This window comes from Xyrauchen texanus, chromosome 4 (assembly GCF_025860055.1).
Source record: "Xyrauchen texanus isolate HMW12.3.18 chromosome 4, RBS_HiC_50CHRs, whole genome shotgun sequence".
In the NCBI taxonomy this organism is placed as follows: Eukaryota; Metazoa; Chordata; class Actinopteri; order Cypriniformes; family Catostomidae; genus Xyrauchen; species Xyrauchen texanus.
The window spans coordinates 3,502,968-3,647,146 of NC_068279.1; the positions used below are offsets into that span (position 1 = coordinate 3,502,968).

General features: G+C 39.5%; 3 protein-coding genes across 5 annotated transcripts; 1 reads left to right on the top strand and 2 right to left on the bottom strand.

The window, feature by feature from the left end:
- Positions 1 to 13,276: 13,276 nt before the first annotated feature.
- LOC127642933 (rab-like protein 6) lies at positions 13,277 to 52,297 on the bottom strand. Of its 2 annotated transcripts, XM_052125386.1 has the most exons (17): positions 52,179 to 52,297; positions 49,414 to 49,494; positions 49,093 to 49,332; positions 45,480 to 45,614; positions 43,716 to 43,763; positions 40,003 to 40,055; positions 38,263 to 38,354; positions 36,554 to 36,694; positions 36,199 to 36,304; positions 31,196 to 31,299; positions 27,859 to 28,238; positions 25,593 to 25,761; positions 23,978 to 24,181; positions 23,367 to 23,604; positions 22,245 to 22,416; positions 20,640 to 20,698; positions 13,277 to 17,411 (listed from the first exon to the last, which is right to left on the bottom strand). In XM_052125386.1, exons 3-17 carry the CDS (start codon positions 49,220 to 49,222, stop codon positions 17,211 to 17,213), a joined length of 2,232 nt encoding a protein of 743 aa, XP_051981346.1. In that variant the 5' UTR covers positions 49,223 to 49,332; positions 49,414 to 49,494; positions 52,179 to 52,297; the 3' UTR covers positions 13,277 to 17,210. The 2 variants fall into 2 exon arrangements, with proteins under 2 accessions (XP_051981346.1, XP_051981345.1); XM_052125385.1 differs by having other exon boundaries at positions 49,093 to 49,494.
- Positions 52,298 to 53,597: 1,300 nt separating this feature from the next.
- On the top strand, positions 53,598 to 76,995 carry LOC127642934 (TNF receptor-associated factor 2-like). Its single transcript, XM_052125387.1, has 11 exons — positions 53,598 to 53,709; positions 56,346 to 56,556; positions 56,677 to 56,755; positions 56,881 to 56,979; positions 59,381 to 59,542; positions 59,634 to 59,708; positions 59,856 to 59,930; positions 65,361 to 65,912; positions 66,746 to 66,923; positions 68,567 to 68,715; positions 69,162 to 76,995. Exons 2-11 carry the CDS (start codon positions 56,369 to 56,371, stop codon positions 69,378 to 69,380), a joined length of 1,776 nt encoding a protein of 591 aa, XP_051981347.1. The 5' UTR covers positions 53,598 to 53,709; positions 56,346 to 56,368; the 3' UTR covers positions 69,381 to 76,995.
- Positions 76,996 to 78,046: 1,051 nt separating this feature from the next.
- On the bottom strand, positions 78,047 to 136,770 carry LOC127642931 (tenascin-like). Of its 2 annotated transcripts, XM_052125380.1 has the most exons (21): positions 136,490 to 136,770; positions 119,482 to 120,048; positions 116,858 to 118,171; positions 114,663 to 114,926; positions 112,631 to 112,746; positions 109,203 to 109,356; positions 107,046 to 107,315; positions 104,754 to 104,939; positions 104,113 to 104,202; positions 102,924 to 103,187; positions 94,473 to 94,766; positions 87,590 to 87,862; positions 86,305 to 86,427; positions 85,574 to 85,717; positions 85,244 to 85,374; positions 84,196 to 84,328; positions 83,542 to 83,693; positions 81,000 to 81,096; positions 80,701 to 80,862; positions 80,292 to 80,455; positions 78,047 to 80,193 (listed from the first exon to the last, which is right to left on the bottom strand). In XM_052125380.1, the coding sequence occupies exons 2-21, from the start codon at positions 119,954 to 119,956 to the stop codon at positions 80,083 to 80,085; spliced, it is 4,917 nt and encodes a 1,638-aa protein (XP_051981340.1). In that variant the 5' UTR covers positions 119,957 to 120,048; positions 136,490 to 136,770; the 3' UTR covers positions 78,047 to 80,082. The 2 variants fall into 2 exon arrangements, with proteins under 2 accessions (XP_051981340.1, XP_051981341.1); XM_052125381.1 differs by lacking the exons at positions 87,590 to 87,862; positions 94,473 to 94,766 and having other exon boundaries at positions 136,490 to 136,769.
- Between the last annotated feature and the right edge of the window lie 7,409 nt (positions 136,771 to 144,179).

Consider the following 144,179-nt stretch of genomic DNA (forward strand, 5'->3'; position numbering starts at 1 on the left):
AAGAAAGCAGTTAATGCACAAAACAAGCTAATTTTAAAAAATTCCTTGCACACTTTACACTACCAACTTCTTTGTTTATATCACTGGTGCTTGGGGGAATGGACTATATAATAGGACGCAAATGGTGCAATAACTGGAGAAAAACCTCAGAATTAAATTGCACTTGACCCAGCCCATTTGCGTGTTGTGCGTGTGATTTCGCCAAACCCACTTGCACCTAGACTTAGCGCATGCTTGCACGAAAACACCCATGCCCACTGACTTTGCACTTATGACATATGGCAGAGTGCTCTGCTCGGTGCTAGCGCTCTTAAAATAGGGCCAGAGGTTGAGGTAATGCTCTTTCGAGATTTAAATGAACAAAACCGACATCCCTACCTTAAATCTTAAACCTAAACCTAACCGATAGTGTCATAAAAGCAAATGTGAGATGAAAAACGTAATCACTGAAGCAACCACATCATTTTACGGTACTTCTATGACACTATCGCTATCGGCTCACATGTTGACTCGTGTGATCTTCAGGACTCATACCCCGGTCCTTTGCATTGTAAGTGCAATGGTCTATCAGTTGAGATTGTCATGTTCACTGTTGTCTTTTGTTTTGTGCTTTTATGTTGAAATTTAGTTTAGTTCCTGTTTGGTTTTTGTAGTCCTTTTGTAGTTTCATTTTATGATTGGTGTTCCCCTGATTAGTTCTCATTCCCTGATTGTTACCCCAGGTGTTCCTTATTCCCTTGTTTGTTCCTTTTTGTATATAAGCCCTTTCAGTTTCCTTGTTAGTTCTTGCATGTTTTGGATGCTCTGTGCCAGGTCTCCATTGTTTTGCTTTCTTCTGAGTTTTTCTTTGTTTTTTTTTAATAAACTACAAAAGGACTACAAAAACCAAACAGGAACTAAACTAAATTTCAACATAAAAGCACAAAACAAAAGACAACAGTGAACATGACAGAGATAACGGCAATTTGAATAAAATTCACCAGGAAACTGTCACAATATGTGCAAGCCACGTAAAAGTTATTTTGCAAAAATGTAGGTATAATAATGTGTTTCTATGAGACCAGGTAGCAAAATATATAGATAGATATTTTGACATTTTAATGAAAAGGCAAATACTGCTCAGGTCAAATTGAGTAACCCTAAGAAAACATTCAAAAAATCAGTTTTGTTATAAAAAAAAAAATCATAAAAAAATTTACTTAAAAAAATAAAAATTATTTAAAATTTGTATTAAAAATATCTCAACAATAAACGTTTTAAATATAATATTATTCATGGTTACACCACTTGACATTTTTTAAATATTAAATCAATTTCTTTGAAGAAAATGCTATAAATGTTTTCAAAAATGTATGAAACCAACATGGACACACAGATAAAATTTATACGAACTTGGCACATGCTTTAAAGGTACAGGTTACCCAAAAATGAAAATTCTCTCATCATTTACTCACCCTCATGTCATCCCAGATGTATGACTTTCTTTCTTCAGCAGAACACAAATGAAGATTTTTAGAAGAATATTTCAGCTCTGTTGGTCCATACAAATGTTTCATTTTGTGACCGTACAGCGCAACTCCTTGGACAATGTAGCTCATTAATGGATAGCTATATTCTCCTAAACACTGGTGGCATCCCCAAAAATAATCACCTACAGCACCTTTTAACAAAGTGCCCGCTCGCAGATTTTCATCTTGAAATGATTATAAAGCATTTGCACCTTCTCATATCCCCGTCAATCGATGGGTAAGATCAGTAATGTCTCATACTGATCACATTAGCGTGTTGCCTCGGAGTCCCTTGAGTTTGCATATTGAAGAAATAGATTTGTGGTTCACACCATCTGCACAGCAGCTCATAAACACCTGGACAAGTGTGACACATCCAGTACACAAATCTATAGACTGATGTCACAGAATATCTCATGCCATACCACAACAAACGGCAAACACGGCAGTTTCAGCCCATCTTGGGTTTGTAGGGCACCTTGCAACATCAAAACATGAACAAGCATCACCATTATTATTACTCATATAGGCATTTGAACAAAGAGTGCCAGAGCAGTAACTGTTATAAGCATATACAGTACTTTGTGACCTATTCAATGAGTGTATGCAAATCTGAACAGAGACCAATTGTCTGTTTCCGAAAGTAAAAATCCCATAAATGTTTTCCACAGGAGAATTGAACAATAAACCTTTAAAGACAGACATGCAGTGAGCTCCGAGGTTGTTAATCAATGGTATATGCTGTGTCTGTGTAATTTCAACCACATAACATTTAAAAAAAAATAGCATTTAATAGCTGAATTTAAGGTGAATAACTACACTACCCATAATCCTCCATAATTTTTTTTAGTGGAAAAATCCACCAATCAGAAAATTGCTGCGAGCAAAGTGCACCAAATGAGCCCAGCAGCACTAAAACTACTTGTATATATGTGTACATATCTGAATATTTAACAAGAAACTTAAAACATATCGTTTTTTATTCTTAAAATGAACAACTTTAAATCAAATACGCCATGAAGGACTGAAATCCTGCAGCGCCCGCAAGGTCCCCCTGCTCAAGGAAGCACATGTACAGGCCCGTCTGAAGTTTGCCAATGAACATCTGAATGATTCAGAGGAGAACTGAGTGAAAGTGTCGTGGTCAGATGAGGCCAAAATGGAGGTCTTTGGCATCAACTCAACTCGCCGTGTTTGGAGGAGGAGGAATGCTGCCTATGACCCCAAGATGACACCATCCCGCCGTCAAACATGGAGGTGGAAACATTATGCTTTGGGGGGAGGGGGTTTCTGCTAAGGGGACAGGACAACTTCACCACATCAATGGGACGATGGACGGGGCCATGTACCGTCAAATCTTGGGTAAGAACCTCCTTCCCTCAGCCAGGGCATTGAAAATGGGTCGTGGATGGGTATTCCAGCATGACAATGACCCAAAACACAAGGCCAAGGCAACAAAGGAGTGGCTCAAGAAGAAGCACACTAAGGTCCTGGAGTGGCCTAGCCAGTCTCCAGACCTTAATCCCATAGAAAATCTGTGGAGGGAGCTGAAGGTTCGAGTTGCTAAACGTCAGCCTCGAAAGCTTAATGACTTGGAGAAGATCTGCAAAGAGGAGTGGGACAAAATCCCTCCTGAGATGTGTGCAAACCTGGTGGCCAACTACGAGAAACGTCTGACCGCTGTGATTGCCAACAAGGGTTTTGCCACAAGTACTGAGTCATGTTTTGCAGAGGGGTCGAATACTTATTTCCCTCACTGTATATACACTCACCTAAAGGATTATTAGGAACACCTGTTCAATTTCTCATTAATGCAATTTACTAATCAACCAATCACATGGCAGTTGCTTCAATGCATTTAGGGGTGTGGTCCTGGTCAAGACAATCTCCTGAACTCCAAACTGAATGTCAGAATGGGAAAGAAAGGTGATTTAAGCAATTTTGAGCGTGGCATGGTTGTTGGTGCCAGGCGGGCGGTCTGAGTATTTCACAATCTGCTCAGTTACTGGGATTTTCACGCACAACCATTTCTAGGGTTTACAAAGAATGGTGTGAAAAGGGAAAACATCCAGTATCGCGGCAGTCCTGTGGGCGAAAATGCCTTGTTGATGCTAGAGGTCAGAGGAGAATGGGCCGACTGATTCAAGCTGATAGAAGAGCAACTTTGCCTGAAATAACCACTCGTTACAACCGAGGTATGCAGCAAAGCATTTGTGAAGCCACAACACGCACAACCTTGAGGCGGATGGGCTACAACAGCAGAAGACCCCACCGGGTACCACTCATCTCCACTACAAATAGGAAAAAGAGGCTACTATTTGCAAGAGCTCACCAAAATTGGACAGTTGAAGACGAAAAATGTTGCCTGGTCTGATGAGTCTCGATTTCTGTTGAGACATTCAGATGGTAGAGTCAGAATTTGGCGTAAACAGAATGAGAACATGGATCCATCATGCCTTGTTACCACTGTGCAGGCTGGTGGTGGTGGTGGTGTAATGGTGTGGGGGATGTTTTCTTGGCACACTTTAGGCCCCTTAGTGCCAATTGGGCATCGTTTAAATGCCACGGCCTCCCTGAGCATTGTTTCTGATCATGTCCATCCCTTTATGGCCACCATGTACCCATCCTCTGATGACTACTTCCAGCAGGATAATGCACCATGTCACAAAGCTCGAATCATTTCAAATTGGTTTCTTGAACATGACAATGAATTCACTGTACTAAAATGGCCCCCACAGTCACCAGATCTCAACCCAATAGAGCATCTTTGGGATGTGGTGGAACGGGAGCTTCGTGCCCTGGATGAGCATCCCACAAATCTCCATCAACTGCAAGATGCTATCCTATCAATATGGGCCAACATTTCTAAAGAATGCTTTCAGCACCTTGTTGAATCAATGCCACGTAGAATTAAGGCAGTTCTGAAGGCGAAAGGGGGTCAAACACAGTATTAGTATGGTGTTCCTAATAATCCTTTAGGTGAGTGTATACACATATAGATATATATACACACACAGAGACATACATAACACACACTTCTGGCCTATTATTTGCAACTTTTAAAAAAGCTTATGGTTAGGCTACTTAACTACATTACTTGGAGGGAATTATCGATTGTGATTATTATTATTAATAATACATGTAATTATTTATTAAGCAAACCAAATTGCTGTTGCTGCCAACTGATAAAACCTCCACATCATGTCTAAAAACACCCCTTAACCATGGTAAAATCAATGTAAATCAAGGCCTCTCATGGCTCGTCATTAAAATTTTAAGGCATTTGAGAGTTTGTGTTCTGTAAAATGTTTCTACATTATGCTTCTGTTGCCTGCAGATGCAATGCGACGCATCATTAATTTTGGAGTACACACGAGGCATGCTGTTCAACAGTTATATAATCAGCAGCACCCGAGAGACTGCTATCTATGGCCTGAGAAAATTCAAGAATGGTTGCACAGCAAACAAACTCACAGCTACAACAGAGACTGACAGATAAACAGAAGCATTACAAGACTTTATATGACTTTCGCACATTCTCGGTTCTCTCACATTGCTAACGGTCCATTAAGATGCATTAATAAGCCTCTGTTTCAACACCTAGTGACCTGCCTTTTTTACAGACTGCCTATTTATTGCAGGCAGCTACCAATAGCCCAATTTGATTTTAAGCAGGATTGGGGAGTGACTTTAAAATGTTTAGTAGTGTGACAGTAGTTCAGATATTTTCAAAGTAGTGCAGCTTTTCCAGCAACAAGTCTCTATTTCCAACAATTACTGAAGCGCAACCACATTTTGTCAAATCAGTAAAAGGCACAAAACAATTCAAGGTCAATTGAAATGGTCGTTTTAGGTAAATAAAATTGTAAAAAAAAATATTTACAATTCACTTATAAAAACCATTGGGAAGTCCAATCCATGTCAGTGAATCAGTTATTTTTGACAGCTCATGTAAATTACACTGCCGTCAAAAAGTTAGGAACAGATGTACAGATTTTGCTCTTATGGAAAGAAATTGGTACTTTTATTCACCAAAGTGACATTCAACAGATCACATTGGATAGTCAGAACATTAATAACGTGAAAAATTACTATTATAATTTGAAAATAATTTTACTACTTCAAAGAGTTCTCATAAAAAATCCTCCATGTGCAGCGATGACAGCTTTGCAGATCCTTGTTATTCTAGCGGTCAGTTTGTCCAGATACTCAGGTGACCTTTCACCCCTCACTTCCTGTAGCACTTGCTATAGATGTGTCTGTCTTGTCGGGCACTTCTCACACATCTTACAGTCTAGCTGATCCCACAAAAGCTCAATGGGGTTCAGATCCGTAACACTCTTTTCCAATTATCTGTTGTCCGATGTCTGTGTTTCTTTGCCCACTCGAACCATTTCTTTTTGTTTTCCATTTCAAAAGTGTCTTTTTCTTTGCAATTCTTCCCATAAGTCCTCCTGAGTCTTCTCTTTACTGTTGTACATGAAACTGGTGTTTGGCGGGTAGAATTCAATGAAGCCGTCAGCGGAGGACATGTGAGGCGTCTATTTCTCAAACTAGAGACTCTGATGTACTTATCCTCTTGTTTAGTTGCACATCTGGTCTTCCACATCTCTTTCTGTCCTTGTTAGAGACAGTTGTGCTTTATCTTTGAAGATTGTAGTTACACCTTTGTATGAAATCTTCAGTTTTTTGGCAATTTCAAGCATTGTATCACCTTGATTCCTCAAAACAATGATTGACTGATGAGTTTCTTTTGTGCCATTTCTGACCTAATATTGACCTTAAGACATGCAAGTCTATTGCATACAGTGGCAACTCCAAAACAAACACAAAGACAATGTTAAGCTTCATTTAATGAACCAAATAGCTTTCAAATGTGTTTGAAATAATGGCAAGTGATTTTCTAGTACTAAATGAGCAATTTAGCATGATTACTCAAAGATTTGATCAAAAATTACTTTTTTCAAATAGTGATGGTGCTGTTTTTTACATCAGTAATGTCCTGACTATACTTGTGATCAGTTGAATGCCACATTTGGTGAATTAAAGTACCAATTTCCTTCTGAAGCAGCGAAATCTGCACATTATTCCAAACCTTTAGTGTATATAGTTACAATAAGCAATTTGCCAATTCACTTGAAACCCTAATCAGAAGTCAATGCACCTTTTTTTAAGCAAAATATAATTATGCAATAATTGATATATTTATGTTCAATTTAGTACACGTTGTATTCAGTACTAATTTGCTGTAATTTAACATTGCTATCAAAACATCATTCTTTGTTTTGTGCCAGATAAATACTGTATCTTAATATTACTTATAATACAATACATATATAACAATAAGTCAAGCTTAAATATAGTGTGCTACTTTTTACACTCAAAAAAGATTTGTAGCCTATTTTTAAGATTTACGCATTTATATTTCATATCAAATTTCCATTAAATTAAAGTGTAATTTTTAACTAAATTAAACTTTATAAAAAAAGATGACTCAATTCAGTTTGATGTAAAGTTATGAAATTAAAATGTGTAAATCTAAATATCTTTCGAGTCCAAGTACTTTTTAAAACAATAGCTTGGCTGTTGTTTAGCTATGAGTTAAATGTTACAAACACAACAGGATATAGAAGCATAAAGTGGCCCATTAAATGGCATGACATCATTATGTTACAGGTAAAATAGCCCCTCCATTTAAATTAATTATGGTGAAATGCATTGCATAGCTGTTATATTACAATCCTTCAGTACATGTTGATCCCAAGAGAGCAACGTTTAAGTGTTTGAAAACTTCCCCCGCTGGATCACAGACAATTACATGCATTAAGCGATGACTGCATATCTCTGCTGTCAGTCAAGTTTCAATGGGTCGCCCAGGCAACAAGCACATACTGTGCAATTAAACCACCACATTAGAAAAGCCATAGCTACTGGAGTGCAAATAACTAGATTAACTAAGGTGTTTTTCATTATTACGGACTCTATCTCAGTCCAACAAGTTTACATTAGTATAATTACAATGGACGTCTATGAGGCTCTACGACATTCCAGAGGCTCCTATTTTGTTGAAGCGCTTGCATGAATTCTTCAGTAATTACCGATGTAATTCCTGTGGATGGAGTTTGCACAAATCAGCTCCAACATGCTTTATGGATAGTTGCGTCATGTCTCTTTCAGTCAGATGAGGAGGAAAAGTAACCGTGTATTTTTTAAGTAGTCAAGGGTCGCTCGGCGAGTATTGACGCTGACTATCACCCCTGGAGTCACGAGTTCGAATCCAGGGTGTGCTGAGTGACTCCAGCCAGGTCTCCTAAGCAACCAAATTGTTCCGGTTGCTAGAGAGGGTAGAGTCACATGGGGTAACCTCCTCGTGGTCACGATTAGTGGTTCTCGCTCTCAATGGGGCGTGTGGCGAGTTGTGCGTGGATCGCGGAGAGTAGCATGAGTCTCCACATGCTGTGGGTCTCCGCGGTGTCATGCACAACGAGCCATGTGATAAGATGCGCGGATTGACGGTCTCAAAAGCGGAGGCAACTGAGACATGTCCTCCGAAAGTAATTTACTGTAGGCAATCACTCATGTTTCTGAGTTGCAGTCAAATATAATTATTGTTTATGGATGAAGACAGTAACAAAATAATGACATTTTCATAAATGAATGCAATTGGTTTTCTAAGCTTATCTAAACACAGGGTTTTCATGGATACTTAAGCTCTTTGCCTTGCTGTACAGCCGTGGCCATAAAGTATTGGCAGTGACATACATTTTGTGTTTCACTAATTTTTCCGCCTCAATTGTTGTGGTGTTGATTCACATTGTTTCTAGATTATTGTGCAGAGTGATCAGATGCATTTTAAATAATTGCAAAAAGCTTCATTGGCCAAAAATATTTACTGTATCACAAAAACCCAAATTTCACAGTTGTTTTGCCCTGACACAAAATGACCAGCTAACATAATGTCACTAATCATATCAGCAGCACCTGGGAAAGTGTGAACGAACACTAGTCAGGTGAAATCACTCGATCATTCTGATTGGATTATAAGAGCAGACTGATTGCTATAAAAGGAGGGAAGTAGTGGTTCCAATCATTGTGTTCTTGTAGCAATGGTTACATCTAAAGAAATACGAGCAGCCATCATTGCTTTGCATCAAAATGGCCTCACATGCAAGGAAATTGCTGCAAAGAATATTGAACCTGAAAGAACCATTTACAGGATCATCAAGAACTTCAAGAGAGAGGTTCAACTGCAGTGAAGAAGACTTCAGGACGTCCCAGAGCGTCCAGCAAGCACCAGGACCGTCACCTCCTGAGGAGTCAGCTACAGAATCGTGTCACCACCAGTGCAGAGCTCAATATTGGCAGCAGGTTGGTGTGAGTGCATCTGCACGCACAGTGAGGCGAAGACTTTTGGACAATGGCCTGGTGTCAAGAAGGGCAGCAAAGAAGACACTTTTCTCCAAGAAAACATCAAGAACAGACTGAAATTCTGCAGGAAGTACAAGGATTGGACAGCAGAAGACTGGTGCAAAGATATTTTTTCTGATGAAGCCCCCTTCCGACCGTTTGGGACATCTGGAAAATCAGAAGTCCGGAGAAGAAAAGGTGAACGCTACCATGAGTCATGTGTCGTGCCAACAGTGAAGCATCCTGAGACCATCCATGTGTGAGAGTGCTTTTCATCCAAGGGAATGGGCTCTCTCACAATCCTGCACAAAAACACTGCCATGAATAAAGAATGGTATCAAAACGTCCTGCAAGAGCAACTTCTCCCAACGATCCAGGAGCAATTTGCTGATGATCCGTGCATTTTCCAGCATGATGGAACACCATGTCACAAGGCAAGAGTGATAATAAAGTGGCTCGGAGATCATTACATTGAAATTTGGCCAGGCAACTCCCCGGATCTTAATCCCATAGAGAACCTGTGGTCAATCCTCAAAAGGCGAGTGGACAAACAGAAGCCCACAAATTGTGATCAACTCCGAGCATTAATAAGGCAAGAATGGATCGCCATCAGTCAGGATTTGGCCCAGAAGCTGATATCCAGCATGCCAGAGTGAATTAGAGGTTATGAAGAACAAGGGTCAACACTGTAAATATTGACTCTTTGCATATATTGAATGTTTTTGCCAATAAAAGCCTTTAAAACGTATGAAATGCATACTTTGCAAAACACAAAATGTATGTCACTACCAATACTTTTGGCAGTGACACGGCTTGTTTGTGCTACAGACCCTAATGTTGAGTCACTAAAATTGCTCCCTCCAGTGGTGATGACAGGACACAACCATAAACACATAGGCCATTTCTGAAGGAAATACCAGTGATTGGCAAGGCAGTGAAGGAATAGTGCGTTACAGTTCTTGAGAAACTGATCCAGATAAGAAGAATCAAGCCAGAGGAATGAGATAGAAAAGAAAGAAAGAATAAGAGACCCGCCTGACATCAGCAGCTGAAGCGAGCAGCTCATTATGACATCATAAATGTTTAAATCAAACTTTAATGTTAGTTTCTTTAAAAGTACATAACTGTCTGTCATATTTCACACCGAAATCAAAAGGAACAATAGGAAATAATATTTAGCATAAAAATGCCATCATAATTTGGATTTTCATTGTTTTGTGCCAGATAAATACTGTTCTGATTGCAGAATTAAACTGAATCTTATTATTATAAAATATATAATAAGCACAGCTTAAAAATGGTTTGCTACTTTTTGTTAGTAGTTTGTATCTACACTCCAAAAATGTTAAGCCTATTTTTAAAATGTACACATTTAAATCTCACAACAAATGTACATGAATTAAATTGTGTAATCTTTAATGAAATTAAGTTAATACAACTATACTGTAAAGATACACTGTATATAGTTAACGGGAGACCTGGAGAGGCCATCAAGCCAGTGTCTCGCACCCATTGTGATATTTGGTGGAGGGTCGGTGATGATCTGGGGGTGCTTCAGCGACGTTTGTGAAGGACGCATGAATCAAGTCGCATACAAGTTTATCCTGGAAGAAAACTTGCTTCCTTCTGTGCTTTGACAATGTGCCCCAACTCTGAGGAGCAAAAAGTAATAGCATTTGGTACTATGTATGCAATTGTGTCCTTTTATTTATCAAAGTGTCCAAAAACCTTTCCAAACAAGATTCCAGGTTTTATTGAACATTAAACCAGAATAAATAAAAACTATGAATGCAAAAATCTGGAAAAAAAATAACAACATCAATTTATATCAACTATGTGCCAAATAATAAAAAATTATCACATTGGCTTCATAGTCCATCACTCCAAAAATGTGCACTTAGTGCCCTCTTGTGCGCAGTCTATGCATGTACGCTCTAGTTCTGCTGACCCACGTGGGGATCTGCCTGTTTCCAAATACTGAATATAACTCTCTAGAGATCCAATGAGAAAGATGATGTAAAGGATCATGTTTCAGTGAAATTATCCCTTCAGAGAAATGGTCGCTAAAGAGACGACATTAGCGATATCCACCATAGCTGTCATGACACTCTTTATCTTTATATTTCAGGATCTACACATCTTATTACTTTGAGTTTGGGCTTGTTTGATTTAGAAGCGTCTGTTGCAAGTTGTGATATGCCATTTCCTATATCATGTTTATTTTTCATGAAGTAACAAACCGAAATATTACAATAATTCTGTTTATCTGTTTATTATACATGTGGATTAAGCACACTAGTACTCACTATAGTTTGGTCTGGGAGTGAAAGCCATTTCTTAATTATATTCTACAGATCAAGACCTTTCCAAAGATATCTAACACATGGCTGTGTGCTCTTTCTGATGGTTCTAAATATGATCGTTGTGATCGCAAATACTGTAGGTGAATTCTAAAAAGGAACCGTTCAAATTTAAAAGCAGTGATTTAGAATTTGTCACATCAGCTTTATTAATTTTAAATATAAGAGTCTAAGCTTTAAATAACACCTATTGTGTGTAGATCAAGCAAATGGTTGTTGAATAACACCATACAAAATTATTGATGTAAACGATTGATTTTGGGGTGAAATATGACCTGGACAATACTTGACCCATAAGGTTTACAAAAGCCAAAAAAATTATTAACAAAACATTTGAATAGAGTCTGTATGTTTAGTGGTACAGAAGATATTAAACTTCAGAAAATTGTTTACCAAATTGAGGACAATTAAAAACAACAAAAAAGAAATACAGCCGTGGCCAAAATTATTGGCAGTGACATACATTTTGTGTTTCGCTAATTTGTCCACTTCAGTTGTTGTGGTGTTGATTCACATTGTTTCTAGATTATTGTGCAGAGTGATCAGATGCATTGGCCCAAAAAAAATTCACTTTATCACAAAAAAACTGTTTTTTTGGCCTTGGCACAAAATGACCAGCCAACATAATTCCACTAATCATATCAGCAGCACCTGGGAAAGTGTGAACGAACACTAGTCAGGTGAAATCACTCGATCATTCTGATTGGATTATAAGTGCAGACTGATTGCTATAAAAGGAGGGAAGTAGTGCTTCCAATCATTGTGTTCTTGTTAGCAATGGTTACCTCTAAAGAAAGACGTGCAGCCATCATCGCTTTGCATCAAAATGGCCTCACATGCAAGGAAATTGCTGCAAAGAATATTGAACCTGAAAGAACCATTTACCAGATCATCAAGAACTTCAATAGAGAGGTTCAACTGCAGTGAAGAAGGCTTCAGGACGTCCCAGAGTGTCCAGCAAGCGCCAGGACCGTCTCCTCCTGAGGAGTCAGCTACGGAATTGTGTCACCAAGAAGAGAAGAAAAGGTGAACGCTACCTTGAGTCATGTGTCGTGCCAAAAGTGAAGCATACTGAGACCATCCATGTGTGGGGTTGCTTTTCATCACAGGGAGTGGGCTCTCTCACAATTCTGCCCAAAAACACTGCCATGAATAAAGAATGGTATCAAAACGTCCTGCAAGAGCAACTTCTGCCAACGATCCAGGAGCAATTTGCTGATGATCCGTGCATTTTCCAGCATGATGGAGCACCATGTCACAAGGCAAGATTGATAATGAAGTGGCTCGGAGATCATTGCATTGAAATGTTGGATCCATGGCCAGGCAACTCTCCGGATTTTAATCCTATTGAGAACCTGTGGTCAATCCTCAAAGGCGAGTGGACAAACAGAAGCCCACAAATTGTGATCAACTCCGAGCACTAATAAGGCAAGAATGGATCGCCATCAGTCAAGATTTGGCCCAGAAGCTGATATCCAGCATGCCAGAGTGAATTAGAGGTTATGAAGAACAAGGGTCAACACTGTAAATATTGACTCTTTGCATATATTGAATGTTTTTGCCAATAAAAGCCTTTAAAACTTATGAAATGCATACTTTGCCAAAAGTATTGGTAGTGACATACATTTTGTGTTTTGCTTGTTTGTGCTACAGACCCTAATGTTGAGTCACTAAAATTGCTCCCTCCAGTGGTGATGACAGGACACAACCATAAACACATAGGCCATTTCTGAAGGAAATACCAGTGATTGGCAAGGCAGTGAAGGAATAGTGTGTTACAGTTAAATTATCTACAAATACCGAAGCAGCAAACTTTGTATGTCACTGCCAATACTTTTGGCCATGGCTGTACACAAAATACAACATTGCTGCCTTGTAAGCACTCAAACTTAAATCACACCAAAACTTTCAATATATATTTGCACGAACACAAAACATCATTACAAGAAACAAACAAATAATCAAAAGCAGTCAGACACTTCAAATCTTGATAAATGTCTTTTGCATTTATTACACAACTGAAACACACAAATCAAATACAAACACTGAGGGTAGTGAAATGGGGTAACACAAATAAATAAGCACTCTGTATACAACCATTAATGGCCAAATAAACACAAAGGCTTTGGAAAGTATATGAAGCTGGATGAATAAAACCAATATAACTAGCATTTCCACATATTCAAAACACATTTCCAGGAAATCCAATGAGGTCTGAAATGCAGAGAAGGAAGTATGTTGCATGCAGAGTCCAACAACCAGCCAGAACTAATTCCTCATCAATGCATTCATTTCTTGTAACCTTTTCTTGTACAGCGAAAAAATGCCTGCCAAACCGCAAAAATCAATAAATCAAGGGTCTTTAGGAGGCAATCGTACTTGAGACAGAGTACAAAAGGAGGTGCACACTTGTGCCCTTTTTGCTGGTTTGGGGTGAGAGTAGTCAACAGTGTAGTCCTAAATCCAGGAAAGCGGGACTATTGATCACAGTGAGAGTGTACGTAGAGTCCATTCTCCCACACGTGTGGTTCCATGGTGACAGCGTGATGCATCCCATGAGCTGAGTGGCGTGTGTGTAGACGACAGCATGCTCGATTTGCAACAACCTAAGACACAGATGATGGTCGGAAAAGACAGGAATTTGTAGCAATCTGTCTTTAAAGGTACTGGTAGTTAGTTAATGCAGTTCAAGTTGGGCTGAATGATCTTTGTTCCTTAGTAGTCCAACATATTCATGTTTAAGTTCCATCTTTGAAACCACAAATTCTCAATGTTCTGGGATAACCGATAGAAACGTTCCGTTGTCGACACTGCAGTTGCCTCTTTGGGTCAAACCCACAAGAGTTCAAATGGAGTGGTGGTGGCGTAGTGGGCTAAAGCACATAACTAGTAATCAGAAGGTTGCTGGTTCGATCCCCAGAGCCACCACCATTGTGTCCTTGAGCAAGGCATTTAACTCCAGGTTGCTACGGGGGGATTGTCCACTGTAAGTTGCTTTGGATAAAAGCGTCTTCTAAATGCATAAATGTAAATGCTGTCCATGACGCAAAGGTGAATGGATCACCTTATAGTCAGAGACAGATTATGACTTGCAAATGCCCCAGGCCCAATTATCTCCAAGGGGCCCCTTCCAAAAGTTTTTGACCGGGGGGTGTTTCGTTTTCATGCCCATAAAAGTTTGTGAGTGGGTTTTTGAGGGGGAGGGTTGGGAATCGCCAAACTGGATCGCGCAACATTGATGTGCCCCATTGTCCCAGTCGGTAATCCATCCCTTCTTATAGTAACATCAAAAAGGAGTCTTTCACTTGTGAGGTGGAACGTTTATGTAATTTTATCCCAAAGATATGTTCTGTGTTATCGAGAAAACATTTGAAAAAAAAACATTTAACATGTTGTCAAAACAATTTCAGACAACTCACTCAGTTGGACGACAAGGAGTTGCACAGTACCAGAAGGGATGACGTCATTCAATTCTGTTCGTTCCCTTTTAACTTTGGAGCCAATCAGAATCCTACGGAGCCCCTTTGAGGACATAGAGGGAATTGACTTCCTGAAATAGTTCTGCGTTCCCTTTGCAATAGCTAGAACCATGGATTCTATGGAGCGAATTGTGTACATCGTAACCACTCTTATATAAACGGTTTATGAAACACAAACAGAACAAATTTAGGTGTAAATCATCTGTTAAAAAACATGTATTGGGGAATTCAATTGAATGGAACAAATTTACGCAAGATTACTTTCTCGAATGAAACATACGCTGCATGAATAACATTTACTTAAACTGTTGAATGATTTTATGAATAATTAATCAAACAGAAAACATTTTGAATAACCGTCTGTTTAAAGCATAAAAACACTCTTAAGTAAATTGTTGGACTGAACTGAAAGTGACATTTTACATAAGAAGGATTTTTCAAATGATTAATGAAACATGAGCAAAACAAATTTCTGTGCAAGTAAAAAAACAAAACATTTGTGTGTAAATTGTTGCATTGACTGTGAGAATATTTTCTCAAAAATTGTCTGTAAAAAAACAACAACAACCTTCTTACATAAATTGTTGTACTTTAGTTTACACTTTTAAACTTAGTTGTGTTCCTGCTACTTAACCTGTTGATATGCACCCCTTTTTGAGCACAAACCATGAAAATGACATTCCTGAACTTACATGGCTGTATTTACGGGACCCTTTGCAGTATGGACACAGTTGTAGTATCTATTGAAAGAAGACACTTTGGGCTTTAATTCACAAGTTTCAGAATCAATATATGTTGTTATTTTTTAAAGTTAGAGAAGCTGAAGTTGAAATATTTTGTGCTGAACATGTTTTGACGGTGCTGCTCAGCTATAATGAATAAAACTACGCCGCATTTTTAAAAATAGACTTTGGAGACGGGCTGGTTTTGATTATGAGACTCTAATATATATGATCATATACAGTTTTACAACATGAATGCTGCTCAGATTGCAGTTTGTTGAAGAACGATGACGAAGGGTAATTCTTTCAGGAGAGATCTCATGTAAACAATGGAGAATATATCAATATTTCTCAGATTTATAACTTTTATGGACAAAAAGTGCTATTGGATGTTTTTAATGATCGCTTGTCATGGACGATTGACCCAAGTGTGTTGAACTGGATTCATCTGGCGATCGTGTTTTCATAATAAATGTATAAAGTCCCGTTCTGATATTGCACGTTTTCATTTGTACTCCTGCACAAATAACTCAATCACTGTTTCTGGAGGATTGCTATCGTGAAACAGAGATCGGATATCAATGTTGAACTCTTAGACCTTTGAAAAGATGTAGAATTTGTTATACATATTACATTTATAGATGGTAAATGATCTATTAAATGGAAGCAGAGTGACATCACCACCACACGCGGCGATTGCGTATCAACAGGTTAACCAGGAGCCAATCTAATTCATAGCGATCAAAATTACTTGGCTATCACTAATCAATATAGGATGAAAACAGAAAGAGTTGTGGGAATTACAAGTAAAACATGGTCTCTTTCATAAAACATAAGCAGAACGAATTTTTGTAAATCGTTCATAAATTAATTATTTACTAAACTGTTGCCAATCATTAAAGGCAATAATTTATGAAGGAAAAGTTAAACTTATTTTTACGATTGTTATGTTCATATCTTTACATGTGTGAGTAAACTATCATTTGTCTATATCATTTTAATCAATACAGTAGTGGATAATTTGATGCAAAAGCATTTCCAAATTTGCGATGCTAATAAATATTAAATGGGACAATTTAAGCAACAATGATTTTTAAAATGTTCTGTTTGCAGCATCAAAACCCATTTTACTTTAAATGCATTGAATTAAATTGGACAGTCGGAGTAAGAATGATTTTAAAAATGATGTATTCATTCTAGAACGTATTTGACACATTTCTGTGTAAATTATTTGTAAAACCACTCAATGTGACAATTTATGCAAGAAACATTTTATGAGCGATTTGCACACAAATTCATCCCATGCTTCATGTTCAGTATGACGCCCAATATGTGGAATAATGGTGTGCAGAGTTGCATGAAACGTTTTGCTTATTTTTCCCATCTGAACTGTGTTATATGAAAATGTACCATTATCTGTGTGTTCTAGCATGTGCCAAAAGCTTTCAATAACATGTATGTACATACATTGACATACACACACACACAAAACCAATAGACCTAAAATCATAGAGCTAAAATGTGTCAAACTTCAAGTCTTTATGGAACTTTTTAGTTTATCTGGAACAAGTTTGTATCAGTTAATAATGGAATAAACTCAGGACCACTTGAAGCAACACTGTTGGAAATGAAAAGGTTAGGCACTGCAAAACCGTGGTGGAATGGATTGGACAATGACCTGGCGATGCCACACAGTTGGTGTTGATATCAAACCCTGATTGGTCGGATGGCGTTTTACAGTTCTTCGTAGTCTCCGCCCTCACTGTTTCCTGGTCCCTCTCCGCCCGCCAGGAAAGCCTCCAGATCGTCCAAAGTTCCAGTTTTCTTGGTCCTTGATGATTTCTTCTTTTTCTTTTCTTTCTCGTCCCCTGTGCCACACTCATCTTTTTCCTTTTTCTTATGTTTGTGTCGTTTTTTGCTGCTTTTGTCATCCTCCTAGACACAAAAAGATGGTTCACTTCTGATCATTTCACTATACAGACAAAGACGGTATCTATATACGCACAAAATCTAGCATCTTGGGAAAAAAAATGTATGGGCTAGTGGTCGACAGATACGGGCTTCTTAATGTCCAACGGCGATACGATATCTACAGTTGAAGACAAAATTATTAGCCCCCCTATGAAATTTATATTCTTTTTCAAATATTTCCCAAATGATGTTTAACAGAGCAAGGGGATTTTAACACAGCCTTATTTATTTCAATTTGCCTGGAATAAAATAACAGAAAAAAAAACTGCTAAGGTCAATATTATTAGCCCCCTTAAGACATTATCTGTTTGATTAGCTACGGAGCCAACCACTGTTATGCCTAATTAACCTAACTCGCCTAATTCACCTAATTAATCTCCCAAGCCTTTAAGTTGCACTTCAAACTAAGGATTAGTATCTTGCAAAACAACTGGTGAATGGTAATATAAAACTTTTATCATGGCAAAGACAAAATACATTTGTTTAGACTTGAGAAAAATAATTGTTAATGCTCACAAAGCAGGAGAAGGATATACACGTTTATCAAAGCGTTTTCAGGTGTCAAGAACTGCCGTGAGAAGTATTATCAAGAAGTTTGAAGAGACCCACCCAGTGGAGAACAAGACTGGCAGAGGCAGGAAGCGAAAGATTTCAAAAACCTTGGAAAGAAAACTGGTGAGAGAGGTTTCTAAAGACCCACTGCCAAGACAGTAGTGAATGATTTAGCCAAGTCTGGGATTGATGTCTCAATGAAGACAATCACTAGAGCCCTGCACAGGAATGGACTGCGAAGTTACAGACCAAGAAAAACTCCACTTCTGAAGAAGAGACACCTCCAAGCTAGACTGAAGCCAAGGACAACCTAGAGAAAAATGATGCATACTGGAAACATGTTCTTTGGTCAGATGAGACAAAACTAGGCCATAGAGATGTTGCCTATGTTTGGAGAAAGAGGGGAGAGGTGCTCAACCCAAAGAACACCGTACCCACAGTGAAACATGGTGCTGGGAGTATAATACTGTAGTGATGATTTAGTTCGTCTGGAACTGGGAATCTCATCAGGGTCGAAGGAATCGTGAAAAAGGAAGACTACGAGAAGATTTTGAAAGACAACCTCAGGCAATCTGCAACAAAGCTTGGTTTGGGTCGACATTTCGTCTTCCAGCATGATAACGACCCAAAGTATACCTCACTTCTGGTGAAGAACTACCTCCAAACGAGCAAAGTGAACATCCTTGACTGGCCTACACAAAGCCCAGACTTGAATCCCATAGAAAATCTGTGGGCCACACTGAAGACTGGAGTCCATGCCAGGAGACCAACAAATCTGGAGGAGCTTGAGAGATTTGCTGAGGAGGAATGGGCTGCGACTCCTCAGGAGAAATGTCTAAAACTTGTTGAGAACTACAACAAACGACTAAAGGCTGTTATCTAGCATAAGAGATACACTATTGACTATTAACATCAGAGGGCTAATAATTTTGACCTGTAGATTTGTTTTATTCTTGGTTGTAATTTTGTTTCTATTTCTGTTATAAACACTCTAAGTTGCCTAAATAAACTATTATGTTTAGAAATGCTACAGTGAAAAACATGTTTGCTCCATTAAACAGCACTTGGGAATTATTTGAAAAATAACTAAATATTTCAAAGGGGGCTAATAATTTTGTCTTCAACTGTACAGAGCAGTGTGGCCAATATCCGAAGTAATGTTGATTAGGGGTGTAAAAATGCAAAGAAATTTTGATGCATCGATTACCGAAATGAAGAATTGGTGATCAATAAAACCCAATGTGATACAGATGCCGTCTTAGATTACACGATGCTCAGGGGGTCTTGGTAGCTGAGAGAGTTAAGATGCTGACTACCATACCTGGAGTCGCAAGCTCAAATTAGGGCCTGCTGAGTGCCTCGTCAGGCTTCCTATGTAACCAATTGGCACAGTTGCTAGGGTTGGTAGAGTCACGTTGGGTTAACCTCCTTGTGGTCACTATAATGTGGTTCTCGCTCTCGGTGGGTTGTGTGTGGATGCTGTTAATTGTAATTAATTGTTGCTGCTTTCTTCCCTGGTTACGGTATTATATTGCTTTTATATCTCTATAAAACAGTTTAACCACAAATTGAACTCAGCTTATGTTGATTACAGTCACCTGTGATTGGTCAATGACACACAGCAGATGCAAAAAGTTATAACATCTTGTGCGGGGACTCGTGAACGAAGCTGCTGTCTCATTACTCTCCCTATCCCAAAATTAATAAGGAACTTGTGGTTACCAAATCCCATGTAAAACCACCTATATCTATGACCTTGCACGATTTAAGCATGAATCTTACTCGCCCGCACACGATGCATTTCATTCATCAAGTCATTTTGCATCAAGTCATTATGGTATATGGTCTGCACTTATATAGCACTTTTTTTAACCTTAGAGTTAAACCAATTGGCCATTCACACTCATACATGCAAGGCACTAGCCTGCCAATGGGAGCAACTTGGGGTTCCGTTTCTTGCCCAAGGACACTTCGGCATGTGGAGTCGTGTGGGCCGGGTATCGAACCACCAATCCTGCAATTGGCAGCCAACCCGCTCTACCACCTGAGCCACAGCCGCCATTATGCTGCATCAGACATTATGTTGTCCTTTATTCATATAGGTCATCTATAATGGATGTAACATATCTATATATACACACCATATCATGTCTATATGTAACATATCATTCATAGCTATAATGTATGTAACATAATTTTTCTGTTTATTTATGCAGCCACACATATAAGCCAAACCATCGGTGACTCTAGTGCTCCAGTCTGGTGCATGTCTGCGCTGTCTAGTAAAAAGTTTAATATGTTTTCGGCATATTGTGTTTTAATAATTATGAATCGTAATTGAACTGAAGTCAGAGCAAATATCCCCCCCCCCAATATTGATTTAAAACAAATGATTGATATTGCAACTTTCCATTGACAAGGTTATAGATTCTGTCAATATTCCAATTGGGTACAATTATTGTCCAGTGTCGATAATTTCAAAATGGCCAAATATCGGCTGATTATTTCACCCAAATGATATATCAGCCTAGCGTTCAGCCTGAGGTAGCTGTGATAGGCTACAGCACCCCTGCGACATTTACATTTATTCTTTTTGCAGACGCTTTTTTCCAAAGCTACAGTCATAAACTACAATCTTACCTCTTTGCTTTTCTTTTTCTTCTTTTTCTTGTCCTTTGTGGAGTGTCTGCTTTCATTATCTGCAAAATAAAGCAGACTCTGAAATGTGCACGTGTCATGAAGTATTAATTCGGTTTAAACTGTTTAAGGGTACTGATACACTTGTAGCTCCAACCTGTTGTGGATTCGTTTTGATTTGAAATCTATTGGGAATACAGTGAATTGGATTTCCCAAGCACAACTGGCCCCATCTCTCTAAAAATCTCACTGGTCAAGGAATGCCTCTGTAAAGGGGCTTTTCCACTGCACGGTACAACTCGACTCTGCTCGCTTTTTTGGGGTTTTCCACTGTGGATAGTACCTGGTACCTGATACTTTTTTTTAGTACCACCTCGGTCGAGGTTCCAAGCGAGCTGAGCCGATACTAAATGTGACGTCAAAATCATGCATATCACTGATTGGTCAGGGAGAATCGTCACTACCAGCGTCACTGGATTTCCAACACACGACATCAACCCGCTAGTTTTAAAGTCAGCATCAGCGATAGCAGTATCATTTGTTCACGCGACTTTCGAATTGTGAAAAAAGAAATGGCTGTGCGCAAAACCACGCCATGGTCAATAAACGAGGTGCAGACGGTCCACTCGTTAGCGATGAGCGAAACAAAAATGACTTTCAGGAAGTGTCTCAGCTGTTGGGCGCACACCGCTACCACCGCACATACCAACAGTGTAGGGAAAAGTTAAAAGAAACTTAAAAGTGACTACAGAACCATCAAGGAAAAGTGGAAGTGGTTCGACCAAATGGACGCTATATATAAACCGGTGAGAAATGGGAGGGAGAGTGCCCTGGACTGCCGTTGATACACGATGGAGGATGGTATGTTTTGTTACGTTAACTCTAAACTCTGCTTGAAAGCTTCACTTTATTTAGTTGACCAGCTACTGGAAGCTTCTAAAACAACCAGGACAATTTAACTGTTACACTTGTGTAAAATCACCATGCAACAACTGCTTTATGCAGCACAATGAGCTAGTAGCTAACAGCTAGCGGTCGTGTTATTGTTTGGTCATTTTGTGTCGTGTTTAAGATGATGTCACGGCAGTAGAGGCGGCGCAACTATGACGATCAGCCTATAATCCCACTTGAGGTGGCACTAAACTGCAGTGGAAACGCAAGCTCAGAAAAGTAGAGTTGAGGTGGGTCGAACCGTAACGTGCAGTGGAAAAGTGCCATAAGAGTGCTTTGCAGCAGACGTTCCAAATTCCCAACTTTTGGTCACATGACGGAGTGTTTTTTTCTCTTTCCTCTTTTGCTTGCAACACACCATGCCTCAGATTCACAAGCTTCTCTGACACAAACTCTAGCATTTTGAGTATGTAGAAAAAATTGGAAAGTTTGGAATCTGTCAGTTTTTTTTGTTGTTGTTTTTTTACACTTAAATTAACAATTAAAAAGAACAACATATTTCAGTTACTGTTTAATTTGGTTACCCCTGTCAAACCTGGTATATTAAACTGAGTATTTTGTTTTTAAATGATGAAGAATGATAAACATAATTAGCAAGGAGAGATCCTAAATTTCCTTTATCTGCGACCAGTATAAGTATGAGTTGCTAAATGTTACCTTCCTGGTCTTCACTGCTGTCTTTGTTCTTAGGTGTAGTCTCTTCAAACCCCAGGCCGAACAGGTCAATGTCACTGTTAAATGAGGGGGCAACAGGTCTGGGGGGCTCTGGGAGTCCAGCTAACATAAAACCAGACCTGTCAGATACGTTGCCTCTTGCTGGAAAAGCGTCCTATGAACAGACAAATAAAGTGCGAAGAAAAACATGAGAACTGGTGTATTATTTGGCAGCAAAACTACATTTCAGTTGCCTCCGCGTCTGAGACCGTCAATCCGTGCAACTTATCACGTGGCTTGTTGAGCACGTTACCGCGGAGACCTAGCACGAGTGGAGGCTTCACGCTATTCACCGCAGCATCCATGAACAACTCACCATGCGCCCCACAGACAGCAAGAACCACATTATAGCGACCACGAGGAGGTGTATAGCGACCATGTGACTCTACCCTCCCTAGCAACCAGCCAATTGGTTGCTTAGGAGACCTGGCTGGAGTCACACAGCACGTTTCCTATAATGAAAAGAACTTGGATTTCTGTAACAAGGTCGCCTTGCATACTAATAAAGAACATGCATTTTGAGTCATGTTGGAGTACATTTAAAAGTTGAAAAAAATCTAATCGTGAACCGTCCATAAGTTTGATCGAAAACGAGATCAAATATTTTTGCCATATCGCCCAGCATTATTTCAACCACAGATGTCGCTAGAGAGCACAAAGTTCCGAATGAAACAACATTCGCAATGCATTTCACTTCCATAACATTACATTTCTGAGTGGAAGAGAATTAACAGTGGGAAATAATACAGGGTGAAATGTTAGGCTGTGATTTTCTTGATTTATCAGATTTTTCCCCACCCATACAGCCTTGGAACATCAGCAGAAAAGTAGTTTCTAAGGCAGAGAAAGTTACAATTACAACGGCATTACAATGCCATTTTTTCTTTCTTTAGAATAACGTGCACTGAAGAATCGCGCACAATAGGACTGGGGCATTTACGAAGGGAATGTTCGGTGTTAAAAAATACGTGCTTACAGGAATCCACTTATAATGGAAGTCTATGGGGGTTGTTTGTTTTTCGTTTGTTCAATGTTAAACAAAGACAACTAGAAACAGTTCACTACCTTCTTGACCTGGGGTACGTCAAGCTCTTCGATGTCGAAGTCAGGGTCGTCCATAACAAATGAAAGCAACTGCTGAGCGACTGGAACTTCATGGTCTGAATCTGAGTGTGCCTCAATAGCGCCTCCTGTCTTTTGACCTTGTCGCTGCACTGCAGGACCTGCTGTAGTTTTTAGGCTTTGTGGTCTCTCGGCAGGTTTTAACTTGGTTTGCTGCTGTTTGAGTGAGTTCACAGATGATCTGAGACAGTGAAAAAAGAGGGGCATTCAATTTCCATCCATCCATCCATCATCTGTATATCTCTGTCTGTCTGTCTATAATATCAGGCTGATGGAACATTAATGTGTGAAATTGGAAAACAATATAATTAAGTAATGAAAATTGGTTTTGCCTTCTTCAAGAAATGATTGTGGTAATTAATTAGAGAAATTAAAGAAGCCTCTCTGCTGATGAACAATTTCCATTTTTGAAATGTATTAACAGTGAGGCAAATTAATCAAAACCTTATTACACATAATGGAAATTCTTTTCAGGTTTCAACGTGTTTGCATTTTATTAAAGCCTTTCTATTAAAAGTGTGATGCATTTAATTCATTAGCGTCTGTTTTTTTACCCCTTTGTGTTAAGCCCAGAATTGATGGTCCTGTTCTGTGCAGCTGAGGGTACAGGTGAATCTTCCTTCTCTTCATCACTCGTGAGGGTGATGTCCTTGCTTGGGACCACCGCTTTAACGGCAGGCTGACAAGGCACTCTGTCATCTGGATCCAAATCGTCCTGGAAACCGGAGACCAGAGGATTTCCCCACCCCTCGCCATCACTATGAGACACACAAGAAAACTTCATTAATTTTAATATGAACATATTTATCTAAATACATGTCATGTCTCGTATTGTGCACAATTCATCGGCCCTTTTTGTTTTCATAAATGTTTGCTTTCATTTCAATGCCTGATTTTTATCATCTGTTCATTTTCTACTGATGCAACCAAGGCCATGTGGGCAGGGAAAACTAATATTAACCTATAATATTACAGTCCAATTATCACGATCTACTCAAATCCCTAAATTATTTCCCAATTAAGACCCAGCTGCCCCCCTCACTAGACCAACTGCAGTTTGCGTATCGTCCCAACCGTTCAACAGATGATGCCATCGCCACCACCCTCCATCTGGCCCTCACCCACCTAGATAAAAAGACTCATACGTTCGAATGCTGTTCATAGACTTCAGCTCAGCATTCAACACAATCATTCCTCAGCACCTGATTGGAAAGCTGAACCTGCTGGGCCTGGACACCTCCCTCTGGACTTCCTAACTGGAAGACCTCAGTTAGTCTGGATCGGGGACTGCATCTCCACCACACTGGGGCCCCCCAGGGCTGTGTGCTCAGTCCACTGCTGTTCACTCTGCTGACTCACGACTGTGCAGCAATGCACAGCTCGAACCACAACATCAAGTTTGTTCATGACACGACAGTGGTGGGTCTCATCAGCTAGAATGATGAGTCAGCATACAAGGAGGAGGTGCAGCAGCTAACGGACTGGTGTAGAGCCAACAACCTGTCCCTGAATGTGGTCAAAAAAAAGAGATGGTTGTTGACTTCAGGAGAGCACAGAGTGACCGCTCTCTGCTGAACATCGACTGCTCCTCTGTGGAGATCGTCAAGAGCACCAAAATCCTTGGTGTTCACCTGGCGGAGAACCTCACCTGGTCCCTCAACACCAGCTCTATTACCAAGAAAGCCCAGCAGCGTCTCTACTTTCTTTGAAGGCTGAGGAAAGCACATCTCCCACCCCCCATCCTCACTACATTCTATAGAGGGACTACTGAGAGCATCATGAGCAGCTGCATCACTGCCTGGTTTTGGACTTGCACCGTTTCGGACCACAAAGCCCTGCAGAGGACAGTGAGGAAAGCGGAGAAGATCATCGGGGTCTCTTTGCCATGTAAACCAAATGCTGCAGCCGCAAAGCAACCAGCATTGTGAATGACCCCACACACCCCTTACACAAACTCTTCACCCTCCTGCCCTCTGGCAAGTGGTACCAAAGCATGTAATTCAGCAGATGTCATTTTAAAACAGAGAAATGACATTGATCTACACAAATTAAAAACGTATAAACTTGACAATGTCCAGCATGTTTATGACCTGCTGAAATCAAACCATTAATGATCAAATCGCTGATATGCTCGTTTGTTTTAAGAAACAAGATGTCATCATAGCTCACCTGTCACTGTCTAGAGCTGAAGCTGGAAGTTTGCTCTTTGATTTAACAGCAGATGCAGCTCCTTTTCCACCATCTTCCAGAAAGTTCCGGTCCAAGCCCACCTCCGGCACAAAGTCATCCACACTTTGCACATTTCCAGTTGGCTTCGGAGCTTCAGAACTCATAGCTTCTGATAAGAGACCAAAATACAGTTTAAAATAAAGCGTAAATTAATACATGAATACACAGAACAGCCATATAAATTATATATGTATACGTGTGTGTATATATATATATATATATATATATATATATATATATATATATATATATATGTGTACGTATGTGTGTATATAAATATATGTATGGGTTAGGTTATATGTATGTATGTATGTATGTATGTATATATATATATATATATATATATATATATTAGGCTGTCGATTTAACACGTAATTCAGAGCTATTAATTTTACAAAAATAACGCTTAAAAATTAACGAAATAATCGCACTTCCCCAGATCATAATAAGGAAGAGTCCTGAGAAATGCAAGCTTGTAGTACCACCTGTTTATATATATAATTTGTATTTTTTAAAGATAACTATGTATAATTATATATTTATATAAATATGTATAATCATTATACACTCACCTAAAGGATTATTAGGAACACCATACTAATACTGTGTTTGACCCCTTTCAGCCTTCAGAACTGCCTTAATTCTACGTGGCATTGATTCAACAAGGTGCTGAAAGCATTCTTTAGAAATGTTGGCCCATATTGATAGGATAGCATCTTGCAGTTGATGGAGATTTGTGGGATGCACATCCAGGGCACGAAGCTCCCGTTCCACCACATCCCAAAGATGCTCTATTGGGTTGAGATCTGGTGACTGTGGGGGCCATTTTAGTACAGTGAACTCATTGTCATGTTCAAGAAACCAATTTGAAATGATTCAAGCTTTGTGACATGGTGCATTATCCTGCTGGAAGTAGCCATCAGAGGATGGGTACATGGTGGCCATAAAGGGATGGACATGGTCAGAAACAATGCTCAGGTAGGCCGTGGCATTTAAACGATGCCCAATTGGCACTAAGGGGCCTAAAGTGTGCCAAGAAATCATCCCCACACCATTACACCACCACCACCAGCCTGCACAGTGGTAACAAGGCATGATGGATCCATGTTCTCATTCTGTTTATGCCAAATTCTGACTCTACCATCTGAATGTCTCAACAGAAATCGAGACTCATCAGACCAGGCAACATTTTTCCAGTCTTCAACTGTCCAATTTTGGTGAGCTCTTGCAAATTGTAGCCTCTTTTTCCTATTTGTAGTGGAGATGAGTGGTACCCGGTGGGGTCTTCTGCTGTTGTAGCCCATCCGCCTCAAGGTTGTGCGTGTTGTGGCTTCACAAATGCTTTGCTGCATACCTCGGTTGTAACGAGTGGTTATTTCAGGCAAAGTTGCTCTTCTATCAGCTTGAATCAGTCGGCCCATTCTCATCTGACCTCTAGCATCAACAAGGCATTTTCAGCCCACAGGACTGCCGCATACTGGATGTTTTTCCCTTTTCACACCATTCTTTGTAAACCCTAGAAATGGTTGTGCGTGAAAATCCCAGTAACTGAGCAGATTGTGAAATACTCAGACCGGCCCGTCTGGCACCAACAACCATGCCACGCTCAAAATTGCTTAAATCACCTTTCTTTCCCATTCTGACATTCAGTTTGGAGTTCAGGAGATTGTCTTGACCAGGACCACACCCCTAAATGCATTGAAGCAACTGCCATGTGATTGGTTGATTAGATAATTGCATTAATGAGAAATTGAACAGGTGTTCCTAATAATCCTTTAGGTGAGTGTATATTGAATTATTGTTATATGAGGGGCTTTGTCAGCAAATATTTGTATATGCGATTAATTAATCGGGACACCATGTAATTAATTTGATTAAAAATTGTAATCGATTGACAGCCCTAATATATATATGTATGTATGTGTGTGTGTGTGTGTGTGTGTGTGTGTATATATATATATATATATATATATATATATATATATATATATACAGTATATATAGTTATTGTGATATAACTTCATTCCGATCATGATATTTTGGTCATATTACCCACCCCAATATATACATTTATATATTTATACACATACAGTATATGCACATGTACACATTTATATTCTGTAACAAGTTTAAAACAATATGAGTCTAAGTATGACAACAGAATGCACATTTTTGGGAGAACTATCAATTTAAATTCTGAACTTACCTGTTTTGTCTGCTGGAGCCTCGTCAGTTGAAGATCTAAACAGGCGTGAGATGAATCCTCGTTTTTGGGCCGGAAGAGGTGCTGGTTGGGCAGTAGAAGGTATCACTGCGGGGGGCGATGCCTCCAAAGTTTGTGATAATGTCTGGGGTACATGTGCGGCTGTGCTCTGGGAAGAAGAAGGGTGTGGTATAGATGGAGGGGGTGCAGGTACATACTGGGTCTGGGGAGGGAGAGGAGCCTGTGGGGTACTGGGACTGGAGTTACTGGGATACGCCGCACCAGGCAGCACCACAGGGGACTGGGAGCCTGACGACGGGCTCTCGCCATTAGAGGGTGCCGGAGATCCGTAAGCTTTGCGTGCCTCCATCATCTCAAGAAATCTGTGAAACAGCATTGAAATGTTCAATCTCAGCCTCAGATGTCACAACCACACATCATAGCAACGGTAACCAAGGGGGCGGAGCTTAACAAAAGGGACAATGACCAGTTATATTCTAAATTGGCTGGCTGCTATGCAACTTACAGGAATTGGGGTGCAGAGGTTTATCAGTCCGCTGGTGAAAAACGTTATGTTTCCATATTACCAGGCGGCAACATCGAGTGCTTCACAGACAGAAATAGTCACTGGATTTGGCAATAGAATGGTTCATGGCATCGAATCTTTAATTATAGTGCTTTGTTTGAGGCAGTTAATAACAACACTGACCCACCTCAGCACCTTGTATCAACAGCAGTTCGGATGATATATATATATATGCCACTTCAGATGCAGATTCAATGGCATCTTTTCAGCCATTCCGACCAGAGTAGAGATGTAACGGCTTCGAGGTTTCACAATATACCTCGGTTTTAAAATGGACCGTTAAATCATACCGTTAAAATCTTCTCATTGACGGTATTGCATGAATATAAAGACTTGAGATTGGATATAAAGATTGTTTCAGTACTTTTCTAAAATCCAAATCAGTTTAATGAAGACATTTACAGCATCATATAAACTTGGTGAGAATAAATAAATCTTTAAATTGTGCCTTCCTCATGTTACATTCGACTGTCACTCAATTTTATAGGTGGCATGCAGGTGTCGTGAGCACATCAGAAGTGCAGCGAGCGCATCATATAGACATGTCTGAGCCTGAACCTTTATTTCTGCCGCCAAAGTGGTTGAAGTCCACTGTCTGGGATTATTTTGGGTACACTAAAAACCCACGAGACACCATCAATCGGCCGTGAGAACAATCCCATGGAATTTGAGTTGATGAATGTAAGTGGAAATGCAGTACACAGGATAATAAATGATGTTCCTGTTTCATAAAAACACCAGATTCAATGCAGTTTACATGATTTGTAATGACTAGGTAGGCTCAAGTTAATTTTATGTTTTCTGTCACATTCACAAATGGATTTACGCACCCGTTCAACATTACGAAGTGCAAACTGTTTGTTCATTTGCCAAAGTGCAGCGCAACAGTAGGCCAACAACGAGTTTGATAATTCTAATAATATGTTTTATTACTAAAACGTGTGCAGTACTAAATAGGGTTTACAAAGTGCATGGCTTTTGGTGTGCAGAAAATTGACATTGACAGTATGCATGCAGAAAATTGACTGTGAAACTGTGGCAGAAAATAGACCGTATTGGATAAAAATACCAATAACAAAACTGCAAATGAATAATATAGTTCCAGTAATAATAGATGATGAAATCAGTGTGAGGATAGCAAAGTGCAACCTTCGGGAGACTGCGTACTAACGTATGGAACAGAAGGGGCATCAGTATTCGGACAAAGCTTAAGGTATATCGGGCAATCATCCTACCCACGCTGCTGTACGCCTGCGAGACATGGACAGTCCACCAGCGCCATGCCAAAAAGCTCAAACACTTCCACACCTCAGAAGACTCTTGGACATCAGGTGGCAAAACAAGATCCCTGACACAGACGTTCTTGCACGTGCAGGCCTGCCTAGCATCCACACCATCTTGATGCAGATCCAGTTGAGACGGGCAGGCCATGTCGTTCACATGCCAGACCACAGGCTGCCAAAGCGTCTCTTCTACGAAGAGTTACTGAAGGGCCGACGACTCCAGGGAGGTCAGAAGAAGCGCTTCAAGGATTCACTGAAGTCCTCCCTGACTGGGAGGAGACAGCCAAGGACAGAACCAATGGAATGAGGGAGGAATGTGGCAGGGCGGAGGGCGGGGCCAGGTCGTGATTCCAGGCTAATCAAGTCTCAGAGAGGGATAAAGGATAAATGGTTCAGTTCAACATTAAAATATTATTTAGATCGTCAATAAATAAATGAACGTTATTAACCGTTCATATATTTTGTTGTACCCGGTTACCATTTGGAAAGGAGACTCCGGAACTTTTGAACCAGAACTGAAAAGTAGTTTTTGCTCAGAACAAATTGAAATAGAAAAACATTTGTCATTTTGCATAAAAATTCGAAATCTATGTACTAATTATCATTGTCCCATGTCTGCCAAACAGGTTGAGTGGTCCAAACATCATCTGCAGGCTGAAACTGAACTTTGACCAGAAGTTTGGAGTAAATGCACTTGCTGCATAGAGAGCCATAGGAAGCTCCCTTGCTCCCTATTTAGTAACTGGCTTAACCTCCAGTGTGCTGTCTGTCTGCACTGGTCTCAGAACAGTTTGAAATGCACTTTATTTTCATCCTTATTCCATATAAAGCATCTGAAAGCAATATTTTCCATCTTTTGAATGAACCCATTGATTCTCAATGTGATAATGCACAGTGAATATATCATTTCTTAGCGGAAAAAGCCCTATAGTCCACGTCAGTGGTCATTGTTTTGAACAAAATGCCGTTTCGTGATAAATAAATGACATTTTCAAAATGGCACATTGGATGAAACTAGAGACTCTACTCTTTTAACTCAAATAGGTTTCAATGTAAAAACATAATTTGGTTTCTTACCAGATGTAGTTTTGTTGGCATTTCTCCCAAAGACAAATTCAGCTGTTTTTTGTCACATTACTCTGTGCGTCAAAAGTTTTACACTTTAATGACAGCCCAGAATGTCCTGAACTGTGATCAGTCGGTTTAAATGAAATTAAATCATGCATAGCCTATAGTGAAAACAAAACACGCAGTCCACGCATGAGGACGTGGGGTCGCACAAGGTTAAATCTGCATTGTCTCCTAAGTCCACAAGAGGGATCAATGAATAAACATAAACCAATCAGTACCGTGTTATATTGTTTACTGCTAAAAACAGTAAAAAATATTGGCTGTTAACAAAAGTTCACTCCATTTTGAACTAATGTGCATTGTGGGTGTATTTTGGATGTCAGTGGGTCAATCCACTCACATGTCATAGTTCTGATCCTCGGTCTCCTGTTGTACAGTGAGCTCCTCTAGTGTGGCATCAATATCAAGCTGGTTCGTCTCCAGTTGCCGTAAAAGAGTCTCCCTCTACACAAACAAAAAAAAAACACACAAAGCACTAATCATCAAACAGGAAACAGGACATCAGGACCCAATACAAGCTGGATTCAAACCTGTTTCTCTTATACTGTAGGCCTGGGACAAGTTCAAGGTGATTAAATGGAGACAGAATTTTAGGGAGAACTGTCCCTTTAAGAAACTTTAAGTGTTTGAAAAAACACACAAAAGCTACTAATAATTAATGGAGCAAGTACTTAGTGATATATGAAGCTCAAGAAGTCAGCTTTCTTGACAGTGCGAAGACAAACAGACACTATATTTAGTAAAGTTAGGCATTGGGGCAAGGATCACAGAAGTTAGAAGTGGCCTTTAAACTATGCCAGAAAAAGATAGCATGAAGGGGAAAACAGATCTAGACTCAGCACTGAAAGTTTCATGAGTATGAAGTGCTTTGCTCGACGAACCGTTTCTGAGCTGCGGGACTGCATCACGTTAGTCTAAACAAGTTTTTCTACCGGCATCACCATTCACAGATTATAAAGATTTGTGGATAACTCCAGTCCAGAAGCAAGTCACTGCCACTAAGCCAATGACCCAGCAAAGGAAAGATTTATTGTGCAAAAGCCATTGTTTGCCTGAATCATGAAGTTATGAATACAAAGTAGCTGTTAAGAAATAATAGCTGCTACTCTCTAGGACAAGAACAAGGCACAAATGTGATGCTTTTAGGTACGCAAGATAGATTGTTGCACTTTGATATGTGTAAGACTGCTATTCATAACACTGCATTCTCAGTGCAACCACAAGGGGCACTATAGTCAGGAAAAATGTAATGCAACTATAAAAACAACATGACTTTTTCTATGGTCAGTTTTCTATTTTTTGGGATGGGCGATACCACTTACAGTTGAAGACGAAATTATTAGCCCCCTTTGAAATATTTAGTTATTTTTCAAATAATTCCCAAGTGCTGTTTAATGGAGCAAACATGTTTTTCACCGTAGCATTTCTAAACATAAAAGTTTATTTAGGCAACTTAGAGTGTTTATAACACAAATAGAAACAATATTACAACCAAATAAAACAAATCTACTGGTCAAAATTATTAGCCCTCTGATGTTAATAGTCAATAGTGTATCTCTTATGCTAGATAACAGCCTTTAGTCGTTTGTTGTAGTTCTCAACAAGTTTTAGGAGTCGCAGCCCATTCCTCCTCAGCAAATCTCTCAAGCTCCTCCAGATTTGTTGGTCTCCTGGCATGGACTCCAGTCTTCAGTGTGGCCCACAGATTTTCTATGGGATTCAAGTCTGGGCTTTGTGTAGGCCAGTCAAGGATGTTCACTTTGCTCTTTTGGAGGTAGTTCTTCACCAGAAGGGAGGTATGCTTTGGGTCATTATCATTCTGGAAAACGAAATGTCGACCCAAACCAAGCTTTGTTGCAGATTGCCTGAGGTTGTCTTTCAAAATCTTCTCGTAGTCTTCCTTTTTCATGATTCCTTCGACCCTGATGAGATTCCCAGTTCCAGACGCACTAAATCATCCCTACAGCATTATACTCCACCGCCATGTTTCACTGTGGGAACGGTGTTCTTTGGGTTGAGCGCATCTCCCCTCTTTCTCCAAACATAGGCAACATCTCTATTGCCAAAGAGCTCCTGCTTTGTCTCATCTGACCAAAGAACATGTTTCCAGTATGCATCATTTTTCTCTAGGTTGTCCTTGGCTTCAGTCTAGCTTGGAGTTGTCTCTTCTTTAGAAGTGGAGTTTTTCTTGGTCTGCAACTTCGCAGTCCATTCCTGTGCAACTAAATCAACTTGGTAGACTGATTACCGAGGGGTTTTACCGGCACAGAATGCACATTACATATGTACAACAGCACAGCATGCTTTCAATGCATTGGCCATTGCATTGAGTACAGCACATTCTAACATTTAGCACAGCAGGCTATTTCAGTAAGGATGGATCTTCTTTAAGGATGGGTTGCGATGTTCGACTTATCAATTAAATGACAGATAGCCAATTAATCGATTTCTGAGGCTCACTATTTTCTAGATTTTGTCCGCTTTTCACTGTAAAATCCCCTCTTTTCCTGTTGCATCGTGTTTTGCACTGTTTTTTGAGCGTCCAGGCGTTGCATTTTTAAGATGTTGTGTTTTATTCAACTGTGCTCCATCTAGCTGTTTTTGAATGCTCGAACATGTCTTATGTTAATGCCCCATTCAAGTGTTTGAACTGAGTCAGGTGAACCTGGAACCAGACAAATTTAACAGGGCTTTCTTGCGATGGTTTAGTGAAGTAGTTATTCAGGCAGCCTACCGACTAGTTCATTTGGAAAATACTTAGTTTTGCACGTTCCTATTCAACTTCAATACTTCAGGAGCTCAATCTGAAAACTAAAATTCATGACAAGGAGAACTGATGCTTATTTCTGCATGAACACTAAGCTTTTCAGCTCTTTGATATATATATATAAGATTCAATGCTTATGGTCTATAGGCAAATAGAAACAGTATTGTCAACTTTTTTTTGATGCTGTATATTTCTCTTGTGTTTTATTTGTGTGTTTATTGGCAATCTATGCTGTGCTGGTTAGCTGAATGAGAGAACTGAACTTTTTTAATGGGATCAATAAAAAACGTCAACTGAACCTCACAAACAGACTGTCCCTGACACATAAGACACAACACCACCAATTCACCATTGATCCCAGGCTAATTTCAACTTAACTTCTTAATGAATGCCATTTAGCCAATCTCGAAAGAGGAATAATAAGGATTCTAAGGTTACAACTTTAAAGCCACTTCTAAATCTCTTTCCCACCATAAACCTAAAGCGTCTTCAAATCAACTCTTGGGGTCTTCTGCACAAGCTGCTCATAAGTAATAATTTCATCTAACATTAGTGTGTTGCACCACTAAAATGTAAAGATAAAACATACAGTTGAAGTCATAAGTTTACATACACTTATGTTGAAGTAATTAAAACTAATTTTTTAACCCATCCACAGATTTCATATTAGCAAACTATAGTTTGGGCAAGTCATTTAGGACATCTACTTTGTGCATGACAACAATTCCAACAATTGTTTACAGACAAATTGTTTCACTTTTAATTGACTATAAATCGCAATTCCAGTGGGTAAATTAACTGTGCCTTTAAGCAGCTTGGAAAATTCCAGAAAATTATGTCAAGCCATTATACAATTAACTTCTGATAGGAGGTGTACTGAATTGGAGGTGTACCTGTGGATGTATTTTAAAGCCTATCTTCAAACTCAGTGGCTCTTTGTTTGATATCATTGGAAAATCAAAAGAGATCTTTGTGGACCTCAACATGTCTGGTTCATCCTTGGGAGCAATTTCCAAAACCATGAAGGTACCAAGTTCATCTGTACAAACAACAGTACACAAGTATAAACCCCATGGGACCACGCAGCCATCATACCGCTCAGGAAGGAGACGCATTGTGTCTCCTAAAGATTAACGTAGTTTGGTGCAAAAAGTGAAGATGCTGGAGGAAACAGGTAGACAAGTATCTATATCCACAGTAAAACGAGTCCTATATTGACATCATCTAAAAGGCTGCTTAGCAAGTAAGAAGCCACTCCTCCAAAACTGCCATAAAAAAGCCAGACTACAGTTTGCAAGTGCACATGGGGGACAAAGATCTTACTATTGGGAGAAATGTCCTCTGGTTCAATGAAACAAAAATTGAACTGTTGGCCATAATGACGATAGTTTTTTTTGGAGGATAAAGGGTGAGACTTGCAAGCCGAAGAACACCATCCCAACCATGAATCATGGGGGTGACTGCATCATGTTGTGGGGGTGCTTTGCTGCAAGAGGGACTGGTGCACTTCACAAAAGAGATGGCATCATGAGGAAGGAAAATGATGTGGATATATTGAAGCAACTTCTCAAGACATCAGCCAGGAAGTTAAAGTTTGGTCGCAAATGGGTCTTCCAAATGGACAATGATCCCAAGCGTGCCTCCAAAGTTGTGGCAAAATGGCTTAAGAACAACAAAGTCAAGATATTAGAGTGGCCATCACAACGCCCTGACCTCAATCCGAAAGAACATTTGTGGGCAGAACTGAAAAAGTGTGTGTGAGCAAGGAGCCCTACAAACCTGACTCAGTTGCACCAGTTCTTTCTGGAGGAATGGGCCAAAATTCCAGCAACTTATTGTGAGAAGCTTGTGGAAGGATACCCAAAACGTTTGACCAAAGTTAAACAATTTAAAGACAATGCTACAAAATACTAACAAAGTGTATGTAAACCTCTGACCCACTGGGAATGTGATGAAAGAAATAAAAGCAGAAATAAATAATTCTCTCTACAATATTTCTGACATTTTACATTCTTAAAATCAAGTAGTTATCCTAACTGACCCAAGAAAGGGAATGTTTTCTACGATGTTTCCTAAATGTCAGGAATTGTGGTAAAACGTGTGTTTAAATGTATTTGGTAATAAACTAAACATCGCAAACTCCTCCTTTTGTGTAGCACAAGGGGTTGTAGGGGTTGTTTTACCCTAAAAAAAACATGCATGGATGCACACTTTGAAAATCAAATTGAATTGGTACAACATCCAAGCACATTTAGTGTATGATTTTCAACACACTTTAATTTGGAATACACTAATCTTAATCTCTCATACAGTACTGTTCAGGATGTATAGTATGCAAATTCAACAGTTACCAATGTGCAAACTATCCATCTTAACTAACTAAAGCAAGTATGCTACAGCAGTTTACCTAAACTTTTCAAAAGGATGCATCTCCAGAACAGCGCTGAGAGCCCCTGTCGTAATACGAAAACTCAACTCAAATCCCAAAGTATCCTATGTGAGTGTCCCACTTGATATGACAGTATAAACAGCTAAAAGGTGATCCTGACGTGACTCTAATGTGAGTTTCCTCTGACCTGCAGCTGCAGGAAGGGAATGTTGAAGAAGCGATGGAGATATTTGAGACCAAAGCCGTTCTTCATGGAGGACTCGGCGTAGTGGATGTAGGAGGAGCCTGGAGGTCTGAAATCAGAGACGTTTTTGGGATAAAGAAAAAGTTGTGCAATGACTGACAGATAAAACAATTTTCACAAGAGCTTTGCATGGTACTGTACATGAGATATTTTTAACTTGGGGTGAAGTGTGTGTGATCTCTGCACCTTTAGAGGCACCTGATGGAATTGCACAAATAACGACTGCTTTTAAGCAGGTTTCACAAACACTTGAGGGTTAATCGTGTGCATGCATCTGGCTGTTAACTGCACTGCCAACCTGTTCAGACTGTTGATAAAGTCTCTGATGTCATCGGGTAAGATGACCCGGTGCTCGCCCATATCCCGCTGGTTACCCAGGACACACACGGGGATGTGTGTTGGCACTTTTGGCAACTCCCTCAGAATATAATTGAACGTCCTGCGGCAAAGACAAAGTCTGTGATTTATAGAAAACATACTGTCCCATGTATGAGTATTACTCTGATTTATACTTCATTACAAAGACTCAACATTCTCCAAAGAAATATATATTTACGGCATTTTTCATCAACTTATGAATTGTTGTTACAAATGATCTTATTAGCATATATTTTGCTTAGTTATATGATGTAAAATTACTTCCTGACTTGATACCACCACCCACATAAATGTTGGCAAGAAACACGCTAACATGTCAGCGCCTCTTTAGCAAGCAACATGAACAAGCAAGCAATTAGAAAATTAGTTTTCGCAATTACTGCAGGATGAAACCAAGCTTAACCATTTTTATGGTAATTCTGCTGCTGTCTGATAAATGATTCTGATCAAATATTGACCAAGCGTATGAAAAATCAAGAGGGCATACACAGAGTTGAGGGTCACAGCCGATGTTCATTTAGTGATCTGATGTAATAATTCAATAAAGTTCCTTTTTACTCAAACTAGGGGTAGGCAGTATGAACAAAAATCATGGAGCATAACCGTATGAATAATTCTATATTACAATATAGGTATTTTCGAAATACTAAATAATGGTTATTAACAAGGCTGTGAATTGATCAAAAAATTTTAACTAATTGATCACACTTTTCTGTGATTTATCATGATTAATCATGGTACAAATTACAGTACATTACAAAAAGATTGTTTATCTTGCATGGCAGCTCTGTGGCCACTGGTGTATGTGTGTGAATGGGTGATTGGGACACAGTGTAAAGCGCTTTGGTAACCTTTAAGGTTTAAAAAAAAAAGCGCTATATAAGTGCAGACCATTTACCATTTTTTGCATTGAGGAGAGGCTTCCGTCTGGCCACTCTGCCATAAAGCCCAGATCGGGAGTGTTGCAGTGATGGTCGTCCTTCTGCAAGTTTCTCCCATCTCCACACATGATCTCTGGGGCTTAACCAGAGTGACCATCAGGTTCTTGGTCCCCACTCTTACCAAGGCCCTTCTCCACCGATTGCTCAGTTTGGCCGTGCGGCCAACACTAGGAAGAGTCCTGGTTGTTCAAAACTTCATCCATTTAAGAAGGTCATTTAAGGTGTGTGCCTTTCCAAATCACGTCCAGTCAATTGAATTTACCACAGGTGTACTCCAATCAAAGTGATAAAAAAAACAAAGGGTCTGAATACTTATGTCAATGTGATATTTCAGTTTTTTCTTTTTAATAAATTGTGGACCCTAAATGGTGTGCTTGGGTCAGAAGGAAAGACCAATACTGCAGTGCAGCTCCAATGGGAAAAGATAAACCTTTAAGAGTCAGAACCTTTAAGAGACCCTGGGGTAGCATTAGGTTTCATTGCTTTGTTCCTGACAGCGGTCTAGACTCTACTGAGAACCCAACACCTCATTATAGTACCTGTCCTGACCACGGACAGCTGTCAGACCAAAAAGACGAACAGGAACAGGAACGGAGTGATAGAGCAAGAGGAGAGGGAGATGAAGGTGTGGTTTCGAGAGAGTGGATGTGGAATGAAGGAAGAACAGAAGGATCAGGAGGTTCCTCACCACTGTTTGGTGATGTCAAACATCATGATCACACCGTTACAGTTCTTATATACGTCCAGGAATTCTGCGTCGAGAGCGGGTTCTGCTTCCGACTGCACAGAGAGCAAAACACTGACAAAATAATGCACAAAATAACAACCATGACATCTCATTTCCTGATGACTGAGCGTTAAAATTAGCATGCAATCTGTCACATTGTTTATGGGTTACATAATGTGATATTTCAAGATGTTAAAAGATTATTAAGAAATTACATGTATTAATATTAAAGGGACAGTTTACCCAAAAAAATAAAAATTATCTCATCATTTACTCACACTCATGCCATCCCAGATGTGTATAACTTTCTTTTTTCAGCAGAACACATTTGAAGAAAAATAGAAATATATCTCAGCTCAATAGGTCCTTAAAATGGAGTGGTGGTGGTGTAGTGGTCTAAACCACATAACTGGTAATCTGGTAATCAGAAGGTTGCTGGTTCAAGCCCCACAGCCACCACCATTGTGTCCTTGAGCAAGGCACTTAACTCCAGGTTGCTCCGGGGGGATTGTCCCTGTAATAAGGGCTCTGTAGGCTGCTTTGGATAAAAATAAATTAAAATGTAAACGTAAAATGCAAGTGGATGGTGATCAGACCTTTGAAGATCCAAAAATCACAGACAGTCAGCATAAACGTCATTCATGCATACCTGACACCAGCAATACAATCGCTTTTGGTGTGCGAAAAAGATCAATATTTAAGTACTTTTTGACTATAAACCAGTGTCGCACGTGCGTCAGTTCTCGCATGAACATGCCAACAGGATTATGTCACACACTCATACTGCCGCTGACCGGAAATTATGCTTTATAATACAAAAGTACTTAAATATTGATCATTTTCACACCAAAAGCAATTGTATTGCTTTAGAAGACATTAATTTAACCGCTGGTGTCGTATGGATGACATTTATGCTGGCTGTCTGTGATTTTTGGACCAATCCAATCACCATCCACTTGCATTTTAAGGACCAACTGAGCTGAGATTGTTTTCTATTTTTCTTCAAATGTGTTCTGCTGAAGAATGAAAGTCATACACACCTGGGATGGCATGAGGGTGAATAAATGAGAGAATTTTCATTTTTGGATGTACTAAACCTTTAACAGTTTTTTTTTTTTCAAGATACTGGTCAGATTTGAAAAAGGAATAAATTAATTTAATAAAACCTGCCAAGAACATGTGCAGGTCATGTTTTACCTAAAATTCTAAAGAAAGAAATAAGAGGATGAAAGAAATAACCAAGCCCTCCAAAGAGCACAAGGGAGGTGCTCGTGAGCACCCTTCTGAGCACTAAAATGACAAATGAGACACCCTACGTTCTCGTGGACTTCATGGGCATAAGCAAAATGACCAAAAGTCTACATCAAGTGTGCCATTTGGAACCAAGCCTATATTTTGCATTCTGCATAGACAGTATATTTTTATTTCATGATGATATATTCATTATTGTATTTGTTGTAATGACAGTAACAATTTTTGCATTACAGTAATGAGAATTGCCATTGAGAGAAATACACAAAACTTGTTCATTTTGTGTATTTTTTTGTTTTGCATTTAAATTTGGGACATTTGTCCCAAAAATTGGCAGACTTTTATTGTTTCACTTCAAAACAAAACTTGCACTTTGAAATAAAAAACATGCAATCATCGTCCAGCAGATATACTAACTACTAACAAAACTGTTTAAAACTAAATGAATACCTCTTGAGGTTCATTTTCCAGTTTCAAATTCTCCCCACGTTTCTTCCCTTTTCCTGCAGTAGAAAAATACAGTTGTTAAAATTAGCGTGGCAGTACTTCCACAAGAGATATGAGAAAATGAATATTCATACATAAATTACCCAGCCAGAATCCACCAAAGCTGCCAAGCTTAAAGTTCAGTGTCCTCTGTTTACCTTAGTCACCATTCACTTTTAATGTTAAGAAAAAGATTAAGGGAAAGTAAATGGTGACTGAGGCTAACAGTCTGCCAAACATCTCTATTTGTGTTCCACTGAAGACAGAAAGTCAAACAGGTTTGAAACAGCATGAGGGTGAGTAAATAAAGGGAAAGAGACTGTGAGAAATAATCCCATTTCAATGGTAGTAAATCATTTCTACAGTCATTTGAACAAGCTGTAAACTAATTATATATTTCAATCCAAATTGTGGTCCATTATAAATGTAACAAATCACATGCCCCTATTTAAAGGAAAGGTGCAGTGGGAAAAACAGACATCTGATTTAAATGTAAATACAAAAGGAGAGTCTAAAAATAGCACAGGATACTGAACATAATTTCTATTCTAAGCACAGTTTTAGAGTAAAAGAAAAGAAAAACACACACACACACACACACACACACACACACACACACACACACACACACACACACACACACACACACCTAATAGGCTACTATCAGTCCATTCTCACCTACACCCTCTGGAAGAGGAAGCTTTTGTCCTTTGAGTATTTGCGGACAACAAAAACAAGTAAAATGCAAAATTACCCACAAAATTGAAAACATAAAATTAACATTTCTTTAGGTCTAAATTAGGGGTGTAATGATTCACTTGTTATCTCGATGCATCGATTACTTATCCTGCCCATCTATATGCATCGATCTTGAAAAATGATTTTTTTGCCAATGTGTGAAAGGCTTGTAACGCAACTTAAAAAATGTGCCCTTCCCGGACTTCCAAGGTTGCCTATTAAATCATGTGGACTGATTTTCATGCGAAGGGAGCGGGTCGCATTTGCCCGGGAAAATCCAAAGGATGTGACGTTTATGCGCACTCCCGAGAGCCTTGCATCAGACAGTAATAGCTTCTCTTCCGCTATTCAACAGTGACAACAAACTGCAACACTAGGTAACGTTATCTTACAGATGAGATCCAGCAAACGTCCGGCTCCCGGCACAACACCGACTCCTACACAAACTCAGAGTAAGCCAAAAAAACTAACATTTATCTACTGAATCCCATCTGGCTAAGCAGGAACACAATCATGGTCGAGCGAAGACTAGAGTGAACATCGGCAGGGCATTTGATTCCTGGAGGAACCTTCGTTCAGTTTTGGGGGTCAAAACAGTCCCTGAATTGGCGTTCTTCTTATTGGACAGGTAAGCTTACATAACTGCCATAAGGATTGATCTGTGTCATTTTAGCTAACTTGATCTTGCCTGCACAGTAACTGTCATAAACAATGTCAATCTGTAATTTTTCAGCAAGGTAAACTACAATAACACATAAAATTAATGCTAGACAATGTTCAAGATAATGCAAAACGCTCCATTCATTAGTGTAACATTTACATTTATGCATTTGGCAGACGCTTTTATCCAAAGCAACTTACAGTGCACTTATTACAGGGACAATCCCCCCCGGAACAACCTGGAGTTAAGTGCCTTGCTCAAGGACACAATGGTGGTGGCTGTGGGGATCGAACCAGCGACCTTCTGATTAACAGTTTACCAGTTATGTGGTTTAGACCACTAGACAATATATTATTATAAAACAATAGTGCATCAAAATATCAAAATGACAGTTCTGATTGAATCACATCAATACTGACTTGTGTCAACATATTTATAATGTACAGACTAATTTATAAACAGCTGTCAACATCCACCAAATTTAGCTAACAGCTATTGATGAAGCTGGCTAGGAAAAAGGAAATACAGCGCCGTTATATCCTGTATTTAATGCATCCTTTATTAACGTTCAAATAATGAGGAAGCGGGCTGTATAAATAAACACAAACTCCAAAGTCTGTGTGGTCAGAGCCGCTTATACGAGTCAGTGAAAAATAGCGTGAGAGAGTTTCCAAATTCTCCTGGCTGATACATTGTCTCGCGCGGACATGCTCATCACTGCCACACGCTAGCTGCAGCTAGATTTAGTTTATAGTGATTGCTCGCGACACATATATATTAATCGCTATATATTGAATTATTATTATTTGTTGTTAAGCAAATATTTATATATGTAATTTAATTAATAAATCTGCATCTCATGTAATTACAAATTTGATTGATAGCCCTAATATTATTTATATATTCTCCTATTGTTACTGATAAATATAATAATAAATATTTATTGTTATCATTTAGGGCTGTCAATCGATGAAAACTTTTAATCGAATAAATCACAATTAATTACCTACATCATTATTTGCTGAGAAAGGCCCACCAAATAAAGATAATTCGTATAATGCATAGTAATTAAAATATTTATAAATATAATACGTAGTAATCAATACATTTACATTTATACATTTGGCAGACGCTTTTATCTAAAGCGACTTACAGTGCACTTATTACAGGGACAATCCCCCCCAGAGCAACCTGGAGTTAAGTGTCTTGCTCAAGGACACAATGGTGGTGGCTGTGGGGATCAAACCAGCAACCTTCTGATTACCAGTTATGTGCTTTAGCCCACTACACCACCACCATCAACCAATACGTAATATGGATTGTAATTCAGTTTGAAATAAATTGCATTATTGCATTACAGATGAATAAATGCATTGATTTATATATGAATATATTGTTTGTGTTATTCTCATATCATTGAACAATCCTACAGCGGTTCGTCAATGTGTCTAGATCTCACAGGACGCGTTCTTGCGTTCCACCTGCACACTTTTTAATTGTTGCTCTATGTAAATCTGCCCCAGACGGACACGTGTGGAGCGTCTCACTGGTATTCAGCGTCATAAACACCTTGTTTTTAGGACACATTAAGTTACAAATAGTGAAATTTAAAATCGCATCTAAAGATTCCTGTATTCTGTTTAGCTTCCTCGTCAGTGAGCAATAAGAGGCTGCGCTGCTTGTGAGTTTTGTTGAGGTGCACTGCCACCTACTGACGTGGGTTGTAAAAACAGATGTACTTCAATCTTGAATAGCTTGTTTGGCAAGATAATCTGTTCTTTTATTAAGGAGTTTACGTGCACGTCAGGGGGCATGATTAATTGCAGGGGGATTTGAACACATAATTTTTTATATATAATTAATAGCACTAAATGAACACGTTAAATAAACAGCCCTAATAACAATAAACATTTTCTGATATCTAAAATAAGGTCTCGTATATACAGTATATCTGGAACAAACACAATCAAGATCCCAATTAGAGTGTAAGCATCAAACTGGAACACGTTTAAATTACATTTTAAATTCAATACAAGTAACAATTACAAATGTTTCAGAAAATAGTAGCATTTCATTAAATGCTTAAGACATTGCAAACCGGATAGACGTAGAATGCCACAGAGGGTCTTTGAAACCTTTTGAACGATGGCTCAAATGAATTGGTGAAATTATTTATTTATTTATTTATTTTTATTGCAAATTTGACTTGCAAACTTTCGTACTAGGTCTTGTTCCTTCAACCAAGCCACTCATTTCAGAGTTCTTCCTAAAGACTCACCTTTATCTACCACATCCCAGACTTCAACTTTCACTACATCATCTGTTGCTGTGGGGGAAAACAAAGACAAACACAAAAGACTCTTAGTTTTAAAGAGATACTGTCCACACGTTTTGATATTTATTCAACGCCTGATATAGAGCTTCTCGTTTCTGTCTATATAAATGATTTTAGATCATCATCTAGATCTTTGGGGGTGGGACAAAATACTTCATAAAGGATCATCTATACCAGTGGTTTTCAACTGGTGGCCCTAAAATGTGTTGCAGTAGGTCTGTTCTGTTAGGGTCGCAAACAGCAAGGAAAGCAATGCTAAATGCAAAAAATAAATAAATTACAGCTAACCATATATCCATGCAGTAATGATGGAACAGACTCATACAATTTTAAAGAGAGTAGAAAACGCTCTCTATATTTTTAGTTGTTGATGTCAAAGGCTTGCGTCCAATCAAACTCTACAGGATTTTGGCCCAAATTCATTTTTCAACTGTTAGGAACTAGCCAAATTAGACAGATGCCTACATGAACATAACCAATATGTTCATCCAAACATTGAAAATCAAAGCAAAACAACAACTAAGTAAGGTAAAATTAAAAACCACCAAGTTTACATTAAATGCAAGGTCACTTGCAACAAGGATAAACATGGTTTGTGAGGACCACAATGTGTTTGTGTGGTTCCTGAGAGCATGAAATCCCGTTGTATCTGACACCAAAACATTAGCAGCAGTTCCTTTAAGTCCTGTAAGTTGCGAGGTGGGGCCTCCATGGATCTGACTTGTTGGTCCAGAACATCCCATGGATGCTCAATCAGATTGAGATCTGGGGAAATTGGAGGCCAAGTCAACACCATGAACTCTTGTACCTGGTCTGCAACAATCTTTAGGTAGATGGTACGTGTCAAAGTAACATCCAAATGAAGGCCAGGACCCAAGGTGTCCCAGCACAACATTGCCATGGGGATCACACTGCCTCCACCAGCCTGCCTTCTTCCCATGGTGCATCCTTCTGTCATCTCTTCCCCAGGTAAACGACGCACATGCACCCGGCCGTCTACATGATCTAAAAGAAAACGTGATTCATCAGATCAGGCCACCTTCTTCCATTGCTCCATCATCCAGTTCTGATGCTCACGTGTCCATTGTAGGTGCTTTCGGCGGTGAACAGGGGTCAGCATGGGCACTCTGACCATCTACAGTTACGCAGCCCCATACACAGCAAGCTGCGATGCACCATGTGTTCTGACACCTTTCTATCTTGGCCAGCATTACGTTTTTTCAGCAATTTGTGCTAAAGTAGCTCTTCTGTGGGATCGGACCCGACGGGCTACCCTTCACTCCCCACGCGCATCAATGAGCCACAGGTGCCCATGACCTTGTCGCCGGTTCACCAGTTGTCCTTCCTCTGGACGACTTTTGGTAGTTACAAACCACTGCATACAGGGAGCACCCGACAAGACCTACCATTTTGGAGATCCTCTGATGCAGTCGTCTAGCCATCACAATTTGGCCCTTGTCAAAGTCACTCAGATTCTTACGCTTGCCCATATTTCCTGCTTCCAACACATGAAATTTAAAACGGACTGTTTACTTGCTGCCTAATAAATCCCACCCCTTGACAGGTGCCACTGTAATGAGATAATAAAAGTTCTTCATTTCACCTGTCAGTGGGATTTAATGTTGTGGCTGATCAGTATATTCATACATATCTTCAGCGGTCCATAATACCTATTGTTTGATATACGGTGTCTAGATTGTAACTCACTTTTGTAGTTCCAGTGAATGCTGGTGACCTGGATCTCCTGGGTGGGGATGTACTCCTCTAGAAACATTTTCCCTTGAAGTCGATGCCAAAGTGCGCTTTTCCCTGTGTTCCTGTCTCCACGAATAACGATTTTCACTGTTGAGGTACAAACAGACATAAGGCCAGAAATCTGATTCGCTGTCTTAGGCAGTTTAAACTTCTTCAGAGGACTTATTAGAAATGGAAGGATCATAACAATGACATGATGTTTCACACTTACCCTGTGCTAGAATTGCATTGTATATGCACTGATACACCATAGTGTTGGCTACATGTACCTTTATTTTTACAGCTGAAACACTTTGTACCTTGAAATATCTGTCTAAAAAAAGACACCTCTACAAAGCAGGAGTGACTGGAAAAATAGGCCAGTAGGTGGGTGATCATGTATCATTCATGCAATTTTAATTAACACAGAGCTGCGGAAACAGCACGACGGGTATTCACAGCAAGATCAATAAAAACCCTCTAACTGGATGACTGCTGCAGCATCGCATGTCAAAACACAACATCTACACAACCCCATCACACTGTCTGCATGCAAGTAAAGTTACGTCTTATTGTGCATTTAAGACACCGAGACGGTGTTCTGTGGACTTAACATAAAATGCACTGATTTTGGGGTTAAATCTTTGGCCCCAAAATTAAATCAGAATTCTGCAGAATGGACTCTTTAAACACGGTATAAATGTTTTAGGCTGAACTGAGTGGACTGCACTCTTATTGGTAACTACAAGCATAATCAAATAAGCTAAAAAAGTTCATAGATAAACATGCGAGGGGGCAGGAAATGTGCAAAACTTCAAATTCTGCAGAAATATGCAGAGCTCTCTGTGGAGTTCTGCAGGCACAGAATTTCAGAATGACATTTTGCATGACGAAAATTAAGCCTTTTTTTAGTCACTCATTATTGTGAATGGTGAATCTCATAAGACTCTCATTACTGTAATACGTACATTTTTAAAGCAATTTTTAGATTACTGTAACAATTTAATTTAATTTTTTAAATCAATATAATTTTTTTTCTCTCCGTTTCAAAAGTATATCCACAAGACGTGTTAAAATGACTTTAGTAAGACAAAATCGCCTTCAAGGGTCATGGCAATGAAGCGGTCACATTGGATATAACTTTACACGGTGACTTTAGCACACTCATTATCATGTTAACACATAATAATGTTTACCTCTTGTGGCTATACTTCTTATTCAGTGAGTTTGTTCATGTTTATGGACTGGCCCCATTCACTTCTATTTAGTGCTGGGCAAAATAACGAATATTCATGATCTTATCAAAATAACTTGCTGGTGATATTCAATTAAGAATTATCATGAATATTGCAATGATTGCGGTGTGCGTTTTATTTGGCCACTACGTTTCCTAAAGAGTGCGTCATTAGACACGTTTACAATCCTTCAGTGATGCACAATTCATCAATATGACATCAAAACCTTAGTATTGTCATATGTGATTATTAAATCGCAAACGGCTGTGATTCAATGCAATGAATACATGGTGTGTGTGAACCGGTGACAAGATGTTATAACAGTGTTTTAAGCACTCAGAGATGTCCATGTGCATTGTGAAAGCAAAGTGCTGCTACGCTAGCAAAATTTATACAAACCTAAATATGGGAAACAGCATCAAAGAAAAGAAAGAGGTTACAGCGTTTCACCAGATTTGTAATGAACAACATCACAAGCTGTCAAATACACATTGCACTTTCAGATTTCCGTCAAAATAAAAGCACCAGGTGAAGTAAATACGGCAAAAAATATATTACTATTGTGCAAAACAAATATAATCAGCATAATAATAATAAAAATAATAATTCTGTATTATATTGTAATATAACAAATTTCAACTGGGATCCATAATGCAGATTTGGCACATCCTGTTCGTTCACAAAAAATGTTTTAGTTATAATATATGCAGGTAAATATTGCATTTTATTACTGTACCGTTGTATTGTTGCATCTAAATAAAAATTATTATATATCATTCTTCCTTGTGTTCATTTAGTGAAAAAAACTGATGGAAAAATGCTTGGCTATTTTTTTACCTTTATTTCATGCACTAAACATTTTCAGTACAATTGGCAACAATGGCTGCTTGGTTGAAATGATGGTTCCTTTGATAACAACAACACCAAAAAAAACTAAAAACACTTTAAATGCCATTTTAGAACGATTACATAATTATCGTTATATATATATATATATATATATATATATATATATATATATATATATATATATGAAATATTGTCAATAAGCTGAAAAATTAAAAGATACATTTTTTGCAGGCATACCGCCCAGCACTACATCTACTGTAAGTGCCTTACTGTAAATGCAATTAATTAAAAATAATTTAAACAAGGGATGAGTCAAAATGATCTTGTTGTCCACTGTAAAACATTTCTGTAATTTTAACAGTAAAATACTGTAAAAATGCTACAGAAATAAAATGTTAATTGATTAACGAATATTAACTGTAAAATTTAATAATAATTAGTAAGATTTTCCTGAATAATTAACGGTATTGACAATTAACATTGTCTAACAAGAGAGTACATTAACTTATTACAGTAAATTATTGTTAAAATTACAGTAAAAACATGTAATTGGGTGTGACCCATTACATTTCATTATATTTTATGGGAATAGTTGTTTCATCTTATTTTTAATATCAGTTACGTACACTGGACAGTTCTGTTTTATATTTGATGTAGTTTAGTTAATGTTTACTGCATTATTTTAATTTCACATGTGTTACCCTGATGGTGTTTATTGTTTATGTGAGTGACACGGAGCTCTGTCTCTATATGTCTATTGATCATTGCTCCTGGAAGAGACACTATTGATGAACTTCAGGTCATCATGTGCACTTCTGTAGTTGCTACGGTGATTAACAAATACCTTATGAAGTAAAAAGCAGATTTTTACAGTTTCAGAAGGCTAATATCAAGTTTATGATTTTTATTTTTACAGTGCCAATGTGTAAATTACAACCATTTTAAACTGTAAAATGTATAGGTTGTTCTGTAAAGTTGTTTACATTTTCACTGTATTTTTTACATTATTATTAAAAAGCTGCCATTTTATTTTTTTTTAAAAAACCAAAGTATTTTTTTTACAGTGTGGTAATAATAAAAATGATGCCACAAATACTGTTGATTGAGCTTAACTTGTACCGAATCCAGAACATTCCCTTATTAGTACTGAAAGTAGACTTTATTTTCTTTAAGGAGAATATAAGTTTATATTTGATTATTTTGAATTTCAAGTGATATATGACATAGCCTATTGTTTTGTGAGAGTCACCAAGTACCAAGTAGATAAAACAATGTAAATATTCTTCCAAATGTCAACTTTGTCAATAAAGCCTAACTTCGAAATCTAAGTACTGCACTGTTCTAGTGAATAGCTTATTACTTTAGACAAAACACACACAAATAGAACAACTCTCTCTACAGGTCAAACAGAAAACAATGAATGCCTTTAACAGACATGTTCATTGTGAAAACTCTTTGTGAGAGGCTCTCCTCGAAAACGTAATTAAACAAGAAGCTCTTACTGTTGTATTGTACGCCCTTGGCGAATCGTCTCTGTAGACTCTGGTTCATGGATTGCAGGCCAGAGGGAATATTTCTGTCCCTGAGCTGCCCTGCCTCAGAGCCCACCAACTTCTTCAGAGCGGTAAACATCTTGATCCAAAGCTCTTCAACAGTCCGAGAACACTAAAGATCGACTTTTCAAGGTTTCTTAACCAAACATATTGATAGCAGATTTGACTTCAGCAGCAATTTCCTGCCATCTGGAACAGCAGGTCAAAAGGTGGTTCAATATACTGAGCTCCAGAAGGTTTTTTTTTTTTTTTATGATGGTGACCTTTTACCTCAACAGTTCACAATTCTAAAATGTGCCATTTTGGCTCTGTATATGTTGATATCTGTCCATCCTGGTCTTTTGGCATCACCTGTATGAAAAACAATAGAACATTAATTACAAGACTAAAATAAAGTATTAGCAGCTTTTGGTATAACCTCACACAAGCATTAGAAACGACGTAACTTTAATAATAACATTGTATATTTACTGTATATACATACGTTATATATATATATATATATTCACCAATCAGCCACAACATTAAAACCACCTGCCTAACATTGTTTTGGTCCCCATCGTGCCACCAAAACAGCACAAACTCACATCCCACAACAGCATTCAGACATTATATTCTTCTCAGCACAAAGTGGTTATCTGAGTTACCATAGACTTTATTAGTTTGAACCAGTCTGGCCATTCTCTGTTGAACTCTCTCATTAACAAGAACTGCCGCTCACTGGATGTTTTTTGTTTTTGGCACCATTCTGAGTAAATCCAAGAGACTGTTGTGTGTGAAAATCCCAGAAATACTCAAACCAGCCCATTTTGCACCAATTCATCCCCAATTTGGAATGCCCAATTCCCAATGTGCTTTAAGTCCTCGTGGTGGTGTAGTGACTCGCCTCAATCCGGGTGGAGGACGAATCTCAGTTGCCTCCGCGTCTCAGACCGTCAATCCGCACATCTTATCACATGGCTTTTTTGAATGCGGGAAATAATCCTAAATGCTTTGAACCCAGCAGACTTTTACTTCTGAGATGACGGTATAATATCCATTAATAATGCTGCATGACTTGATTGAAATTGCAATGTGGCCTTGCGCGATTACAAGACCTTAAGAAGCTACGTTTCAAAATATGATCTGCATCCAGCGCTTCAGTCAGCTCTGTGTGAGCAAGCGGCGCCCTCTAGCGGTCTGGACGGCATTATCCATTAAAAACAAAATAATACAGAATTTAAAAGGGGGTTTGTTACATAGGTTAAACATTTTTTTTTTTTCAATTATGGGATTGATATTTCCATGGCATTGGCAACATATGCATAGTATGAAACTGAAATGTTCCATCTTTTCCAGTCCATACACATAAAATGTGAGTTCTGTTGTATTGGACTGCAAAAACAGAAGTGGACATTTTTTTTAAGAACAAAATAACTGTATTTCTTATCAATCAGTATCAGTAATTTGTATTTTTTTAAATATGTTTATCTTCCATTTATCTTTTATTGTGGCTCTCTTAAAAATGTTGGAAAATCCATGTTCAATAGTAATTATTGTTAGAACAATAAAAAAGCTTTTGTACTGTTTTCTTTTTTGTTATTAAAGCATAATTCCTGAGCAAAACAGTGATCTGAAGACAAAATAAGTTGAGTGACAAAATATTGATATTGTTATCTGCAATAGCCGTATTTTTATATAGTTTTTTGTTCAAATTAGGGGTGTAATGGTTCACTCATCTCACTATTCGGTTCACGATACTGAACTCACGGTTCGGTTCATGATTCTGTAAACTAAGCCTGAAACAAGAAAAGTTAAGACTGAAAGATATATTTTGTTTTGTTATTTATTTTAAGACATATGCAAAAAAGTTCCTTCCTTTAAAATGTTGCTAAAAGTACTGTTCTTAAAAGCGCTAAATGATCCATTAGAGATGTACTGGGACTAAAAATCAGCCCAGAACAGGGCAATGTCGACACCAAATGGAAATATGAGCTAATAATTCTGCTTACTGAAAATACAAAATTATATTAAATTCATATGCTGCTTACACACTGTCAAATAGTGTTTTTCTAAAATAATGCTTACGTCTAAATATTATTTTCCACAAAAATAAATATTTAATGGCATGCTTATTCGGCTAAATTATAATTTACTGATGAACAGTGTTGGGTAAGTTACTCTAAAAAGTAATTACATATAACTACTACTAACTACGAATTACATCTACAGTGTAATTAGATTACTGTACTAATTACTCTGTCTGAAAAGTAACTTAATTACGTTTTAAAACCCTTATCCACCTCGACCAGATGAAATATGCAAAGATAGACACAAAACTGTTCTTTTAATTCTTTCAAATAAATCATATAAAATCAAATAAATTATTCATGAACTGGCCAACGAATTTAAGGGGGCAGCGTTAAAATAGAAAACATATATTTTAACATTAGACGTTAAATTAACTTATTGTTTTATATAGAATTGTTCCAGAGTCTACATCAGAAGTAACTGTAATTAAAAGACTGAAAAATGAAGAGTAATCCCTTACTTTACTTGTTAGTAATTTAATTAGAGTATTTGATTACTTAGTAACGCATTACACCCAACACTGCTCATGAAATTAAATCAGACATGGCATTTGACATTAGTAATATTAAATTCTCAACAAGCATTATTAAACATTATATTCAGCATTATATATCATTATAGAAAAATCCATCCATCAATATAACAATACAAGCATCAGACACAGAGCAAGTAACAGAAACAACAGCCAGAAACAGTGTTATATTCTAGAATAACGTTAGGATATATCATCATTTTATTAATTGGTTGAATTAGATTATAACCTCACACAAATCCAGGAGCAGCAAAAACAACATTCAGTTCGACTGATAAAACCTTACAGGAAACGAAGACAGCTGACCTATGAAACCAAAGCACCAAGGTGAGGGAGATCCAGCACTGCTAAAGCGACGTGTCCGTGAAAATCCAAAATAACAGCACCATTACATTGAAACTCAGTAGCGCTGTTTTAATAATAACCCAATTACCTGGTTCATTGTCTTCGTTTGGGGAATTTCAGTCACGTAGTGTTGCTCCGTGACGTATAAAGCAGCGTATTTTCTGTGGTGAGGGAAACATTTCCGTAGCATCCCTCTCTCATCTCTCAGTCTCTCTCAGACAGCTATGGAATGCCGTTAGGAGAGACGCGCGCGTCGGGGGCGCGCTTGAGCTGCAGCGCCTCTAGCGGTAGGATGATGTAACGACTGCTCTGTGACGCCTCTAATGGTAGGATCGTGAACCAGCCGCTCTCAGGCGCCACTAGCGGTAGAATGATGAACAACCGCTCTTTTATTAACACTGGGAAAATAATGTGGGTAAAAAAGTCTACATTTTGTCAATAATTTTAACATGAAGAGATAGTTTGATCTGCCACTCCAGGTATTCCTCAGTTAAGGTATCTTATAGCATGTGAAATAAAATGTTTCACATTTAGTGGAATATATATATATGTATGTATTAATTATTATTATAAGAGAATTTGCATCAGTATACCTTTAGATTGCTATTTTTAACAAATAAGTGTTTCCTATGGTATTCAATGCATTTTGCACTGGTACATTTTTTTAATACAATGTACCAGTGCACATTATATATTTATTTGTTTTCTAAAAAGACAAATGAGTGCCCTATTCATATAAAAGGCTACTATATCATGTTGATCTTCTGTGTGACAATGGTGAATTTCGTGTGTTCCATATGTGTGTGGGAACATCCTCATTATACATGCTATTTTTCACTCAAAGTGGTGCTGATGTTCAAGTGATTAACTTGATTTACATTTGACATATTGATGAAGTAACACAGAAGTAAACTATAGCAAGTGTAACACGTGAACAGTATGATTTGACTTTTGCCATTTGGGTGTACATCCAGAGGAGAATTTGGTCTGGTTTCTCCCAAGATTTTTATTTAATGTAATTTAATTAAATTTTGTATCTTCTACTAATAAACATCTTGTGAAGTTTTGGGTCCTGGCCACAGTTCTTTGAATTAAAATGAACTGCTCTACTGTATGTAAAACACATGCTGAAACAATTACTCTAGCGCGCCTCTAGCGGTAGGATTATGCACTGCTGCTTCATTATCTACACTACAAAAAAATCAAAACTAGTCATTACATTCTGGGCGCCCTATGCTTTTTGTAACACCACATTTTTTGAAGTCCTGGCCAATTTAAAAATATTAACATTTTCTGTAATAATATCAAAAACAATAATAATAATAATAACATATATACAAATATAATAAATACTATGAATGTTGTCTACATAGAGTATAAATAATATGTATTTGCATTGTATTACTTTTTACAATATTTTTGTAAAAGGGGGGTTGCACAGAGATCCAAATGCCGACTGCACGCTCAGATTATGACGTAATCCTGTGAAAGAGCACGCGCTCTTCTCAACAATGTCGACCACCAAAACACAGCTGCTGCGCCGCGCCTCTTTCCACAATGAACCGAACAGAGCCGAGCAAATGAAACCGAAATCGCGTCGCTCTGCTGCTGCTTGTGCGGTAAGACGAGTACACAAGTGACTACCTCACGATGCTTTGTTTTTTATTTTATTTTATTGCATTGTATTTATCGGCAGGCTCACCATATACCATTAATGCCTTTAAAAGAGGCGTGGCAGTACAGAATGGATGCAACAATCATTTGAAAGATGTCATTTGCTTGGCAACAGAGAGAGAGAAAAAAAAAGACGTGATGTGTAATTGTCAGCTGACTGCATAATGTTTAACGAAGGGCTTGCATGGTCGATATACAGTTGGTCAAAAGTGATTTGTAGTTGTGCAGGAATGTTCCTGTATGTAATGTGATACATGTGAATATTTATATCACTACAGTTATGCATCATTGGTGTGGATCTTTGTGTGGAAACATACAGGTGCAACCGAAACTAACATACAAAGAGATCAGGATGGGGGTGCATGTTTCTAAACTTATGCCAGTTCATATTTACATTTATTTAAATTACATAAAATCCAAAGCTTTTACCACTTCATCCTTTCAACAGCATAAGAAATGCATAACATTCCTATTATTGTTCATAACATGCTTACAAACCTCAGTGATATGTTTCTAAAATCATTGCATGCAACAATTTTTAGGTGTAAGACTGCATTTTGCATGGCAATGCATGTTTAATTGTTATTTCAAATAAACAACAATTACTTGATTAATCAATTAATTAAGGGATAATGTCATTATCGCAAAATAAACCCAGGCTGGAGTCTTGCATCACTCTAATGGGATTTATTTGGCGTAAACAACCACCAGCTGTACATTAATTTTCTTACTGCACAGCTACTTTCCGAATAAATAAGTAAATGGACATTTTGATTTGAGTTGAAATAATTTTATTATGGTGTGATACGAGAGACATGTAGCAAGTAGGGCTGCAACTAACGATTATTTTAATAATCGACTAATCGAACGATTATTCTGTGATTATTGCAAGGATTAATCATTAGCTCTTAACCGAATATACAGCTTGTGCCCCGACTGAAAAGGTTGTATTAAACGTACTTACTAACAATAACGAGAACAAAGTAATGTACGTTGTGTTAAAGGAGTTTTAGATATTTATATTGGAAAACAAGCCAAACAAAAACAAATCATAAATTTATTTTGTTGGATGAATCAACTTCAATACATCTTTAACTCACATCGCACTACTTTAACTCACGAGCCATCGCGTTATATTCTAGCTGCATTAAGCGTGCGCGCCTGAGGTACGTGACAGAGTGTGCATCAGCCGGGTGCATTCGTAGTTTCAATCTCTCCCCCTTAGATCGGGACACTTCGCGCAACTCAGAGAAGTGGTACTGACCGCACAGAAAAATGCCAGTTTCGGAGATTGTAGTTGTTTACATGATCTGCTTCCTTATTATTTGAACTTTAATAAAGCTATAACGCATTAAATATAACTGATTTAAAGAGTGCCAGAGTGTTTCCTTTAAAGATGCTCGACATGCAAGTTTTGCTTCAGCGGAGCGGCAGCTCCAGCCCCACTTATTCCACAAAGAGTGCTTCTGTATTTACTTATTTTGTATTTTTGTATAATTCTCTCATACTTTGCGATATACATCAGCTGAAGCTGTTTGGAAGGTTTGGAGTGCATTTGTGACTGTGAGCTGTGTAATTTGAACCAAGATGAATAGAGAGGTTGTGGTAGGCAGACGGGTTGGCTGGGATCACAAGGAGTTCTGTCTTGGCGAGGCTGAGCTGTAGCTGACGCTGCAGTGCTGTTCTGATGCGTCATCTTTAGAGTTTAATGTGATCTCATGTTATGTTAAATGAGATCAAATTACTATTCGACAACGAAAATATTTTGTGCCAATTTTTTTATTGTCGACGTTGACGATAAACGTTAACTAGGCCTAATTGTTTCAGCCCGAGAAACAAGCTCAGCTACTGTATGTTGGAAATTGTTTGCCTGTGATAATGGTCACTTATACAGTTCAGTGGTCATTATATAATATATATATATATATATATATATATATATATATATATATATATATATATATGTGATGGGTAATGGGAGCCCTGTTTGGCTGATTGAAAATCGGACATGCTGCAGCATTCTGGACCATCTGCAGTGGCTTAATGGTGCTAGCTGGTAGACCAGCCAAAAGATCATTACAGTAGTCCAGTCTTGAAATGACCAGAGCTTGGATCAGGAGATGTGTATCATATTCATACAGGAAAGGTCTGATTTTCCTGATGTTGTAAAGTGCGAACTTGCAAGACTGTTGGCTGTTGAGATGTTGGCAGTGAAGTTAAGCTGGTCATTAATGACATTAATGGCTGTGTGTTGAGTTATTTGGAGGGGACAGCAAATTTACACTGTTATACAAGCTGTACACTCACTACTTTACATTGTAGCAAAGTGTCATTTCTTCAGTGTTGTCACATGAAAAGGTATAATCAAATATTTACAAAAATGTGAGGGGTGTACTCACTTTTGTGAGATACTGTACATATATATATATATATATATATATATATATATATATGCAGATTTATAAAATATATAAGTATTTGACCACAGAATGCTGCAAGTGACTAATCAGAATCAAGGAGTCATATGAGTGTCACTGTTGTTATCTATTGTTTCAGTCATTATGCAATGCCTTCTGTTTAGATCGAGAGCGTTTAGAGGGGAGTATGGCCGCACAAGAACCCTCTCCCCCGTCCTCCATGGAGAACAACAAGCCAGGGTACCCAAAGAGGATTCTGGCCAACACACTTGAAGATAAACATTTATGCAACTGCTGTCAGAATATTTTGAGAAGACCGTTCCAAGCTCAGTGCGGCCATCGATTCTGTTCTTACTGCTTCAACCGGACTGTTGGGTAATTCTGCTTGCTGATTTAAAACAGATGTCATTATTACAGTGCTCGCCTGACATTCCTCAAACATTCTGTTTAGGGTTTGTTCTGCCTCCTTAAATGTGTGTTGCTTTGTCATTGTAGATCTGGACCACAGAAATGTAATGCTTGTATCAAAGAGGACATATTTGAAGAGCCCACATCTATTCTCAAACAAGGCTGTGTAAGTACAATGCTTAGCTTCCGGTAAAATCCAGAGCACAATTATTATTTTTGAATGATTTTAAGACAAAATTCAGTGTAGTGCATTATACTGAAACTGGCCAAATGTTCTATGTTTTCTTGCAGGCGTTTCCCGATAATGCTGCCAGGAGAGAAGTTGAAAATCTTTCAGCTGTGTGCATCAATGAAGGTTGCTGCTGGAAGGGCAGCATTAAAGATTATGAGGTTGTGTGTTTAATAGGAGTGCTTATAAGATTTACTGATATACAGTAGCCCTGAAGAGTATTTGCACACTTAAGTAACACTTAAAAATGACTGAAAGTCATTGCATTTGATGACGAAATATCAAAGCAAGTGGCATCTGCGAACAAATGCTGCTTCTTTGCTCAACGACTTTAATCAACTGGTGTGATTTTTAGTGGCTTTATGAAGTCAGTTCCCCCCAAGTTCACACAGGTGTACTACCAGAGTAACCACAGGTGGAGTTCAGCATATTATGGACATGTTCTACTAACGTTTGACAACCAGAAATTGTTCAAACACTTGTAAACGGCTTCCTTATATCATTTCAAACCTAACAAACCTTCTTTTTGTTATGCTTGAAAAGTGCACTTAAGGTTTCATATTTTGTTATCTAATGCAATGACCATCATATATTTTAAAGTGTGGCTGAAGCCTGCAAATACTTAAAGGAATAGTTCACCAAAACATGAAAATTATCTCATCATTTACTCACCCTCATGCTATCCCAGATGTGTTTGAATTTCTTTCTTCTGCAGAACATAAATTAAGATTTAAGATTGAAAAATATCTCAGCTCTGTAGGTCCTCACAATGCAAGTGAATAGTGACCAACATTTTGAAGCCCCAAAAGCACATAAAGCAGCATAAATGTAATCCATAAGACTCCAGTGGTAAAATCTACAGTGCATTCAGAAAGTATTCAGACCCTTCATTTTTTCAGATTTTGTTATGTTGCAGCCCTATGCTAAAATGCTTTAAATTATTCTTCTTTTCACATCAATCTACACTCCATACCCCATAATGACAAAGCAAAAAACAGATTTATGATAACTTCGCAAATGTATTAAAAAGAAAAAACTGAAATATCACGTTGATATAAGTATTCAGACCCTTAACTCAGTACCTTTTGGGTATGATGCGACAAGCTCTGCACACCTGGATTTGGGGATTTTCTGCCATTCTTCTCTGCAGATCCTCTAAAGCTCTGTCAGGTTGGATGGGGACCGTCGGTGGACAGCCATTTTCAGGTCTCTCCAGAGATGTTCGATTGGGTTCAAGTCTGGGCTCTGGCTGGGCCACTCAAGGATATTCACACAGTTGTCCCTAAGCCACTCTTGCGTTGTCTTGGCTGTGTGATTAGTGTCATTGTCCTGTTGGAAGATGAACCTTTGGCCCAGTTTGAGGTCCTGAGTGCTATGAACCAGATTTTCATTAAGGGTATCTCTGTATTTTTCTGCATTCAGCTTTCCTTCAACCTTAACCAGTCCCCCAGTCCTTGCCACTGAAAAACACCCCTACAGCATGATGCCACCACCACCATGCTTCACTACTGGGATGGTATTGCGCAGGCGATGATTGGTGCCTGGTTTCCTCCAGACATGCCGCTTGAAATTGATGTCAAAGTGTTTAATCTTTGTTTCATCAGACCAGAGAATTTTGTTCCTCACAAACTGAGAGTGCTTTAGGTGCTATTTTCCAAATTCCAAGTGGGCTTTCATGTGTCTTGTACTGAGGAGAGGCTTCCGTCTGGCCACTCTGCCATAAAGCCCAGATCGGTGGAGTGTTGCAGTGATGGTCGTCCTTCTCCAAGTTTCTCCCATCTCCACACATGATCTCTGGGGCTTAACCAGAGTGACCATCAGGTTCTTGGTCCCCTCTCTTACCAAGGCCGCTTCTCCACCGATTGCTCAGTTTGGCCGAGCGGCCAACTCTAGGAAGAGTCCTGGTTGTTCCCAACTTCTTCTTCTTCAATTTAAGAATTATGCAGGCCGCTGTACTCTTGGAAAACTTCAATGCAGCCGAAATGTTTTTGTAGCCTTCCCCAGTTCTGTGCCTCAACACAATGGCTTGGTTTTTGCTCTGAGATGCATTTTCAGCTGCGAGACCTTATATAGACAGGTGTGTGCCTTTCCAAATCACGTCCAGTCAATTGAATTTGCCACAGGTGGACTCCAAGATGCTCCAGAGAAATGGGTTGCACCTGAGCTAAATTTCAAGTGTCATATAATATAAAATAATTTAAAGCATTTTAGCATAAGGCTGCAACATACAAAATGTGAAAAACATGAAGTGGTCTGAATACTTTATACATGCACTGTATATCTTCAGGAGCGATGTGATAGGTGTGGCTTTAAGTCCTTTTTTACTATCAATTTCAACTTTCACTTTCACATTCTTCCTCTTTTGTTTTTGGGGATTTGCATTCTTCGTGTAAATCGCCACCTAATGGCAGGGAGGAGAATTTATAATAAAAATGAGAGAATTAAAACATTTTTGGTGCACTATCCCTTTAATAGTCTTCTTCCTCCATATGCATAAATGTGCACAATCTCTTTTTACTTAATTTGTTTTGTGATTCAATGTTTTGTTTTTGTTTTTTGTAGTTGAGCCACGAGGGCAAATGTGAGTTCACGATTCTACCCTGTCCCTTGTGCAAAGAGCTCATCAGATTTAACGAGCAGGAGCGTCATAACGAGCGCGAATGCCCCGAGAGGACGCTCAACTGCAAATACTGTAAAGAGCCATTTCACTTCAAAAACATCAAGGTACATTAAAGGAGTGCCTGAGAAAATATTTAAAAATATACATTTTAGAGAAAGTCTTTTTATACGTATTGTAAAATGTGTTTTTTTACAGGCACATGATGAAATCTGTCCCAAATACCCCATGATTTGTGAAGGCTGTGCCAAAAAGAAAATCCCTAGGGAGAAGGTGTGTTAATCAATAACATATCACATCAGAAGAATGCGAAAATGTACAACTAGTAACACTCATTATTGATTTAATTAACAAAGCGGAATGAGGAATGCATCAGGGTGAAAGGCTAATTCATTTTGCTCTCCTGTTTTGTTTTTGTAGTATTTTGACCACATCAAGTTCTGCAGCAAATTCAGAACTCCATGCAGATATCATGTTGTTGGCTGTGACATGTCAGTAAGTACTGTATACTATTAACAGTGTTGGGACGTAGCTTACTAAATGTAGTGATACCAGTACTGAACTAGCTACTTTTGGCCTGACAAGCTTAACAAGTTTGCAATGTTGCAGTGATGAACCAGTAAACATGAAAATATACGAGAAAAACATTCCCTGTAAAACAACAGTCGCATAGTAAATAAATATAGCATGGGGTGATAGAGCCTTATAAACTAAAGCATAGAAAACAAATATCAATTTCTCACATATACAAATTCTAATTCAATCTAACATTGTAAGATCATCGAGCTTACAAAAATTATCCCATTGTTTACTCACCCTCATGTCGTTCCATATCTGTATGACTTTCTTCTGCGGAAGATAAAAGGAGACCACGAGCCCTATTTTAAGAGCGTTAAGCGCAGCTCGTGCAATACGTCATACGCGCATTGTCAGTGGGCATGGCCATTGAGTTTTGCTATTATCGTGCAAGCTTGCGCTAAGTCTAGGCACATGGGGGTTTGGTCGAAATTGAGCGCAAAGCGTTAATGGGCTGGGTCAAGTGCAATTGAATTCTGAGGTTCTTCTCCAGTTATTGCACATAAAGTTTTATTTTATAGTTGTATATTTTATAGTTTGTACACACTTCACTTTTACCCATCAATTTTGCTTAAATGTAATTATTGAAAGATGAACAAATTTACCAGAAATATTCCTAAATTCAAATGACACTTTAAATGAAACAAAAATATAATCAAAATAATGAAGAGGTCAAAAAATTATGGAATCACCACATTTAGAGGATGTTCGCCCGGCTTTTTACATCGTAGCAAATAAACAAATCACAGATATGACTGAATTTAATAACTGAACATTCTGGCTTCGTGAAACATCCCTCAAACAAATTAAATTACATTATTTTAATTAATGGCATATTTTTTTCCAGATCAATTAGAGGAAAAAATTATGGAATCACCTTGTAATTTGCATTTCTAAAACAAATACCGGCACAAGTCTAAAAATGCTAATTAGTCTGCAGTGAAAGAGAGTGTTTACAGACCTTAACCAGCTGTTGGACTTGGCTAATTGAAAGGAAACATGACCCTGACAAGAGAGTTATCAATTGAAACAACGGAAAGGATTAGAAAACTTCTTCGGCAAAAGCAGTTGGTTGTTCCCAATCAGCTGTGTCTAATATTTGGTGGAAGTATAAATAAAATAGGAAGGTTATAAAAGGACACTGGGCTAAAGAGAAGCAATCATGGAGTGTGGATGATTGGATGAAAGTGATATTCAGTGATGAATCAGGAATCTGCATTGGCCAAGGCGATGATGCTGGATCTTTTGTCTGGTCCATTCTAATGAAATATAAAGATGACTGCCTAAAAAAGAAAACAATCACTTTTCCCCAGTCATTGAAGATATGGGGTTCCATGTCAGGTAAAGGACCATCATTACCTCAACAGTCAATGCACAGGTGTACATTGAAATATTGGACACTTTTCTGATTCAATCGATGGGTGATGATGATGTCATTTTTCAGGATGATAATGCATCTTGCCACACAGCTAATGGCACTTTTCCACTGCACGTTATGATTCGACTCGCCTCATCTTTACTCGCTTTACTTTTCTGAGCTTGCAGTTTAGTGCTGCCTCAACATGGATGGGATTATAAGCTGATTGTCATCGTTGCACCACCTCTACTGCTGTGACATCATCTTAAACACGACACAAACTCACCAAAACAATAACGCGACCGCTAGCTGTTAGCTACTAGCACACTGTGCTGCATTTACTCATTTTTTTTTTATTTTTTTTTTTACATTTTTATGCATTTGGCAGACACTTTTATCCAAAGCGACTTACAGTGCACTTATTACAGGGACAATCCCCCCGGAGCAACCTGGAGTTAAGTGCCTTACTCAAGGACACAATGGTGGTGACCGTGGGGCTCGAACCAGCATCCTTCTGATTACCAGATTGCCAGTTATGTGCTTAGACCACTACACCATCACCACTCCAAGTGTAACAGTTAAATTGGCCTGGTTTAGAAGCTTTCCAGTAGCCGCTTATCTAAATAAACTGAAGCTTTCAAGCAGAGTTTAGAGTTAACGTAACAAAACATACCATCCTCCATCGTGGATCAACGGCAGTCCAGGGCGCTCTCCCTCCCATTGCTCACCAGTCTAGATAGCATCCATTTGGTCGAACCACTTCCACTTTTCCTTGATGGTTCTGTAGTCACTTTTAAGCTTTTTTTTTACTTTTCCCTACACTATTGGTAGGTCCGGTGGTAGCCGTGTGCGGTCAACAGCTGAGACACTTCCTGAGAGACTTTTTCTTTTCGCTCATCGCTAACGAGTGGACCGTCTGCACCTCGTTTATTGAACAGCCATTACTTTTTTTACAAGTCGAAAGCCGTGTGAACAAATGACACTGCTATCGCTTTTGCTAACTTTAAAACTAGCGGGTTGATGTCCCATGTCGTAAATCCAGTGATGATGGTAGTGACGATTCTCCCTGACCAATCACTGATCTGCAGGATTTTGACGTCACATTTAGTATCGGCTCGGCTCACTTAGAACCTCGACCGAGGTGGTACTAAAAAAAGTATCAGACACCATGTACCATCCACAACGGAAAACCCCAAAAAAGCGAGCAGAGTTGAGTTGAGTTGTACTGTGCCGTGGAAAAGCCCCTAAAGAGTGTTAAAGCTTTTCTTGAGGAAAGGCATATCAACTCAATGACATGGCCTGCAAACAGTCCGGATCTCAATCCGATTGAAAATTGATGGTGGAAATTGAAAAAATTGGTCCATGACAAGGCTCCATCCTACAAAGTTCATCTGTCATCCGCTATTCGAGAAAATTGAAACCTGCTTGTTGGAGAATTTTTTTTATTTTTACATTAGTGAAGTCCATGCCTCAAAGAATTCAGGCCATCATAAAAGCCAGAGGAGGAGCAACAAAGTATAAATTGTGATTTTTGTTTTTATTGTTGATTCCATAATTTTTTCCTCAACTTGGATCTGGAAAAAATATGCCATTAATTAAAATAATGTCATTAAATGTTTTGAGGGATGTTTCATGAAGCCAGAATCTTCAGCTATTAAACAAATATTGTTTTGTGTCATATCTTTGATGACCATTAGACACCTGCAGCTCATTCAGAATGCCACTGCCAGGATCCCCAAAAAAATCTGAGCATATTACTCCAGTCCTCAAGTCTTTACACTGGCTTCCAGTTACATTTAGAATGGATTTTAAAGTACTATTACTCGTTTATAAATCGCTCAATAGCCTAGGACCTAAATACATTTCAGATATGCTTGTTGAATATAAACCTAACAGACCTCTCAGATCATTAGGATCAAGTCCTAATGATGTCCTGTGGAGTGGTGGTGGTGTAGTGGTCTAAAGCACATAACTGGTAATCTGGCAATCAGAAGGTCGCTGGTTCGAGCCCCACAGCCACCACCATTGTGTCCTTGAGCAAGGCACTTAACTCCAGGTTGCTCCCTGTAATAAGTGCACTGTAAGTTGCTTTGGATAAAAGCGTCTGCCAAATGTAAATGTAAATGTAAGTCAGTTAGACCTACAGTGGGTTATTTGCTATGAGTTAAAAAAGCAGTGTGTACATCACCCCATATAATTAAATAATCACTAAAACTATTCCATTCATTTGTGCTGTGTTTGTGCTGCAAAAATGAACGTTTGTTCTGGTTTGGGGTTTGAGATATTAAACATTCTTTTTTGGGCTGTTTGACATCGCTCTCCACCCCATCTCAAGGCCCTTCAAGGCACAAATCGGCACAAACACAGCACAAACGAATGGAAAAGTTTTGGTGATTATTTAATTATATGGGGTGCCAACTTCAAGAGTTGTGATTCCATCATTTTTGCCAGGGGTTGTTAATCCAAACATTTCACCATCTGCAGCTTCTTTTACCATTTAAAAATCACTTTAACAGGCGGAAAAATACCAATATAAATTAGATAATAAAAACAATTGTTAATATAACTTTAATAAAACATATTAATTATAATAACTTAATACTGACCCCTAGAATGTTTAACACAAATCTCATACATTTTTGTTTCATAAAACGACATCTACAGTGATTGTCCAGGAAATAAGTTGATGTTCCACTTTATTTTCATAATTTGGAAGTTAACTTTATTATCACCTGCTGGTGAAATCTCCAAACTGCAAGTGCAGAAACTGAATTTAGACTTTGTGCTGAGAATAGAGGAGCTTCTAAAATTCTAGAAGTATTTGCAACACTTCATTAACATAAAATACACCCACAGATTGCGCGCATACACCCAAAGATAGCGCAAACACTCCCACTCACGCCAACTTGCATTTTGGAATGGCACAAAAATTGTGCTTAAAATTAACACTCAGGAAAATTGGATAAGACATTGCGTACGGGCTTGGTGCATTGCATTGCACCTAGCGCAGTCACGAAAATAGAGCCCAACTGATTTAATGACTGTTGGATGAATTCAATACAGTGGCAGTAGACAATGGCTCACTTCACCATTTAATAAAGCACCCAAAAGTGTCCTAAAAGCAGTCCTTGCATCATATACCAAGTTTTCTGAAGGCATACGATCACTTTGTAAGATGGAGTGGTGGTGGTGTAGTGGACTTAAGCACATGACTGTGAATCAGAAGGTTGCTGGTTTGATCCCCACAGCCAAGACTAGCACTCCATGGGTTCCCTCAGGAGTTTCCTATGGGTTTTTAAGAATTGGGATTTTCGAATTACAAGTAAAATAAGATTTTGAAACTTACTTGTTTTGTTCTAGAACATAAATAAAATACAGTCATACTTCAATCATGGATTTTGAAGCTGTTTTGGGTTTAAAAATGCATGTAGCTATTCCGTCGCTAAATAAGAACTACAACTGTCATCCATTTTGTACAGCATGTAGCTTAGATGCTTATGGTAGTTGTAGTCCTTAATAAGCACTGTGACTTCAACATGCATTTTTAAAAAACACAGTCGCTCCAAATGAACGTCTGAGGTATGACTGTGTGTAATTTGTGTTCTAGAAAAAAACGTGAACGTGTCTCCAAGTAATTTTTAACCACATGCTTTATTCTACTCATAAATTACAAACTGCCATTATAGAAACTCCCATAGGAAATTCCTGAGGGTACCCATGGCTCGAAAATAGTTTTCTGGGTTTTTGGACTACAACCTGAACATTTCTAAATGCTGGCTATATATAACATCCAACCTCATTGGTTCTTGCACGTCTCATGACCAAACATCACGCCGTCGTGCATTTTGACAAGCCATATTTAAATTGAACGCAAGTAGAAATTAGATTTGACAACTACAGTAGAGGTAACGACTAAGCATTATAATTTTCCATTTTTTAACTATATCTTTTATACGACTCTAATGTTGTCATTTCTTTGGGTTACCTTGAAGGTCGAGAAGGAGAAGATCCATGATCACGAGCGTGCATGTGCTCACGAACATCTCAATATGCTGTTGCACTACATATTGAGTATGAAGGTCAGTCTGGAAGATCTGCAGCCCCAAACTCTGGAGATGGCCGGTCACAAAGCACACGAGCTTCACCAGGCGCTTCGAGACCTGGAAGCCCGAGTCAGTCAGCTGAGCGTCATCTCCGGCACGACTGGGCCTTCCGTGCAGGGGGCCCCCTCGTCTTCATCCTCGTCCTCCCCTGCGTCCGCCTCCATGCCGCCACCTCCTCCGTTGACCGCTGCCACCCTACCCACCTCCTTCACACCTTTGCCCAGCTCAGTGGGCGCAGCGCTGGAGCTCCAGCTCTACAGCGAGAAGACCAAAGTGGTGGAGCTGGGCCGGCGCTGCCAGGAACTGGAGGTGAAGGCTGGGACATTCGAAGACGTGATGTTTGTGCTGAATCGTGAAGTGGAACGCTTCGCAACCACCGTAGAAGCCAGTAACCGCCAACACAGGCTCGATCAGGATAAAATCGAGGCGCTCAGTAACAAGGTGTGTTGTCTCAAAAACCTCTCATAACCTCTGTTCCCTGATGGAGCCACGAGACGTTGTGTCGATGAAGTGACACTAGAGGTCGATCTTGAGAACCTGACACACCTTCGCATCATTGAGAAAAGGCCAGTGAGAATTGGCGAGTTGAATTTGCATGTCACTCTCCCGAAATACGGGTATAAAAGGGAGGACAGCAGGGAATTCATTCAGGTCCCGGCCGTTACAGCGGTCAAGTTCTGCCTTTGGCAAGAGGGACACAATGTCTCGTTCCCTCCATCAGGGAACGGAGATTACGACAGTAACCGAGACCAAATATGGGAGCAGGCCGCGATAGCTGCGGCCTTTTGTCTCTAACTTTTCTCCGTGGAGAAATAGATTTCTTGCCGGATACGCCGGCGACCTAACCTGAGGAGAGAGGTGACTGGTGATTGTCTTTTCTTGACAATGTGGGTACCGCAACCCATGTGAGGTGTGGCGAACAGAAAAGAAGGGAACAAAAGATTTACCTCCCGGCCCTCCACCTGGGGAGGTAGTGGTCTGTATACCATCTCCTGGGTTCCTGCAGTCGGCTCCTTCCTCAGATGGTTCGTCTCAGGGATGCTTGGGAGCCCTTTTAGGGATCTTGGCAGCCGGACCGTATATCGGGGTAGTGGAATGCAAATTCAACTCGCCAATTCTCATTGGCCTTTTCTCAAAGATCTGAAGGTGTGTCGGCTCTCAAGATCGACCCCTAGTGTCACTTCTTCGACACAACGTCGAGTGATTGACAGAATGGGAACTCTTTCTTACCCTTGGACTGCTCTTCATGTTGTGTCCGTTTCCGTGTCACACAGGTGCGTCAGCTGGAACGTCAGGTCGGCGTTAAAGACCTGACTGTAGCTGAAATGGAGGGCAGATTACGAGAGATGTCTGCCACAACATTTGACGGCGTGTTTATCTGGAGAATATCAGATATCACAAAGAAGAGACAAGATGCCATCGCTGGACGAGCACCTGCCATGTTCTCGCCTGGTAAAAAAATAACAAAACACATACCAACTCAATCAATTTATCAAAATAGATATTTACATTGGAAATGTACTGCAAAAAAAATCCTTTTCCTGATCATTAATCCAGGAAAAACATCTAAACACCCTTAAAACAAGATAAATGCACTTGAGAAGCAAAACTGCTAAATATATTATGTCTTACATTAAAGACATTTTCTGGGTTCAATACAAGTGAAGCTCAGTTGACAGCATTTGTGGCATAATGTTAATTACCACAAAATTAAATGTTTAAATCTGGTGCCTGGGTAGCTCAGTGAGTAAAGACGCTGAATACCACCCCTGGAGGCGGCGAGTTCGAATCCCAGGGCGTTCTGAGTGACTCCAGCCAGGTCTCCTAAGCAACAAAATTGGCCCGGTTGCTAGGGTAGGTAGAGTCACATGGGGTAACCTCCTCGTGGTTGCTATTATGTGGTTGGCCCTCGGTGGGGCGCATGGCGAGTTGTGCGTGGATGCCGTGGAGAATAGGTGAAGCCTCCACACATGCTAGGTCTCCACGGTAACACGCTCAACAAGCCACGTGATAAGATGCGCGGATTGAAGGTCTTAGACCTGGAGGCAACTGAGATTCGTCCTCCGTCACCCGGATTGAGTCAGTACACCACCACGAGGACTTGGAGTGCATTGGGAATTGGGCATTCCAAACTTGGGAGAAAAAGGGGAGAAATAAAATAAAATTACAAAACGAGTAATTCCCAGTAAGCGTGGGTCATAAGCTTGCGTTGATTAAGTCCCTGCCCTTTGTACACACCGCCCGTCGCTACTACCAATTGGATGGTTTAGTGAGGTCCTCGGATCGGCGGACCTTGGGGAGCGCCGAGAAGATGATCAAACTTGGCTATCTAGAGGACGTAAAAGTCATAACAAGGTTTCCATAGGTGAACCTGTGGAAGGATCATTACCGAAGGCTCCGGAGGGCGAGAAGGTCGGACGGAACGTGCCAATGAATGAGGCAGAGGCGAGGGGGCGAGAGACCTCCGGCGCGACGGGCCAGGTGGGCCATCTCCCAGAGCTTCACAGAGAGGGCCAATTTTTTTACATTAAAAGTATAACCATTAGACGATATCATGCCAATAAACCCTAAAATGACTGTGAAAATTACGATTTAAACAACTTTACAGCTCAAACAATAAATTAGTTTTAACAGAATTATTAATGTAAGTGCTTTAATCAAATTAAAAGCTTTTTAAACCCTTCATAAATTGGCCCCATTGACTTCCATTGTAAGTGCCTCACTGTAACAAAATTAATCCATCAACATTATGCCACAAACGCTGTTGATTGAGCATAACTTGTGTTGAAAATTGAATATTCCTTTAAGAATTAAGTTTAATGAAGTAATTACGTTTTTTATGTTGTAAGCAAAAACCTCTATAATTTTGGTCTATGCTAAAAAAAAGTAAAGAATTTTGTTCTACGGATGTTTAGGTTTTGTTTTTTTTTTACTAGAAAACAAGACAAATGTATTGCTAAAAATTATGCATGAATGATAAATTATATTAAATCATTATTAAAAATAATTATGCAATTAATAAATTATGCAAAAACAATCCAGTGAATTCTATTATTTGATTTACAGTACACACTCTCTGACTCTATTGTGTTCAGCATTTTACACGAGCAAGTACGGCTATAAGATGTGTCTGCGTATTTACCTGAACGGGGATGGGACGGGTCGCGGGAGTCATCTCTCGCTGTTCTTTGTGGTGATGAGGGGTATAAGTGACGCTCTGCTCAAATGGCCCTTCAACCAGAAGGTAAAACCCACTGTTCTACATGACCTTTCTGCAGATTTAGCCAAAGGAATAGTTTATAGTTTACCACAAAATGGAAACGATGACATTATTTACTTACCCTCATATCACCCTCAAGCTCCAAAAAGGACTAAATCTCTATAAAAGTAGCAGAAAGTGGTCCATACGACTTGTGTTCTTTATTCCTTGTCTTCTGAAGCCGTGTGATAGCATTGAAATCTGATCCATGTTCATGTTCAGATTAAAAAATGACGGTTTGATGTTTCTTCTTCTTCACACAAAGCTAAGGAAGATTTGCAATATTGCACAAAAGTTGGATTGACAACTTATGGTGTTTGTTTACTTTTAAATGGTGTTTTATAGGCCTGGAATAGTCACAGAATGTCCAGAAAGGGTTGGAACCCTAAATGTTATTACTTTGTAGGCTCAATTAGGTTTCTTTTGTCCAGGTCACTCTAATGCTGCTGGACCAGAGTAACAGAGAGCACATCATCGATGCGTTCCGTCCCGACATCACTTCCTCCTCATTCCAGAGGCCGGTCAGCGAGATGAACATCGCCAGCGGCTGTCCGCTCTTCTTCCCGCTGTCCAAGCTGGAGGGCAAGAACTCATACATCCGCGATGACACCATCTTCATCAAAGCTATCGTGGATCTCACCGGCCTTTAGTTTCTCTGCGGTCTGCCTCTCTCATTTCCTCCAAGCTACATTAATCCAGCGTTTCATTTATGATTCCATAACGTCGGTTTTGACACACATCCCTGCATGTGTTGAGCTGCCACAGAATGTTGCAGACTTGCTGTATGTGTGTGAGAACTATAAACGGTATAGCTGCATGGTTCCAAAAGGGAGCAGTAGAGCGTTACGCAGGAAAAGGGTCACGAAACACTGGAATGAACGTGAAGTCCAGTCCAGTTACGAAGGCTATGTTCAGAATAGCATACCACCATACTAGTCATACTATGTCTGCAATATACTGTATAGTTAGTAGCCTATACTGTGCATATTATGTGCATATTATGCAAAGTTTTTGATGACCTAATGCATTTGGCAGGAAGTGCAGGACACAGCTGTGATCTCTTTCTGGATTATTTGATCAGTCTGTGAAGACGTATTCACCCAAAATTGGATTGACATGTGAAATAACGTTTTATTCCAAAGTCGATGCCACTTGCTTAAAAACATCATGTGAAAATAATGAAGACAACAACGTAGGTTTAAAATGTTTATCATTCCATAATGTGTACATTTTCACTTCAAAACATTAGGGAGCATTCAGTGTATACTGTACGAATGTACAGGACAGAATTCCCAAAATAGCCATAATGTGTAAGTAGATCACATAATTCGAAACTTTTTTACTTCGGCACAACATCATATTTATAGCTGAGTTTGTAAGAAATTGGGCGGCACATTATCAAATATTTGAACGTTTGAGTCATGTTCAGATTTGTCTGGGAAGGTAGAAACACATCGACTGAACTTCATCGTCTTTGTTTGCATAGACTCATGCAGTGTTGAGTTACTCAAAAGAGTAATCCACTACTAATTACAATCATCGAAACGTTTTTTATTCGCTCACCGAATTTCCTACTTGTTAATTGTCGTTTACCATTCAGTGTCACAGAAACACAAACAGATGTACATACAGATGAATGTATAAATGTGTTACACATAAATATTTTAGAAATATGTTACCTAAGAAAAGTACTTAAGTAATTACTTTTTAAATGTTTCATTAAATTAAGTTATTACCATTTAAGGTCAGTAACCGATTGCAAGAATATAAAATCGAATGCGTTACACTACTTTCTTGATTAAAGTAATGAGATTACAGTAACTAATAATTGTAATTAGATTACACCCAACACTGACATATGTGGAGGTATTTTATTGATTAGAAGATGATCAAGTTAGCTAAAACACTGCAAAAAAAATCATGTTTCCCAATGACCAGGAAAATCTATCCATCCATCCATCTTCAACCGCTTATCCGAAGTCGGGTCGCGGGGGCAGCAGCTCCAGCAGGGGGCGCCAAACTTCCCTATCTCGAGCCACATTAACCAGCTCTAACTGGGGGACCCCGAGGCGTTCCCAGGCCAGTGTGGAGATGTATTCTCTCCACCTAGTCCTGGGTCTTCCGCAAGGCCTCCTCCCATCTGGACATGCCTGAAACACCTCCCTAGGGATGTGCCCAGGGGGCATCCTTACCAAATGCCCAAACCACCTCAACTGGCTACTTTCGACGCAAAGGAGCAGTGACTCTACTCAAGCTCCTCATGGATGATTGAGCTCCTCACCCTAACTCTAAGGGAGAAGCCCGCCACCCTTCTGAGGAAGCCCATTTCGGCCGCTTGTTCTCGCAACCTAGTTCTTTCGGTCATATCTCCGCTTTCATGATCATAGGTGAGGGTAGGAACAAAAATTGACCGGTAGATCGAGAGCTTTGCCTTTCGGCTCAGCTCTCTTTTCGTGACAACGGTGCGATAGAGCGAGTGCAATACCGCCCCCGCTGCCCCAATTCTCCGGCCAACCTCCCGCTCCATTGTCCCCTCACTCGTGAACAAGACCCTGAGGTACTTCTTCACTTGGGGCAATACCTCTTTCCCTACCCGGAGTACGCACTCCGTCGGTTTCCTGCTGAGAACCATGGCCTCAGATTCAGAGGTGCTAATCCTCATCCCAGATGCTTCACACTCGACTGCCATCCAGTGAGGGCTAAAGGTCACGGACCGATGATGACATGAAGACCACATCATCTGCAAAAAGCAGCGATGAGATCCCCAGCCCACCGATCCGCACACCTTCCCCACCCCGACTACGCCTCAATATCCTGTCTACAAATATCACAAACAGGATTGGCGACAAAGCTTAACCCTGGCAGAGACCAACCCCCACATGGAACGAACTCGACTTCGTGCCGAGGACCCGGACACAACTCTCGCTTTGGACGTACAGGGATTGAAATCATGAAAATCTAAACATACTTTAAATAACAGAATTAAAGCAAAATATAGTGAGGTTGAAAAATAAACAAAATTCTAAATATATTGTACGAAAAATGTATTTGTTCTCTGAAAACACGTCTTAATATTACATACCATTTCGCTTCTGAGCTAAATTCATCTTGGTTTAAGAGTTTTAGATAACTAGAAAACAAGGCAAAAATACCAAAGATGGAAAGATAACAAACAAACAAACAAGGGGCGGTCGATTTGAAAACGTTTTGAATGATAGTTGTTCCAATTCTGTGCATTTTAGCATTTTTAAAATTGTAGTTTGCATGTTGAAGACCTTGAAATGTGTCAGCGCACTTTTCCTTGGAGCCGTCAATCCAAAGTGGAAATAGTTTTCTCCTGTAGTGCTCTTTCGAAGGGTCAACAGGGTTTAATTGTTGCAAGGATAGTGAGGGTAAGGGTTGTGGATGTCCGCATCGGTGTTAGGATAGATCTGTGGAAGATAGTGTGAAGTTTAAAGGTAGAAATCTTTTAAAAAATCGTACTTGTTTGTAATACGGTTTTGACGGGAACAAGTCGCCAGGAGTCATGTGCAGATGAACACTGAGGTTATGAAGTTACATTTTGTATATTTATAAGATACAAAGGTTTTATTACTTTTGTATATACGTATAAATATTTATACAGTTTACATGAGCTTGAGTTTGCTCATTAGAGCTGGTTTCATGAAGCTCTAATGTGAGTTTATATTAGTTTTAAATTGTTCAATTTTAAAAAGGCAGTTTCTGCATCTTATAGGTCAAAATTGTAACTTTTGAGTGTTTACACAGAAAATGTAATTAACTGTTAATTAACCAGAATCAAGTGATTTTAAACCAGTTATGACAACTATTGAAACTTCTCTGTGCATGGGAGGCGTCAATCTGTAAATGCACATGATACGTATCGCAAACGGTTTGCTCATCCAGTGAATGACGACACAAACTACATACATTAGAAATAAATACAATACATTATATATTAAACATAATGAATATTATTCTATATGACAGGCTATCTATCGAACTATATATTCATATAATAGAAATGATCAATATCTTTATATCTAAAACCATACATTCTCAAAAAGAGGGATCTTTATTCAGTAAATCGAATCTATTTTATTAGATTTAATGCATATTATTTATATAGCTGTACATGTGCGGTCATGGTGGTATAAAACTAATGTTCCTACTTCTTAGTAAATTAAATGTTGTCATTTGTACATGCAATGCCCTGTAATACCCCAAAATCTGATCACTTGAAACAATCTTTGAGCAGAAATGTTGAGGATCAAAAGTGCAACATTGTTAAAGCTTGACTTCGATGCATTTATTAAAGGGAAAACATCATGTCAGACATTAAAATTGTTTGTTATCCGTTGTTAATATGACATTATGTGTGCCAAATATCCATAGTGAAGTGCTGTTAGAGGTAATAGGTAATGATATTGGAAATTGGATATTTTAATGAAAGCCAATTGAATGTACGTGAAACAGAAATTGTGCAATTTATTAAATAAATACTGTACATTGTAGTTTTTCTTTTTTCCCCATTTAAATTGGATCAGTATGAGATTTGTGCCAAATGTGATTAGAAATACCTCAAGTTATATTCCCTTAGATTTGTACAATTGTACAATTCATAAAATGTTCTAATAATAAAAAGTATGTTACACTTCTATCTAATAATTAGACAAATAGTTAAGGTTAGGGTTAGTGGTAGGAGTACATGCATTGTACACATTTCAGGAATCCTAAATTACAAGTTCAAAATTGCGGCTGTGAGGAATACCCATAAACCCTTGCTCTTGAATAAATTATGTTTGTTTGGTCAAAACAAGGGAACTTAAGTAGTAAAATAACAGTTTTTTATTTTTTTTAAAAAAAGTAGTTTTAAGTAGCTGGTTGATAATTAAGATTTTTGTGAAGTAACCATGAGGGTGATTAGTGTTACCTCTGGTAAACTTATGCCATTCATCTTTTTTCACTTGTACTCTATAAAAGTGCAGATTTATGTGCACTAAAAAGTACGAGTAGAGTCCATTGAGCTATATGGCTAACCTAGAATCTAGTCTAATAACCTAATTGAAATAATAAAATCAAAACAACGATATTTTAATCATAGATGACTTAAGCATTACATGTAACTAGTTAATGTTACTTAAAAATGTAAGTTCAGTTTACTTGAGCCAAATAAGTATGTTTACTTAGAAAAAGCATTCAAACTGATTACCTTGAAAAATCTAAGGTCAACTAATTCGATTTTACAGTGTGGTGTTCAAATATTTTTCTTTTTTCACATTAACTTTACACATGTCAGGTACAAATATGTGGTCTTGTTTCATAAATATAGCTTGTACTTTTTTCTTTATCACTTGGAAAGTAGGGAAGTGAAGCGTTGCATGTCCCATAGGAGGAGTATGTCGTAACTATTGATGGTCAATTTGTAACTTGACCATAAGACAGTTTAACATTTATGCATTTGGCAGACGCTTTTATCCGAAGCGACTTACAGTGCACTTATTACAGGGACAATCCCCTGGAGCAACATGGAGTTAAGTGCCTTGCTCAAGGACACAATGGTGGTGGCTGTGGGGATTGAACCAGCAACCTTCTGATTTCCAGTTATGGGCTTTAGCCCACAACGCCACCACCACACCACTTAAAACAGCCCTTGGACAATTGTGTCTGATCTAATTATAATACATAGAAGATAAACTTAAATATTGTACCAATAAAAGCCATTTCTTAACTTAAATTTGACACTTCACTATGAACACACAACAAAGCTACAGCATAGGTCGAAATAATGCATGGATGGATGACTCAACACAACACAACACAACACACACACAAAAGGGAATTGTGTGAATTGCATTTAGTTTGTTCTAATTGGAGCAAGTTGTAAAACAGTGTTGAAACGTCCCCCGTCAGCACAACTAACAAGGATTTAAACCTGTCAAGTTTTGCTGGCTACTTAATTATTAAAAGTGTGCAAAATGCTGGCTAACAGATTGGAGAGTAAAATGACAAGTTTGCATCATTCTAAATAAACATTGTTTTAAATAACTTTCATGTGAAATTTTACTTCAGCAAAATAAACTTTTGGCTTAGCGGTTGAGGCTCTGGGTTACTGACCAGAAGGTTGGGGGTTCAAGCCCCAGCACCACCAAGATGCCACTGTTGGGCCCTTGAGCACGGCCCTTGACCCTATCTGCTCCAGGTGTGACGTATCATGGCTGAACCTGCACTCTGACCCCAGCTTAGCTGCGATATGTGAAAACAAATTAATTCTACTGTATATATGGAAAAATGTATGTATAATGTGTGACCAAAATAAAGGCTTCTATTCTATGTTTTGTGTTTGGTTTTATCCCCAAGGGCCCCCACAATTGCATGGTTTGCATTTTTACGGGGCCCTTTAGGTGGCTCTTGGCAGCTGCCTACTTTTTCCTAGTGCTAAATCCACCTGTGATAGGAATAAAGGTTTTACCAGACCTAAGTGCTACTTTAAACTCATTCAAACCATTTTGCAGCATTTTTTGTTATCGTATATCAGATTTATTTTTGAAAGTGAAATGCCTTGATATACCACTTTATATTATGACACCTTTGTCAAAATATATAAATGAAAAAAATAAGGATAAAAGTTCCATGTTCTCAGTTGTCCCACCCTTTCGGAGCAAACTTAAATAGCAACTGAAAGAGTAGCTGATTATTTTATTCCTCTTCTGACCCAAAATGGATTTCCAAGTCTCCATTCTTCTTCTTTTAATCTTTCTTGCTGGAGATCACACCATGTATTCATGGATATTATGATGGACCCCGAACAAAACTGGGCTGGAAGTGCTTTTCCCTGCTCTGTGAGCATAGGGACAAATATGGATTTAAATGTGACACTACACACAATTAACATAGGTCTCAAGAGCACGCTACTGTTAATCCAGATTTATGTATCTGGCAAAAAAAGGGTGGGGCCAAGGGCGTCATGCACCTACTTTTTTTGAGGGGGCACCATGGTCAGCTACCGCAACTCCAATCCAACCGACAACCCCATTCTTATAAATCATGGGAAACAGTATACATTTTTTAATAACGATTACATTTGCAGCTGTTTGTCAATACATGCGTTTCAGTAATGGTTGCATTTGGTTACATTTGATGAGGTGGAATGCACATCTGACATCTTCAGCAGTGTTACGTTACTTTTTTACGATCTTACCACATTTTTTTGCAAGCACTTTCTATAGACGACACGAGAGGTGGTACAAAAGGCGACAGCACAAATGCAACGATGCCCGCAACTGCGTCAGCTCAAAACAGAGCGAAAACATGTATCTGAATGAAGCAATAATGTAAATATTGTACGTTGTGTTCAGTGTAATTGAGAGAATTGAATTACTAAATAAACAAAATTAAAAGGTTTGCATTTTGCTAAGAGTGTGTTATTTCTCTATAACATATTTTAACCACGAATATGATGTTAAATATCTTAAATAAAAAAAAACTTGCTTTTTTTTTTATTGCAAATGGGCGGCTGTGTCTCAGGTGGTAGAGCGGGTTGGCCTCTAATCACAGGGTTGGTTTGATTCCCGGCCCACATGACTCCACATGGCGAAGTGTCCTTGGGCAAGACACTGAACCCCAAGTTGCTCCCAATGGCAGGCTAGCACCTTACATAGCAGCTCTGTCGCCATTGGTGTCTGAATGAGTGTGAATGGGTGAATGAGACGCAGTGTAAAGCGCTTTGTAACCTCTAAGGATGGTTAATAAAAAGTGCTATATAAGTGCAGACCATATACAACAAACAAGGCACCAGTACATTATGATAAACATCTCATAAACTAAATTAATGAAATAAAACAAAGTTAGGTCATACCAAGGTTTTCTAATAAATCAAATGATTTAATGGAATTCTTCTTCTCCATACATCTCAGTGAACTAAAAATCAAATGTAGCCTACATTCGTGGCCGTGCGCCATCTTTCTCCCATTGAAAATATGGAACCGGTTGCTACCGAGGAACCTTAAAACCACCTTTCGTTACTTAAAGTATTTATGATGACTGGAAAGGAGAGGATTCACTCTGAAATAAGATAATACGCTGCTGCTTTCATTATACATGTGCACAAATTTGGATTATTTTCATTACTATGCTTCATTAAATAAAGATGTTTTCTGAAATCATTTGCTTAACTTTGGTGTCATGATGTGAGAAAAGGAAAGAAAAAAATATAACTACACAACATTCAAATATAAGCTTGCATTAAGAGCTTTTTCATATATTTCCTTTATATATATATATATATATATATATATATATATATACATATACACATGTACATATATATATATATACATGTATATACACACACACACACACACACACACCTATAAATGGTAATACAAAATCATAATCAAATAGTATCAAATAAAAAGTATCAAATAAATTAAAATAATATGAATTGTATTATAGTAGCACAATTAGTGGTGCATATACAGTGTTTTTTTTTAAACCATACTTTTCACAAAAATGGTTACATGTTTACTGCAGGTTATATATATGGTTAATTTAATTTAAGCGCATGCTTTTGGTAGAAACCATGGTTTTAAAAAAAATCATACTTGTACAACAAATGAACCATGGTGATAGTATAGTGTAGTATTTTATAGAGTGTAGTAACCATCTATTTCTTATCAGAATGACTGATGTTTATTACCACACTTATGGTAGCCTATTCTTGTAGTATTACTATGGTTTTACTGCAAATATTGTTGTAATTAGTTACTATGTTAAAACCAGTTTATTTATATATATATATAATTTAACAATAAAATCATAAAGAAAACAAAAACATGAATCACTACAATTTATATGATCATCATTAATCGTGCGTTCAGACCAGAGGTGGCGAGAGCGTCAAAATTCGCTCTGGCTGCCCTGCCAACAACGCTATCGAAAATTCGTGGACGCTCTGACGTATTTGGCAACGTTCGTTGAGAATGCTTGGTTTTATGAACTATATTTAAAGGGGCCACAAAACATCCAGACATGTCGACCGGTATCTTTTTGACGACATATCACAAGTAGCGTATATCCTCATGAAATATTTTAATATGTTATTATATAATATTATATAAACCATAATATCCACTTCATCAACTCACCTGGCACTCCAACAATTTCAGACACCTTTGTCCACGCATCGTTGTTTTATTTTATTTATATCCCTGTAAGCAAACAGGGACAGATCAAATATTACGGGTAACCCGCCACGGCAATACTACTTTTCTCCTCCATTTTGTCTTCGAACTAATGTTTGGTGGGAACCAAAGTTTACACTGTTGCGCTCTCCAGACTTCGCTAGAGCGGAGCACTTCTATATTCCAAATGTTGCCTCCGAACCGCGTCAAAGCTCATTACTATAATGTTGGCTGCACTTGAACTTTCTTCTGAGGCCCACAACGCCCAAGACTCGCCGCGAGAGACGCTGGCGGTCATAGAAAATGAATGACTTCCGGTTGATTTGACGCTCTCGAGGCCTCTGGCCTGAACGCACAGTAAGGAAGGCTGCATTTACATGAATTCCAGAATTTCTTGGTATTTGGATACTTTTAATTTTTTTTAACCTTTTCTTAAATATTTTAATTACAAATTACATTATCAGTGATTAAATAATATAATTTCAAATTACAATATTTCAGTCATGGCAACTCTCAGAAAGATTTATCATGTTGATGTGGGTATGTCATATTGGCGCTGCTGTTGCTGCAGAGCAAATACGGAGACTTGCTACTGCTAGAAAATATACAGACATACTGAGTTAAATGGTCTACATGTATATAGCGCCTTTTTAACCTTAGCGGTATTCAAATCGCTTTACACTGTGTCTCATTCACCCATTCACACACCAATGGCGGCAGAGCTGCCATGCAAGGTGCTAGCCAGCCATTGGGAGCAACTCGGGGTTCAGTGTCTTGCCCAAGGACATTCCGGCACGTGGAGTCATGTGGACAGGGAATCGATCCGTCAACCGGGCGATTAGAGGCTGACCCGCTCTACCACCTGAGCCGTTAAGCATGTGGATATGCTGCTGCACAATTAGAAAAACCCAAAACATTACATACAATCCCCATGTAGCAGATCTAGACAGGTGAACCTGGGGTGGAGGTGGGTTTCAGAGAAAAGATCTTGCAGCACGCAGCAGTCAAACCGGCTTATCTGCAAAACTGAGCCATTTAAATATTAGACAATATTTGATTGCCTACCTGATTTCATGTCAAAGGTTTCTCTAACAGATAACAAGCTCAAAGAACCAATCAGCTTGCGCCACATGGTTTCAAGGCTGAACTTTGGTCACTTTTAGGCTATTTGATTAGAAAAGAGTGCAAAATAGAAGCATTTTTACTAGTAGCCCAACTGTACAGGGTATTGTCTAGAAAATAAACATTTCCTAAAGGAATCTCCAACTGACCATAAAGAACATGTGTGAAATGCATCAATCAAAAACCGGAGCATAACATGTATTTTAAATCCTCTTTTAAAAACGAAGGTGTAGGAACACAGTTCCAGCCCAATTTAACCCCTGAGTAAAAACAAGGTACATTTTGTGGTTACAATGGTTTTACTACATATACCATAGTTTGACTATGTAGTTAAACAGTAATGATTCATTTTCATAAGGGATGGATAAAGGTATTTGGGGAACTGAGAATAAATGCAAGGGAATGCAAATGTATTTTCCCTTCCTGTCCTCTAAGAGGCTCCATAATAAAATGTCTTGAGCACAAGAATCATATTTTAATTATGCGTCAGATAATGCATTTAAGACACATTAAAGGAGTAGGAGTGATAAAGTTTAATCAACATTTTTGCTTTCAGGGATTGTAAACATTGAGGCCTGTAATCTGGGGTAAAACATTACAAAAATCATTTAAAACAAAACATTTGAAGCGCTTGTCCCATTATTGGCTTCCTTGTAAAAATGTTTATATCCATTTTTACAATTTCTGAATTTTGAGACCTGAAATAAGTTGGTTTCTACTAACCCGCTCGTGTCACATCTGTGCATGTGCACTTACTGAATATCGTGCAGTATAAACGGTATACTGCCAACTGTTTTTAATAGCACATGAAAAGGTACGCATCATTACAAAATAAATATTTTAACGTGTTTTATGTTGTGTTGTCGTCACATGACCTCATCTCTTTGCACATGAATTAATTCAGAGTGATGTCCTGTTATGTAACTGTAATATAGAAGGCATGAGATTTCACAGAGGAGTTTTAATCGTATCGGTCTTGCGCAAAACTGTGCCACTGTTGATCACGTTGGGTTTATGGAGAAAATAGAAAGAATGGGCAAATTTAAGTCTATGACGTTTTTCGTCTGCCTTCCAAGTTTCTGAAATTTACTGGGCGGATCTTCATCTCCACGAATGAAATCGAATGCTCGTGACCTTTCCAGTGAAACCAATTGATGCCCTGTGAATTAAAACAAATATGGGTGAATGTTTTCATGCAATACCATGACATAAAATGTAACTGTTGTATATGCCTGCAGCAGGTCTATGAGTTCATACTTTGCTGTGACTGTTATCTTCATATTTCCCCATCAGGTTGACTCGATGGCAGTTTTTATACCAGAACGCTCCTTTGTAAGAGAGCGCGCAGTTGGTGACAGCAATGTCATTGTCATTATCATAGGTGGAGAAGGGTCTGTTCTGGTGATAGGTCAATGAGTCGCCTTGAGAGGGAAAGAAAGTAACAATTTTACACAAGGAAATGCTACAAATCATTACAGCGAAAAACTACTTCCGTTTGGGTCTAGCATCCCAAGTGACTTCAGAAGACTTGGGAAATAGCTATCCCAATAACCCTTTTGTTGTACGTTTACATTCTGCCTCACATCTAGTGATAGAATTGTAATTTTAGGGTGAGGTACCCCTTTAAGATTTTCAACAGAAATTATCTTGTTCATCTAACGCTCACCTGCAGTACCACTGTACGCTCCGATTTGGATCTTGTAGCGAGTTCGAGGATCGCTGATGTAAAATTTGTCGTAGTGAGCAAACGCCATCTCCTGTCCATCCCTCAGGTCCACGCGTAACTCATACTGACCGGCTGCTGTGATCTTGTGAAGATTTAATAGTCCTAAAAGACACACAATCTGTCAGTATACTTTCAATAGATGGAGTCAGTAAAAACTGGTTTTGCCAATAGTTCAGTAAGAACCTACTAAAAGAACCTATACTATATAAACCATAAACATACAAAGAATAACATCCCACCTAGCCAGAACTCATCATCTGTGTCACCAAATCCAGCAGAGTAGTTCTTCCAGTTCCGAAAGAAATCCAGCTTACCGCTCTGACGCTTTAGGAACACCTGTTGAAAACTGAGATGTTAACAATGGCCAACAAACATACGCAGCACAGGGACATCGATTTAAAGGTCATGTAATGCGTGCCTCAGCCTCCTGTCTTCCACTGGTCTGCCAAACGGTAGTTCCGCCCCAAACAAACACCATTGGTTGAGACAGAGGTTGACATGTCACATTGTGATCTAATAAGGCACCATGCAACAAGTAATTTGACTGTCAACAGTGAAACAACAATAATGTGCGCTGTGACACAGCCAATCAGAAGATATTTGTGCTTTAATAGGCAATTATGTGGAGCAGGGTGGGGTCAACAGAGCTGAGAAACTGTAATTCATCACTATTTAGCTCTGTCACTATAGTAGCTCTAAACTGGTTGCCTACTGAAGCTAAGCAGCATTGAGCCTGGTCAGTACCTGGATGAGAGACCTCCTGGGGAAAACTAAAGTTGGGCATACACAGTGCGATTTTCGGCTGTCGTGCGAGCTCCCGGCCGATTTGTTTCCAGTCGGGAGAGATCGCACGGAAATCGTTGGTGCTCGTGTGGTCACGGCTCGTATCGTGCAAGAGGAATTACGAGCAGCTCACGACCTCCTGATAATTTTTACAAATGTCTAAAAAGCTTTGGGCACTGTTGGCTTGAATTTGTGAAGTGCGTAGGGTTGAAAGTGGCGATTTGGCAAGCTACCTGACCAATCAGAAGAAGGTGTTACAACTCACACGATCAATGAAAACTGAGTGTACAGCTTTTACACCTTTGGACCTTGGTGTTAAAACTGTGTTTTTCCCATATTATTCCCGACCACATTACTGAAGAACTCTACAGAAATGCCACGCTGTTCTCTGCTTTTCAAACCAATCATTTGCCATATGGGTTGTGCTAGTAAGCAATCTAAAGCTGAATAATACAGGTAGCCACCTCCACTAAAATAATGAAGGGATTCGAACAGGGGTCTCTGGCATGGGAGGCAGGCGGTTAAGCCTCTAGCATCAGTTGCTAGTGCACATCTTGTGACCAGGGGAGTGAGGTTTACACACACTGCGCAGCACGTACCAGCTGGCTACCGTTACAAATGCACTTAGCTTCATAGGAAAGCATTAGGATGCTCCCTATTTAGTGACTGACTTAACCTCCAGTGTGCTGTCTGTCTGCACTGGTCTCAGAACAGTTCGAAATGCACCTTAATTTCATCCTAACTCCATATAATGCCTCTGAAAGCAACCTTTGGAGGAACCCATAGATTCTCAGTGTGATACTACACAGTGAATATAGGATTTCTAAGAACAAATAGTGGTTAAGTACACATTAGTGTACACTGTGTTTAGCGGCGTGGCGTTTTTTGATCAATTGCTCGAATTTTATAAATGGCATGTCGGATGAAAATATAGACTCTAATAATTTGACTCAAACAGGTTTTAATGTAAAAGCTTAATAAGGTTTCTTACCAGATGTAGTTTTGTTGGCATTCCTACCAGGGCTGGACTGATAATCTGGCATACCGGGCATTTTCCCAGTGGGACGACGCACTTTGGGGTCGGACTGGCCATCGGAAGAACCGAGCTGGCCGGCCGCGAATCGGGCCGAATGGCCTTAAGTTAAAATGAGTCGCTGCGTTATGCAGAACGGACCACAAAACGGCGCCGCAATTTGCAGAAAAGGACAGAGAACAACCCCCCTCGCTAAACACCTTTTGGCTCAACAACTTCCCTCCCTAAACATCTTTTGGGCCAGTTGCTATGTAAAATCATTGGCCTGTTTCTCTTTCCAGTCCAGCCCTGGTTCCTACCAAAGAAAACACAACTGATATCGGCGCCATGTTGTTTTGTCACATGACTCCCTACATTGATCTCAAGCAGCACTTTTCAAAAAGCCATTGCTTATGTAAAGTGCATATTCAAAGTTTACTTTAGATTCACTGGCAATCAACTCCGGTAATGAGATGCGGTCCTTATGGGGTATTATGATCTTCAAGGGGGCAACAGGTAGTTTGTGAAAGTCTATGGGCCCTATTTTAAGAGCGCAAGCCTTAAGCACAGTGCTATGCCTTAATAAGAGGTCCTATTACTGTATATAGTTCATACCCTCAAGCACCATACAGTATATAAACAAAGACAGCACATTCATCAGACATTGGTAGTGTAAATGGACGGTATGCCATGAATTAGAAGAATTTAAAATGATGTTATGCTACATATTTTAACATTAAATTGACAACAATGGAAGATAACATTTAAAATCTAACATTTAACTGATGTCAAAAGTGCTGTGTGTCTGTCTTTGTTGTTTGAATGTTACCTGCAATGGCATCAGAAGTTTCTGGGGAGGGGGGCAATGCCATCCCAGCCCCACCACCCATCTATGCTTACAATCTACATTCACAAATTTGTTTTCTTGTCAGCACAGCCTGGTTTTGACTATGTGTCAAGGAACACTATTCGTCATCCAAACTCACCATCCAACCGCCTCCATCAGTGATCATGTCACAGTAGACTCGGAGTGGTTGTTTCTCGTCTCCGGTTACGTAAATGGTGGCCGAACCAGAGGAGGTCTCTCCGTTCAGCAGGGTCTGTGAGCAGTCTTTTGGATTTCTGTAGAGCATTCCGACTACATGCAACAAAACAGGGTTTGATTCAGAGAGCAGAACAACTTTTGAACTCATTCCTGTCAAATATCTTTGAAAACAGCAAAATGCAAAATCAGTGGTGATTTTTCTCACAAGTACAGCCAAGACTGTTTTGCCTAAGCTACAAGTGAGCACAAAAAGGTTGATTGTTTAGGAGAGGGGTGTTATTACTTTTCTAAAGCAATTTTTATAAGCCAAAATATTATAGAGACTTGGGGTTGGGCTCATTTGACTTAAGCCAGTAAGTGACCACACAGAATACCCTAGAAATGTTACTATTAAAACTATATAAAATTAACAACATTTTGTAAATGTGAGCAGTGCTTGCCAGTGCAAAATGATGCTAGGTTGTTGTAGATGGTTACCAGGGTTTTTGGGGGTCTTTTATGGTGTTTCATAGATGAGCTGGTCAAACAGACATGTGTGTGTGTGTGTGTGTGTGTGTGTGTGTGTGTGTGTGTGTGTGTTTGCGTGTAAACTGACCAGTAGTGAAGACTGTGCTGATTTTCTTGCTTCTCTTGGCCTCTGAAACAGCCTGCAGTGTAACCGTGTATTCTGTGGAGCCTCTCAGATCTGAAAGACTGTGCGAGGTGGCCGACGGGTCAAGACTCACTTCCTGTTTACACATATACACCTGATCAGTTGTTCTGAAGGTTGTTTAATTTCTTATCCACAGTTTTCCTGAGAAACCACTGAGCGGAGCCATGATGATACTGATTGCTGGTCTCCATAAGAAGCAATGTAAAAACTACAGAAGCAAACTATCCAGGCAGAGAACAACAACCATTTTAAGTGTCAGTTTGAGTAAAAATTTGTTCATGCTAAACTTGTGCAGTTGTTGAATGTCAAAACATCTTTAAGTTGTTAATGATATCAACTTAACTAACCTCAGGCCATCGCTTCTTTGTGAAGTTCTGGCACTATGGAGCCACAGTTATACAGTATTTAGCCATTTTGTTTTTAATGTAATGTGTTAAACATCACATTATCTGCTAAAAACATACAAAGAGACCAGAGAACGAAAACAGGGTTCTGTTAAAAGGTGAACGGATTAGGAAATATAATATAATAGTTTGCGCAATGAAAACTACTGGGCAAATGAGGAATTTTCAAACTGCGTTAGTTGTTTTTGATGAATGAAAAATGGTAAATGGTCTGCACTTATATAGCACCTTTAACTTTAGCGGTTACCAAAGCTCTTTACACTGTGTCCCAATCACCCATTCACACACACACTCATAGAGCCAATGATGACAGAGCTGCCATGCAAGGTGCTAGCCTGCCATTGGGAGCAACTTGGGGTTCAGTGTCTTGCCCAAGGACACTTCGCCATGTGGAGTCATGTGGGCCGGGAATCAAACCGCCAACCATGCGATTAGAGGCCAACCCGCTCTACCACCTGATCCACATGTCAAATGTAGACAGAAAATACTGCATACATTGTGTTTTATTATTAATAGGTACATAATCTGTAATTATGACATAAGCTTAAAATGAGCAGACACTAGGATGTATAAAATCTCTTTCTTACCCTGACAGCCCCATCAGATGATTGAAAGGTCACTATATAGCCTGTGATGGCAGCTCTGGGCGGTTTCCAGGTGATCATAGCGCTATCAGTCTGAATATTACTGGCAACCAGATCACGGGGAGCATCGACAGCTAAAATGAAAGAATACAATTAGAATACAGAACATATGGCTTATTCTATCAAAAAACTGATTTCAGTCAGGTCCATTGCAGTAATGAGATATCATAGGAAAAAATGCTGATGAGCCATTGTGACTTAGACAACTTTACCTGGGTGAGAACTTATAACAATAATATTCAAAACATCACAGAAAAGATCTGTGAAGCTCACCTGCTGTAAAAGTATTGGACACTGGTTCACTCTCTTCTAGACCTTTAACTGAAATCACAGACACTTGATACATCTCTCCAGGAATCAGATTTATCAGTTGTACCTGAGACTGTGACCCATTCACCGTCAGTATCATGGGGGTCCCTGTTACAAAGACAGTATGCAGAAGTACACAGGTTAGCTATTCTTTGCAAGAATGTCTGAACGCAAACACTTCCAACCATGCAAGCTCAATTTCACACATTGCTGTGCACCGAAATCTGTTATATCAGGATTCATAATGCAATGCAATGCAATGCAATGCAATGCAATGCAATGCAAGTACGCGTGGCATTTTCAGTGTTGCTGCATGGCACGCTACTATAGCGGGCATTGGTGTGAACTGTCTTCTTCCATGTTCAGTTTTCTCATTCAGGTCAACTACTATCATGGCATAGTAATCATTTGAGAATATGAGAATTTTACTGAGCCAGAAATCTAAGGTTACTGTTGACATTTTTATAGCTAGCCACCTGAATATTAACACATTCAGTTTAATGGCACAGACATTTGAAGGTAACTCTTCCCCAACAGTACCATGCTGTGTTACTGTTGTAGTGCAAGAATGCACGTTTATAACATGTTCAATAGTGATGATTGTATGAGCAGACACCGCTAATTGCATTACACAAGTAGGTAATTGCAAATAGAATGTCATAACATTATAGAGATTTAAAAAGGCCAGCACCCACCGCCTTGAACTGGGAAGTATGTGATTCTGAAGAAGTCTGGTTGGGCGTGAGGTACAGCCCAATAAACAACAGCCGATGTATCTGTGATGTCAGAGAAACGAAGGTCCTGGAGAGCTTCAAGGCCTGCCAGAAACCACATAACAGATACATTATTAGGAACATCAAGAAAAAATTCAGAAAATCTTTTGAGAGTTTTGAAAATGAGCCACCTGGGTTCTTTTTAGCCACAAGTTATTAATCCGTACAGCCACTGGAAAATGAACAATAAAGAACATCATACAGAAAGGAGGTAAATACATCGTAGGAGAAGTGAACCATTCCCTGGTCCAATGAAAAAAAGCCTTAAGGGAAAGTTCATTAGTTATAATAGTGAAAGGCTTGTTTTCCATTCAAGAAACATCCCCAATTCCTAGTGCATCCATTTTAAAACGAACAGTCATGCCAAAGTCATTCAACTGCATTCCGCAAATTCAACCTGGAGCAAGACAATGACAAAAACAAAGCATGTTATTTTAATAACAGCGCTTGCATAAACTGTCAATCGATCAATCATTAGTTTGCATGCTGATAAATAGGGCAGTTAATGTATGTTTCCCAAAAACAATGTATGCAAACTGTAACTTAATGATTTAGTAATTAAATGCATGTACGGAGACTTCCTTTCAAGCATAAAACATCCAGAACGTTCCTTTGCGAAAGCAACGGAAGCATGCAAGGTTAAAGTCAACATGAAATCAAAATTATAATGCACATTATTAGACTTATTGAGCACGTTATTCCTGGTAAAAAAAGAAAAGAAAAACAAAGGTGTTCTTAAACTTCGACAAACCATTTAAAACTTGCAATGCTTTTGAAACAACTTTTTTTTTTTCAGCTGACGTTACAAATCCTACATTCAATTTCAACCCCTTCCAACCAACCACGTAGGGATATTGTGGTTTGCAATGCCCACTTTTTAAAATCCAATCAATTCCTGATTTATGACGTCATGTCTCACTCAAAACATTATCCTGCTTCACTCTGAAATAGATTAAAATATGGAATTTAACTGACACAAACAGCATTTCATGTTGACTTTACCCTGGAATTAAATATATCCTTACAGATACATTTCAAGTCATTGTGCATCAACAATTGAAAAATCAAAACCTGTATAGGATGTAGAGTTATTTAGTTGTTAAATGTCATACTTTCATCACACTACAGCCAAAAAAGCCCCCTCAAGTCCAGAAATGATGCAGATTACAAGAGTGCTTTGTTGAGAAGCGAGTTTCGAACACAATACCTGTTCTTGCAATGGCTGTAACAGGTTGAGAGCGATGTTCCAACGAGACACCATACAGCTCAATTTCATATTCAGTTCCCCCCAAAAGCTGTGTTACAACCTTGGTTCTTTCGTCACCCAGCACAATAAACTCTTGAGGGTGGGAGAGCTTTCTCGAATTCCTAACTTTGAGCACAAATCGATCAAAGACGTCATCGTCAGCGGTCCAGGCCAGCCGGAAACTCTCAGGTGTGACATCTGACACGATAAGGTGCTCGATTTCTGGTTCAGCCTCTGATTGACAAGGGGAAATTTGTCTTGTTCTTGTAATTAGGAGGGAGGACTCAAGTTTACCCACCAGTCTTCACCCATTGGCCATGCATTAAGAAGTGTAGGTACAACTTCATGTGTTAGTTAAGCCCTGTACACATACTGTAAGGAAAAGCATTATAACGCAAACACAACTAATGCAAGCAGCATATCAACAGGTTATGGTGTTTCAAAGAGGGTCAGTAATGGATGGACTTTTCTCCACTGTCTCTGAACATGCTATTGTTTCAATAGATCCTTCTACTGAAATATGTGCAAGGTTGGCATTTATGGATGCCAAAGGTACACTACATGGCCAAGAGTATGTGGACACCCCCTCCAATTAATGGGTTTGGCTTGGCCCCTTAATTCCAGAATGGAAGCAGTGTTTCAACATCTAGTGAAAAGTCTTCATAGGTGAGTGGGAGTGTTATAGCAGCAAAGGTAAAACAACTCCATATTAATGCCAATGGTTATAAATTAAAATGTTCAGCGAGCACATATAAATGTGGTGTTTGATTTTGCACAAAACTTTGACCAAACAGAGTATTTTCAGGTCAGTGTGTAGGTACATTTTCATCTGAGATTAAAGCACATCCACATCACTTTGGATTGGATATTTGCAAAAACACATACATTCCTTTATGACTTTTGACACCAATAAATATAGTAAATTGCATTGCACATCATGCCTGCCACTTATATAAGACTTTCTTTCCCAGTAGTCAAAGGGCGTTTGATATGATAGTAATAGTGAATGAGTTTTACTGTGGTCTATGGCCTCATATTAGACTGTGTTTCCTTCTGGCCTACATCATAAAAGACTCTTGCCCTGTATGAGTCACACTGGTCAAATGCTGTGAAGCAGCAACCTTGAGATTATCTGGGACAGAAATATTGATATGTATTTCTTTCACCAGCCTTGTATTGTAATAAAGTTAGTTCTCCAAACGAATGGCACCCCAATACTCATGGAGTAGAAAACACAGCACAGTGAAGCGTCCATTGTTCTTACAAGCAGAACTGAAAAGAGAGTCTGTTGATGGAGAGACCTGGCAAATAAATATGGGACAGTGTTAAGGAGGTAGTTTTGTTGAGTAGAGGCTTTTTAACCAAAGCTTACATCATATAGGATGTAATCTATGCATGATGTAGTTTTGCTTTGCTAGATTATGATCCGCAAGATATTACTCTAAGGGGATGTACACACATACCAAGCTCTTGCATTTAATCTAGACTATATTAGACTATTTAATTGTTGGTCCATGTACATACAGAGTGTCAGACATACATCCGTGGCCATGTATGTCTATGTAATGTAATGCTATTACATTTTTTAATGCTATGGTGGTGGCTAGGGCATTATGAGTTTTTTTGAGTGTTGTTATGTGGCTGCTGGTCCAGTAAGCATCCGGAAATGCATCCAATCCATTCAGGTTTCATGCTTTTCAGCAGCAAAACTGGTTGACCAGCAAGGTTTTTCTGATCATGCTGGTTGAGTAAATCAAAAAGCCTTGTTGGAACACTAGAATCCCATTTTGGAGGCAAGCAACCACATCACAATAATCTATGCTGGTGACCAGCTGTTCTGTTTTTATTTCAGAAGGGTATAACTTGCGACAGGGCTGGGCACTAAAAATTTAGAAATCCTTGGTCTACCTTTTTGTATGCATGACAGTGTACACCCCCTAAAGAGTGACAAATTGCAACACCAGTAACACATCTACTGTATTAAGTTATTCCAAATTATTGCTACTCTTACCCCAAGCAAAAACACTAACAAATTATCCCATTAGGCTTGGGTCGTGAAACCTCTGAAATGGATTGAAGTGCAGTTGATAAGCAGAGTGCAGTACCTGTAACAGCCACTATGCTGATCAGTTGAGAGTGTAACCCATTCCCTGACACGCCGGTCATGCTGACCTCATAGCCAATGCCAGTAATCAGGCCCAAAATATCTAGTGTGGACTGGTTTCCTGCCACTATGAACTCTTGTGGCTCTAGCAGTTGGCCAGAGTCCGACACCTTTACCTGAATATGGCTGAAGCCCTCAGGACTGTGCTGTTTTACACCCGAAAACCGTACAGGGTAATATTGGAAAATGTAAGGTTTTCCACTTTAGGTAATGGTGCTATGTTCAGAGATACAGGATTCATGTTGGTCCCAGAGTCACAGTGTTACACAGTACTGTATACAATCATATATAATCGATTCTGCAGTGATTGCTTAGTTAAAATAGCTTGTTATAAAAGCAACTGAATGTAATATTGTATGGATAGTAACCAATTTATATATATGCACTCCATGGCTAAAAGTATGGGGACACCTCCTTCTAATTAGAGGTTTGGCAAATCCAGCTACATTCATTACGATCAGACACAGAGGTCCATAAGGAAATAGTTGACCTAGTCTTGTGCAGAAGAACTTGACTGGCCTGCACAAGCCCAGACCTTTGCCCCACTGAATACTTTGGGATAAATTAAAACAATTGTCCATATTAACTTAGCACCTAGCTGCCATTACAGCCTTGGTAAAAGGGATAGTTCGCCCAAATATTATTATTTTTTTCCCGTTTACTCACCCTCAGCTGAATGTCAAGAAAGCTGGTACGTGATAGCAGTGCAGTGTGTAAACCTCACTCTCTTCGCCTTAGCGACAGAGGCTAGAGGCCTTGGCTTTTATAGCCTCCTTACTAGCAAGTCGGACCCCATGCGGTTTGAATATCGCTCGGGCAGGTTGAGGAGGACTGGTGACACATACAATGAGGTGGATGGAGATTTCCAAAAGTTATGTCAATGATATCAAATGTTGGTGTTTGCATGTCGAGACCATTCGTCATTGACGTCAAACCAGTCACAATGCATCTTTAGGTGAATAAAGATTGAAAGAAAATAGAGACTTAAATATCTGTTTGTCACACAAAGCTATCCTATGGCGAATATGATTCATTTGGACTAAAAACAGTATGTCGCCATGTTTGACTTCAACGATGCCAAACAGCATTGGGTTTTTCATGTCATGTGACCGATCTTGCCACAGATAGTTTGAATATGTTTAAGTGCAATCTATGACAATTTAAAGCTCCGACAGAGGGCAAGGTTATCAGTGAAAGGACAACTTTGACACATTTATGGTTCTTTTTTAGAACACGACAGGTCAAGGATACGGTCTACCATTGTTGTATGAAAAATAAACATGTTTGAACATTCTTCAGAAATTCTCCTATTGTGTTCCACAGAAGAAAGTCATACAGGTTTCGGAACGACATAAAGGGTGAATAAATACTGACAACATTTTGGGGAACTATCCCTTAAAGGCCTGCAATGATTTCTCACTTTCAACAAATGATGGGAAATAGCAATGAAAAGAGAGATTTCCAGTTACCTGTAGAGGTGACAACACTGACAGAATCTATTCTGCGTCAATTAACATTTCCAGTGAGGTAGGCTATATATTCAGTGCTTGGCCTGAGCCCGGTGATTTTATACCACTGTGTACTGTAAAATAGATTATATTTAACCGGCTTTCACGTCCAGCTCTTAACTATAATCTCCAAGATAAACTATCTATCTGTCTGTCTATCTGTCTTTTCTATTTATCTATCTGTCTGTCTATCTGTCTTTTCTATATATCTATCTATCTGTCTTTTCTATCCATCTATTGATCTGTCTGTCTGTCTTTTCTATTTATCTATCTGTCTGTCTGACTGTCTTTTTCTATCTATCTATTGATCTGTCTGTCTGTCTGTCTTTTCTATTTATCTATCTGTCTATCTGTCTGTCTTTTCTATCTATCTGTCTGTCTTTTCTATCTATCTGTCTATCTGTCTGTCTGTCTTTTCTATCTATCTGTCTATCTTTTCTATCTATCTATTGATCTGTCTGTCTGTCTTTTCTATTTATCTATCTGTCTGTCTGACTTTTCTATCTATCTATCTGTCTGTCTTTTCTATCTATCTTGTCTATTTATCTGTCTGTCTGACTGTCTTTTCCATTTATCCATCTGTCTGTCTATCTATCTATCTGTCTATCTGACTGTCTTTTCTATCTATCTATCTGACTGTCTTTTCTATTTATCTGTCTATCTGTCTGTCTTTTCTATCTATCTATTGATCTGTCTGTCTGTCTTTTCTATCTATCTATCTGATCTGTCTGTCTGTCTTTTCTATCTATCTATTGATCTGTCTGTCTGTCTTTTCTATCTATCTATCTGTCTGTCTTTTCTATCTATCTTGTCTATTTATCTGTCTGTCTGACTGTCTTTTCCATTTATCCATCTGTCTGTCTATTTATCTATCTGTCTGTCTGACTGTCTTTTCTATCCATCTATCTGTCTATCTATCTGTCTTTTCTATCCATCTATCTGTCTTTTCTATCTATCTGTCTTTTCTATCTATCTGTCTTTTCTATCTATCTGTCTGTCTGTCTTTTCTATTGATCTATCTATCTGACTGTCTTTTCTATTTATCTATCTGTCTGTCTGACTGTCTTTTCTATCCATCTATCATTTCTATCTATCTATCTGTATTTTCTATCTATCTGTCTTTTCTATCCATCTGTCTGTCTATCTGTCTTTTCTATCCATCTGTCTGTCTATCTGTCTTTTCTATCTATATGTCTGTCTGTCTGACTGTCTTTTCTATCTATCCATCTATCTATCCATCTGACTGTCTGTCTGTCTGTCTTTTCTATTTATCTATCTGTCTGTCTGACTGTCTTTTCTATCTATCTATCTATTGATCTGTCTGTCTGTCTGTCTTTTCTATTTATCTATCTGTCTATCTTTTCTATCTATCTGTCTGTCTTTTCTATCTATCTGTCTGTCTGTTTGTCTGTCTGTCTTTTCTATCTATCTATCTATTGATCTGTCTGACTGTCTTTTCCATTTATCCATCTGTCTGTCTATCTATCTATCTGACTGTCTTTTCTATTTATCTGTCTATCTTTTCTATATATCTATTGATCTGTCTGTCTGTCTTTTCTATTTATCTGTCTGTCTTTTCTATATATCTATTGATCTGTCCGTCTGTCTTTTCTATTTATCTGTCTGTCTTTTCTATATATCTATTGATCTGTCCGTCTGTCTTTTCTATTTATCTGTCTGTCTTTTCTATATATCTATTGATCTGTCTGTCTTTTCTATCTATATGTCTGTCTATCTGTCTGTCTGACTGTCTTTTCTATCCATCTATCTATCCATCTGACTGTCTGTCTGTCTGTCTTTTCTATCCATCTGTCTGTCTGTCTGTTCTATCTATCTGACTGTCTTTTCTATCTATCTATCTGTCTGTCTATCTTTTCTATCTATCTGTCTGTCTGTCTTTTCTATCTGTCTGTCTTTTCTATCCATCCATTTAAGAATATTGTAACAGCTGGGCAGGAAATAAAAGCAGAGCAAATATTACAAAGAATAAGGAAAGCAGTTATTCGGTCACACATTAGTTATAGTTATGAATAAACCTGAGACTATTTTGAAGTATTTGTTCACTGTAGTGTCAAAAAGTAGTGTGTTACTTATACATAGTCATTAAAACAGCAAGTCCTAAATATGAAACTGTGAGGCGTGTGAAATGATGCTGGTAGATGACGATAAAGTGAGTGAGATTATATTTAAGATGATGAAACATGTTGCAATCACTGCAGCAAATCACAACTCACCAGAATGCGGTAAATATGTGAGACGGGTGGTACCATGCATTTCGGCAGGCAAATGAAATGAATGATTGGTTCACATTGATTACTCTTGAACATAAAGCTTTGATTTCAGTGGAAGGAACTGAATGAATTGAAACCCAACATATCCTTTGCCCTTATACAATCATCTTGAGGAAAGACAGCCACAGTGGCTGGAACAGTAGAGGTTACAATCAATTAGCATTGTTAAAAGCAGTTGTTTTATCATCAACAAATTTTCATCTGGATTTAAAAGAAACCGTTAAGTGATCATTCCCATTGGACCCATGCAACATGGATGCTTAGGCCCACAAACATACTTTACGCAAATATGCAAATACAAACGATTGGACAACTGCAAGTGTGTAGTCTCGATGATCATGCATAATGTATGCAAGTGTGCGATAGTCACCTTCAAATGACTTTGTCATTAAACCAGATGTGTAGGTAGCTAACTAACTTTAACTCGCTCCGCAAGATCCTCTTCAAACTGTTGCTCATCCATGACCGTAGTTGTTCTAAATTAAACAACTCACCATAGAAGATGATACAAAAAATGTAAGAAATAAAGATAAAATATATAATAATAAATTATATTCTTAATTAGTATAAAAACAATAACAATCTAAACAATATAAATTACCTGACAAGCTAAATTGTGTAAGATAATAAAGTATCTAAAGTAACGAGACTTGTTGTCAGAGAATATATCCTGAAATAAGTTTGGAAACGTTTGTGTTCACATACTTGCATTCAAGTATGTTTCGGGCCTTTGTTTTAATGAAAAATTACAGGAAATACTTAAAGCACAAAAGCACCTGCTTGACACCACAGCGCCCAACTAGTGTAAAATCATAAAGGTCAGAAAGAAAGAAACAGTCAAGAATAAAGAAAGAAACAGTAGATAACAGAGTTCCCATTACCAGAAGCAAGGGTACCTGTGGCTGCTTCAGTGTAGATCGGGCCCAGGACAGAGCCCTGATGCACACCGTATAATGCAATGACATATGGTGTGTTAGGGCTGAGCCCAGACATCCACAGACTAAGAGCATCACCGGATACTGAAAGGTTCTGCCTTTCTAGGCTACCAGCTGCGTTTGCCACTTCTATCACAAAACTCTCAAAGGCAGGGCCCTCCTCTATGGTCCAGGACACATTAAAGCTGTCCCAAGATATATCTGACACACTCAGACTCCCAATCTGGGGCTGCTTTTCCTCTGACAGACAAAGAAATCATAAATGAGTTAATGTCACTGGAATTAATTATATATACACAATAAAATTAGCTGTGCTTGCCAGTGCAATTAGCATAATAATAGATAAGGGGAAACAAATAATTTGATGGGTCATTGGCAAACAAGGTTTTATGAGAAATCGAGAAAATAAATCTAGTTTAAAACACATATATCAAGTTTGTAGAAAAGTAATATTTGTTTCCATATTACTTATAGCATTTTTGACAAAAAATGTATAAGTGTTGTAACCCTCAAGAAAAAAAAAGATATTAAAATAATTATCTTGCACCTTGAAAACACACGAGAGCACACAAATTAATTATTAATTTCAAAAAAAGTTGTTTATTATTATTATTTTTTAAATATCATAAATTTTTTAGACACAAATAGCAAGAAGTTTGCCAAGGGTTACTCTATTTGACCTAAACAAAATGTGGCTTTTTTTAAAAATAAAAATATACAAATATTATTTTTATTTTTTTATTATTATTATTATTTAGCACAGTTATGAGGGTTTAAAGGGATCTTCTATGTTTCTCAAATATTAAAAATATTTTAAACACAATGGTTAACTGTTTTTTAATAGCAGTAAAATATTACACCAAACCACTTGTGTCTGTCACGAGCCAATCTCGAACCCCGGACTCTGGATATGGAATGGTACTGACTATCCACTCCTGGTTACAGGGCAGGCTAAGAGCGCAATACTAGGGACTGGTGACTAGCACAATCGAAAACCAAGAGACAAACAAGGTAACTGAGGTAACTTAAATACATAGTACCAAACAAGACACAGGTGTAAACAATGACATTAAAAATGGCGGGAAAACAGGACACAAAGGGAAACAAAAACAGAGAACTAGGGGCATCTAGTGGGCACAATGGGAATTGCAGGTAAATACATGACAGCGTCAACAACACTTTTTCAAGGATTTCAGCTTTTATTTTCCTATTAATTGTATTTATTTATTTCATTTACTGTCTCCGGATAGTCACACCACTTAGACATTTTCAACTTTAAGCTCCAGAAAAAAATGTCAAAATAACTTGTTCATCGCAGAAGAGGTGTATTCAAATGACTGTTTTGTGTGAATTTGAATAGCTTGATAGAGCCAGACGAAAAAAATTTAATAAAAAAATGAGCGTCACGTAAAATACCCAGGTATGAATAATAATGAAATGCACCAGAAACATTTAATTCATTTATGAAAGGAAATAAGGGTTATGGTGATTAAATAAAATGTCATTTAAGTAATTTGAGATTAATTCACATACCAAAATGATGTGATGGGAAATACTGTATTTCAATTTCAGCCATTTTGCTCCCTTCAAACACACGTCCCCTCTAAATGTGCAAAATGATTGACAGGCAGAGTGTTTTCTAATTGGCTAAGAGCAGGTGTGATTTTGCAGGACACCTATTTCAGTAATCTGTCTGGTAGGGGGCATTGGTTTTTCACTAAAACAATCGCTTAGAGCAGCTCTAATTTCTATTTTATTTCAAGGATGACTTTCAAAGAATGAACAAATGACATTTATAGTATTATGCGTGTTGATATGGTTGTAATGGTGGATGATAGTTGACTATGGGTTTTGAGGCTGATGGTACATGTACCTGTATTGACGAGAACATTGACTGGTTGAGATTTTTTGCCCTTTGTCATCCCGTAAAATAACTTCATATTGCATGTCATGGAAGAGACCATCTAAGTGGACCTCCCTGGCATCTCCAGACACTTCAATAATGTTGACTTATTTGATGTTGAGTTGACCTCAATGATGAAGCCATCAAAGACTCCTGGAGCTCACCAAGATAGCCTCAAACTCTTTCTGGTCACATTTGTGACTTTTAGGTCATTTGGGGGCTTTGATGTGGGCCCTCAAGTTCATCACCTGAGATTTGGGTTTTAATATCCTCTGTTAATAGACTGGAGGTGGTAACCAGTGAATGGACCTACTTTTGCAGGGTTGGCAGCACTGTTGGGGCATTTTTGATGGTCAAAGCAACAACATCAGAGGAGGTAGGCTTTGGTGCTAGAGAAAAGTACATTCAGTGCATTTAAAGTCAGAGTTTAATGAGAGAATAGAATTAGAGGTGTTTTGCCTGTGAAAACAAGAGGTTAACATGTCATTCACTAAAACCACAATTAAAGTATTACTATGCATTGGACGAAGATCTGTTTCACAGTAAACTACAGTAATACTGGGCAACGAGTAGTCAACAGGACGAAGACTGTGTCGGCTCTGTTTCACCAAAGTTGGTATGCCTCAGAAAACACATCTGACATGACGACTCATTTGCCGCAACATCATCCACATGAGTCTTATGAGCTCACGAGAACAAATCATAAACAGCCTCTGCTGTTAGTCTCGCCGCGGCATTCAAGCAGCCTCTCGCTGCAAGCTCAGACAGAGCTAAAGTGATAACAAACACCATAGGAGTATTTATTGCTGCAGATATGCGACAATACAGGATATAAGCATCTGCTTAATGTGCATAAGCCCTGTTATAAAGTTCTGAGTACCGAACCGAATTTTGTGTACTGTTGCAACCCTAATATGCATGCAAATATATAAGTAGTTTGAGTGTGTAGGGAGACCAAACCAAATGCATGATGAATGATGCACCAAATGCATCATTCACAGTGCGTAATGGGAGCGTGCGGTCATTGCATAACACTTTTGGCGCACTTTATTGTTCGTGATTCTCTGATTGGTGGATCATTATGGGTAGCATTTTTCATCACCAGAAATTCTGCTAGTAAACACACCCGGTCCCTTATCAGGATAATCAAGCCTCTGAGAGGGATAAAGGCCGACTGCGGAGGATTGTGCGGGAGAGAGAGATAGTTTACGGACATGTCCGTCATGTGTGTGTTTGTCTTTTAAGTTTATCATTAAACTATTATTTATATTGTCAAGCTGGTTCTCGCCTCCTCCTTTCCATTGACTGCTTTACACTGGTGCCGAAATCCAGGAAGGAGAAGGGATACGCCGTAGAAGAGTTCTCGCCACTACCGTCCACCCCAATGGAGCAGCCGTGGCCATCTTCCAGGGGATGAGGAGCCCGGCCGCCTGGAATCGGATGACGGCCGCCGACCGCGAGGGGAGAAGGGGCTCCTAATCGACCGACTGGAGCGGTCAGGGCCGCTGCCAGGGGCGGAGGAGTCCCCTACCAGCCGCTGAAATGCGGCTGGGTCTGAGACCGCCGACCGCGAGTGGGGAGGGGCTTGCTGCCGACCGCCTGGAGCGGGAGAACCGGGGGCGGGGGAGACCCCTTCTGTTCCCCAAGAACACGTCGGGGTGTTCCGGCCTGAGAGAACGAGGGAGGAATGTTGCAGGGCGGAGGGTGGGGCCAGGTCGTGATCATACACACCAGGTCCCTTATCAGGCTAATCAAGCCTCCGAGAGGGATAAAGGCCAACTGCGGAGGATTGTGCGGGAGAGAGAGATAGTTTACAGACATGTCCGTCATGTGTGTGTTTGTCTTTTAAGTTTATCATTATAACTATTATTTATATTGTCAAGCCGGTTCTCGCCTCCTCCTCGCTTCCATTGATCACTTTACAATTCATTACGATCGAAAGAGAGGAAAGCAGCTCAACACGCATAAACAAAACAAAATACCTCCGACAACAGCTGTTTAATGCAAATAGTGGGATGTTCCATTATGTTTCCAGAATACGGTTTCAGTTGTTGGCACATTTCATTTTTCCAGCTGCAAGATGGCAAAACGCTGTTTTTGGCCAAAACGTACAGTACGCTTATCACTATGTCAACCACTTAAATTTTGGGAATTACTCCAGTATTTGGTACACATATGGAAAGATTTTTAAGGAAAATGTGGTTTTCACTCATAAAACTTGTAGCAGTGTGTACGTGACAAACCTGTTGTTTTTAGGCCCTTTTCAAGTTCTTTTCGAATGAACATCATGAGATCTTGTTGCGATATAGTCCATCAACATTCTGTCTGAAGTGCCATGCTTTCTCAATGAAAGTTGAGGTTTGAAATGCTGCAGGCAATAAAACTTCCTTTGCATGCAAATGATCAGTTATCAGTGTTATAGAGTTACTGAAATCTACATTCCTGGATCTGTATTGATATAATTATGTCTGACATTAATGGCTTTTAGGAGCCATTAACTGTTGAAGTTTCCAAGTAGTCCACCAAAGGGAGTACATGAGTACATGAGACACTTCATACTGATTAAGAATCCATGCAGGTATCAAAATGTTTTGAGGTAAACACATGCACGAAATTAAACTAATTCTGAGGGATTTAATGGGTCAAACAAAACCTAACTAGAATTACTAGTATTTTGCCTTTTAAATCCCCTTTCAATGACTGAATTTGAATTGAAGTTGCAGACAGGATGTAGAACTGCAATTCAAGCAAGTGGAATTAAAGTGCAATTCAAATTATGATATAATGAGTTGCTGTAAACCTTTAAATTGCATAAGTGCTTAAATAAACGATTGCTGTAAATGTAGTTTTTAAGTCAATACTTGTTTTGTCACAAAACATGCGTTGAACTAATGAAATTACTTTGTTGTGGGACTATTAAATTGACCAAATTCCCATTCCCATTATTCCAGTTCAAATTCCACATCAAAATCCATCATGGTGTTGGCAATTCAATTCAAAATTCCAACTTATGAATTGCAATGGAGGCCATTTTTCCCAACTTTGCTTATTAATACATTTTGACCACACAATTTAGTCCTATATGAGCAGTTACAAATGTGTGGATCTTTATGGTCTGAGCCAATAAGCAGCCATATACACAGGCATTAGCCGATGACATCATCATGCATTTTTCCGTTCTCAACCATGTCACATATGGGAGCCATTAAATCATGCAAAATTTGTCCACTTAAGCATCCTTAAGACTTAAAGAATTCACTTAAATGCCATGCTACTAAGTTATCAGATTGGAAATAAATCTGACTTGAAACACAAAATAAAGTTAATACCTGTAACTGTAACTGCTTCAAGTAGTGCAGACCTTTAATGGATATTCATAAAGCCTTACATGATACTTCGGCGCCTGGCCTTAAATCCCGGATTTCAGTGCCGGAGATGAACCTCCGTTTTGTTCCATTTCTTTAAATTCTACAGAGTAACTATCAAATCCAATGTGTTTATTTGACTACCACATGAGATCGAAGCTATCGGACATGACGTTAGACATGGTCAAGGTCCCGGTTGATTCCACGTACCCACTCCCAGAGAATAGGCTCTCTGAGCTGTCAAGAGACAAAAAACTAATGACATTGTCATCCATGGCTTTGACAGAATTAATCTCAGGGAATGTGTTGGCTAGATAAAAAGTGTAAAAAACAAAGAAACATAAAAATGGTAAAACAACAGTTGAGGCTTCCACTAACATGATAATATGTGACTGTCTGGACACGCCTCAGTCTCCGTAGTGTTGTGATACGTCATGTTCACGTAGCAGCAGTGGTGATGAGAGAACGTGCTTGAGAAACAGTTTAGAGAGGAGAAATCAATCTACATATAAAATATTGGTCACAAATTATTGGTCACTTTCCAAATAATAAAAGTATAGCGCATCTACTAATAATTATATTTAAATAAATCGTTTTTTACCAAAGCAAATGTGTTAGAAACGATGCGTCATGATACAAATGCCAACTTGTATCCGATGCATACTTTTTTAAATCGATGCAGTGCATCGATATCTTTAATGCCGATGCACCGAAGCGAATCGGTGAATCTTACCATCCCTGATCCACACTGATCACGAAACAGCTGCGCAACAGCTGTGGCTTTAATGCACTGAAGCTGGTTTGGACAGTGTCATAAACTATGGCCTGAAATGTACAGTACTTTATGCAAGTACGCAAGTGCAGACGTACTGTAACTTGTTGGCCAACGCACTCTAAAACAATTTAACTTTCTCTATCGTCAGTTTTACTGAATCCTTCCTTGTTCATATTACTAAAAATAATTATGTAACCAACTTAAATTGACTGAGTTGTTTTAAAGCTTTCAAACTTTACTTAATCTATTTGTGTTGGGACAGCCTGAATATTTTTTGTCTGGCCAAGGGATTTCTAATTTCCAACACTAATGTTAAAGTTAGTGTCTTTGTGCAAGATGAATGTAAAGGGGGAGACTTGTAGTGTTTAATGTTTTGTTGTGTTGAGATTTAGAAGAGTTTCTGTTAGTTCTGTTAGGAGTTTTGGGGTTTACCATCATGGTGATGCGTGGAGCTTAAGCTTAGCTTGAGCACAGGTACATGTTAAGAATGCTCTATATTTACTCATTGAGCAATTGCTAGTTAATCATAGCATTGTGCTTCCCATTAGCATGCATTTAGCATGCTAGCATTCACTGTCCTTGCTAGTTAATCACGGAAAGATTATAATTTGAGTTAATTTAGTTGGCATAACTCAATTCAATTAGGTTCCCTCTACTTGAAGTATTTTAGTTGAGATTACATGTAAGTTTCAATTTAAGAACTCATTTTAAACACGTGGAAACACGGTCCATAACTCAATCAAGTTCAGCCAAAGAGTTGTTGTTGTTTTTAGCGATTACGAGCACGCCAACCAAGCATGCCAACCAAGTAGTGGGCTAAAGCACTGAACTGGTAAGCAGAAGGTTGCTGGTTCGAGCCCCACAGCCACCACCATTGTGTCCTTGAGCAAGTCACTTAACTCCAGGTTGCTCCGGGGGGATTGTCCCTGTAATAAGTGCACTGTAAGTCACTTTGGATAAAAGCATCTGCCAAATGCATAAATGTAATGTAAATGAAATGTAACCTGTGCACACTTAATGTGTGTTCTTGCGACACACTTAGAGTATGTTTCAAGCCTTACAAGCTGAAAGTGTTTTTGTGTCCGTCTGCAAGGTATATCAATAATTTTTCTTTGTAAACATGCTCAAGATCATGGGCAGGGCTGGACTGTCAATCTGGCATACTGGGCATTTTCCCGGAGGGCTGACGCACTTTGGGGCCATTCAGGGGCGGACTGGCCATTGGGGGAACCTGGCAGGCCTGTGTGTTGTCCGCGATAAGCTGAAATGAGCCATCGTGTTATGCAAATGGACACAAAACTGCGCCGTGATATGCAGAAAAGGACAGCAAACCTTTTGGCTCAACCCTAATATTTCTTTCATTGTACCCATTGTTTTAACAATGGTATTTGTTATAAGATCATGGTGACCACATGTAGCTTATGTAAAACCATGCATGGCTTTTTATTACCGTGGTTATTGACTGTGGTTTCTATATAATAAACTATGGCATTTTTGTCATGAAAAACAGTAGTCTAAATACCACAGTTGATACCGCTAGTGTTGCTACAGTAAATCCATGGAACATTTTTGAAAGGTTTGCGATGTGCTGTTTAGAACTGTCTGCACACCGCGGTATCGACCAAGCCACGAATAAACGCATCTGCATATGCTTGCGCACCTCTTTCCATTCTGTCATGCTGATAATTCATACGGGTAACCGCTAGCAATGTTGATAATGACTTGCACGGTTGTGACCAGTCCATGAATAAACGCACCTGCTCTGCACTTGCACTGCTCAATCCATTGAGCCGTGCTGGTAATTGGTACGGATAGCACGGTTTCGTGAGTGAGCAAAATGCGCTTAAAAAAATGAAGTTAGAGGAATGCTCATTAATATTTACGAGAAAAGCTGATTGATCAGTGACATATTCTTTTCACCTGCCATCCTACGTTTCTGAAAATAGCTTGCGGGCCTCATAAAATGAGGCGGTGGGCCAGATTTGGCCCGGCCTTGAGTTTGACACATGTGCTTTTGATGGATGTCTTTGATGTTGCGCTGTGTTTCGCTGGTTTTTCAGCACCTCGGTTCTTAGACGCCATGTGAAGTTTAAAACAACACATCTCAAGAAACCTGTATTTTGCACTATTTGTTGTGCTGCTTCCAATTTGTTTTGTTTTTGTGCAAAAACATGCCCCTAAGACAGCTCATTTTGAATGGATATATGGGGAACAAAAACTTCCATGTAAATGTTAGTCCTGATCATTTTCAAAAGCACAATCTGTGATGTCCGTACCTGAAAACATAGCAATAACATCACACTGCAATAAAGCGGAAAAGATCTTTGGACCTCAATACAACAGGAAGGCCTCACCTGTGGACGCAGTCATGGTCGCAGGGGCACTTCTTCTTCGACCACGTTCTGCCATAAGGGTGATAGTGTAGCGCATCCCAGGGACCAACCCGTTCAGGGTGTGAGTGGTGGCGGCAGCAGGCAGCGCGACTTCGTCCTGGCGGCCATCAGCAGAAATGAACGCCAACCTGTAGCTGGAGATCTTGGCTCTGGGCCTCTTCCAGACCACTTCCAGGCTGGTTTCAGTGGAGTGTCGCACTTCCAGGCCTCGTGGAGCATCCAGATCTGTATGGGTGGATGTCCAGATATAAAGAGCAGCTCTAGAAACTCTGAACACCACAATACACCCACGTGCAGCAATATAGTCGCCATTCAACACAAAGTAATAAAAAAGGGCAGTTTTGCACATTCCTCACACACCGATATCATGTCTATTAGTTTATTTGTTGTACTTAAGTTAACTTCCATTATTTGTTTTATCCTGTATATTAATTTATGTGTCTATTTCATATGTCTTATGCATTCTGCAACATTAGCATGCTAGCTAGCTAGCTTTCTAGCTGACTCATTTTGACCAGGCTATGCTAACCAGTTAAACTACAATACTTGAGTTACAGTTAGCTAGGTGATTGACATTACCAAAAATGACAAGTTACTGATCCAGTAACATCCATTTAGTTAAAATGCTGTTATGTAAAATGTGCATAAGCTGCTTGCTTCTCCAGAAAGTAGAAAGTGTTATTTTCACTTAGCCCAACAAAAACACAGACAGGACAAAGCAATCAAACGAGCATCAAACTCTGTCAGAAACAATGCAACAACTGCCCACTTCGTGAATGCTCAGAACAATATGCTAAAAATAAAAGAAATAACATAGCATATGTGTTAGCTGGGTTCCTTTGGTAGGTAAGCCTGGTAAAACAACCAGGTAGGTACAACCAGTTTACACCCTGGTAAAACACTCCTGAATTGTCATTTTTAATTTCTGAAAATGCAAATTTTGGCTATTTCAAGATATCAAATAGGCTACAAATAGAATGGCATACCTATACAAATATAAAACTACTCGTATCGGTACTCTGTATCGGCCGGTACCTAAAACTAGGCACTTGGTACTTGTATTAGTGTTCATGTTATGGTATCAGTGCATCTCTAATATACTGTATACGGTATGTATGTATCACGTTCATGTATAGAGAGATGATCTCACCAGTCAGAGCATTGATAGTGGCTGGCTGACTCTCTCTTTCATTCTTAATGGCTGTGACTCCAATCCCATACTCTGTACCAGGCTTCAGACCTGCAAAACATACAATACACAATTGCTTAATTCAACACAACAGGTGAAACGGTAAACCTGTTCATGTTCATGCAGGGAATGAGGGAATATATCTGTATTATGGCACCTCTAGGATCACTTTCTGCACTCCATCTCTCATTGAAAATGAGACAAAGATGGAGGGTGGTTGTGGCTCAGGTGGTAGAGCGGGTTGTCCACTAATCGCAGGGCTAGCGGTTTAATTCTCGACCCACGTGACTCCACATGCCGAAGTGTCGTTGGGCAAGACACTGAACCCCAAGTTGCTCTAAATGGCAGGCTAGCACCTTGCACGGCAGCTCTGCCGTCATTGGTGTGTAAATGTGTGTGAATGGGTGAATTTGATGCAGTGTGAAGCGCTTTGAATTAAAAAGGTTAAAAAGGTGCTAAGTTCAGATGAATAACCAAATGCTCCAAATCGCTGTAATTTTCAACGTATTTAATCTGATATAACGTAGAATGTCCTGTTTACATCAGTGCCATCTCTAACAATTAGGAAACAAGTGCATCTCAAAGTTTTGCATAGTTTGTACCTGTAATCGTGGCCCGTGTTTTGTCTCCTGCCTCTCTGGGGAACATGTCTTCACCATGAGCACCTCCTGCAATCGGGCCATACTTTATTCGGTAGCCATCGACAGATGAGCGGCTGTTTTTCCAATCCACTGTGATGCTGTTGTCGGTTTGGTCAACTTTTCTGAGGTCAGTGGGAGAATCCAGGCCTGGAGTGCACAGAAAAACCCATCACAACATCACAAACACATTAGTTTAGTTCAGGCAAACATTTGATGTACGGTATCAATCCTTAATAGGGACGGGAATTGAAAGGAATTTAACAACTCTTCTCATTTAGATTCCAGTTAATGATTCTTTTAGTACTGTTTAACTCTGTTGAACCACACGCACACAGATATATCGTCAAGGGGTCAAATTTTATTTCATTTAATAGAATAATTTTTGCTACCTGAAGCTCACATTAAAACAGAACTGGAAACTTTGTACCACGCCTTCATCATTTACGTTTAGTTTTTATCAAATGCCTTTTATGTATAGATTTGTACTCTTTTAGCCTTGTCCCAGACCAAGGCTTTATATATTAAACTGCGAAAATCCAGAATAAAAATAAAAACGATTTGCTGATTCTTGAGATAAGTGACAAAACATGTTGTAAATCTTTGTTTTTATTTTTCCAATACTAAATTCATTTGAAATGGATATTTATGTAGACAAAGGCCTCAGCTAACCATGAATGCAAACAGTTAAAAAAAAAACGCTTATTATGAAAATGGACATTTATTCACTTCACAACCTAAATCTTACTGTAATTTGTGTCAACTCTCAGACACCCTAACAATCACGCTATTTAAATTTGATCCATCCAACAGTACAGTATTTAATTATCTAATAATTATTAATTTTATTAATAAAAAAAAAAGGAGTTAAGTGATTAAACACATTATATACATTTGATTTCCTATTTTCACACACTTTTTGCTCAGTTAAAACTAAAATGCCACAATTATTCCTCAATTCATAATGATCATAATGGGAATGATGGAGTTGACATGTTGAAGCTGTGACTGCAGAGACTTAAAAATTGTTTGTGTAAAATAAAAAAAATTAAAATTAATAAAAACCATGAAACTCACCAGACCACATGTCTTACTGTTGCATCCACCCCGAACAGGAAGTGGGAAAGGGATACTCAGAATTATAACTGACCATGAAATTGTCTGATTTATTCAGGATTATAAAAAAATCTGACAGAGTTGACGCAAAGTGAGGACAAAACATTGATAGGCAGTTTTTCATAGAAAATATAATTTTAAGTTGACATTATGTATTTAAGCAATATCACACGAGCAAGAGTGTGACATGGCCCTACTGCTGTGATTCGGCCATAGGTAATAAAATACAACAGTTCAATGAACAAACTTAATTTTAAAGAATTATGAAAACTGAGTACGGTCATGAAAACGCATTTGTGCATGGAACTTTATTACGCTACGGATCAGAATCTGGCGTTGCTGGTTCAAAACAAGTGTGCCGCACAAGCCCTCAAAAGTGAAGCCAAAACGTCTCGATCGCCCCCGGTGACTGGTCCTAGTATAGGTCATAAACCCCGCCTCCACATGTTATTCAACTGTTGTATATTGTTTGGTATCATTCAGATCTCTTCTTTTAATTTTAACTTTGTATGTAGGAAATGTTTTGTTCCTTATCTCAAGAATCAGTGTATTACATTTTTACAACTATGATAATCTAAACAAAAAGCATAAACATCAATTTCAATATTTATTGTGAGAATTATTTCTATAATTTTTTTTTAAAATGACGAGTGTCCCAAAGTTATGGCGTCATTCTCACCACACGAAACAATTTTGCCCCTAATAAATGTTTATTTTTTATTTTTTAAAGTTAGTGTACTTGTTAACCAAGAGGAAACGATTGTGTGAAGAGCATACTTGAGATGAAATATGAAAAGTGATGTTTGAAGAAAACAAAGAAAAATCACGTTGTGTCATTGGGCGTCAATTATGCAAAAAGTGTGAACATTTTTAATTCTGTGTATTAAGGATATATACAAAGTTAGCAATAAAATTAGCCTTAGAAAGATAAAGAAGTCTGCCACTTTATTTTAAAAACTTTAAAAATGTCATTTCCAGCACAGAATTCTATTGAACACATTGAGAACAGGTTGTAAGAATAAACCAGTGTTTGTTGTGTTACACTCCTGTGCCAAACTCCTACTAAGATCCACATTTGTGGCTTTGTTCATAACACAAATCAGTAATGGAGTTTTGATAACATCCCTAGAGTTTTGGTACCTGTGGTGAAGCTCTCAATGATCGGCTCACTAGTAATGTCTCCTCTCGAGGAACTGATAGAAACTCTGTATTCTGTATCAGGTTTCAGGTGTTCCAGGCTGTGCTGTGTGTTTGTAGCCAGCAGGTCCACATCACGGCGGCCTGAAGGGTCTGTGCTCGGCCCATATGACACCCGGAAACCATCTATCTGAGCTATAGGTCTGGACCAAGAAACTACTGCAGATCTGTCTGTCACATCAGCAATATCAATCTGCCCTGGAGAATCAATTCCTACAAGATACAGTCATTTCAGATTAAATTTTCTCAATAAAATGAATCGCAAACTTGATATTCTTAATCAGTATTTGACTTGATTTCAATAACAATATCTTTAAAAGATTAAATTTTTCAGGTGTTTAAGCATAAATCTAACCATACTCAGTGAGGCTAATGCTTAAAGTAAGAAACAAAAAAGCAGTAGTTTATATTATATTTATATTCAGTTAAAATAGTGTCAATTATTACATTTAGAACTAATAGTTCACTAGCAATAACTCCATATAACTTCACAAGTTTACATTTTCTGAAGGTAATGTTGTGGCAGGGCGGAGGGCGGGCCGGGTTGTGATTCCGCACACCCGGCCCCTAATCAGGCTAATTAGCCCTGGAGAGGGATAAAGGCCGACCGGAGACGGCAGTGAGACAGAGAGAGAGATTTACAGACAGCTGTTCGACGTGCGTACGTGTTATTGGTTAAGTTTATAATTAAAATATTATTTATATCGTCAAGCCGGTTCTTGCCTCCTCCTTCCTGTAGAATCCTCGCCACTACCATCCACCCCAACGGAGCAGCCATGGCCATCTGCTAGGGACGGAGGAGACCGACCGCCTGAGAGCGGACGAACGACTGCTGACCGCAAAGGGAGAAGGGGCTCCTAGCCGACTGCCTGGAGCAGTCAGGGCCACTGCCAGGGGTGGGTGGAGACCCCTACCAGCCGCTAAACATGGCAGGGTCGTGCTGACCGCAGACGGGGAGGGGCTCCCGGCCAACTGCCTGGAGTGGGAGAACCGCTGCCAGGGGTGGGGGAGACCCCTTCTGTTTCCAGAGAACATGGCGGTGCGTTCCGTCTGCCAGGGGCCAGAAGACTGCCTCCGATCCACCCGAGGAGGCTCAGCTGTCGTCCATGAGAGGGTGGAGGAGTGGCCGAGGACCAAGCTATGGCGTATCGGATAACCGGCGAGTAAGTGATTTTTTTTTTGCTCTCTCTCCCCTCTCCCACTGCCACTCCGTTTTGGTCTTTCCCTCTCTTTTTTAAAAACGTTTTGTTAATTTGGTACAATCACTGTTACGGCATGAAGGTGGCACACTTTTTTTTGGTTTCCCTCCCCTTGTCCCCTCCCTCATCCAGGTAGATGGCGATGACCTGCTGGTGGATGGGGCGGAAGGCACGCCCCTCCGCAGGGGAAAGTGTGTGTGGGGGTGGGGTGTACATCATGCCGGGGGCCCCCCGGCCTGAGAGACCGAGGGAGGAATGTTGCAGGGCAGAGGGCGTGGCCGGGTCGTGATTCCACACACCCGGCCCATTATCAGGCTAGTTAGCCCTCGAGAGGGATAAAACTCTTTTGTGCACTAAATACAATGAAGAAATGTATTGAGACATCTATCAATTTAAATGGAATAACCACAACAGACACTGTACCAGATCTCCTAAGAGCTAGAAATCTGAGCATTTTTTACAGACAGTAACACATTAGAAGTCAAAGGCCTACAAAGACACGTTATTTATCGCTATACTCATCTGAGCAAAGCCTGCAAATGTCAAGTGAGACACATGGATCTTCCAAAATTCTCATGGTTAAGCACTAAATTGGCCGGTTTAAATCTCTTTTGGCCGGCCCATGCAAGACGTTTCGTAGAGTTAAATGATGGCCCCTCTTCTTCTTTGGCCATTCCAAACAGAAAGACCTCAAATTATTTAGTGCTGAGAGAGTTTCACCTTCGACCTCCAACACTTTGGAGCAGTTTGTCAGATGCAGATTAAGGCTATTACGCAGATAAATTACCGTATGGATAAAAAGCAATTCTGAAGCATTTTGGTCATTTTAAATGTCTTCAGCACCACTTGCAAGATTTCAATGGGATCTTGACACTAATAATACAAAAGGAAGGTTTCTTACTTGTAACTACAGTGGAGCTTGTTTGAGGTCCTCTGGTATTGTTCTTTACAATGCCCAAAGAGACTTCATACTCCTGTCCTGGACCAAGTCCTGTTAGCTCAAAGTTGGTCTGAGATGGTTTGAGTGTGTTCACAATCTTCCCGTTGTCTTCTTTCTGTTATTGAGAAAGTAAACAAAATCATTCCAACTAATTTAGTTTCACTTAAAACATTTTTTTTGCGAAACCTATTAAAAATATCTAAAACGTGATAAGTGTAAACATATGGACTAAATGTTACCCCATTAAAGTGTCTTAATATATGGTAAATGGTCTGCACTTCTATGGAGCCTTTGCTCATACACCAATGACGGCAGAGCTGCCATGCAAGGCACTAGCCTGCTATTGGGAGCAACTTGGTGTTCAGTATCTTGCCCAAGGCCTCTTTGACATGTAGAGTCATGTGGGCTGGGAATTGAACCACCAAACCTGCAATTAGTGGCCGACCCGCTCTAACACATGAGCCACAGCCGCCCCGTATGATTGTCTTTGAATGGCTCCTAAAATGAGTCTATGATCTCATGGCTGACTGTGCCACTGACTCACAAAGAGAAAATGCCAGTTCACATAATTGCTTATGAACAGTGATTATCATTTAAATTATCCATTATTCTGTCTTTAATAACTTTAAGAACGGTGGACCCTGAAACAAGCCACATGGCCGTATAACCCAGGCACCTGGGACTGTCAAGATGAAACTGGTATGTGAACATCCTACAGCAGTAAACCTCTCGACTTAAATGTGACATGTTATGTTCTTCCAGCTGGTACATGTCTAAATTTACAATTGGTTTTACTGACGGTTATTAAAGTAATGAGAGTCTTTTAAGTAGTATCTTGGGCAGGGCTTTTCTTTCTAACAGCAGCCAGATTATCTGGATTAAACATCAAGGGGGACAAAACAAACTGTAAAAAGAAAATGCCTCTCTCTTTATCTATGATCCCTTCAGTAACAAAATAATGTGACTCATTCACCCATTCATACACCAATGATGGCAGAGCTGCCATGCAAGGTGCAAGCCTGCCATTGGGAGCAACTTGGGGTTCAGTGTCTTACCCAAGGACACTTCGGCATGTGGAGTCGTGTGGGCTGGGAATCGAACCACCAACCCTGTGATCAGTGCCTGACCCGCTCTACCAACTGAGCCACAGCCACCCACTACAATGTAGTTTAAGTGCTAGAAGTATGTCTATACTAAAAATGCAACACAAACAAGTGTACTAAGAGTTCCCGGATGATGCTCTTCTTCAACCATCAAAGCATGTGAAATGTTGGACACTTCATGCACTCTTACCGTACTTAGCAGAAGGGGTGGTGTTACCTGGCTGCGTTGCTCGTCTAACAAAACAATTGTAAATAATGGAGAATGTACTAACTAGCAAAACTTCAGTGAAGACAACATATTAAAAGTGTAGGTTGGATGCTTTAACAAGTGTTGATCTGAGGCTGGCTAACACTCTAAATTTAGTGGCAACACATCACATGTGATTGAAACGTCACTTCTATCATCTGCATGTTCATGACACTGCTCAAGAACAAGTTCATGAAGCCCCCGCTTAAACACCCCATTTCAAAAATGGAGGCTGTTTGAACTTGCTCTCCAGATGTCTCATGAACGCAAAGAGAAGCGCAACGGTCAGTCAATGGTTTCACTAAATAATACATTCAATTTCAGTTTGTTTCTCAACAAATGTCATTGTATGCTTTTGTAATGGGAGCCAGCTGAGTTCCAGTATGGAACGGGTCAAGCATGACCGGTCACAGTGGTGCCGTGACCCGGATGGGAGTGAGATTTAGGGGGGTGAGTGTAACGGGAGCTAGCTGGAACAAGATAGTTGTGCAGTATGTGTTAACCTCACTCCCCTAGCAACTGACGCTAGACGGTGTAGCCTTTAGCCTCCTCATTAGTGCGCCCGCATCCCATGCTGACTGACACCGGTTCGAACCCCGCTCGGAGAGGGTCGAGAAGGCCCGTTGACACTTTTATAACAATCAAAAGTCTCATTGAATAATTTATTAGACTTCTGATTTATACTTTTTCATGCTTTTGAAGCTTGAAGAAGTGGTCACCATAAACTGCCATTGTATGACATCACTGAACACAACATATTTTCTCAATTTGTGTTAAGGAAAAGAAAGCCAAATGAGGTTATAACAACATGGGTGAGGATGCCAGCTGAAGAGCCCTGACTTGGGGTAATACTATCCGACTTACATTCTTTTAGTAAAAGAAAAAGAAAAACACATTTTTCACATTTTACAGAAAAATATTTTTCCACCATTAGTGAAGTGACTCATATGTAACTTTATACAAAATGTGCCGAAATGGGCAGGAGTCTACGTTTGAAACGGCTTAATTTTACAGTATAACAGCGGCCTCTAGAGGTTATACAAAAACATTCACTGACACCTTCTATGGATTTGCTGTACCTAAATCTTTAATTGACTATATTTTATCCTCACTTGAAAGCATTTTTTGTTTATTATTATTATTATTATTTTGAATCGATAAATCAAGTGCTCTAAAATGAAGCAAGAGTATGCCAAGGAAAAATTGTGACAATATTGTCCCCATCTGCTCATACATTGTATCTCCAAATTCTTGTGAATAATAATAAACCTTATTTCTCATCAAACCTCATCTGGTGAAATATAACACGTTTATGGTGAATAAATAGGTGATAAAAAATTCTTAATTTGGTTACGGGCCAAGTCTCCGTCATTTCAGAATAATTGTGTTTTTGGGCTTGTTTACAATTAAAGGTCCCCTGCAATACACACACACACACACACACACACACACACACACACACACACACACACACACATACTCTGATATCCATACCAACACACCCACAAAATTTTAGCTGCATCATTTATTCAAATGGCCTGCAGTGCTCTATAATACAGCAAACTGAAAATAGGAAAAAAGCATGTACTTGCTCCATAGGCTAAACATGAGAAAAAAGGTGCCATCTGGTAGAAAATATAAAAAATGTATATTTTGAAGACAAGGCTCTGGAATGAAAGCTTAATATCATAGAATTCATGATTTATGCTTTAATTGCACCGGGATCAAATATTACCATTTCAGTGGGTTTCAATGGGGTCATTTTTGTCCTGAAGGTTCTATTAACTATTTTAGTAAATATTTTGTGTGTACAGTGTGTTATAGATTTATTTTAGGAACTGAAGTTGAAATATCAAAATTCCCCCAGAAACACACACATTTGGCAATATTTATGCCACTGGCATAACACCCAAAATGATCGAAAAAATAAAAAATATTAAAATGTCCCGAAGTTTACACAAGGGTTAAGCATAATAGGTGTAAAAATGTGCATGCAAACAATTTGTGATTTCCATTGTGACGAGGAAGAAGGTACTAACTGTATTGTGGAAGATGAGCTCCCAGCTGTCGAATGGAATGCTCAGCTTATCCCATAAAACTTGAACTGACGTCTCCCTGACAGATTTAAACTTCAGGACTTCAGGTTGCGGCAGATCTGGAGGGAAACAATGAAGGTAAATTAGCAATTTGCCATAAAATGTTCTCAATCATTCTCAATACTCTAAGGTGAATGCTTGGCACAATTAACGTTGTGCTATTACTAACTATTGCACTTGACTAGTGCATATATGCCAAGTTATCATTTAAAGGGATAGTTCACCCAAAAATAAAAATTCTCTCATTATTTTCTCTCCCTCATGATAGCCCAGATGTGTATGACTTTTCTTCAGCAGAACACATTTAAAAAAAAAATAAAAAAAACAGAAAAAATTCTTAGCTCAGTAAATCTTTCAAATGCAAGCAGGAGGTGGTACACAGACCATTACATCCCCCGGGAGGAGAATCTTTTTTTCCCCTTTTTCTTAGATTTCGCCGCATGCCTAAGGGGCACCGGCACTTTCATAAAAAAAAAAAAAAAAAGAGCGGTTTCCTCATACTCTGGGTCACACATTCAGTGTATACATTGAAGACGGCCCAGACTCTTTATCTGTTTTGGGGGACAGCAAAAGGGGAAGGCTGACTCCAAACAGAGGATTGCCCACTGGATTGTGGATGCCATTGCTTTGGCATACCAGGCCCAGGGCACACCGTGGCCCTGGCGAACAGAGCCTCTCCAACAGACATCTGTAGAGCAGCAGGCTGGGTGACACCCAATACCTTTGCGAGATTTTACAATCTCCGGGTTGAGCCAGTTTCGTCCCGTGTGTTAGCGGGTACGGACAGGTAAATATGTGGGCAGCTGGCTGGGTGAACCAATTGCACTCATTGCCTTTCCACATGTTAACCTCCCTTCGGGCAGGATGTGGTCTCTGCGGTGTCCTTTCTCCATGGGGGAAAAAACGCCTTCCCCGGCATGAATATATCTTGGTCCCAGCTAAGTAATTTTTTCACAAAGAGAGAAAATGTCTAAACGGCTGATGTGAACGATTCCCATTGTAAGTATATTTTGTGGGAAAGTTATGGTGGGGCTGTGTGCACTTGTTACCAGGCACGCAATAGCCTCTGCACCGCCGATCCACATAACACAGTTCAGCTGATTGTGGCATTTTGTATAGGGACCCCGGAAACCCTAGTGTCACTACATCGACACAACATCAAGTGAGTGACAGATAGGGAACATCCCGGTTACTGTTATAACCTCAGTTCTCTAATGGAGGAAACAAGACATTGTGTCCCTCCTGCCACAACACTGAATTACCCGCTGAAATGGACGGGACTCTGGCTCGGCTCCTCAGCACAAACCTGAATGAGTGGATGCAAGCCATCTCCTTTTATACCTGTATGTCCGGGGGAGTGGCATGCAAATTCCACTCACCAATTTTCATTAGCCTGTTCTCAAATATCAGAGGTGATTGGGGCTCCCTAGTGTCACTACATCAACATCGACCATAAGGGAATGGAGGTTACAACAGTAACCAAGACGTTTTCAGTTGTTGTCTACTTACATAGTTAGCAAATTAACTGAAATGGAAGCTCAAAAGTGACTAACCTGGAACACTCAACATAGGAGAAAACTCTCCTTTAATGTATTTGGGTCATAAAAATAGTGCTTCTCACACTAATTGATTTCAAAAGAGTTCCGCGTTGACATTTTGCTAAGCTAACGATGTGATCCTCCAAGCAAAAAAATAAAAAAGCTGTTATCTGTCAAATTTGTATCAATACTTTTCAGTTTTGGATTAAATATAGGCATTTTTTGTTACAATCTTGTATGGCCTTCTCTAGGAAAAATATATGCAATGCGGAATCAGATTTTAACCAAAAATCTTAGAAGGCAGCATCATAATAAGAAACACAGCCAACACAGACAGCTCACAAGGTTTTGAACAGAGCCTATAAGTTTAATTTCACCAAAAATGTGGCCAGGTTAATTAAATGATTGCATGTGATGATCCAGATGTGCAGACGTACGTGTGGCCACTCTGGCACTGACTGGCACACTCTTCTGGTTGTTGAGGATGGCATAAACATTGATCAAGTACTCAATACCAGGCTCCAGCTCTGAGATAGTTGCAGAGTTGCGATCTCCAGGCACTCGGAAGTCCATCAACAGGCCACCTGGTGATGTCGGGACATAAGTGACCAAATACTGCGTCACCAGCATCTCGTTCTTCCATTTGAGGTCCACCTTCTCCGTTGTTACATCAGTGACGCTGAGGTCTTTTGGTGGAGAGACTGGGAAAGACATTAAAGGTTTGTTTACGTCACAGTTATTGAGAGAAGTGACTGATCTTTGGTGCAGAATGGTAGGAAAGTTGTCTCCAATGTGGTGACTGGGAACCATCCAATCAAACTGTTGAATGGTTTAAATTATGGTACATCAAATAAATGAACTTCAAATCTCATTATTAGGTTTTGGGACTTTTGACTTGATTTAATTGTTTAACATAGTTTGCTTTGCCCTTCACCACTAATGTTCCTCCATAAAAAAACCAATGGCTTTCTCAGGCACACATCTGGTATTAGTCAAGACACACGTTCTCTCTTCTCTCAATTTCCAAAAATTGAGTTAAGATGAGCAAGCACTACACAATAAAAAAGGCTTAGTTTTTGCCTAGCATGCAAGACAGATCTGAAAAAAGTGCAATCATGCCATTCAGACCAAGTTAAACACAACAAATAAAAGACAACGCAAGTGTCTCAAGATGCGTTTTTAAAAGCGGACATTCTTTTTAACCTGAAATTGCATGTGAAAATGTGGCGCTCCAGTGTTAGAATGACGATTTCTTTATTCTAGGGACATGTTTTAGCATCTGTCAGCACTGCACTGTTTTGGAATTGTTTTTCTATGTCAACAAGAGCTAGACAAATGTCCGTTGCGACACGTCTCACTCATTTTTCAGCTTCTCATCCTAGTGTTTTTCAAGATGTTGTGTCAAATTTAAAAAACATTAACTTTTTCAAATGCGTCTCAAGACAGCTGTATGCTATGCCATTTGTTGTGCTGTAGATTACTTTTTTAAGAGAAGAACACATTCTGTGTGTACGGACCCTTAAGGAGTCAAATTTACAAAGTGAAAAGAGAACGTTGGTGCATAAATTAATTTCGACCCAAAGCTAGTTGATGCAAAATAAAACATTTAATTAAATTAATGTAACACATTTGTTGATTTATTTAGTGATTCAATGATTAATTTAATAGCAAATGATGTCAATGGAAGAGCAGCGTAGTTCTAGTGGGAAGACTAGCAGCTGTACATCACATCATTAGCTGGGTAACTCCTAGCCAATCACATGTAAGCCATTGCGTTATAAGTCTGCTCACAATCTATCACATTGCTGTTCCAGTGTGCTAACATGGCATAAATGTTTCCCCATTGACAATTTTTTGTTGTTGTAGTTGTTAAAAAAACAGCCTGGTCTCATGAAATTTACGTGAGCATTGCAACGTTTTTGGAAAGCTGAAATAACGTGCTTCATTACACGTTTGGCTGCAGTTTCCAAGTGAAATGTCCAGCAGGGGGCGCCAAAACCGAGTGAAATTAAGTTGTAATCAGACAAGGTTTTAAGGTGAATTTTAGATGGTTTTAATAAGTAAAATGTACTTCCCTAACCTAAAACATTACCCTAAACCTAACCAGTAGTGTCTTAAAAGAAAAATGAGAAAATCATGCATTAAAGTAAAAGTGTTTTGATATCATAACATAGCGAGGGGTGAGTAATAGAGTGATTTTATAAAGTCATAATCAGCAATTGTACTCGTGATTTGTGTGACAATTAGTAGAAAGCGGCATGCACAAGTAAATTTGCAAAAATGTATATAGAGTAACGTTCACTCTATGAAACCAGGTTGAAAAAAACACACAAAATTGTATTAGATTTCTCTGAAAACTTATCTTATTATCTTGTCATAATGCTTCAATTCAAGGGTGTTTAGATATTTTTACCAGAAAATAAGAAAGAAATTCTAAGAAAATTATACATATATTTTTGCAATGTATGATTACTTTAAAAAATGTATGATTGCCCTCATATTGGCCCTCCACATTAATTTACCCCATAAAAAGCAAAGAAATTAGTCAGATCATCTGGCTAAATCTTAAAAGAGTATATTTCACCAATGTTAATTAACAATTAAAATGACATTTTGGAAACGACTGTCAAACCTTCTGAGCAATCCTCGCCTATGTAGCCTTCATCACAGATGCAGCGGCCTTCCACACACTGACCTGCACCTTTGCAGTCGTTCGGACAGCGTCTTTCTTGACAATTGTCTCCAGTGAAACCATCATCGCAAATACATTTTCCGTTGATGCAGCGTCCTTGTTTATTACAATTTTCTGGGCAGGTGGAAATAGAACAGTCCTGCCCAGCAAAACCTTCCGTACACACACAATGGCCCTCCACGCAGTGTCCACGGCCAAGGCAATCATTCGGGCATTTCATCTGACTGCAGTCCTCTCCGGTGAAGCCTTCGTCGCATACGCACTGCCCTGCAACACAGCGTCCACGGTTCAGGCAGTTGCTGGGACAGCTCAATACACCGCAGTCTTCACCGGTAAAGTCTGCAAAGCATACGCACTTCCCATCCACACACTGGCCTTGACCATTACAATCCGATGGGCAAGATTTGATGCTACAATCCTCACCGCCAAATCCCTCTTCGCAAACACACTGTCCATTAAAACAGCGCCCCAGGTGGCTGCAGTTATTAGGGCAGCTAAATTCAGAGCAGTCGTATGCTTGGAAACCAACGTTGCATTCACAGCGGCCGTTGATACAGCGCCCTCTGTCATTGCAGTTGTTCGGGCATGAGAGTTTACTGCAGTCCTCTCCGTGGTAACCCATGTCGCAAATACACACCCCGTTGTAACAGCGTCCCCTCTCGTTGCAATTGTTAGGACATGTCAAGCTGGAACAGTCCTTGTCTGTGTATCCGGCATCACATACGCAATGCCCGTCAATGCAGAAACCTTGTCCCGAACAGTCGTTGGGGCATGCGAGCGCCCCACAGTCATCTCCAGTGAAGCCTTTGTCGCAGTAACACGTCCCATTGACGCAACGTCCGTGGTCGTAGCAGTCATTCGGGCAGATGAGTTCCGAGCAGTCGACCCCTGTCCAGGGCTCATCGCAGACGCATTCGCCCTCAACACAACGGCCGCGACGCAGGCAGTTGTTAAGGCAGGACGACTCCGAGCAGTCTTCCCCAGAGAAACCCTCATTGCAAACACAAGCTCCATTAACGCACTCTCCATTCTCTCCGCAGTCAACGTGACAGTCCTCCATGCTGCAGTCCGCACCAGTGAAGCCATCGAAACACTCGCACTTTCCATTAACACAACGGCCCTGGTCGCTACAGTCGCCAGGACAATCGGGAATGGTACAGTTGGGGCCTTTCCATCCTGGCTCACAGATACAACCGCAGTTGTCGGTGCTGTAGTTTCCATGGCCGCTGCAGTAGGGCTTAGTTCCTACTGCACCTTAAGGATAAGAAGATATGTAAGTAAGTACTGCATGTCATAATATCAGCCAGTGTTAGGAAGTTGTTAGTATGTGTCATTTATGTTGTATAACAACAGTTCCTAGTATCTTCATGTAATGTTTACCACAGACATTATTTAACTCCTAAATTGAAAAACCCAATAGGAAATTCCCAACTACGTACGATGCCCTGGACTGTTTCGACATAACTGTAAATGACGAAGACATGCCGATCTCTGCAGTTTCTACAGACAGATTGTGCTGTAAGAATTCACAGTAAACATCATAGACGTCTGCAGTAACAATTACTTTTCAGACATATGTCCGGAAAACTAATCCCGTCCCAATTCACAGTAGCAACATCTATCTATGATTTTGGACGGTAATGTCAATGAGGCTGGGAAGGATAGACTTACAGTCTTTTCAATGGGTCGTAATGTTTTTTAAAGTGTTTTGGATCGTTCCGCTGATGAAACATTGGAACAAAAAAAACATCTTTCCAAGAGATTTCAGTAGACAAGCAACTCCAATATAGATAGAAAATTAGTTATCATTTTCATTTATGTCAACTTTATACAGTGGCAATTCAACTGGTACTACCAAACTGACTTAAAATTACCGGTCCCACTTTATATTGGGCGTCTTTAACTACTATGTACTTAAGCAGTTGATACAATGTACTTATTATGTCCATACGTGTTGTTGCATTGCATTTGTAGTTACAGCGTTAACCCTTGTATTCTGTTCATTAAAGGTTTACATGTTGTGTATTAGGGGTCAATTTTGACTCTCACACACTAGAGTGTAATTTGTACCTAAATCATATATATATCATCTCACCAATTCATTTCCAACAGGGGTACAAATTTGACCACACCAACAGAATCCAGCCCGGTTTTGTGTGTGTGTGTGTGTAGATAGTAAATGTAGGAAAAGTCACTAAACCTCATCCCACTGAGATGAAGAGAACCAGTTTTCTTTTTGAAAGAAACAAAGTTCAAAAGGGGTAAAAAAGACCCCAATAAAAGATTAGGGTTAACCTTACCCCAACCCTTAATCTAACACAACCCTCACCCTAAAACCCTAACCCTACTTCTACCCATACCTCAACCTTAGTAGCAACAAATGCGAATCTTGTGGAAATTTTTCAGAACATGTATTTACACATTAAATACATAGTATTGTGTGTATTTTAATGTTAGTACATAGTAGTTAAAATATAAAGTGTGACCAAATTACTTGAACACTGTGGATGTTGAACAGTTTAGTAGTACGCTGTCAGTCAACTACCTAGTAAACTAATGTGTACCTGTGACCTGTGCACTGCAGCAGGTGGATTCCACGTTGCATTGTTCCCTGAGTGTGGACACCTCACCCTCCAACATCTCCAATCGATTCAAGAGGTCCTTCAGGTCAGGCAGTCCATCCATACAACCACAGGCCTGCTTGGGAATGTTGATGCGATGGGTGAAGACGATCTGATTAAGCGCATCCATCGTGTGCTCCGTTACGTCTGAGCCAAAAGACGTGTCCCTTTGTTCAAGATCTGAATCTCTAGGAGAATCCAGGTCCACCGAGCACAGAGAGCTGCCTGGGACTTTGATGTTGTAAACGTGGTTGAAAACGACCGGTTGGGAAGGGTTTGGAAGCGTTGCGTTGCGTATGCCGGGAATCGTTAGCGCTTCCCGTCGGTGTCTGATCATCTTCTTTACAAGGCCGGCGTGATTTAGAGCCATCAGTGTGGCCATAACCAAACAGATGAGAGTCAGGCCTCTTGACCCCATGATTCTGACGGTCAAGATCTTCAACGCAAGTGGATGCTGGTCTTGGTGAGAAAAGGCCTGCCTGGTGAATCTGGATTGAACAATGTCGTCTCCTATACAGCACACAATTTCCCATGGGAGAAAACATTTTTTCAACAAACAGTGCAAAATGCAAGTTATATGTGGCCAAATCAGATTTTTTTACTGTTCAGACTGCAGTTGCAATTTTGCTCGTCCACAATAGTTGCCATAGTACCAATGCAAACTTGCGTGCACTCCAAAATATATTTTAGCCTAATTTCATATTTTATGCTGTTAAAGATTGCACAGATTAGCCAGAATTTTGACAGAGGTTGAAATGCGTAAATCTTAAAATTATTATTTGTTTCAGATTTGATTTGGTATTCCATGAGGGCAGTGTCAAATCTGGACACATTTGTCACAGACAACAGTATAAAAAGGGGGAATGATGGCATGATGTCACATGAAAAATGACTAAAAAAGCACATGAAATCAGATCTGACTGAATCAGACTGAAATGCATTAACAAAAGTCTGATTTTAATCTGATTTCAAACTACCTACAAAAGTTCTGGCTTGAGAAAATCAGATTTCATTACATTTATGCATTTGGCAGATGCTTTTTTCCAAAGCAACTTACAGTGCACTTATTACAGGGACAATCCCCCCGGAGCAACCTGGAGTTAAGTGTCTTACTCAAGGACACAATGGTGGTGGCTGTGGGGATCGAACCAGCAACCTTCTGATTAACAGTTATGTGCTTTAGCCCACTACGCCACCGCAAATCCGCATTTCATGTGGATTTGTTTTTCCTGTTCAGACTATAAGAACATACTGCACAAAAGTCAACATGAAATGCCGCTTGCAGCCTATTTTACTTTTCCTAAAATATTGTCCCAAGTCATTTTTGACTTCATGATGTTGGCCACCTCTTGTAAAATTTCAGAAAACCCTGACAAAAGGACTTGGAACATTTATTTTAGGAAGGTGATGTTTTGTAATCTGACAAATATTGAGCTAGACTTTAACCATTTTTTAATTACACTTTTCCATATGGAATCAACTGGATTATTACATACCAGAATAGATCCAGGTTGCAGCACTATTTGCATTGGATTGCCATCTGACTGCCAATTGGGCTTTCAATCGATGTATTTTTGTCTTCAAATGGGTGGGATTGGCAATAACTGGCAGCATATACGTGGTGCCTCAGAGGAATAAGCAGCGCTGACTTAGCGGTTGAGGCTCTGGGTTACTGACCAGAAGGTTGGGGGTTCAAGCCCCAACACTGCAAAGATGCCACCGTTGGGCCCTTGAGCAAGGCCCTTGACCCTATCTGCTCCAGGGGTGCCGTATCATGGCTGAACCTGCACTCTAAACAAACTTTTGGATGAACTGTTACTCTGTATGTTTATTATATAAGTTGCTTCAACAAATTGCTCATGATGGACGGGACAAACTGACTATAGTCAATCCAAGTACTAAAGGGCCATTTCAAAGTCTATTGGCACAATATCCTATAGAACTATGCTGGCATCTCATCGTTGTTGTAATGTAAATGCATTTTTTTGTCTAATGTAAGACAATATAACTCTACTCCTAAAGAGTTTCCTAAAAATATAGTCCCTTTTCCTTGGGCATATTAATAAATTCTGTCTTTCAGTTCTGCAGCTTTGAACTGCAATGACTTCATATATAGACTCGAGAGCTGTGTAATTTGTGGATGGTGGATACGGGCCAGAATTGAAGTTCTCTGCTGCATGGGAAAGCTAATCTGACTCTCATTGCGGATGTCCATGCAGCCTTCACATGTCTCGAATGACTGAGTAGGTGTGATGTTGCAGAGGAAAACTTGACTGCAGGAACTCTGCGTGATTCAAAAGAGCCATCAGCCACCTACACTGCAAGCTCCATACACCAGCAGCCAGAAAGACTTCCAACTTTCGCATTTGCTTGGCATTTGGATGATTTCCTTATCCAATCACAGTGCTCTGATCTAACATACAGCCAAAGGCATGGTAACATCCAGTTTACAGAATGTGAATTAATCTTTTGTTTTAAGTTTATCATTAAAACTATTATTTATATTGCCAAGCCGGTTCTCGCCTCCTCCTTTCCATTGAACTGCGTTACACTGGTGCCGAAATCCAGGAAGGAGGAGGGATGCCCGTCGCGGAGTCCTCGACACTGCCGTCCTCCCAGGGGAGCACCGCTGCCATCTGCAGGCGAGTGGGGACTGGACTTCCCAGCCGCCTGGAGTGATGGAACCGCTGCCAGGGGCGGAGGAGAGCCCTGCCATCCCCCAGAAATGCGGAGGGGTTGAAAGAAGACCACCGTCCACAAGGTAGGGCCGCTGCCAGGGATGGAGGAGTGTCCCCACGAGTCGCCGGGAACGCAGAGGGGCGTTCTTTCCGTCGGGGGTCGTGGGTCTGACTCCGGTCTGCCCGAGGAGGAGAGGCTGTCGTCCGCCTGAGAGGGTGGAGGAGTGATCGAGGACCATGCGACGGTGTATCAGAGAACCGGCGAGTATGTTTTTTTTTTTTCATCTCTCTCTCTCAATTGGCCTTTTCCCTCTCTTTTAAATTTTACAGGGTATTACACTGTTACAGGTAGTACTCCCCCTATTTATTTATTTCTGTTTCCCTCCCCTGGTCCCCTCCCTCATCCAGGTAGACGGGGATGACCTGCCAGCAGACAGGGCGGAAGGCACGCCCCTCCCCAGGGAAAGGGGGGTTTGTACGTCATGCCGGGGGTACCCCAGCCTGAGATAATGAAGCATGTATCTGAAACTGTAATGGCTAATATGACCAATGGCTCACTTTAATGGTCAAGACCAGACGGCTTCTCACATAGATCGATGCTTTAAAGTCCATTATAGGCTAGAAACCATAACACACTGTAATGGCTTGGTTCCTCTGTAATCATTAAGCCTGTCATTAGTAATTGTTGATAATTAGAATGGACTTATTATCATGCTATTCTTCATTTTCTTCCTTTGCCACTTTATTATTCTCAGAGCAGCTAAGAGTGATGCTGGACTTATAATCCAGAGGTTAGGCCATAACATAACTTTATTACGTCTGCCCTGAATGGTGATGGAGGAATGTTTTAACGAAGACAATTTCCCACTATGGCAAAACATTCCATTGACGACACTTTGGCATAAGTTTAGGTTAACAATGCAATGGAGTAAACTACACTGAGATGCTATATCCACAGTGTCTTGCACAGTTCTGTTGTTCCATTTGCTGGTTAAAAAAACACCATTAGCAGCTGTAATGTGCAGTAAAAGTTGCACTTTACAGAAGAGAAATCTCCTTTTCCCACTTATTAATGCATACATTAATTACAACATATTCATTCAACATTACAGAATGGTTGCTAAGGTGGTCTGATAAACAGACAGATATAAAGACGGACGTATAATTACAGACAGACAGACAGTTTGATTGACAGATACAAAATTAAAGGCTGGCAGATAGATAGACAAATTTTAGTGAGATTTTTCTCTCTCTCTATAGTTGTGCCATAAAAATGCGTAAATAAAACCATGCAATTTCATATTTCAGAATCATAACAATCGCTGACAGCCTTAAAACAGGTTAGTAGTTTCTTTATGACCAGACAGTAAGAACTACCAGACATTAAACTGCAACCGAAGAGCAAGATGCAACTAGATGGGTACATTTCCTGAAGAAAATGTGAGTTGTGCTTGCCGTGGCAAAACTCGTCAAACAGCATGTTGTAACTTGAAAAGAGCAAAAATCACGGTCGTAAATAAATCAACCCAGAAGTCTGTACGATTCTCTGGTGCAGAAATATGCGATTTGTTACTCGGTCGCTAGGGTAAGCCCGTATGGTTGCTATGCAGTTACCAAGGTAATACAATACATGGCTCCTTTCCACCCTGAGTGAAATAAGTCAACCCGGAAGTCTGTAGTGTTTTCAGGTGCAGAGATATGTGATTTGTTGCTCGGTTGCTAGGGTAACCCCATCTGGTTGCTAGGCAGTCACCATAGTGATACTAATGAAGTCTCCTTGCCATCCTGGTTGAAAGAAATCAACCCGGAAGTCTGTACGATTTTCTGGTTCAGAAATATGTGATTTGTTACTCGGTTGCTAGGGTACTCTGTTTAGTTGCTAGGGAGTGGCTTGGCAGCTGCCAATCATGAATCTCCAAAGGCTGCTTGTCAGTATGAGTGATATAAACCAACTCCCATGCCTCTGTGACATTCAGAATGGAAGATATCCCTCTATGGATTTTGGTTGCTAAGGTGCTCGACAATGGTTGCTAGGGAGGGGCTAGGAAGTGTTGAGGTGATTCATGATTGGCTGTTTGCTGTCCCGAGTCAAACGAGACCACACTTGTGTTTCTATGACACTTCTATCCGGAGATATCCCTTTGATCTGTTTCAATAGAAGTCTATGGGACTTGTTGCTAAGGTGCTCTAAATGGTTGCTAGGGCGTGGCTTGATAGCTTCACAATGATCCTGAGAGACTGATTGGTCGTCTGAGTATATGAGGATAAATGTGACATTAACAAACATTCTTGCTTTGTGTGCTTTGTATGTCATGAGCCATGTATAGAACAGATTTGTATGTTTCCTGAAAAGAAAAAGTGAGGAGATGAAGTATTTTAACACTTAATAAAACACCCACTTCACCTCAAAACAAGACAACTCACAACCTAGTAATTGTAGGGTTAGACCCCTCGGAGCAACCTGTGAACTGTGAGCTGTGAACATGGGAACTATCTACTAACTATGTCTTTGCACCCTCAGTCCCCCCCCCCCCCATTCCTTCAAACCCTTACCCTTACTAGGGCAACCCTGTGACCTTACAACCCTTAAGGGTCAGTTCAAACATCCCTTTAGGCTACTGTGAACAATTCTCAACCCAACTGACAAGTTTATGCGATCGTATGCACAGCATGTGTACTATAAAGTTGAAATACGAGCCAGGGATTGGATTGCTAAAGAACTAAAGTTGAGGAACAAAGGATCGAATTCAGAGCAGATATACTGAGTCTCCCCCACGTTTTCTTTTAAAACACCAGGATGTGAGAACATTAATGTGAGCGTCAATTTCACAGGCCTTTCTCCTACATCTGGTGAGAGTTTCAGGAGAATACTGGCCAAAACTGGGAATTACTACACATTTCACGTCATGTGTTACTAGGGCTGGGCTGCATAGGAGTATATACTGTATGTATAGCCATAGTAAATACACTTATGTCACATGTGAAACTCATGCACAAAATCCCCGCCAGGTGGCACAAAAGGAAAGTTTGCACTTATGTTAACTCAGAACAAAATACACTGACAATATGCAACATCCAACCTGCAAGTCAATGCTGTTGTGGCATTGTTAACATACAACAACCTCTTTTAATCAAACTGCTAGTTGCAAGAATAGTGAGTTGCTTTTTATTTGTATTTTTTTAAGGAATAATCAAGCATTACGCTCTCTTTATTAGTTTATCCTCTTCTGGCAACCCAAAGGGAATTTTCCCACCTGGACAACAGGGACTAGGAATGTTGGCCTCAGTATTCGGCCATCTGTTTTGCCTGGTGCACAGTGAAGACTTGTGTGCCTTTAACCGTTCAATACATTCCACACGAAGCAAATATACAGTTCTGTGGAAGCCTAGATATTAAGGATAAACTATTTGTTGCAACCCTATGACAGGAAATATCCATCTTCTCCCCCTCTGAAGTATACAGTTGACTGTGTGTTGTATATGAACACTCTAAAATGTTTAGTCTTCTGCCGGTGGGCGATTTATAAGACTTTGATTAATGCATAAACGTGATACATTGCAACATACTGTTTTCCTTACTGATTGAGTGAGGGATTGAATCCGTGTATCATTCATCGAATTCTAAATCTGAAAAATGAAAAATGACTTATTTCATTAATCATTTAGTGTCAAGACCTTCAGACAAAATAAATAATAATAATAACAATAATTTAACTACTGTTAAATTGTTCAGATGAATTTGTCAGTATAGAAATAACTCCACAAGACAGGAGTGGTGGTGGTGGTGTAGTGGGCTAAAGCACTATACTGGTAAGCAGAAGGTTGCTGGTTCGAACCCCACAGCCACCACCATTGTGTCCTTGAGCAAGGCACTTAACTCCAGGTTGCTCCGGGGGGATTGTCCCTGTAATAAGTGCACTGTAAGTCGCTTTGGATAAAAGCATCTGCCAAATGCATAAATGTAAATGTGAATGTAAGACATTAGAAGCATAGATCTACCCTGTAAAGAAATAGGCTGACTTTCGTGAGAGCGAGCGAGCACAGGGTGCTTGGATGGGACTTGTTCATGAAGTTCATGAAGGTTCGTCTCTCAAAAGTTCAAACAGTGAATTTAAAATAAGCATTTACACATAGCCTTTAGATTTGTACCATAATAAGGTACACAATACTGTCACGTAGCCTCCTTTTCTATGCCTCAGTATAATAGGCTACCCATATTTCCATTTAAACATAAGGGATGGTCGGAATGATCTGAGCTTGGCTCCTCAAATCATAGTCCCTTCCACTGTTATGTAAATACTTATTGTCTTATATTACGTTCATAAATATCTTCCAATGTATTATTTGTAATATACTGTTGTAGCTGTTATAAATCACAACCATGAATACAGCCTTTGACGTTCATCTGTCTGCTTGGATTTGGCCGTTAGATTGTATATTTCTTGAACTGCATTTTGTTTTGTTCATCGCACTGCATTATGTTAAATGACAATAAAGCCGACTGACGCAGCTCAGTTTTTCAGGTAGGGTTATTCTAGTCAAATAACTGAGAATTTTCATAATGTTTGCGTTTAGATTCAATGCAAGTACATGGAGGATTGGCAGAAACAATCCCCCAACTTCATTCGCGTTTTAAATCACTAAATCATATTAGCATATCTTTTGAATGCATTTTCAATGTTGCCACAAGGGGAGCTATAGCGAGATTAGTGTGAACCATCCACTTCTACAGGGATGTTGGCAGTGTGGTGGCCAGGGCTGGACTGGGAAGAGAAATTGGCGGGGGTTGGCATAACGTGGCGCCGTTTTGTGGTCCGTTCCGCATAACGCGGCGGCTCATTTTAGGTTATCACGGCCCATTCGGCCAGTTTCGCGGCCAACCCACCAGCCTGCTCAGTTCTCCTGATGGTCAGTCCGCCCCGATATGCCCCAAAGTGCGTCGGCCCACCAGGAAAATGCAAGATTACCAGCCCCAGCCCAGTGATCACATCTGCATTCATATACTTGAGTAGAGTACGTTTCGGCCTTAACACTGAAAGCAACCACTCGTGTGGCATTAGAGTCCACATACTTTTCGGGGCCAATGTATGTGATATATCTGGTAAGAAAAAGATCCGGGTACTTCATATGTAACATTTTATTAGCATGTGACATGCACATACCTGAACGATTGGTTATTTCAGCATAATTCCTGGACGGAGAGATATTTTATAGTTCTGCAAATCAATGCTTTCCTCATTAAAGCAACCTCCAGGACTCTCCCATTTGACTCAACTGTCGAATACTTTGGGAAAGCTGAACATGATGGGGATAGCATCAGAGAATTGCCCCTACATGACACATTCTCTTAAGTGAGAACTTTCACAGTGAAACAGATACACCAGACACAGATTCTCACATCTTCAGTGACAGCTAACCAAAGAGAACAACTGATGCACATTAAATAAGTTGGAAGACCTCCATCAGTATAAAGCCATCTGCACTGTAGATTCACATGCAATCCATTAACCAAACCTGTCTGTCTAGCCTACCAGAGATTTATGGGTTGTTAACAGTTATATCAAAGTGTACTCATGGGAACAAAGAACTGGTTTGATTAAGACATGTTGAGGCCAGACCACTGTTCATTTTATTCAACAACACCTGGATGTAGTTATACATAAAATAAAATGAATAAATCCAAATTCAAGTTCTATGCACTTGGACGGTTAACTTTTCTGAATGAAAAATGTGTTACATTCAAACCATTTTACAACAAGAAGACCGACTTAGAACATACAATATACATCTTGATCTCATGGGCATGTTCAGCGCTACCATACTACTCCTTTTCCTTATGCATCGAGTACCAAGATGCCACACAGTGTGCAATACTGCAGTTTAACAAACAAACCAGAATCAACATCATCATCTCCTTTCTTGACTCATTTATTCAGACTACCAAAATACATTCTTCTTAAAAATTGGAATACAAATGCAAAATCATAGTTTAAGTATAGACAGTGAAAAACAAGATGCCACTTACTAAATGAAACATGGGTCAATAAGTGTTAACTCAACCAGAGGTCCTCGAAAAAACATAGTTTTTGATCATTTTTAGTGGTGAAAAAAATACATAAATGATGGTGAAAGCTAAAATTTTAAATGCCATGGATCAATATTTACTAAGTAATCCATTATTTTGTAATGGGGGTAAAATGACCATTTTCACCAATGATTTTGGAGCAAAACTACAGGTTGGAAAAACAACCTTAGAAAGGTGTCAGTATCATTATTTTATTTTAACACAGAGTTTGGTAGGTCTATTACTAAAATCAGTCGACTCCAACACCGCTTGTTGCATTATATGCCAATGGTGTGAGACCAAAAATGGGAAAAAACCCAGTTTTTGTGTTGTTTTTGAAATTTTGTGTCGCTACAACTCCAAACATTTTAAAGATATTTTAATAATCTTATAGATCCTGTTTCAGGACAAACTTTCCTTTTTGCATATAGATTTTTAAGGCCCAATATAGTTAAATATCAGAGATATGGGGCTCTCAATGTGGCTCCTTGCGAAAATTATGTAAAATTTGACACATTTTCAATGGTTGATCACATGATATGAACAAATGTTGATCACATGATATGAAGCTATTTTTTTCTAGTCCAACAAAAAAAAGGTCTGGAGTAAAAATACTGTCGAAACTAGAACTGTACCTTTATTTATCCACTTAAAAACAATATTGGCGAAATCTCCATTTTCAAGTGTCTAAAAATACAGCAACTCTACAAAACAATGCATATTTACTCGGTAATATGGATCCATGGAATTTATGTTGATCTTTCTTCAGAAAAAGTATTAACAAAATAAAAAATGTAGTGGAGGAATTTTTTTAATTTGGTTAATTTGACATGGAATAGCCTAAACCTATGGTTGGTGGTACAATTCCTGGCCCACATGACTCCACATCCTTGGGCAAGACACTGAACCCCAAGTTGCTCCCAATGGCAGGCTAGCGCCTTGCATGGCAGCTCTGCCACCATTGGTGTATGAGTGTGAGTGTGGATGGGTGAATGGGACACAGTGTAAAGCACTTTGGTAACCTCTAAGGTTAAGAAAAAGCGCTATATAAGTGCAGACCATTTACCATTTACCATAACCCACATGCAACGACCAATGTGAGGTCATGTAGCAATCTAGTGTTTGACATGTTTTTATGGTTACATACTACTCATGATTATGAGTGTTTCATACTATTTAGTTTAATTGCATTATACAGTATATACAGCACTGTGGCAGGGCGGAGGGCGGGGCCGGGTCGTGATCCTACACACCCGGTCCCGTATTAGGCTAATTAAGCCTCCGTAAGGGATAAAGGTCGACTGCAGAGGATCGTGCGGGAGAGAGAGAGAGAGAGTTTACGGACATGTCCGTCATGTGTGTTTGTGTCCTTGTTTTAAGTTTCTCATTCAAATATTATTTATATCGTCAAGCCGGTTCTCGCCTCCTCCTTTCCATTGATCCCTTCACACTGGTGCTGAAGCCCGGGAAGGAGGAGGGATGCCCGTCGCGGAGTCCTCGACACTGCCGTCCACCCAGGGGAGCGCCGCTGCCATCCACCAGGGAGGGAGTAGTCCGACCGCCCGAGCGCGTGAATGGCCGCCATCCGTGAGGCGAGTGGGGACTGGACTCCCCGACCGCCTGGAACGATGGAGCCACTGCCAGGGTTGGAGGGGAGCCCTGTCATCCCCCAGAAACGCAGAGGGGTCAGAGCAAGACCGCCGTCCGCAAGGGGAGGAGGGAAGTGTTCCCCAACCGCCTGGAGCGGTACGAGGAGTGTCCCCACAAGTCGCCGAGAACGCGGAGGGGCGTTCTGACCGCCGGGGGTCGTGAGTCTCCAATCCGCCCGGGGAGAAGTGTCTATCGTCCGCCTGAAAGGGTGGAGGAGTGATAGAGGACCATGCGATGGTGTATCGGAGAACCGGCGAGTAGGTTTTTTTTTTTTCCCCATCTCTCTCTCCTCTCTCTCTCTCTCTCACTGCCGCTCTGCGTTGGCCTTTTCCCTCTCTTTTAAATGTTACAGTGTTTTTTTGGGGGGTACTACACTGTTACAGGAAGTACCCCACCATTTTAATTATTTCTGTTTCCCTCCCCTTGTCCCCTCCCTCGTCCAGGTAGATAGGGATGACCTGCCGGCAGACTAGGCTTAAAGCACGCCCTCCCCCAGGGAAAGGGGGGGGGGGGTGTACGTCAGGCCGGGGGCTCCCCAGCCTGAGAGAACGATGGAGGAATGTGGCAGGGTGGAGGGCGTGGCCGGGTCGTGATCCTACACACCCGGTCCCGTATTAGGCTAATTAAGCCTCCGTGAGGGATAAAGGTCAACTGCAGGGGATCGTGCGGGAGAGAGAGATAGTTTACGGACATGTCCGTCATGTGTGTTTGTGTCCTTGTTTTAAGTTTCTCATTAAAATATTATTTATATCGTCAAGCCGGTTCTCGCCTCCTCCTTTCCATTGATCCCTTCACAGGCACATTATGCACTAGGTAAGTTTTCCATTCTTACTATATACTGTATATTTTTGCAACACAATATTGCAAATATGCACATATATCTTTAGGATTTATTAAATAATTCTTATTTTGACATTTCTTTTCTTAGAAACTCTTGTATTAAACGTATCAGCCACTATCACATCAATGGCAGACTATCCCATAATACGGCGTCAAATTTCACACGTATTGAAGTGAGGCCCTAAGGTAGGGGTCGGTCCTCAGTCCAGCTGTTCTGATGGACCTCAATACCTTTCCTTCTCTTTTTCTCTGTTCTTCTTGTTAATTCTACACCATCACAAGAGGAACCATACATAACAGAAGCACCATAAATCCTCCTCCAAAGCTGACCTAACAAAATGTATGCCCTTTCATTTGAGCAGCATGGAGGAGGGGGATTGACGATTACCTCAGGTCTTAAACCTCAAACAGTCACCTCTGATATCCCATTGTACTCAAGTAGAAGCTCTTCTACAAGCCTGCAGAAAAAAGACCAACTGTTTTCAGCAAGAGTGCTGCTGCACTGAATATCCGCACACAACAGTTCCAAAAACAAGAAGATTGATATCAATATTTTATATACACCAAAACTCACCTTATTATGTTTTTGCTTGGGAATTATGCTTTAAAAATGTAACAAACACCAATACGTAAAAAATATATATATTTGTAGTTTATTTATGCCATCATAAGCATGAAAACACCAATGCGAAAAAACTATTGTTTTTCTAGATTCCCACTTGCAACACAGTTGCAATATTTAAGCAAAAACACACAAGAAGTCATTAAAATTGTGGTTCTTGGAAGGTTATTTTGTATTTTTTTATTCTGTATTAGACAGTTTAATTAAATTTTATCATCAAAATAGTGTTTAAATCAAACACTTTTTTTAAAACGTTCATTCAAATGAAAATAGATTTAAGTAAATTTGTCAGCATAACATTGCATTATCTTTATCAAATGACATGTAAGCACAGCTTAGTTCTAGCGGGAAGACTAGCAGCTGTACCTCATCGCACCATTAGCGTGGTAACTCCCAGCCAATCACATGTAAGCCGTTGCTTTATAAGTCTGCTCACAATCTATCACATTGCTGTTTCAGTGTGCTAACACGGCAACCTCCACCACCCCACCGCCACCAGTTCAGTCCCGTCCTGCACTGGGGTAGGCTCCTCGCCCCTTCCTCCTATCTCCGGCAGGATATGATGATTCTGAGTCCAACTACTTCTGACCGCCAGACGGTTTTATATTCATCAAATAAATGTCATCTTAAATTTTACTCAAGTCTGCAAGTCTTCCTGATAGAAGTGCTTTTCTACAAAAATCTCACAGCACATTTCGAAACAACACTCGGGATATTTTTGTCAAATAAGAGCTGCACAATAGAACATCACTGAAGTGATATTGTAATACTTAATAATATTAATACATTCAATAATACATTACAATAATAATGTATTATTATTATTATTTTGTTATTTAATTAGATTTTTTTTAAGTTTCTCCGCAATTTGTAATGCCCAATTCCCAGTGCGCTCTAAGTCCTCGTGGTGGCGTAGTGACTCAATCCGTGTGGCGGAGGACGAATCTCAGTTGCCTCTGAGACTGTCAAGCCCCACATCTTATCACGTGGCTTGTTGAGCGTGTTCCCGCGGAGACATTGGAGGCTTCACGCTATTCTCTGTGGCATCCACGCACAACTCAACACGCGTCCCACCGAGAGCGAGAACCACATTATAGCGACCACGAGGAGGTTACCCCATGTGACTCTACCCACCCTAGCAACCGGGCCAATTTGGTTGCTTAGGAGACCTGGCTGTAGTCACTCAGCACGCCGTGGTTTTGAACTCACGACTCCAGGGGTGATAGTCAGCGTCTTTACTAGCTGAAATCCCCAGGCCCCCCACTCACACGTCCATTTTAAATGATCTTTTATTTTGGTGTTTCTGAGTATTTTTGATTAGAATCTCAACTCCGGATAGTCTACCTAGTAGATAGTCACACCCCGAAGTGTTAGCATGGTGATGTGGCCTTTACATCTCGGTATGTAAATACATTTCAATAATTCAACTATATGAGTCTGCTTATACCGCTGTCACCACATGTAGGACCCTATACTTCCGTGATGCGAAAAACTCATAAAAGTCATAAAAATTGCATTAGCTTTAAAATCGTAATGCCATGAAATATGACATATTTGGGAGAGATTTTTTTTATGCACAATTAATCAAATTAAAATCTCCATATGTCCAAGTGTGATTATTACGGCTTTAAGGATTATTAAGTGATTTAATTCAATAAATACATAATCTGCATGTGTGCTTCAAAATGAATGTTATTTTCAAAATGTTCCATAACAGGAAAACTGCATTGCTAAATTAATATTTTTTCCAGGATATCTAGGACGCGTGGGACCCTGTTACTTTTGGCAATACCCCAATAATAGTATAAATATATATATATATATATATACTATATATATATATAATTTTTTTTTTCTTTTTTATGAGGGGGGTCCCTTAAAAAAATCAATTTACGTGCTTCTTTTCTTGGCTACGACGGTTGATCTGTTTACTTCTGGTTGCCATAGCTGCCCCATCTCCAGCTGTTGCTAAAAATCCCCTGTGGCAGGGTGGAGGGCGGGGCCGGGTAGTGATTATACACACCCGGTCCCTTATCAGGCTAATTAAGCCTCCGAGAGGGATAAAGGCCGATGGCAGAAGGTGGTGCGACGAGAGAGAGATAGTTTACGGACATGTCTGTCATGTGTGTTTGTGTCTTTTAAGTTATTCATTAAAATATTATATATTATATTATATTATATTATCAAGCCAGTTCTCGCCTGGGCGGACCGGAGTCAGACTCACGACCCCCGGTGGTCAGAACACCCCTCCGCGTTCTCGGCGACTCGTAGGGACACTCCTCCGCCCCTGGCAGCGGCCCTACCACTCCAGGCGGTCGGGGAACACTTCCCTCCTCCCCTCGCGGACGGCAGTCTTCCTCCGACCCCTCTGCATTTCTGGGGGATGACAGGGCTCTCCTCCGCCCCTGGCAGCGGCTCCATCGCTCCAGGCGGTCGGGGAATCCAGTCCCCACTCGCCTCGCGGACGGCGGCCGTTCACCGCGTCCGGGTGGCCGGTCTACTCCCTCCCCCGGTGGATGGCATCCCAGGAGGCGAGAACCGGCTTGTCAATATAAATAATATTTTAATGAATAACTTAAAAGACTCAAACACACATGATGGACATGTCCGTAAACTATCTCTCTCTCGTCGCACCACCGTCTGTCATCGGCCTTTATCCCTCTCGGAGGCTTAATGAGCCTGATAAGGGACCGGGTGTGTATAATCATGACCCGGCCCCTGCCCTCCGCCCTGCCACATCCCCATTGTCATATTTGGGGGTCCTTGGTGTCAAAGATTTTATAAACCCCTGCTCTAGACGGAAGTCTTTGACCACAACACTGTGTCTTTCTGTTTTTTATCTTCAGTTTCCCGTACAGGTGCGCCACATTTTTTAGATGCCACTGTTCAGTCTTAAAAGCCCCTTGACACTAAGTGATTATTTCTAAAATACAAAAAGTCCAGTATAGTGCAGCAGAAGTCAAAAATGGCATTTTGGGGGCGGCTGTGGCTCAAGTGGTAGAGCGGGTTGGCCACTAATCACAGGGTTGGCGTTTCGATTCCCGGACCACACAACTCCACATGCCGAAGTGTGCTTGGGAAAGACACTGAACCCCAAGTTGCTCCCAATGGCAGGCTAGTGCATTGCATGGCAGCTCTGCACAAAGTATTCTGGCATCGCCTTCTCTGTGATGGATGCATGTGATGCTGCCTTGTAACAGCCTTAGCATCAGGAGGGTGCCCATGTTGCTTTAAAATGCTGACTAGGTAGGCAGCTCAATAGGTTTGGAACAGATCTTGTTTCTTGATGTATCTACTTTTAAGCTTTTGGCATGTCGTCATTCCACACTGTCAAAGCAATATGACTATTAGTATGCATTTCTTAGAGCGTTGGAACACTTTCACGGTACACTGGCTGTGAGAAATTGGAAATTACCTCTGATGCCATGTCTGTGGTAATGGAAAGGAACATCAAACTAGATTTTTACATTTTCTGAAGAAAATGAGAGGGGTGCTTGCACTGAAAAAATACAAATAAATAAATACAAACACAAAAAACGTGATTTTGTATTATGACAAATATCTGAACATGCTTAAAAAATGATTTGAGAAGCAGAATGATAACAAATAAAGTATTTTATACGTTATCATCATGTTATATGTGAGGATTATGCTCAAAACAATTAAAAGAAAAATGCCAATGGGTTTAGGAAAAAACAACCAAACATGTTCTGCCTTTGAATCAAGTTTATCGTACCCCGTTGGTTTTTCTTTCAGCAAGCGTCAGATTTCTCTGAAAACATGTCAAAATATTTTCCGTAATTTTGCTTCAAGTTTTTAGAATATTTTGATATTTTAAGAGAAATGAGGTAAAAATACTCTAAAAGAGAATTATGCTATGATTCGAGGGTGTTGCTGTTGCTTTGCCAGAACACTGCTATGCGGTTGCTAAGGTATTCTGTTTGGTTGCTAAGGTTTTGCTAGGCTGATGTACTCAGGCAAGTTATACAGTATAGACATGCACAGATTAACGGACAAATACGTGTCGTCCACCAGGTGATATCAAAGAAAGACAACTGCACTGGATTCAGCTTTTAATCAATCTGTCAGCACACTAGACCTATCTCTCTCTCTCTCTCTCTCTGTTACTTACACATTGTTATAGGCAACACATGCACACGTATTCACCCTCAGGCACACACCTACTGCATGAAGACAACACACTGCAAACAGGAGATGCATTACATGGTTTTACCATGGGTAAAGGGGCCGTTCTTTGGCACAATGTGAACCCTTATTTGTGGTGTATTCACTGTAATGCATGGACACTAGTGGCGTATTGCTTTTATTAATCGGCGGCAACAGCGGTATGATGAAAGACACTCATTTTTAAGTTATAGTTAGATTTATGTAACAGTAGGCTGTTTGAGGTTCCAGTCAAAATTCAATCGTGGCGCTGTTTTGTGGTCCATTATGCATAACGCGACAGCTCATTTTAGATTATCACAGACCAATCAGCACGTTTCGAGGCGACACACAAGCCCGCTTGGTTCTCCCAAATGACCATTCCACCCCTAATCGGCCCCAAGGTGCGTGGGCCCACCGGGAAAATGCCCGGTATGCCACATTACCAGTCCAGCCCTGATATATATATATATGGATGGCAAAGCTCAGATAATTTGTTCTCAGAAGAATTTGCTGATCAATGTTTGGGTTCATGTCGAGATCTCTGACATTTGAATGTGGATTTTGGGATTTTGGCAAATCTGAGCACAGTTCGAAACATTGTTGAGACCTCTTCTGAATCTCTGGAGGAGATATTACTGTTGAGTCAAAGTCTCAATTTTCTCTTCCTTCAATCGCATTGCTGTCTAGGTGAAACGACAGATCATATAGAGATCTCTTATGCGATTTGTCATTCCTATGAGATCACATCACCATTCTTTTGAGAAAACTGAAACAAAGTAACATGTCTAATATGAAAATAGTTCTAATTTTCTAGTAAATCAGACTTCAGAAGCTAAAACCTGCTGGATTATCCAAGAGAAACCCAAGCACACCATCCAAAAGAAGAAAAACAAAGTTAAACTCCACATTAATGAATTGAATAAATCATACCTGCTTTGAGAAATGAAGCTGCCACACGCCTACCTGCAGCCGAGCAAATTCAGGTGTGGATCGAATAGAATGAGAATCAGCCCCGGACACAATGCGAAGATGTGCAGCAGTCTGGATCTCCAGCTTCAGTCTGCCTGTGTCTCCACGTGCTGGAAGGTCTGAGAGTCCCTGATGTATTCCACACACTCGTCTCTGCCCGCCGAGCGCCTGGTCTGACGTGTGTGAGACGGAGAGGATGAAAGAATCCTCTTGAATGAAACCTCTTTAAAATGAGACATTTACAAGGACTGCCCTTAAATAGCCTTTTCATGAACTCATACACATTCTCTCTCTCTCTCTCTCTCTCTCTCTCCTCCTACTGTTTCTGAGGTGTTGAGATGCCTACACACCAAGCATATATTATCTATAGCTACTCTCTCTCCCTTGTGTGCACATATACACCTATATGTGTACGAGTGAATATGTGATATAAGATTCTATAGAGATCTATTGGATTTACTTGGATTGCTTTATAAATTGGTCATAAATCATGTTTATTTAATACCATATAAACATATCAGAAATATGAATGGTGCACGCAAATGCTAATTCACCAGAACGATGCTAGGGTGTTCGGAGTGGTTTCTAGGGCATTATTATGCAGTTGCTAGGGTGTTCTGGGTGGTTGTTAGTTGGTTGCTTACTGGCCCAAGTAAGGCCAAAAAAGGCCACCCCAAGACTCTTTGATGGCTCAAGTCCCTCCTTTAAAGGAAGTTTCTGGGATTTTTTGTGTGTGCCCATTTTAACGTCGTCAAGGTTAAAACGTAATTCTGGATTCTTAATTCTCTCCCTCAAGTGCCAACATTTTTTCAGAGAATGAGGTTACTATGCCTACATTTTTGCTAAATGATTTTAGCATGCCTTACACGTATCACGTCACTTTCCTGGTGAAATGAACAACGAGGCGCTACAACAACAATTACTTTTATTCGCTTTCACACAAATCTTGAGTAAAACGGCACATTATCAGTTCAGAAACACTTTTTGCCCTGTTCCTCACACAATGCTATCTTATAACATCTAAACGCTTACTGTATACTATAGCGATACATTTTAAAGTTTGCATCATACTGTATATTCAACTATATTAGTTTGTTGGTACGCGGTCAAATTGCGCAGTAACTCAAACTTGACGTAATTTGCCGTAATTTTGCCACTCATTATTTTCACATGCAATGATCTTGTGATTCGCTGCAAACGTTTGCCAGAAGTTTGCAGCTCTTCATCGATAGTGGATGAAGAAATTTTCCATGAACTCTTGATTTTTGTAAGGGAACTTGGTAAGGGTAGAGAGTTGCACTTGCGATGCGAAGGACCTTGGTATGAGTCTTGAAGAGCACACAAGTCGACAAGTGAGCCGAAAGTGTCATAGAAGCACCGTAAAATGACGTGGTTGCTTTAGCGATTGCGTTTTCATGTTGTGTACTTATTTATTTATTTAACGTATAGCTTACATGCAGTATAAAAAGATTGCATAGTACATTGTATAAGCACATATGATCCAAAATATGACATAAAAGTAACAATTTAACAGAATAGTTCAAATGATCATATATCAATGTCCAGTTGTTTGATCCTTTCTAACACAGATGGTGCTGCCTCCATAAAATCGACCCAATTTCCAGGATAGGATCAGAGGTGACATTTAGTGGTGATGTGATGGATTGTTCGGTTTGGTGCGCCATAGTTGCACTGTGGGGAAGATGTCTGTAACAGGGCGGAGGGCGGGGCCGGGTCGTGATTTTACACACCCAGCCCCTTATCAGGCTAATCAAGCCTCCGAGAGGGATAAAAGCTGACTGCGGATGGTGGTGCGACAGAGAGAGAATGTTTACAGGCAGCTGTCCTTCCTATGTGCGTGTTTGTGTCTTTTGGATTTCTCAAAGAGGTCGAGAGAGGCCTCCGGATCGTCATTCGGCCCCATTTTGGTAAGGACGTCCGGTGGAATGAACTCTGAGGAGGTTGCAGCACCAGCCCCCTCTCCGGCGACCAGGCTCCGGAGCACCTAACTTGGAAACGTTGTTTCTGCTCCAGGCGTATCTCCATGAGGGCCTGATGTTGGGACTGTTGGATGCTGGCGAGGGTCTTGAAGACTTCGCCCAGCGGTGAAGACTCCATAACAGCGTTTCTCCTCCAAACCGGTTTCGGCACCAATGTAATGGTTAATGGAAAGGAGGAGGCGAGAACTGGCTTGACAATATAAGCAATAGTTTTATAAAGAACTAGAACCAAAAGACACAAACACACACATAGGACGGACAGATTCCCGTAAACGCTCTCTCTCTTTCGCACCACCATCTCCAGTCGGCCTTTATCCCTCTCGGAGGCTTGATTAGCCTGATAAGGGGCCGGCTGTGTAAAATCACGACCCGTCCTCACCCTCCGCCCTGTCACAAAGTTTTCCCCCACTTATGCTGAGAATCTGCACATTTACCATGACCGTAACTGTTTACAACTGTTAAGGGATATCCATAACTTTCGACTGAGTTGGGAACCGGCGGTATCCTGTTTGTAATCTACAAACCAGTTTGCTAAATGACGATCTACTTGCAAATTCCATAAACATGTCCACTCCTCTCTAGAACTGCAATTGCTTGCTCTCAAATGCTCAACTTCAAGTATGGGAGGCTTCCTCAATTTACGTCTCTGGAATAGTTTGTGAATTGGAAGCTGGAGGTTGTCATGGATTTAGTCATATTCTCACAGTAAAGCCTCAGATCTTCGATACCCAGGGGGAAGCAAGTTGCTTCTAACAGGGACCCACACAGTAGGTGTTGACTTTATTGTTCTGCTGCATTGTAACCACATAGAGTTATTAAGCTGGACGTCAATCATGCTTGTATGGCTGCTGTTAAAACCACAGTATTCTGCTACCGAGAAGACCAAACCGAGTACAGAGGTATGTAGAGAACTTACATTCGCTCCCCAGGAAGTAGAGGCTTTTGCAATATGTTATTGCGAGTTTTAATTTTGGCTGCTGGCCTGGAGTTAAGTTTCAAGATGCTTTTTAAATTAGAGAGTCCGGTCTAGAATAACTCCTAGGTATTTAGGAAATATGTTGTGGCGTAAAATGGTATCGCCAAATTGGACTTGCATCTCAGTATTGGCCAATTTATTATTGAGATGAAAAGTTGATACCTCTGTTATATACCTCGGTTGGGATCTCCACATTTTAAAGTAGCAAATAAGCAGAAGTTTATGTCTGGTTGCACATACTGTATGCTTTTTAAGACTATCGGTCAGGTGTAGATTTAATGTTTAGGGTAGGAATGCCAGTTTCATTGATTTAAAACTCAATTGAGCATTAAAGAAACAGTTCAACAAAAATGAAAATACTCTCATCATTTACTCACCCTCATGCCATCGCAGATGTGTATGACTTTCTGTCATCTGCTAAACATAAATTATGATTTTAGAAGAATATTTCAGCCCTTTTGGTCCATGGCAAGTGAACGGTTGCCAAAATGTTGAAACTCCCAAAATCACACAAGTCATCTTAAAAGCAATCCATAAGACTCCAGTGGTTTAATCCATGTCTTCAGAAGAGATATGATAGGTTTTTTATCCAAAGCGACTTACAGTGCACTTATTACAGGGACAATCCCCCCGGAGCAACCTGGAGTTCAGTGACGTGCTCAAGGACACAATGGTGGTGGCTGTGGGGATAGAACCAGCAACCTTCTGATTGCCAGTTATGTGCTTTAACCCACTACACCACCACCACCACCCCCCCCCCCCGACTTAAGTATTGAGGCAAATTTGCTTTGAACTATCGATTTTCGTAAGGGTTGATAACGCGTTTTTCATATTTATATGGATTAATGTGCACATAGCTTAATATTGCAGCATTACTTATTCAACTCTCCGTCCAATGCGGCGTCTGTGTATGCGTACCTTCATGTAACACAGCATGTAAAAAGCAGTATGTGAAATTAGCAGGTTACTCAGTATTCCTGATAACATACAGTATTTGCCTCAATAAATTCAGTACAAGAGTTTCACTTCCCAACAGAAAGAGACTTTTTACTTTATCAAAAACTTCAAGTATGTCCTATTGTTTACCATTTGTCTCAACAGCAACCTAAAGATGCCACCACACATAGTATTATAGCTGGCATATAATCTAACAACCACTATTATCAGCTCAAACAGCACCTGTTTGTTGTAATTATCCCATGTCATGCTCTCCATTTCACCATTACAGTGCATTTACACATTGTTCAATTGACAATCAGTGACAAAGGGTGATAAATTAAGGTGCTATTTCTTTAGTAATTGTGGCTAAATCACACATGCAGCTTTCATGGGAAATGTGCTATCATTAGAATATGGCCCAAGTGTAAGTGTCATATTGCAGAGTGGAGTACTAGCCATTTGCTCAGGAGTTAACTGCACTCAAGTTTCAATCTAAATGAAGGCAAACTGAATTTTAGATCCGTCAAACCATATAAACGAGTGTTGGACCCTATTGACTTGCATTGCATGAATGTATTCACATCGTATCTCAATCAAATGATCTTTGTGTGTGTTCCGCTAAAGAAAGTCATATGACTTATTTCTTTCAAAAATAGGCAAAAGCACCATAAAAGTTTAGTAAGTGGTCTGTATGACTTGTGTGCTATCTTCAAAGTCTTCTTTAGCTTTGCAATAGCTTTGTGTGAGAAACAGACTAAAATGCATTATTGTTCTGTTGGGTGACACTAGTTGCACAGAACAAGCACATCAGTAATAAGGCTTAAAACGTTATGGAGGAACGTCTATTTCAGCTTGTAATCATTGTTTGCCAAACACTTCCAGTCGTCTCGCCTAATAAAACCAAATCGCCAACACCTCCATGACAAAACCCTAACCTTACATTTCCATTACGGGTGAAAGAGGGACAGAGATACTGTAGAGAGTAAGAGAGAGACTCAATAATAACCTTCTGTGTACAAAAAAACACACCTTGCAACACCACGGAAGTCAAGATTAGGACAAAATCAATTCATGTCAGCAGTGACCATAAACTTCACCACAACCTCAGTATAAACTTTCGATTCTTTAAACAAGTCTGATTAATATTATGAGACTCACTGTTTCTCGCTCATATCTTTATAAGGTGTTAGTCTATCCATGCACAAACTTCAGTCCTTGCATTTTAAGGGCTGGCATTTGAACTTTAGAAAGTGACAAAGTTTCTAAAGAATCCAAAATAAACACAGAATGACTTCACAGAGACAAACACGGTGAAACAAACTCTCCCCAAATATCTATTAGCGCTCAAAAAGAAAAAAGAAAAAAAGAGAGAGACATAATAAAGAAGATAGCTAACATAAACACTCCTAAGTAAAGTGAGAACAATCCAGTGATACTTTGGGATTTATATATATATATATATATATATATATATATATATATATATATATATATATATATATATATATATATTTAAGCAATATCACACGAGCAAGAGTGCGATATGTCCCTACATCAGCACTGCTGTGATTTGGCCGCAGGTAATCACAGCAGTGCTGATGTAGGGACATATAGCACGATTGCGAGTGTGATATTGCTTATATATAACAGTTCAATGAACATGTAAATTTAAAAACATTTGGAAAAACCGAGTACGGTCATAAAAACGCATTTGTGCATGGAACTACTTTATTACGCGACCGATCAGAATCTGCCGTTGCTGGTTCAAACCAAATGATGCGTCCAAACCTCCGTTAGTAATTCAAAAAGTTCACTTGAGAAATAGTATCACGGATTGTGCTGCTTCGAACAAGTTATTGGATAAACAAGGATGGATTGATGGGTGTGTGTGTCTCTGTGTGTTTGTGTGTGTGTGTGTGTGTGTGTGTGTGTGTGTGAGAGAGAGAGAGAGAGAGAGAGAGAGAAAGATAAAGAGAGAGAGAGAGAGAGAGAGAGAGAGAGAGAGAGAGAAGGAGCGTGTGCGATCACCTGTTGCCACTCCCAAACAGAGATGCTGTCAGCTTTCTGAAGATCAGCTTTCTCAGTGGAAAAATGGCATCTAAGCGGAGGTTTTCCTCCCTATTTCGTGGTAGCCGCGCAAGAGTGTTTCACTACAGAAACAGCGATGTCCTCCTCCATTTTAAAAAGTGTGTATCCAATGTGGTAAGTGCCTCGAGTTCTGTGATCAAACAGTATGTTGTGTCTCTCAGCTGCGATGAGCCTTAATCCTGAAACTGTTAATTTAAAGAATTTTAAAACAATGTCCTAGCTTAAGAAATATAGTAGTGATATGAGCGATCACAGAGCGCTGTTCTATGTAAACAATGACTAACGGATTCACTTCACGTCACCAACTGGCTCATATTACACACAAAATTATCTTTTGCCACCACCTGCTGGATAACATATGTAATGTCAAAAATAAAGACAGTAACTCCAACAGATATGCACTGTTTTTACACTTTAGTTTAGAACAGCATGAACAAAAGCAGAGTGATACACACACAGTGAAGCATCCGAGTGCTGATGGTGTCAGACCATCAGTGCTCTTGGAACATCTCTCGTCCAATCAGATTTTAGGACCGGAACTAACTGTTGTGTGTGTGTATATATATATATATATATATATATATATATATATATATATATATATATATATATATATATATATACATTTAAATACATTTTCAAATCTGACAAAAATTTAATTAAATACAATGTGGAAATAAATAAATGTAAAAAAAAAAAAAATACATGTGGAAATACATAAAAATAACAATAATACATAAATAAGGAAATAACGTATAAATACTCATTAATGTCTGATTTGAAAAAGTTTCTGAAATACACCAGAAAAAAGGGGTTAGTGGATGAATCTTACAAAGCTTGTCAAGAACATGTCCAAGACATATTTCACCCCAAAATCTAAAGAAAGAAATTCTATTTTGTAGAAAAAAATTATTAGATTACTTTAGGCCATTTTTTGACAGAAAACAAGTCATATGCCGAATGGCTATGGAGGACCAAAATATATACATATTTGCAAAGAAATGTAAAAAAAAATAATAATAATAATAATAATAATATCTTTACATATAAATAATTTTTAAAATCTGACAAAATGAAATAAAATAAAATGTGAAAATAAATACATAAAAATAAATAAATGTGGAAATACATAAAAATTATAATAATAAATAAATAAGGAAATACAAGTAAAAATACTCATTGATGTCTGGTTTGAAAATGTATTCATTTATTTCATCTTTTTAAATGCAAATGTATTTAGTTAGAAAAAAGTGCTAAAGCAGTTAGCTAGCTAGTTAGTTAGTTAGTCACAAACTTCCTCGCTAGCTAGTTAGTTGGTTATTTAGCTAGCTAGTTATTTATGGTGCTTTATAAATGTTAAGACAATGGCAAAGCAGCTCTGGTGTAATTGCCTAAAAATGAACACAATTTTCACTTCCTTTCAAGGACTCTTCAGGAAATATTAATCACTTCATCATATACAGTGTAAAAAATTAAATAGAAATGGGAGTTTGCAATTACAATTAATGGACAACTTTGTCTTTACAGTGAACAGGCCAGGAAATTACTGTAATGTATATGCTGCGTTGTAGAATCACAATGATCGTATACATTTTTTTATCTAGTGTTTGTTACTTCTCACCATTGTTGAGTTTTATAAGCTGAATGT

Coding starts and splice junctions, on each gene's coding strand:
- LOC127642931 (XM_052125380.1), bottom strand. CDS start 119,956: ATGGGGTCAAGAGGCCTGACTCTCATCTGTTTGGTTATGGCCACACTG. Junction 118,172..119,481: donor CTGCAGTGCACAGGTCACAG/GTACACATTAGT, acceptor CTTATCCTTAAG/GTGCAGTAGGAACTAAGCCC. Junction 84,329..85,243: donor CATCTGATGGGGCTGTCAGG/GTAAGAAAGAGA, acceptor ATGTGTAAACAG/GAAGTGAGTCTTGACCCGTC.
- LOC127642934 (XM_052125387.1), top strand. CDS start 56,369: ATGGCCGCACAAGAACCCTCTCCCCCGTCCTCCATGGAGAACAACAAG. Junction 56,557..56,676: donor TGCTTCAACCGGACTGTTGG/GTAATTCTGCTT, acceptor TTGTCATTGTAG/ATCTGGACCACAGAAATGTA. Junction 56,756..56,880: donor CTATTCTCAAACAAGGCTGT/GTAAGTACAATG, acceptor GTTTTCTTGCAG/GCGTTTCCCGATAATGCTGC.
- LOC127642933 (XM_052125386.1), bottom strand. CDS start 49,222: ATGTTTACCGCTCTGAAGAAGTTGGTGGGCTCTGAGGCAGGGCAGCTC. Junction 40,056..43,715: donor CTGGGATGTGGTAGATAAAG/GTGAGTCTTTAG, acceptor TTTCTACTGCAG/GAAAAGGGAAGAAACGTGGG. Junction 20,699..22,244: donor CAGCAGTGAAGACCAGGAAG/GTAACATTTAGC, acceptor TTTATTTTGCAG/ATAATGAAAGCAGACACTCC.